The 144,179-nt window shown below is 45.7% G+C and overlaps 1 long non-coding RNA gene across 2 annotated transcripts; it reads right to left on the bottom strand.

Annotated features, from left to right (window-relative positions):
* Positions 1–51,708: 51,708 nt before the first annotated feature.
* LOC142827697 (uncharacterized) lies at positions 51,709–120,831 on the bottom strand. Of its 2 annotated transcripts, none has more exons than XR_012902412.1 (3): positions 120,381–120,831; positions 112,132–112,272; positions 51,709–52,066 (listed from the first exon to the last, which is right to left on the bottom strand). It is a non-coding gene; the product is annotated as an uncharacterized LOC142827697 (long non-coding RNA). The 2 variants fall into 2 exon arrangements; XR_012902411.1 differs by having other exon boundaries at positions 112,132–112,269.
* Positions 120,832–144,179: the final 23,348 nt, after the last annotated feature.

Here is a 144,179-nt window from a genome sequence, read left to right as displayed (position 1 = left end):
CTGTCACAGACAGAGGCTGCTTTCTACCCCCGCCGAGCATGGCATGGGAGCAGTGTAAGTGGTGAGGTAGGAAGGGAGCCATGGGACCACATGGGCTCAGGTGGGGCTCCTCAACTCTGTCTCCACACACACCCTGCAGGGTGCTGAGGTGAAATCCCTTTCTGGACATGTGTCAAGACAGTTTTTTTTGTGCTGAACCTGGTGTGAATTAGAGATGCAGCCCCGTCCCCCCTCCCACCCCCTCGCTGCGGGCAGGGGGTTCCTCCAGCCCTGTGGGGCCCACCAAGGGCGGGGTCACTCCAGTCTGGCTGGAGCAGCCCTTGCCCACCATGGGCCCAACCTGACAAGAGCAGCCCCCAGCCTACGGCAGGGAGCAGGGAAACTCCAGCCTATCCGTTGTGAGAGGTGGGCTGCTTCAGCCTAGAGCAGCCCCCTCCCCCATTTAATCCATTACCTGGTTAAACATAATGTTTAACCAGTTAACTGATTAACCGGGATTTCATATCCTTGGTAGGAATTCCAGCCTCCCTCCTGCGGCAGAAGCACTGAGGGCCTGCTTGCTCGGTAGCATATCCTTTCCTTTCTCGGTGCCCAGAAGGGTCTGTAGTGGGGACAGGAGTACTGAAGGTGACTGAGTAGGAGGTCAAAAAGGACACCTACCCGTTGCAGCATGAGGCCTCCACTCCCCAACCCGCTGGGCAGCACAGAGCAAGTTGCTGCAGATGGTATCGGCCTTCACCCTGGCTCACTGGTGTAGAATCCTAGGGCTGGAAGAGCTCTCAGGAGGTCATCGAGTCCAGCCCCTGCCCAAAGCAGGACCAACCCAACTACCTCCCCTCCAAGTCCCACCTCTTCCCATCTCTGCCCCGTCCTCTGCCTCTTCCTGCACCTTTCCCCCTGAGCTAAGCAAGTTTGGACGTTACCTGGGGGAGCTGGTGTGGGGCAGCCTCAAGGGTACTTACCTCAGGAACTGGAGCCAAAGCAACCCGGCAGGTTCACAGCACGGTGCTGGGAAGCAGAGCACCCCGACCTGGCTGCGTCCCGCAGCACTCCCCCAAGCCCTGCCTCGCTTAGTGGGGAGCAGAGCGCAGTGGGTAGGGGCGCTCCAATTCCTGCTGCTTCCATGCAGAGAGAGGGCAGGAGTGGCACAGGTGTGACATGCATTGCTACGCCTCACAGGCTCCCACCGCTGCCATGAGTGTGTAATGCTGACAGGCAGAACCGAACCTGGGACCTCAGCGCATGAGCCTCTACAGCTAGAGCTAAAAGCCAGCTGGCTCTCAGCTAAGGGCATAGAGCAAACTCATTCTTCTCTCTGTTAGGGCATGTCTACGCTAGGAAATTATTTCGCAATAACTAAATTTGAAATAACTCCCGAAAGAACTATTTTGAAATGAGCTTAGTCCCCGAGGAAAGCAGGAGTGCAGATTTCGAAATAACCAGCCCCTTATTTCGAAACAGGCTTGCTACGATGGAGGCGCTGCTTGTTTTTTTGAAATAAGGGGGGGGGGGGGGTATTTCAAAATAACTTCCTAGCGTGTACATGGGACAGTACATCACACCCAGTAGGTGTGTGGGTTACAAGTGTGTGTGTGTGGGGGGGGGGGGGACCCTGCTGCCATCCTGCATCAGGGCCACCAGGACTCTCCCAGCCTTCCTTGTGCCCTGTCTCCCATCATTATTGGGGACTGTCCTGTACATAGGGTGGTTGAGGTGGCTGCCACAGGTGTTCCCAGAACACAGGGCCTATGGGCAAAATGGATCAGCCTCCTGGCAAGAATTCTGTGGGAGACCATACCAAAAGCTGTGCTAAAGTCAAGGTCTATCAAGTCCACAAGTCTCCCCATATCCACAGAGCCAGTTACCTCATCGTAAAAGGCAACTAGGTTGGTCAGGCATGACTTGTTCCTTGGTGAATCCATATTGACTGTTCCTAATCACCTTCTCCTCCAAGTATTTCAAAATGGATACCCTCAGGACCTGCTCCATGATTTTTCCAGGGTCAGAAGCAAGGCTGACTGGTCTGTAGATCCCTGCATTCTCCTTCCCTTCTTAAAAGGACCCATGACGGGGGGAGGGGAAATGGGATTGTTAAGCCACAAAACTATTTAACTCATTGGGCTAGATCTTCAATTGATGTAAAATCCCTGACTTTTCAATACAGTAAAATAAATGTAAAGCCGCTGGTGTATCTAGCCTCTTTTTCTCTTTATAATGAAAAGATTTCACTTCACTTTTGCTGTTTGTTTACTATAGTTCAATAATTGGAGAAAGAAAAAGAAGTTAAAATATACAACAGATGAGGCAAAATAGGCATAGTCCTAGCTTCTTCAGAGAACTGTCCCTTGAACTTTTTATCCTAAGTGTTAGCAACTCCCAGCTAAAATCATGCTTTGTGCTTTATTTCTAGGATTCTTCCTTGGGTCCCGTATTGGCTTTCACAGGATGGGCCTGCAATTTGCTGAACTAAGGCTTATGAGTAACTCTTAAGATTTAACTACGGTCATTAAACTTAAGATGACATTTGAGAATAAAGTAATTGGCTATGAAGGAACCACCATCCCTGTGGAAATTCCAAAGGTCGAAAAGTAGGTCCCCATGGACATTTTGGAGAATGAACTAAGTCAGCAATTCTCTCCGACCACTAAAGACTTCCTCTATCTTCAGGCACTAATTTGAATGAAGTCTCTAGTAAGGGCCCCCGCTAAAAAGAACCAGAAAGCCTATGAAAATGTGCTATGCTAACAACACTTTGCATCGGTTCACCCCGAGTCCAGTGGGCAGGCAATGGAGTGTTTAGAAACACCTCACGTATACTGTTGGGTACATTGTCAGAGCTGCACAGGGCTTTCGGAGCATGGCACTCATGGTTTATAATTGGCATTTGTGCTTTCGAGCCCTGTCTCAATCCTGAAAATGTATTTCTTTTGCTCTTCCCTTAAGCTAGGTCTATGCTACCAGGTTATTTATTTCAAAATAACTCCTGAAATAACTATTTTGAAATAAGTGTATTCCTCTTCACAAGCAGGAGTTATTATTTTGAAATAAGCTAATTATTTTGAAATAATGGTTTGGTAGTGTGGACGCTTGCATTATTATTTTTTTAAAAAGGGAGTTATTTTGAAATAACTCCCCAGTGTAGACATGGCCTCACTGTGGATCTGAGGGATTCAAGCAATAGTGGAAACAGATTGCATCCTATCCTAAACCTCCATAAAAATCGTAGAATCCTAGGACTGGAAGAGACCTCAGGAAGTCATCGAGTCCAGACCCCCTCCCAAAGCAGGACCAATCCCAAATAAACCATCCCATCCAGCGATTTGTCAACCCACGATTTAAAAAGCTCTAGGGATGGAGATTCCACCACCTCCCTAGGGAACCCATCCCAGTGCTTTACCACCCTCCTAGAGAAATAGATTTTTCTAATATTCAACCTAGACCTCCCCCACTGCAACTTGAGACCATTGCTCCTCGTTCTGCCATTCCGACTCTTTGCATTGCTTCATTCAACTCAAGATGGCGTCAAATCTTCCGTGCCACACCTCCAACATCTTTTGGCTTGCCACAGAGAAAGCAAAAATAGAACCATGTTTTTCAACTATTCCAGGGTTCTGAATGATCCTGAAGTTCTCTGGCCATTAGAAAACTGTAAAAGACAAAAGACAGACACAAGATGTGTCTGCAATGCAATCAAAAGGTGTGAATTTCTCTTGAGTAGAGAGACTTGGGCCAGCTTTCGAGTAGCTAGCACGACAACAAAGGAAAACGTAAGGGCTGTGGGTTTCAGTGAAAAATGGGCAAGGCCCACTAGAGATCAGAGCACAGACTTACATAGTAACACACACACACACACACACACACACACTCTCTCTCATATTTTAACTTCAGATCAGCACCCCCTTGACCACCTCTTTCCGCTCTTGGGGTGTCATGGGGTCTTCAGACTAGTACGCGATTCATACTGGGCTTAGAAATGCAATGCCTGTTAACAGCACTGTGGCGCATACTAACTAGCACAACTGTAAACGGCGGTGTAGATGAGAAACAAATGTGGTTTGGGGTGGTTTTTTGATTAGTCATGCTTCAACCTAGGGTGAACTGTTGGGGGTTTTGTAGGGATTTGACTGTGGAATGCTGAAGTATGAAGCATTGTTTGACAGACCCTAGGGATAAATATGATTAGGATCAAATACTTGTTCCTGGTCTGCACTATAATTTACAGTCATGTTAGTTAATACGTATTATAGGGATGTGACGGTTAAACCGGTTAACCGATAAGCCTCACCCTTAATGGGTGAGACTTACCAAACCAGTAGGGACTGTAGCAGCTCCCCGGTTGCTGTGGGCAGGAGGCTGAAATTTTTTCAAATGTTGAAGTGACAGCAAAATATTAAATGTCACATTTCAAAATTTGGAAGGAAAAAAAAGGGGGAAACTTCATTATTTTGAATGGCCAGGGATCTCCCACCTTGAGTTTTTTCCAGCCTCACAACAAATTAAACAACCAACACCACCACAAAATTAAGACATAACTCTTGTGATACAACTTGAGAACCCAACTCTATGAATTCTTGGGTGTGCTTTGGATTTGCCAAGGAAAAGCCTTCTGCTTCCATTTTATGTTCATTATGAATTTCTGAATAGGAAAAACACATTGGTAAAAATATCAGAGCAGTGTTAGATTTTGCATGAGTGGAAACGTACTGCCAATACCACCACAAATTAAATTTCAATCAACCACTTTCCTTCAATGGAGGCAGCAGGAAACTCATATGTTGGACCCAGGTCTGCAGCTGCACAAGGATCAACAGAACACTATTTATTATTAATGATTATGATGCAGGATCACACTGTGCAAGGTGCTGTACAAATATAGGACAAAATGCTGATTGCAGCCTTAAAGAGCTTACAACCTTAGGAACAATCAGATACCGGAGCAGCGCCTGGGATCCCTGGGCACCTCTAACAAGAGGGTGTGCTTAGAATGCAGGAGCGTGCCCAAAATGTCTGCTGTTCGGACCTCATCACCAATGCTAGCAGTCAAGTTGCATCTCAAAAATAAATACTGTTAAAAACAATAAAGAGTGGGATGCTGCAAAGAGGCTATTCAACACGGGTAAGGTTAACACGACGAGTAGACCCATCGACGTCAAGGGGAGTTTGATGGAGAGAGGTGCTATTCAGTACAAGTAAAATGAGCAAAAGCTAGCCCTTCCAAGCAATGGACTCTCCTCTACGACCCACAAGCCATAGTCTACGAAGTCTTCCTTTCTGCATACCTCGTTTCCTCCAAACTTTTAAAAACGGACATTTAAATCTGGAAATCTTCAGTGATTATTTAAGGGCCACTGAGGAGAACTCAGCTGACCGGCTTTGCTCTTTCATAGCTCTGTTCCCAGGCCCAAACCTTGTTATCACAACTGGATTACTGCCCGAGAAACGCTCTTAACCTCACCTAATGACAAACAAAACTGAACAGCGCTAGGTCATCTGGCTTGAATCACCACTTTGCTATTAAAAACCAAACTGGCTCACATTTCCTTGCACCCTGGAGGTAAGGAATTGAAGTGGAACTGCCCTGAAACGGGACCAGACTGTAGCCCGAATTGCACACCTACACTAACACCAGTTATAGCGGCAGTGCTTTGTTTTCCTAACTCAAAACTAGTGCAATCTAGCAATGTTGCTGGCTCTCGGCTTCACAGAATAGGGGTTCTCAAAGCTTTTCATCCCAAACCACCTTCCCTTGAACTGACCACTGAATGACAGCCCCATGGCAGGTACAAAGAGAGCATGGATAAGTAATGCTAGATCAAGAAAAAGATCTTGGAATCATCATGGATAATTCTCTGAAAACATCTGCTCAGCATGCAGTGGTAGTCAAGAATCTAACAGACTATTAGGAACTATTACAAAAGAGACACATAAAGAGAATGTCTTAATGCCACCACAGAAATCAATGGTCTGCCCACACATTCAATACTGGGGCCAGTTCTGGTCACCTCATCTCAAAGTCCTAGTCTGCACTATGTTATTCAAATAATTTCCCTTATTTCAAAATAAGAAGTGCAGTGTCCACACTACCAAGCCCATTCTTTCGAAATAACTAACGGGCTGGTTATTTCAAAATATCTCCTGCTTTCCACGAGGAATAACGCTTATTTCGAAATAGTTATTTTGAAACAACAGTAGTGTGGATGCTCCGGTGCTGCTAATTCAAAATAACTACTCCCCGCATCATTCAAAATCACTATTCCTCAGTGCTTCCTTTCTAAGTCGAGGTAGCACACCCACATTAAGGGCATGTCTACACAGCAAGGCTAAACTTGAAATAAGCTATGCAACTTGAGCTACGCTAATTGCGTAGCTTAAGTCAAGATAGCTTATTTTTAATTTGGGCATGTCTACACAGCACTTATTTCAAAATAGAGCCCTCTTCCTGACTTTCCTTACTCTTCATACAATGTCAGAGTAAGAAGCCTGTTATTTCAAATTTATTTCAAAATAACAGGCTTGCTGTGTAGACACACAATACAATACATGTGTCTATGCTGCTGTGCAGACATAGCTTAAGGGAGCCTGCCTCAGACTAATTGTGAGGCTTCCCTGTAGTGTGGGCATGCTATTTCAAAATCGTTATTTCAGGAGTTATTTCAAAATAAGTTCCTAGTGTAGACATGCCCTCCCCCCCCCCAAAGTATGTTAGAACTGGAATAGGTATCAATAAGGTGTGACAAAGTCCCTTGGTAGCACCCTGGGGGTTCTGTGTTTCTTGGCAGTTACTTGAGCACCTCAGAGATTCATGGAGCCCCCTTTGTTGCCCTGGGATCTCCCTAGAGGCAAGGGTCCCCGCTTACCGAGTCATTCTCATCACAGGCCAGTCCTTGGGTTGGGTTGGGTCCGGCCCGGCCTCGCCTCTGCTCTGCGTACCTCCAAAAACTCTCCACCTACTGCCTGGCAGGAATCCCTTTATAGGAACCCTGGAGGCCTCAATTGGCAACAGGTGCCTCATCAACCCCAGCTGCAATCTGCCTCCTAATTAGGCCTCTATTTTCTACCCTGGCTGCTGGGTTGTGTTCAGGTGAGACTAATTTGGAAATAAGAAAGCATTAAGCCACCTCCCAACATGGCTGCCTTCCATAAGAGTTTTGCAGTTTGCAGGCTATGGTCTGTCACAAAGGGCAACAAAAATAAATAGGGGTATGGAAAAGCTTCCCTATGAGGCGGGATTAAAAAGATTGGTCCCCTTAGAAAAGAGACAACTAAGGGTGAAGAGATGATAGAGATTTATAGTATCATCAGTGGTGTGGAGAAAGTGACTAGGGAGCTGTTATAGAATGAGTCACATAACTCAAGAACCAGGGCTACCCAATGAAATTAATAGTCAGTGGGTTGAAACACATAAACAAGTTCCTCCTCACACAATGCACAGAAAACATGTGGAACTCCTTGCCAGAGGATGTTGTGAAGGTCAAAAGTAGAACATGGCTCATAAAGGAAGAAGGCCTTGTCTTCACTCCACAGAAGATCCATACTGCTGCAATCGATCTTCTGGAATTCAGTGTAGAGAGACCAGTAACTCAGAGGCTGCCCCCACCGGCAGCCGGTACATGTTCCTATTGGCCTCCGGCTGTGGGGATGGTGCCAAGCTCATCTTAAGGTAAGCAGACTTCAGCTACATATTCTACATAGGTGGAGTTGCCTACCTTAAGCCAAACTTCCAGTCTAGTGGAGATAAATTCGTGGGGATCCAACAAGATGGTCAATAATGCTACCCCATCCTCTGGATGTCCCTAAACTTGACTGCCAGAAGCTGGGAGTGGATGACAGTTAATGGATAACTCAATAATTGCCCTATTATGTTCAATCCCTCTGAAGCAGGTGGCATTGTCAAAAGCAGGAAGCTGGGTGAGATGGTCCATTAACCTGACCCTGGCTAGCGGTTCTTATGTTCTTAAACGTATTTAGTAGAGACATTTTAAAGCAGTAGACATCAAGAATGGCAATCCCAACCAACCAGTGAAAAGACTTTGATTATACACTGTTTGGATCACAAGCTTTATGAACAAGGAAAACTAACGCTAACAGGAGAGTGGCAAAAACAGCCAACTCTTAGGAGCTCTCTCATTGGTTGAATACTGAATTAGTAGTGTTGCCAACCCCACGTGTTCAAAAATCAAAAGTCAGGCTCACCAAAAATCATGAGAGCATCTTTAAAGTCACCAGATGATATGCAGATAATGCATTTGCTAGCCTTTTGATTTGTCTTCTACTCTTTGAAGACTTTAGGGTACACAGGGTTCACATTCTGAAGCTTTCTCCACAGCCCTTGGAGACTAGAAACTTACTTTTACTGTAGGAGTGAAGGCTCAAATCATCGCCTATCTGCTTGACTCCAGGAGCGGTGACTTTAAGGAAAACAATATTTAGCTGGAGACTCGGGATAAAATCAGGATGGTTGGTAACATGGGTTAATTAGCCAACCTCCAGCGAGCTTTGCCCCAGGGCAGCAAACAGAGGTGCTAGCTATCACCACACATTTCCAGCCAAAGTTTTATGCCCTTTCAGCACTTTCTGGTTCTGATTTCTAATAAATTGGGAGCAGTTACTGGGCTATCTTGAGTATTGTTTGTGGTTTGCTCCCTAAATGAAGAGAGTAGCTTTTCCCGCACATTCTTCCTTTAATTCACTGTTGCTTTCCAACTTCAATTCCTTTAGCTTTAAACGAGATGGGATTTGTTCTTTCTAATCTGCCAAATTACACTGTTATTTTTTAGGGAGGGAGAAACCAGAAAGGACGTCCATCAATTCTGCTCATAAGAGTTGGCTCGTAACAATATAGAACTCTGGGCATCAGTCAACACTTCTACACCCCCCAAAACCGCCTTCCGGGTCTGATCAGAGCTAAATATTTACTGTGTCTGGCTCTTCCAAAAAAGGCAAATGACCTCTCTGTCACCACACAAGTTGTGTGTCTGCCAAATCAATATAAATTATATCTAGACACTTGCTGGCTACAACTTTCACACTTGAACAAGCAATTAACAATGATGTTTTGACAGGGCTGTCTCTGTTAAGAAAAAAGCAAACAAGGACTGAGAGTCGAAGTGTAAACTCTAATCGATGCTTCACTGCTGACAGAATTATGTCTGTAGCAAACATCTAGGATCTGCCTTAAAGCCCACTCAAAAAACAGGACTGTGTAGCACTTTAAAGATTAACAAGATGGTTTATTAGGTGATGAGCTTTCGTGGGTCAGACCCACTTCCTCAGATCAAATGGTGGAAGAAAATTGTCACAACCATATATACCAAAGGATACAATTAAAAAAAAGTGAACACATGAAAAGGACAAATCAAATTTCAGAACAGAAGGGGGTGGGGAGGAAGGGAGGGAGGTAAATGTCTGTGAGCTAATGATATTAGAGGTGATAATTGGGGAAGCTATCTTTGTAATGGGTAAGATAATTAGCGTCTTTATTCAAATTTGCGTGTAAAGTGTCGAATTTGAGCATGAATGACAGTTCAGAGGATTCTCTTTGAAGTGAAGTCTTAAAAGGTCTTTGAAGCAGAATGCAGGTAATCAAGTCGTTGAGACAGACTAACACGGCTACATCTCTACCACTATTCAAAATAACAAGACTCTCTCTACTGATCACAACTGGTTTTGAGGGAATCCCACCTTTAACCCTTGTGTGTAGGCCCTTGTTAATACAACTCTAGGAATTTATTTACACTGGGCCAGTAATAGAGGCTAAAGAACCTGTTTCAGCATGGTTTGATTGTGCCATATTTTAAACTAGTTTTGTAGCTTACCTCGACGCAGCCCACCATATTACATTGAGTTAGCTACAGGTTGAACCTCTCTTGTCTCTCTCATAACTCTCGGTCTGGCAACATCCATGGTCTGGCAGGACCACAGATATTGCCGGACCAGAGAGCCCCTGGACCAGAGGATGGGTGGCCAAGGGGTTGGCTGCAGCAGCCCTAGGACAGCGGAGCCACATGAGCTCCAGCAGTGAGGGAGAAATGGAGCTGCGGCAGCTCCGGAATAGCAGAGCCTTGGCAGCCTCAGCAGCTTGGGACAGCAGAGCAGCCTTGGTGGCCCTGACGAGCAGAGCCTGGTGGCTCTGGAGCAGCGGATCCACGGCAGGTCCAGTGGCCCCAGGGTACCTGACCTGCGGCAGCCTAGGCGACCCCGAGGAGCAGACACCCGGCGGCCCTGGGGAGTGGAGCTACGGCTGTCAAAGCAGCCCCAACGCCCTGTACCCTGGTCGCTCAGGAGCCAGGAAGCCGCAGCAGCTCTGGAATAACAGAGCCCAGCAGCCCTGGCACTCCCTGGAGTTGTGGCAGTGTCAGTGCCAGAGAGCTGCAGGGCCATAGCAGCCCTGGGATTGAGGAGTCCATGGGCACTGGAACCATGGCAGTCCTGAGTGCAGCATGAGGGCCCCAGAGCAGCAGAGCTGGGAGCCGACCTCAGGACAAGGGAGCTCCATTAGATCTGCTGACAGACCCCAGAAAAGCCCCGAGTCCCATCAGCAGAGAGATGGAATTGACCTCCCCTGGTCTGGCAAACTCCCTCTTTCAGGACCAGTCAGGTCCCACGGTGCCAGAACAGGGAGGTCCAACAAGATTGTGTTTTTATAGAGAGAGGTGGGCTTGTTGGGGGGACAGGAGAGGAGGTTGCCCCATTCACTCTACCCAGCCAAAACGTGTTAGAAACTGGCTTAGATCAATCTATGTTTCAACTGAGGGCCAGTTGCTCAGTGTCACTCTCTTTATATCAATACAGCTGTGTCGATTTACATCAGATGAGGATCTGGCCCCTGAATTTCAATGCTTACTCAACTCGGGTTGATATCCAGCATGGACACACAGTCAACCTGTGGAACTCCTTGCCAGAGGATGTGGTGAAGGCTAGAACTTCAACAGGATTCAGAAAAGAGCTAGATAGATTCATGGAGGTTAGGTCCATCAATGGCTATTAGCCAGGATGTGTAGGAATGGTGTCCCTAGCCTCTGTTTCTCTGGAAATGGGTGACGGGGATTTCCTGTTGCGTTCCCTCCCTTTGGGGCATCTGGTATTAGCTGCTGGCGGAAGGCAGAATGCTGGGCTAGACAGACTGTTGGTCTGACCCAATGTGGCCATTCTTATGGACAGGAGCCACATGACTGTGAAGATGGCTTGGCCAGGAATAAGACTCCATTACTTTGTGCGTGTATTAGCAAGTAACCGTGATATAGTACCTTAATTTAACAAAGATGAAAGTATCACAGAAGTCCAGCTGGTTGACGCACTGTAATACAGAGTTATCAAACACGAAGGGAAAAAAATCTGTCAGGATTTTTGAGAAAATAAGAGTTTTGATTGAGTAGAGAAACGGACCCAGACAAACACGGACCCTTTGGCAGAACTGCAAAATTTGTGGGGGACAAGAGCACGGCCCGTTTTTATTATTTTCGTAGCTGCTGGGAAATCCACATGGCATGGAACAGGGCCTCACTGGCCTATGCACTAGCACAAAAAGGTGAGTTTACCACAGCTTCTCAAAGAGACCTCAGGAAATCTTACAGAACTGACGCAAACCGGCCTGCGCCAGAGCACGGTCACTAGCTGACAGAGAATGGCCAAAGGGGACTGTGTAACTTCCCCGGTGAATTGAGACATAAAGCCGCAGCTCCATGCTGTGGCCAGTCCCAGCTGGCACTCCTGAATGCACAGTGCTTCAGGCGAGCAAAATTCTCAGAAGCATAACCACAGCCGTACATCTGGGGGGGAGGGGGAACAGGCAGCCTCCCCTTCTCTGTGTGTCTGAGTCTACTGCCTTCTCTCTCCCTCATAGCGACCAGCGTTGGCAACGATGCCCAGTCCTTGTGCTTCCCGAGGGCCTTTGTGTAACCAAATCCAACTCAGCCATCAAGGGGGCCCCCCCAGCCATTAGATTGTCATGTAGTCTTGTAACTCGGAGGCTGGGCGACCGTATGCTTCATCTGTATTTTTGCAATGGGGAGGTTGGTTTTCTTAGCTATCGTTTTGCAGTGTTACTATGGGCTTTGGGCTACGTGCGGCTTTCCTGAGTGGCCTCAGGTGGCATTCGGCACAGTTAGGCCACAGTTCAGGAAAGTCCTTTGGCTTGAACTTAACGTTAAGCACATGTCGTCTCACGTTGATTCCAATGGGATGTCATGGGGCCCACGCACGGCGCCTCCTGCTGGCAGCTCCAGGGATTAGCTCTGGCCAGGCGCCGTCCTCTTGCAGCGGCATCTCCACCTGTTGCCTCTTTCCCTGGCGACCCCCCTCGATCCTGGAGCTGGCAGCTTCCTCTTCATGGCTTGGCCCTCTGGCCAGCTCTCTGGATCCTCCTTCTGGGGGAAATCAACGTGCTTTTGCATCAGCTGGCTGGCTGGCCGGCCTGTCCAATGCCCTGCCCTACTTCCTAGTGGCTGGTTAGCAAACCCAGCCCCACCATCTTCCCTGGGCTTCTTTAACAAGCAGCCAAACTCTGTACAGTGCTACCCCTTGGACTTCTTCCTACTGATCTGGCTTCCCCCTCTTTCTGGGTTCACCAGCCCAAGCACCTTCCACCCATGGAGTGGCAGCCGCCCCTTTGCTGCTCACAGCTTCTGGGCTTTAGAAACTCCTGGTCCTGCCCAGCTGAGCCCATTTCCAACAAGTGGCCTGTTCTCTGCCTCCTGCAGGTGCTGCCTGAGCAGTTAATTGGCCTGCCTCACCCTGGAACCCCTCCAAGCCTTGAGAATGAGGGGCCTGCCCCATCACATAGGGCCCAGCCCTCTATGGGCTTAGGGCTCAGCACACGTGCTTTGCTGGACCAGGGCTAGCGCTGGACTCTGCCTGGTTTTGACTCTGTTTTTCCCTATGGGCCATCACGGATGCTTGTGCTGCTGGATACAGCAAAAGTTCAACAGTGAGAAGCAAGAGAAGGATGAGAATTTGGGCAAGTCTATAACTGTGGGGTCCAAGGCGCTAGCCACTAGCTACATGTGGCTATGTGGCCGGTGGAGTGTATCTAGTTCACTCCAGCTCAGAACTGGGTGGACCCCATGAGTCTATAGCAACAACCACCACCACTTGGCTCAAGCTCAGTGCTTTTCTCCAGCCAATCTCAAAGCGCTGTACAAAGGAGTCATTAGCGCTGTTTGGGATTCACGGGGAAAAACTGTAGCTGGCACAGACCACAGCCCTGGTGCGCCCATCGGTTATGTTCAGAAAACTGCATTTGGTACCATAAAATGAAACGAGGCTTACAGGATCTGATGACAAAGGGATCTGGGGTTGGTTGATGCCCGTCTAGACTACCGTGCTGTGCCGACAAACAGCTGATCGGCACAGCGCAGCAGACATTTTGATGTAAATGAAGCGGCGATTATTTAAATTGCCACTTCATTTCCCTTTGCCTAATACACTCATCTACATGGCTCCGTCGACGGAGCCATGTAGTCTAGACACACCCCAAATGCCTATCGTCACAACAGAGAAGGATCCTGGTTAGAGACCAGGTTCAGGGAGTTGGATCAATGTTTATAATGGGCGGGGGGTCATTAAACCAAACAGTAGACCCCTTTTCCTTCACACAGCGTACAGTCAACCTGTGGAACTCCTTGCCAGAGGATGTTGTGAAGACCTGGACTTTAACAGGGTTCAAAAAAGAACTAGATACATTGGCCACTGTCGGCAGACAGGACACTGGGCTAGCTGGACCTGTGGTCTGACCCAGTACAGACATTCTTATGTATATGATAGAAACCACTGCAAGCTAGGAAGTGCAACCGCATCCCCCGCACTCCTAGCTCCAGCTACAAATGGTTTGCCTGCCTCCGTTGCTCTAGCCTGAGCATATTTTCTGCCGCTTTCCATGTATAATCCTCACTCCTCTGCCTCTCTGCGCCGCGCATGACTCATAACCAGCGAAGCTTTGAGCGCACACCAAGATTCCACCCTGGCATCTCCTCCCAATTACCCCCTTTAAGGATCTGGTGCTTTTATTTCCACCTTTATGGGGTTTTTTTCCTTCTGTGTTGTCAGCCAGCCAGTTACAAACTGGAAAGTAAAACAAACAGTCTGGAACGGGCATAAAATACAAGTGGTTTTGATTCTGTTCTCGTACATTCGCTTCTCTGGCTGAGCGTCCGTTCTGGCCATTTCTGCCTTCGCTCCCCTTCCTTTCCCCCTTTTGTGTTTCTTTCTTGATCGAGGTGGGGGGCACGCAGGGTCAGCAACGTCGTGCTCGGCTTCAGCCTTTTGCTGTCCCGTTAGCTCACCACTTTCCCCTGGCATTGTGCGGGGCCGAGCTGGTTTGCTCCATCAGAGCTGCACAGGGGCATTGTCTTTCTGCCAATGCTTCCTCCATCGGGCCAGCCCTCGTTAATCAAGCCCAGCTGGGCTCAGCTGACCTTGTCCTAGGTACCACGGGGCTGCCAGTCACTCCTGACTCAGGCATCCTGTTTAGACAGCAGCTCGGTTCACACTGCTGAAGGGTGAAAGCCGTGGCGAAAGTCTGTAGAGTTCTGCACGTACGAGCTCCAGCGTGACCCCTTAATGGCACCTCCATGTAAGGAAAAAAAAAAAAATCACATGGCACAATGCCGAGGATGTCACACGAACATCACAGGGTGTCTCGCAGTGTTGGAACAGGCTCTAGAAGGAATTGCAGGCACCTGCAGCTGATGACTCAGTAGAGGAAGTGAGTGAGATTCCGAAAAAGTAAAAGGAAACGACGCACTGGCTGTAGGAAAACAATTAAGAAAGCTGGGCGTTGGCCAAAGCAAGGGGGAAAAAAGGGGACTTGGCACGTCTGGGTCATCTTGCAGTTCATTTCCAGGGCAGTCTTGGAGGTCGCTCAAAGATTTTCACCTATTGCCTACAATGTAAACTTTGAAAAAAGCCCAAACGCAGACAAAACAACAGCTGCAGTGGCCCAGAGAGATGGGGGGAGGGGTTATTCCTTATTATTAATTATTATTACAGTAATATTGAGCGTTGGCCTGCTTATTAAGTGTGTCTACGAGGCCCGATCTTCCACTGGGTGCAAATCAGTGCCCTTCCGGTGAAGTCAATGGGCCGACGCCAATTTACACAGACAAGGGCGCTGGGGCGATGCAGGTTTTGATTGTGATGCATGAGAACAGGGAGCAGGTGGTTCCCTTGTATAACCTGAAACCCCAGCCTGCTGGCAGGCAGGGGGAACCCCCCACTGTGAAATCTGTCTTCAAGTGTTAATACTTCCGTTCATGATGCTCTCGAGGCTCATGCCGGGGAAAGGAACAGAAAGGCCGGAAAGTTCAGAAAGTAGAGCAGCGGACCAATCCGGCAAACGTGTAGGAGGCTGCGTTGCTAGGGTAAAATTAGACAACTTAAAAAAAAAAAAAGAAAGAAGAAAAAATGAGACTCAGTAATGATCCTGGATCTGGAATACAAATTACAACACACAAGCACCATTTATAGTGTTGACCTTGTATTTCATTTAAAAAAAAACAAAACCCCCAAAACCCCTGCCAAGAGCAGACATACCACCTACCGCCTTGTCCACCAGACGAACGACTGCAGCTATTTTTGGCATTCGTTATGGTCCAGGTGGCCCATCTGGCCTGATTCACGTCGTCAGTTTTCCCTTGCATCTGGGAATTTTGACCCTCCTGCTTTCCAACTAATTGTATCACATTATCTCCTTTTTGTTCGTGATTTCCCTCTCGGCAAAAGGTTGCAAAAATCTCATGGGCTGCATTAGAAAGTCTCAATTAACCTCTAACCTTGCTTCAGTGCATGTGGGTTGGGTTACTTCTCACACCCAGCCGTGGGCCCATTAACACGTTGTCGTAAAACAAAAACTGTTTTGACGGCCTGTAATTGCTGCTAAGTGACGCTGCACAATGGCTCTCTTGTACCGCCGCTAAATGGGCAGCGTGAGCCGCAGAGGTTGTTCTCAGAGCCCCTCGTCAATGAGATTTTATTTGAGATATATCTAAGCCCCCTGTTGTATCTCTTTAAGCAGTTAAGCAACCAAGCTTCCTGGAGCTATGAGCTGATGAAGGGGTCGTCCTATTTTGAATTACATGCTGCAAACCGGACAACCCTGCACAAAGCATGAGTGACAACTCCCAGGGAGAACTACAGAAAGTTTCCCCCCGCCTCTGCCGCAAATATAATTAGTTTATGTTAGCTGGAAAAGGCCAAAGGCTACCAAAGGCCCGGGCCCTTTTTGTTTTTAGGCAAGAGAGTGGAATAATTGCTTGACGCTCAGATCTGCAGGTGCTTTACGAAGCTCATTTGGCCTTGGCAGCCTGCAGCGAAAGCTGATTTCCTCCGAAAACGCTGGCTTCCATGTGACAGGAGCGATTTGCTGCCACCGGCGTGATCGGCCATTCGTGCCGTTCATAATTACAGTACCTGTTACGGGCAGCACTCGCCACGGTCTCTTGGGCTTTTAATGCGATTCGCTCACGTTCCTCCTTGGAAGGTGAATTTCTGGGTAGAGCGAAGGAAGCCACTTGCTGCAGGTGCTTCTAAAAGAACAGGGGCGTCGTGGCTCTTTATATCGCCAGCGCATGGGCGGCAGGGATCAGAGGTAGGGGAAGGCTCTACCTCCCCAGACAGACTAATATGGCCCCATGGGAGGCGGGTGAAGGCCCAGCTGGGGAAGGCAAGCCCCAGCCCCGCCTCTTCTGCCTGAGGCCACGCCCCCTCTGCCCACCCCCGGCCCAATCCTTCCTGGCCGCCTGAAGGCCGGGGGTGCCATGCTGCTGTCTTGGCCCCAGCCCTCCCCGAGGGCCAAGAAATAGGGCTGCTGCACCACAGAGTATGTGTAGGCAGTTTTAAGAAGGCTGTGCCTTCCTTTGCCTCCATTACCGGCCACCCATCTCACAGTCCACCCCACAGAGCAAACGGACAGGCTGAGGGCCACAGTGCACACAAGACCCTGGGCTGGGGCCACACGGCACCACCTATCCTCTTAGTGCTGGGACCACGCTTCCTGCTCAAGGCTCCAGCAGTGCTGCCGGTGCACATGGTCCTCACTGGGGCACTGCAGTCGTGCCACTCACCCAGCGCCAGGTCTGGGCATGCAGGGGAGGGGATCCTGCCAGTGGCTGTGGGTGTGTGCCAGACTCTGGGGAGGCGGAGGGGGGAGGGGGAAGGCAGAAAGGGCAGGACCTTGGGCAGAGGCAGAGGATCTGAGGATCCGCCTCCCCCAGAGGCACATTCACCCGCCATCCATGCACCAGCATGTCTGAGAATCAGCTGTGTCGTGGGGTGGCTTCTCTTTCCCCCCTCCTGGGTCTACGGCCCGCCCTGGGTCTACTCCAAGCTGTGGCCTGGCCCCAACTCTAGGGCCTGACGGGTGGCTCAACCCGAACGGGTCATTCCGAAAGGCTCGCTGGCCCTTTAAGGCAGGGTCCGCCAGCCCCACTGGCCAGAGTCAATAAGCCAGGTCTGTATCTGGCCCTTTAAGGCAGGGTCCACCGGCCGGTGGTGGCAGGTCACGGGAAGTGGTACCCCCCTGGTAGGGGGACCCGGGCCCACCATACTCCACCGGCTTCCAGGCCAGGGCCCTGTGAATAGCAGGAGAACTCACCACTCCCTTGGTGGGGAATGTGTCCGAAAGACACCGAGGACTCCGGGGCGGGAGAGGCAGCTCCTGTCCCTACCCTAGGCCACTTCCTACCTGATCCTTCAAGATAGCGTCCCACATGCTCACCGCGTCCACTCCTTCCCTTGGGGCCGATTCTCCCTAGTAGGCTGCAGGGGAGACATCCCAACTGGCACTCGGGTAGCTGTCTGCCCTCTGGTCGGCTGGCTGATGCTGGTCAGGAGCTCCCCTCGGAGGTCCTTCCTCCCTGGCCATCAGCCCAGACTGAGCCTCCCTCCAAGCTCTTATACCAGGGCTGCAGTCTGAGCATGCCCAGTAGAGTCGTGGAGGCGGGGCTTCTTCAGCCAGGTGGGCCTGATTAGGCTCAGCCTTCTCAGTGCGGGGCTGATACACCCTGTCACAAGCTGACCCACGCTCACAATCTTGTTTTACTTCCTTCCTGGAGCTTCCACCTCACCGAGCAAGGCTGCTTGGGAACGACATCACGTGGACTGACCCTTCTCGACAGGAAGCATCATTTCTACCTCTGCTCTCTGCTTCTGGAGCCACCATCAGACAGTTACTCGTGAATCGGAGCCTGCTTCCGATACCGTGGGCTGAATGTTTATGGGAGATCCAAGGGTATTTCATTCCCACCTCAGCTCCTCAATACACTGTGGGGATTATAAACTCTGCTATAATGTGCAATTATTCATACAGGGTATATACACGCTGCATACATATGATGGGGAAGGCCCCCTCACCAAAGAGATGGCAGGTTCCATGTAATATTTGTTTCAGAGCTTTCTTTTCCCAAACCCAGTGAGTTTTCTTGGGGATTTTCATCTTAGGGGCATCTCCATTTCCGGTTTTGAAGGTACAAAGCAAATGAGTTTCAAAGCTTACTATGGTTATTGGTTCTTTCACTATCTCCAGGTTGGATTAGCACAGTGCTCTGTGCACAGGGCTAAACTTTCCAACTACTCAGAAACCGCAGCACATGCAGAAGAGTACAAGCCGCATGTTAAGACTGTGCTCTGAACTGCCTTGCAGTGCGTTCTGGGTGCAACCCAAGGTGTTCGTGGTCACCTCCAGAGACCTACATGTTTGGAGCCTTGGCTAAGTGAGACACACCATCTCTTGCCTCATGGCATGTCATGGCAAATAGGATCGTCTGGCGATCGAGCGGGGAGAGCCAGTCCCTGGGGTTATGCAGAAGGGAGCTTGTAGATACGGATTCCAAGTCTAGGACTATGAAACGCCACTTCCTACCTTGGCTTAGAGCCGGGGTCTACAACACGATTGCCAGAGGCACCTGGTTTGTCCCTGAGGAGAGGCTTGAATACAGGTGGAGGGAGGTCATTCAGCAGTCTCTGTATAAACACGGTGGGTGAGATTCTGACATCCCAGGAGGTGGCAGGCAGGATGGTGGCTTTAAGCCACCTTTGTTTCCTCATGCTTCTGGGTGGGTCTGGAGCCCCCAGCAAAGTTTAGTCAGCCCTGGTGGCCTACGAGGCCTACGGGGGCTGCCTTATGGGTTGCAGCACAGCCCAGAGTCCCCACAGTGCTATGAACTTTTCCCACTTGCCCCTCCTACCACCACGCCCATCCCCCCTACACTCTCTACATCAGTGCTTTTAAATGGTCCTGGGAAGGAAACCTAATGGCTGTCTTCCTCATTGCCTGTCCGGGGAGAATCACCCCTCCCCCACCAAGTGTATATGAGGTTTTTCGGGCTCCTTTACACCACTCCACTTCTTTTATGTATAATTAAGGGCGCAAGGTGAGGGACACTGAGGGGCTGAAGCATTCACCCCATAGGTTGGTATTGGGGTCAGGTCGATTGTAAGGCGGTTAAAATGGATACATGGAACTGTGTCTACATGTGTATTTTAAAAAGCATGTAATACATCTATAAAACCCGCTGTATGGAGCTACGCAGACATGCACCTTCTGAGGCTGTGGCATGCACCCACACAAGACTAGCACAAGGAATACTGACTCCCTCTAGTGGGCACTTGTTCACCAAGGTGTCCATGGGTCACTTCCCCTGGGTAGGCAGACATCTGTCTGAGTAACCAACACATGGATAAACAAGTCACTGACAGCATGCAGGACATTATAGGACTGTCACTGGGTGGGATTTTCAGAAGTACTCAGTTGTGGTCCAATGCTTCTCCTATTGACCTCAGGGGGAACTTTGCTCCTGTCCTCCATCGGAGCAGAGCCATAGCCATGCTGAAAGCTTTAGAAAATCCCCCCCTAATGTTTTGAAGCTAGGAATGCCAGTAATCCCCAGGTCCAGCCATTCCCAACTAATACATGAGCAAAAGTATTCACTTCTTCAAACAAGGCCAGACCTCCACTGCAATTGCGGCTTCTGGCCACTATGGGCTGCAGCTCTGTCACTCAACCACCAATTGTCACACAGGGAAAGACCCACATTTTAGGATCCAAATATCCCTCTGTTCACTAAGAGGTACATGTCACAGATTTGAATCCCTTTGCCCTCAGTGCCACAGCACCGGCTTGGAACATGTGACCTAAAGGAGTAACTTCACTATCTTTTAGCAGTAGTAGGTTGTTATCTTCTATGTGGATTAGCTGCCGGAGGGAGATGTGATGCAAACACTTTACATGCATGTTATACTGTCATGCTAGCAGGCCTGGCCTTAGGACAAGGTGAACAAGGTAGTTGCCTTGGGCCCCGTGCCTTCAGGGCCTGGCGCCTGCCCACCTGGCTGCTCGCTTGCAGCCCTGGCTGGGAGCCGCCCAGCTACGCAGTGCAGCCAACCACAACATGCCACCATGGTCATTGAGGGCATGGCTGGTAGGCGTAGGGATTATACAGATCCACCAGAGATTCTCTCCACAAAGGGAGGATTGGACTTCCTAGGACCTACCTAGGACCAGAAGTGACTTCGTGGGTCTCTGAAATCAGTTCTCTGCTAGCTCAAGTAATCCCATCATATAATCTCTTCCATAAATTCATCACGTGCCATTTTTAAACTCGTTAGGTTGTTTGCCCCCACTTTTCCTAGTGCAAGGCTTTTTCAGAACTGCAATAGTCTTCTGGAATTTCAGACATCTTCAGTGCTACTGAAACTGCTGTAGAACAGCGCCCACAATTGCCACTCCATGGCCTAGGAGAAAGGATTCCAAGCAACATGGACACGCTAGCCGATAACCTTATGCCCATCTTGAGTTTGGGGCTTTAAGAGCAAAGATCAGGGCCTTAGAAACAGCCCAGCAACTACATTTCTTCTCATGATAAGCCAATAATCACGGACAGAGAATTTAGTTGTTGGCTAATTCTGTCTGTAAGAATCCCAGCCAGAGGCACATCTTCACAAATAACATTAATGGGAATCCTGTCTCTCTCGGTCCATCACGGACCAGTGTGGTACCTATCAGCAATGTCCATGGCTGGGGCTCTCTGGTTCAGCAACACAGACCAGAGATCTTGCCAGACAAGAGTGTCCCAGACCCGAAAGATTCAATCTGTAGCAGTTTTGGTGATGTAACATGACTTCACTACAAATCAATTGTCTGAATCTTGCTGGGTCTTGTGGAAGGCTCATACATTTAATCAGCTATAAAGCTGGAAGGTGCTCATTGTGATCACTGTGTCTGATCTATAGAACAAAGAACACCGGACTTCCCTGAATAATTCACGTAACACAACTGGGATTCAGTACGGTGACTTACAGGATGCAACTGTAGGCACTGCACAGTCCCCTTTTTTGCTGATAGAGGTAGGAGGAGATATTCAGATGCACCAAGCCTATTGCTGGACTGTGGTGTTGATATGGCCATTGTCTTCTAAGCAGCTATTTTGAGGCCTGGGATGAGTCCCAAAATGGTTGGCATTCTTTTGGAGGAAGCCTGAAGAACTTCAGCTCCTGTCAGTGGGCTTTCATGGTTAGGATTAAATTTGTGTTTCCCAGGGTTTGTCCTTGACTGTCAGACCCCAACGCCAGCATTTTTCTAACCTACACTTAGTAGGACGTCTGTGCAACTATCCATTGTCTGTTCACCATTCATTCCCCAAGATATGCTACCTAACTGTTGATGTTAAACCCATCAGGAGGGGGTCAGATAAGCCTAATGGCTGAACCACATGACAGAGTTCCTTGTTCTTCTGAACAAACCGTAGTGCTGCTTTCTCCCTGTTTTTGTGTGTGAAGAACCCAAGATATCAGGCCTGAATCACAGACACGGACATAAAGAGACATCTGGAAGCAGATTGTACCACACTGTGAAAAGGAACAATAAATTAACCATCAGAGCCATATGATTTCCCTGGAGCAAGACAAAAAAACAAAACAAAAACCCTACACAAATGGACTTCCAAGTCCAGAGGCATCACATGTGGGAATCCGTACTGGAGGTGGAAGGACTTCTGTGATGCAACGGATGTGGGGAGTTGACTAATAACTGTGGGAAGATGAAATAAAGAGGCTTTAATTAAAAGGCAAATAATTTGCTCTCGCCTCCCGCACTCCCCCGCCATGCTTGGCATGGATTCTAAAGCTTGCTCGTGACAACTCAGATAAATCTCTGTGGCCTGTTTACCAGGTCAGTGCCACATCATCAGATATGAATACCCACTTATTCACAATGTGGTCAAGCCTTTGGAGCGAGCCATGCCCCTCAAAGAATAGTTACTGGTAACATACAGGAAAAGAGGCTGGGAGGGTTCACCAGCATGCTTCCACCTTCCAGGTTGTTCCCAGACGTTCCCTATGCCCAATTAGACCATAAAAGGCCTCAATATGGAGATAAGGGCCTGAGTTTCGGAATGCATTTTGGAAATTTTTGTTCCATTTGTTCATCAAGTTTGTCCAGATACTTAAAATACGTTGAAAATGCCCTAAATGATCTCGTTAATTTGGCGGTGCTGCTTCTAGGATAGGAAAAACAATATTTTCCTGACTGCTAGAAGCAATGAATTCAATGCCTGAAACATGAACTTCTCTTCAATGTCGATTCAGAAGTACAACTTGAAATCAGCCATCCCCTTTCTGCATCCAGTCGCAGCGTCTGACTCCATGACCTCCTGCAGCCGTGAAACCGAGAGGGTAACAAATCCACTAGGTGAAGCAGTGCAGTGGAGCCTCGTTAATATTCCCCTTGCTAATCCGCACACCTCGTAACTCACACACAGGAACCCGCGGTCTTGTCCCCTTTCTCAGCGAAGATTTAACAGTTTGTTGCAAGGAGCTCTCGTGTTACTAAGGCTTCGTGGCAATTTCGAAACTTGCTGCAGGACACTTCCCGGAGTAGCACAAAGTCCGAACATCATGCATTAAAATGAATGTCCAGGAGCTAAATACGTGTCCTGCTAATGCATGATCTTGCTTTTTTTGCTGTCTGCTTGCTGCTGTGCTCATTCACTGAATTCACAGTGGTTCTCCCGATCATTAGTGTGAATTAGCAAACGGCTTTGGGGGGATAATAGGTCTCAGCGAATTAGCTAACAATTGAATCGAGAGACACTTTGTTCTCCTACTACAAGACAGGGTGGGAAAAGAAGAAATATCCTTAATGTTTTGGAAAACCTTAGAACATTTCCTGATAAGGATGGAGCCTCACCGTCACCTGAACTGGAGTGTTACCTCTCCCTGGAGTCCCACCCCTCATGTGCTTTAACTCATGTGAGCTTGCCCCAAAAGAAGATCCAAGCTCAGTTGAGTGCAACTGGGGAGCCTCTGGCCCTTTGAAGCCCAGAAGGGACAGAGCTGTTCTTCTCCAGCTGACCTGCAAAAGAATTCACAAAGTAGCATCCCAGGGAGGGCTGGCGTGAGGTGTGAGCAGTCAGTTCCCCCGCACATGGCCCCGTGTTTTATTATTGGTGTCACTCCAGGCTCTATTCTAATGTACACATTGAATCTCTCTAGTCCAGCACTAACCGATTCCAAACCAGAGAATTTTCTGGACCCCGGGAGGTCAATATCCTCTGGCAGCATTACCAACACTTTCACTGCTTACTGAGCCCTTAGTAGACATTTTGGGGTAAATTCAAGCTAAACAGCAGCACAGAGCCAGGACTGGTGGCTATCAACAAAGTTTATGGGGATGCGGGAAACTTGGCCACACCCATGATAATTGGACATCTGGCTGGCTAACATCATGTTGGACTATGGATGTTTCTGGATCAGAGAGTGCCAGACTAGGGAGGTTCAACCTGTACTAGGGATTTAGACAATGTATTTTATTAGATAGTAAAACAATAATGAATAAAAGTTGAAATTATATGAATACCTAGGGGCATACATTTGTTCTGTAGAAGCAAAACGTTCCCTATGACACATACAAATATATAAAACACTGTGTTCCCACTCTATTTATGTGAACTAGGCTGCATGAATAATCCTGCCAGCCCTGATCACGGCACTAAAGACCAGGAGCTGCTCTGTGAATTCTTTCACAGCTACCAGTGGGGAAACTTGCCTCTCTTTCTGGAGCCTTGCATACACTCATGGCAAAGTTACTGGCCCAAGTGAAAGCAGAACCCAAGCACTGACCTGTACCTCCAATGGGGCCTGCTAGCCTGGCCTGAAAGCACCAGCCCGTGTGGGAGAGATGGTTTGTGGGTGGATGGGAGAAGGGTTCCAGGCAACGCCGGCCTACCGGCCCAGGCTAATGCTGCATGTACGGGCTATGTGCTTCTGGGGGTGCGTCTACACTGTACCATTATTTCGAGATAACTACTGTTGTTTCAAAACAACAATGCGAGCAACTACACAGCCATTCTGTTATTTCGAAATAATTTTGAAATAACGGATGACTTATCCCACAATCTGTAAACCTCATTCTAGGAGGAATAATACCTATTCCAAAATAGCTATTTCGAAATAAGGTGTGTGTAGATGCTCCACTGCTGCTATTTCGAAATAGCCACTCACCAGGGTCCTCCTGGGGCTCTAAATCGAGATAGCGCGTCTACATTACGGAAGCCTGCCTTGGACTGTTTTCGAGGCTTCCCTGCAGGGTGGATGCTCTATTTCGAAATAAGCTATTTCAGAATAACTATTCCGGAATAGCTTATTTTGAAATAAGTGTGGAGTGTAGACGTACCCTGAGAGAGAGGTGGGCAATAGTTTTTGATGGGGGAGGGCATTCCAAGATTTTGGTAAGTGGTCAAGTGCCTCACTTTTCTATGGAAGGGGTGATTGGGGTCAGGATGCAAAGTCTCCCTCCTCTGCCCAACAGGGGCATGCTACACCTAGAGAGAGCTGCCAGCCATTTTGAGCAGCCTCTGGTTGCAGCAGACAGAGAGCCTGCCTCAGAGTCTCACCAGAGCGGGCCATGGGCCGGATCAAAAGGCTTCATAGGCCGCATCCGGCCTGTGGGCCATATCTTGCCCACCGCTGTTGTATAGATCTCCCCAGAGGCCCCTGTTGAGTACGCCTACATGCTGTGGCACATTCCCCCGGCCAGAGCAAAAGAGGGGATGACCGTCACTTTGTCATCACCTCTCCCTTTCCTGCCTTCTCTGGGGAGGCAACAACAGCCTTTCACTGCTCCTTCAGTACACTCTCACGGAAGCCCAGAGGAGCCGTTCCATTGACTTCGTAGGACTTCACGCTTAACCACTGTGAGGAGCCGACCCTGGGTCAGATGCACAGGAGAGTGGGGGAAAGACATCTTCTCGCCTTGGCCCTGCCCCCGTTTTGTGCAAAAAATATGCAAATGAGGTGAAGTGTAGAATATCGCTGTACCTCATTTGCATAATTCATGCAAAACCCACCCCTTGCGCAAGAGCTGTTCTTCCTGAAAAAATGCAGAAGAACAGCTCTTGCACAAGAGGGGTTTTTTGTGCCAAAAGGAGCTGTGTAGATGGCTCCTTTCTGCATAAAAGCCTCTTGCGCACAAAACAGATCCTAGTTAATTATGCAAATGAAGCGCAGCGATAGTCCACGCTTCGCCTCATTTACATACTCTTTGCGCAAAACAGGGGCAGTGTAGATACAGCCCTTGTATGTTTCAAGCAAGGCTACACGCACATCTATAGTAGCCACTTGTGGTCTGGTCCTAAGCCCGTGGACATGGAGGGGAAGTCCTCTATAGAGGTCAATGGGCTTTGGCTCAGGGCTTTAGTGCTGAACTTGTTGCTCCAGGCTGCAAAGACGCCCTCAAAGGATCCCACAAGATCAGAGGCCAACTGCCTACCTGAGACACTACAGCTAGTTATGCCAGCGTCCTTGCGCTGTGTAACTAACATCTAGTGAAAGGAAAGTCTGGGCATTCCCAAGGGCTACGTCTAGACTGGCATGATTTTTCGGAAATGCTTTTAACGGAAAAGTTTTCCGTTAAAAGCATTTTCGGAAAAGAGCGTCTAGATTGGCACGGACGCTTTTCCGCAAAAGCACTTTTTTGCAGAAAAGCGTCCGTGCCAATCTAGACACACTTTTCCGCAAAAAAGCCCCGATCGCCATTTTCGCGATCGGGGCTTTTTTGCGGAAAACAAATCTGAGCTGTCTACACTGGCCCTTTTGCGCAAAAGTTTTGCGCAAAAGGACTTTTGCCTGAATGGGAGCAGCATAGTATTTCCGCAAGAAGCACTGATTTCTTACAGTAGAAAGTCAGTGCTTTTGCGGAAATTCAAGCTGCCAGTGTAGACAGCTGGCAAGTTTTTCCGGAAAAGCAGCTGATTTTCCGGAAAAACTGGCCAGTTTAGACACAGCCAAGGGGTTTGCAGCAAGGGCATCTGTAGCATTCGTTGTCTTCACTCAGCTTCAGCAGGCCCCAGGTTACAATTGCTTGGGCCCTGTGTGTTTTTTTTTAATATATTTTTAAAGCACCACTCTTGAATGGCATCATTGCGCCATATTCTCTTCAGCAGCCAAATGCAGCCCTCATTCTGCACAGTCCCCCCTGGATTCACATCCATCTAGAGTATTTCAACCCCCTGTTTCTTAATAAATAAATAATAATTAATGAAGATTGCCTATCTCCTAGAATTAGAAGGGACCTTGAAAGGTCATCAAGTCCAGTCCCCTGCCTTCACAGCAGGACCAAGTACCATCCCTGACAAATATTTGCCCCAAATCCCTAAATGGCCTCCACAAGATTTGAACTTGCAACCTTGAGTTTAGCAGGCCACTGTTCAAACCATTGAGCTATCCCTCCCCCATAATGTTCACTATCTGCCACAACTGAGTGACAACAGCCAGCTTCGCCGAGTCGCTCGCCACCTCCTCTTTCAAATCATTAATAAAATACATTAAGCACCCACATCTGGGCGCAAGCCCAGCCTACATTCCACCAGTCGCCCCTCACCGCTGGGAGGAGCTGCTGTCCTCATGGACTCTGCTCCCCAGTGCTCAACCAGCTTTCAATCCATGACAAGGTTTTCCACAGGAACCAATTTTATTTTCCTTAATGATATTGGGTGAGGGACCCTGTCAGAAGCAATTTGAGAACCGATGTGAGCTATGCGCGTCTACTCATTCACTCACTTTTCCGAGGACTCACATAGGTCAGTGAATTACCTTTAGAGCAGCTGTGTTGGTTTGACCTTGTAGGTTACACTCTAGCTGGCTGGAAAAGGATTTATTTTTTCCCTCCGGAATTCTTTTTTTTTTTTCCCCCTGCAGCTGAAGGGATTTTTTTCGTCACAAAAACCCAACTATTTTTGACAGACAGAAACAGAAATTCATCCCTGAACATTTCAGGGCCATCCCAAAGCTGTTTAACTTTGAAAAATGATCTAGATGGGAAAACGGAGACCAGCTCTGCCGACGCAGATCCTGTGCCTATGCTATTTCAGCTTTCGCTCAGCCCAAAGTCAATTGCAAACGAAGTTGAGGTGATAGTCTCCTGCCTGTATTGGGAGCCTCAAGCTTTCCCTCAAACAGGCATCATCTTAGTGACCTTCCAGTACCCTGGTAATCATTGGTGAGCCCTTCCAGACTAGCTCATTTCTGCTGTTCACCTGGTACAGCAGAGACAGGAATTCCCCTGGTGCGGACATGAAACCAACACAACCAGCTCCTATACCAGCTGCACCCTCCACCAGAGCCAAGAGCAGGAGTGAGGGAGCTAGGTGGTGGAGCCGGGAGAGAGCACAGCTGGGAACAGGCAACTCTCAGCCAATGCCGGGCCCTTTAGGGATTATAACCAGCTGACGTACGTTAAAACAAACTGGGCTGGCACAGATCAGGCCAAAGAATTAGATTTCCCCTCTAATGAGCATATTTCACTGGTCAAATCATAGAATCCCAGGGCTGGAAGAGACCTCAGGAGGTCATAGAGTCCAGCCTCCCGCCCAAAGCAGGAACAACCCCAACTCAATCATCCCAGCCAGGGCTTTGGCAAGCCGGGACTTAAAAACCTCTAGGGATGGAGGATTCCACCATCTCACTAGGTAACCCATTCCAGCCTCCCCCCCCGCCCCCCCCCCCCCCCCCGCTCCTCGGGAAACAGTTTTCCCTAATATCCGACCTAGACTGGAAACTCTGGATCCCGTTTTTAATTTTAATCATCTAGGCCAAGTCCTGGCTAGCATCATCCAAGCAGAGTAGCTGGCTATGTTCTGGAGAGATGCATGGAGGGAAACAGGCCACATTAGCAGCTCAGCCCAGTGGTTCCATGCCCCTCCCATTCCCACCCTCCTTCATGGAGGGGTAACAGAGGGACCTATGCTAGGGGTGGGCAATAATTTTAGAAGGGGGCCATTTCACACATTTTTAAGTCGCCCCAAGCCACCCTGGAAGGGGCGGGACCTCGGGCAGAAGGGGTGGAGCCAGGACACTTCTATGGGAGTGGCCAGTAGCCAATATTGCCAACAGAGCCTGATTGGCCTGGGAGTAGGGGAGTCTTTGTCCCCACCCTCCTCAGAGAGAACCACAGCTGTTCAGAACAGCTGGCAGTTCCCTCGAGGTGCCTATGCCCCTGGCAGTGGGAGGCGACATGTGCTCCCCTCACCCCCAGACACGTGCGCTTCTCACTCTCCTCACGTGCTCTCCTCACCCCCTGATTGGCTTGCGGGCAGGGGGAGCAGCAGGGTGCCTGTGAGCCAGATCAACCCACTTGGCAGGCTGGATCTGGCCACGGAGGCTCTTTTGTCCACCCCTGACCTATGTAATGGTGGACCGCCTTGTCCTAGGACAGGCCATGCCAACCCCTTGCAAGTCTCTCCACAACACTCCCGGACATCCAGCATGGCAGAACCAAAGTCCTGCTGGCTGCATGAATCAGAAGCCCTCTGCAACCAATACAGCGTATAAGCATCAGAATTGTACCTCTGCCATTGCATACTGAATTTTCTGCCTAGCTCTCCAATTAATACTTTCCATTCCTGTGCTCCAGCTTCCCCAGTTGCTCCGTAATTCGATTTCCTCCTGAGAGCCTCCAGCTTCTGTCAAAGCCCAGAATTCCAGTTTCCCACAAAAACCAACCAATCAACCAACCTGCTTGCGGAGTCGGCGTTTCCTTCGGGTTTTCTCCAGCAAGAAGAGAATGGTTCGGACCTTACTGAAAGCACGATCCAATGGATTGGGAGTCAGACCCTGGCTCTGTCATTGGTTTCCTCTGTGACATTGGGCCAGTCTCTTCACCTCTTTGGGCTCCTTTCTCTGTCCTATCTAGGTAGGCTGCAAACTCTTGGGGCCAGGGATTGACTATGTTTGTGTAGTATCTAGACAATGAGGCCCTAATCCCAATGTAGGTCTCTAGGTGCTACTATCTTCCAAATTAAAAGAACAGCCTGGGAGCTAACGAAGCTCTGTGTTGGGCGGCCTGCAAGGCAAGAACAGGGCTGAAGAGAATTAAGGCTACGGCATGACACTCCTATTCATGTTGAGTAGTTCCTTCAATAGACCCACTGGGGGAGTAGCCATTTGTTGTGGGCAAAGGCAGTGGAAAGCTGGGCCTTAGATTACGGAGTTAATGCTTCTATCTGGAAATGATTTTATTGGTTAGTTTAAACACTGCTTTTTTCAGAGGATAACGCATACGCTGGGAAAGTTCACAGACTGACACTAGATCAGGGCTGCCAATGGGGAAGGCAAAGGGGGCAGTTGCTCGGGGATCGGTGATTTAAAGGGGCTGAGGGCTCGAACCCTAGACCCCTTAAATGGCCACCAGAGCATGGTGCAGTGTGGTTTGGGAAGCACTGAGGGCTGGCTGCCCCTGGCTCCGCCCCTTCCACCCAAAGCCCTACCCCTTCTGGGCGGTCCAGAGCCAAGCCCCGCCTTTCCATTGCCCAGGGCCCAGCGAAATCTGTCACCAGCCCTGCACTAGGTTATTTATCTTCAATTTCATACTAGCTTAATCATGGCTAACATATGCCGCCAGTGTTTTCTGGACCTGTCCACCTGGTTTTCAATCCAACGGAAAGCAAGAATTTTAATAGTTGTACCGCGATTCCCTATTGTAAAGGCTGAAGTTTAAAACAATATTGTTATTGGTGCACAAGAATCCATTTCAACTGCAAATTTGGAAGTTTGAGAGCTTTTTTTTAATGTTTAGATTTATAAGGAAATGGTCTTTTTTTTTTCCTACGGAAATTAAGTTTGCTCACCTGCCTGGAACATAATTACCTTGCTTTTTTTTTCTTTTTTAACACACGTATATTGGATTTGACACGTCTTCCCTTATTATAGTCTCAGTTTCTCCTCTGGTAAATGTGTGTTGGTTTCAAAATAATTCAGGTGGTTCAAGATCATGTTGACTGCTAAGGCAGAATGTTGAACTTTACATTCCCCAGAAATGTGCAGCCTTGACCTTGCACCCCCCAAAAAATCCTTTTTTCTGTTTCCATGGTCACAGCTTTAACAATGGGCATCAAGAAACTCTCTGACTAGCAAGCCTTTGGTGAGTGCTGTCAGAACAGCACCAGGGATCTAGGATAAGCCGTGCTCACTCGCAATGATGTCCCATTAGGTCAACACAGAAATTAATTGTGGAAGTTTTGTCAAAACCACATTGTTTCCTGGCACAGCTGAAATCCACTCATTTAGACACCTTTCAAGGTCGCTTGCTGGTCCAAATGTAGTTAATTGCTCCAGTTCTGGCTGGGATGATTCATTCCCAGATGTCTCCGACCTTTTAGCAGCAATCCTCTCCTCACAGCGAGCAAACGGGACATTCTTGCAAACAGGATATTTTACTCATGTGGCCTCTCTTTTATGTTATTCATCCCGAGTAAGGAAATGCTCCTGAATCACGCTCTTGACATGGCAAACCCCAGGCGCTATTGCCTGCTTCCCACACACAGGCAATTGGTCATGAATGCAGCCTTTCTGTCGCCCCTCTCCAGGTGCAGGGCTGGTCACACGTTGAGCTTGACAGCATAACATAACAGTTTGCCTTTGCCAGCCTCCTTGGCGGGGGTATTCTTTTCTCTTCTCATTTGCCCATCTCTCAGTGGCAGGGCCAGCCAAACTGAAAATGAGCGAAGCACAAAGAGAGACTGTCGTTTCCACAATGACAATCTCTGGGAAAATAATGCATTCTTTGGGTTGTTTTTTTCTCTTTTAATGGAGCCCTCCAAGGTCACCGGGTGCCACTTGTGACTGAATCCCCAGAGGAAAGGCCTCGCACATCTGGTCCATTGGTTACCAGCTTCCAGCAGAAATCACTGAGCATCTACACTGCAGGGCAAAACTCAAATTAAGCTATTTCGACGGTAGCTGTGCAATTGACGTAGCTGACATCGAAATGGGTGAATTTGGCTTTTGGCGCTGTGTACACAGCAGGAAGTCGAAGGAAGAATGCTTTTCCTCCGACTTCCCTCACACCTCATGAAATGCAGGTTACAGGAGTTGAGGTAAGGAGTCCTCTAGCTCGACATTATTTTGTTATTTCGGAATAACATCAGAATAGCGCTCTATGTTAGTCTGAAATAACGCTGCTGTGTAGACATACCCAAACTGGGGGGAGGGGTTTGTTTGCTTGCTTTACCTTGAAATCTCTGCATCAACCAGAGTGCTGCATCTGTGCGCGACTAGGTTTCTCATGTACCATGGGTGCAAATAACCAGCTTCAGAATGCAAATTTCATACACATTCTTATGGGGCCAGACATGATTTACATGAGAGGTTTGCGATTCCAGCCATGGGATGGTGACATTTAACTAGATTTCAAGTCGAATTTTGGCTCTACAGCACGTAAGCCGGGTTCCCTCCTAAGAGAGCCTTCACTCGCTCACCTGCCATTAACCTCAGCAGCCACTGGATGTCTGCATTGCTCCATTCCAATACTGCTGAAAAAGCATTTCCCTTAGAGGAAAAAAAATAATAGGTCTCTTAAAGATGACAATAAGGAAATGACACTTGAGAGAGAATACTCCCATGTAACATCTATACTTAAGGAAGATGCTAGATTCAGTGGTTGGGGTGCTAGGGTGGGCCCAGGAGCTCTTGGCCTTCTGCCTGGCTGCACGGCTGACTTGCTGTGTGACCTTCGGAAAAATCACTGTAACAGCTCCGTGCCTCAGTTTCCCCATCTGCAAACGAGAGCTGATAACGCTGTTTACCGTGGAGAGGTGTTGGAAGAATTCACCAATCTCCGAGGAGCATTTGGAGAAGCTAAGATTGATGGAGTTATGCTTTTGCAAACACAGCATAGTACCCATTACTGCATGCCTGGTGCAGATGTGCCCTTCACGCCACATCCTCTGATGCCAGGGACAGCAACACCGCTATGATAACCAATACAAATGAGCAACTGTAAGCCACACACCTGCTGGATGTGATGCACTGTCCCCTGTAGTGGCACTTAGACCACCTACAGAGAGAGAGAAGGAGTTTGCTCTACAGCCTGAACTGGGCACCAGCTGGCTCTTGGCTCAAGTGGTAGAGGCTGACACACTCAGCTCCAGAGGGCCCAAGTTTGGTTCTGTGTGTCAACATTAGTAATGCTTGAGATACGGCTCTCTGAGTAGGGAGGTAAAATTGGAAAAGATGGGGGAGAGGAGGAAGGAGGCTGCAAGCCAAAGTGGGCATAATTGCAAGGGCATGTCTAGACTACATTTTACTTTTAAAAGAAGACATGCAAATTCGGCGGGAATTTGCATATCGTCTTCCGGTCGCTTTTTCGAAAGAGGTTTTTTCAAAAAAGCAGGCAGTCTAGATGCGGTTCTTTCGGGGAAAAAAAACTTTCTTCGAAAGAACCGTTCTTCCTCAAAAAATTAGATTTATAGGTTCTGTCACAAAAAAAGGGGGGGAGAAGGGTTTCAAAAGAACCGCATCTAGACTGCTTGCTTATTCAAAACCACCTCTTTCGAAAGTAAAACGTAGCTTAGACGTGCCCCAAGTGTTTGTTGTCATTGTAGCATTATGGCAGCACCTACAAGACTTTGCTTGGTGCTGTACAAACCCCTCAGAGAGCTCAGGTATGTCTACGCTGCCATTAAAAACTCAGGGCTCTCTCATGCCAGCTGAGTTGGGCTCATGGGGCTGTTGACGTGAGGTAGGTACCTGAACTGAGGCTGGAGCCTGGGTTTTGAGACACTGCAAAATGGAAGGAGGCCTCAGCGCTTGGGATGCAGCTCACGCCTGAATGATTATGTCAATTCAACAGCTCAAATCAGCCGGCAGAGGCCAGCCGTGGGTTTTTCATGGCAGCGTCGACCTACCTTTCAAGTCTAGACACAAGGCTGTACCCAGCTGACAGGCACAACAAGCATGGAAACGAGAGTGGTCAGCAAGAAAACCAGTGGGCACGGCTCTCCAGCTGCCTCACTTGTAGAAATTCTTCCCTGTGTCGCCATGGAGGCTGGAGCAGCCACCCAGGGTCCCCTCTCCTAAGGGGAACAGCCCTCCACTGCAGGTTAGGTTATTGGGGAACAACCAGGGCAGAGACATACCCCAACCATACCTGCTCCCTTACCTGCACCGAGGGTTACCATGGGACATGCTGGTGGTACTGGCTGGAAACTTATTGGTGAGGACATCTGAGCCAGTGTCCCAGGAAAAGCTGGCAGCTGCTCTGAAGCCCAGTGATTAATTCTCTGTGCCGTAAGGTTGCACTTATCATGTCTCTAGTTGGTGCACGAGGACCCTACCCAGTAAAATCCACCTGCATGCCCATCTCTTCTCCAAAAGTCTCCCAAGCAACAATGCACTAAGGGTATGTCTACGCTACAGAGTTTTCCTGGAAAAACACCATTTTTGCAGAAAAACTATACTTACGTCCACACTGCAATTGCATTCTTTCGACAGGAAGTTGAAAGAACAGAGGGGTTTTTCCGACCGCAGTAAACCTCTTTCTATGAAGAAGCCACCTTTTTCTGAAAGGGCTCTTTTGGAAAAGGTATGTGTGGATGGGGACGAGGGGGGGGTTTCGAAAGAAGAAGCCTCCAGGAAAAAGCACAGGTGCCCTGGTGGCCAGTCTGTCCATAGCAATCAGAACTTAAATGCAAGATAGTGTCCATTGCGAGATAGCGTCCATTCGGTGTGGATGCTATCTTTCGAAAAAGCACATAGGTTTTATTGATGTGCTTTTGCTGTATAGACACTCTTCCAGAAAAACTTTTTTCGATAGTAGCCTGCCATCTAGACATAGCCTAAGCCAAGGAACTAAGTCTAGGTCTTCTTCCTACTTCCCCTGAAGCACCAGAGGCTTGGGGGATATATTTTTTTATTTGTTAGTTTAATTTCTGTGGCTTTTCTTCTACTCCACGTCTGCTGTTTTTCCTTTGCTCTCTCTCTAATGTCACCTACTTTCCCCGCTCTTGCTCCTGTGCTCTAATAACCTCTGTGCCTGCCTTCAGCAAACCATGCATTCCTTTTGGCATGCCTCCCTTCCTACGGGTACCTACAGACTGCAAGAGCTGCAAGAGCTTTGCTTTTGCATGGTACCCTCTCCAGTCTTGCATGGCATCCTGCCCAGTCTTGGGCAGAGCATTTGGAAACTCAGGGCTTGTCTAGACTAGGGGAAGATTCGAAAGAGGATACGCAAATTCCATGGGAATTTGCATATCTTCTTCCAATCTCGCTTTCGAAAGCAGAGCTTTCGAAAGTGAAAGTAGGTTAGACGCGGCTTTTCTCAGCGAACCCCGGCCCCTTGTCGAAAAGCTGCGTAAACTTCATTTTTTTGAGGAAAGCTCTGCTTTCGAAAGCAAGATTAGAAGAAGATATGCAAATTCACACAGAATTTGCATATCCTCTTTTGAATCTTCCCCGTAGTCTAGACATAGCCTCAGTAAGGATATGGAGAAAAGGAAGAGGTGAACGAGCAAGATCATGTCACGGGAAGTTCTGTATTGCACTAGCATCCATTTTAGGAACTGCCATAGGGGCTTTTTTAGGTGGGCATTCTTCCCCTACAGCAGTCATCTTAGCAATCATTTATGGTTGTTTTCCCCTCATGGCACTCCCCAACTTCTTCCAACAGCAGTTTTTGGCTCTCAAATTCCTCTATGACCCAGAGCTCTAGAAGTAAAGGAGTGAACAGGATGAAATGGCTGTGAAGACCTACACTTTTGGCTTCCCTCAGCTCAGTGCTTTTTTTGTAAGAAAAACGGTGCCAGTACTCCGGGGCAAAGTGATTGAGCAAAAAATGCCGTCAAGGTCCCTTTAAGAGCCAAAACACCACACTGGGAGCTGAAAAATACCTGCCACGTGTCCCAAGGAGCCTTCTGTCAGGAGCCGAGCTGCCCCAGGAAAACAGGTGCCGGTATGCCTGGGGGAAATGCCATTCCTTTTCTGTGTGCTAGGAAAATCGGTGACAGTATGCCATTCTGGGCTGTACGGTCACAAAAAAAGCCTTGCCTCAGCTTCTGTCTGCAATTGTCTCTTTCTGGAGTAAGAACTATAGGTCACTCAGGTTGATGGAAACCAGGGCTTAATCTAAAGTCCATTGATGCCAATAGTAATCACTCCAATTATCTTTAGGGGCTTTGTCTCAGGCCCTTTGTCTGAATTCACTAAGGAAAAGCTGCTGAGGCCGTTTCTCCCCCTTTTGAAACCAAAAGGAGAAGATGTAGGCCTTCTACACCGAACAAACCTGGTCCTGTGACTGGGGAGAGGTTTGAAGATGGAAGGTAGAAAAGGTAAAGATTTCAGAAACTACATAAGGGCTCATGTTAGGTGCCTACATACCTTTACAAATCTGGCCTAAGTGCCTGAGGCATAGGACTGACTGAAAAAAAATCCTTCGAAAATTCAGCCAAAATATTTGGACTTTCATCTAGAATTGTTTAGCCTTCAAATTTCAATCCTCCCCCCACAAAAAAAATAATTCTGCAGACACCCTCCATCCCTCATCATAACCACTACCGCCATTTTTGACTGGTTACATTTCAAAGCACCTGAGGCCTGGTCTACACCAAAGGGGAAAGTCGACTGAAGATACATAACTCCAGCTTTGTTAATTATATAGCTGGAGTCAATGTATCTTAAATCGTGTTTTGGAGCCATCCACACAGCAGGAGCTCGATGGGAGCAAACACTCGCATCGATTTCCCTTACTCCTTGTGAGGAGCAGGAGTATCAGCGCCGATGGTGGCGCCCTCTCAGTTCAAATTAGCGGGTCTAGACTCGCTAAATAGAAGCCTGGAAGATTGACTGCAGGAGCATCGGTCTTCCGCATAGTGTACCCTGGCCTCAGTGACTTAGCAATCTTAATGCCCTTGAAAGCCAAGAGGAATTGTGTATCCAAATGCCAAGTGCTTTTCAAAGGGGAACATCAGCTCCAAAGTCACTTAGGCACATTAGAAAATTTACCCAGATGCTTTGGGGCAAATCTTTTTAATTGACTCAATTTTCCAAAATCGAAGTGTCCTGCTACTGAGAAAAAGGGTTTCAGCTTTGTACAGTCATAATCTAGGATGACACATTCCCCCTCCCCGTGGGCGATTTCAGGTTGAGGAAGCATTGTTCATTTCCAGTTAGGGGGGCAGTTATCTGGAGAAGGGGAAAAAATAAAGTTTGGAAACAATGTCTAACTTCTTCCTTCCATTCTAGCAACACGGACGTATGTGAAAATTACTACATAACTGGTGGGGTGGCTGTTTATTACACCAATTATAATTATCCGCATTACCTTGTGCTTCCCATGCTTGTTTATGGTGTCTCAGCATCTACTTAAATATTTTGCAGTCTTGTCTTTGTATCTCGGCACAGCTGCTAGTACAATTCCCCCCCCCCCCCATCTCTGGGTCCTCTTGGCACTGCCGCAATACAAATACATAATTGTTATGCTTACACAAGGAAGCAAATTACAACTCTGTGGAAATCCATGATGCTAGGAAATGTAGCCAATTCTCATACCTTGTTCCCTGGGATGCGAGCACCGAGGGAGGAGGTGTACTCAGCCCCTCATGCCACCCCGGTGGTCTGTCTGGCCGAGACAGTGTTTATGAAATTGGCTTCCATTTTCTCGGATGTGAGCCATTTTACAAGGAAGCCTGTATGACCAGGACCATTATCACAGGACTCCATAATTCTAGGGGTATATTTTTCTGATTTCTAATGCCCTGCTTGAACTATTAGGAGAAATGTCACCCATATCAATGTAAATACGTCTGTGCTCAAAATTACATACATGATTACATGCCTTCCTGAGACCTAAATACACCATAGCTATGATCCAAAGTCTACCAAAATCAATGGCAAGACTCCCATTGATTTTGATGGATTTCAGATGAAGCCCTGTACCTGTAAAGACCCCACTGAAGAGTTAACATCTGTGAACACTCACATCTATTTTTTTGTAATTGGCTATGAAATTACAGCAGCGTTGGCTAGCAAAACACACCAACATTACACCCTGCTTTATTTATATGGAAAATCTGGTATGTCTGGATACTACTCTATGGGAAGAATTGTCCCTTCCAGTTCTAGTGTTCTATGATTCTGTATCAAAGGGGTAGCTGTGTTAGTCTGAATCTGCAAAAGTGGCGAGGAGTCCTGTGGAACCTTATAGACTAACTGAAGTGTTGGAGCATAAGCTTTTGTGGGCAAAGACCCACTTCGTGCATCTGATGAAGTGGGTCTTTGCCCACAAAAGCTTATGCTCCAACACTTCGGTTAGTCTATAAGGTGCCACAGGACTCCTCACTGTTTTTATGATTCTGTAGTGTTTTTTCTGACTTCATCTAGCACATTCGCCTCAGTGGAATGAATAGAAAGCTTGCTTGGGCAACCTGGAATTTGGCATCTGAACAGCATGATATGCCCAGCAAAGTTGATGATAATCATCGCCTCAACAATCACATTAATTTGTGCAAGGATGCTGATGTTAAAGCATCTATCAACCCATTTAATTAGAAGAATCTTAGGCATACTGCATTGATGATACTTCTCCAACTTCTTAAGATGCCTCCTGTACATGTTTCAGCCCCATACAACAGGGTGGGGAGCACAACAGCTTTGTAAACCCTATGTCAGGTTTTAATTCTGATGTCACAATCTTCAAACACACTCTTTTTCAAACAACCGAAGGCTCGGCTAGCACTGAATTTCTTCGTCAATGTCAGCTGTCTGGGAGAAGCGGCTTCCAAGATACAGGAAAGTCCACTCACCAACAAGCAAAGACAGTGGTCCAGAAAAGAACTTGCACAACACGAAGAATGGATGGTAGCTGGACAAGCCCAATGAGCTTGAAACCCAGGACATGCATGGCTTTTTAAAATGCCGTTGAAACCTTTTATAGCCTCTGCGTCTAGGGGCCAAACCCCAGATCAATGGCTGAAGAGGCATTGATCAAAGAAATTGAAGTTGTCATTGTCCACTGGAAAGGCCATTTTGAAGATCTCCTTAGTTACCACTCTGCTATTGATGACAGTCTCTTCATCCCATAACACTGGGACAGAGATAAACTCAGAAAACCTGGAAGAAGTATGTAGCACTATTAAAGAGATGAAGAGCAACAAAGCACCTTGAGTTGATAGAATCCCTGCCGAAATCTATAAACAAGGCGGAGAGGACCTCACTGTACAGTTACATGTTCTTGATTTGTAAAATCTAGAACCAGAAGAATGTTGAAGATTATCTTAGAGATACTATGTTTAGAATTATCTTTTTTTTTCTTAAAGTGATAAATTGGACTGAGGAAATTTTAGAGCAATCTCTCTGCTAAACGCTTCAGGAAAATTCCTTGCTAGATTTCTCTCGAACTATCTTCTTTTTTTCAGAACACACTCTTTCTGAACCTCCATATGGATTTAGATCAAACAGAGGTGCTACTGACATGAGCGTAACTGCTCCCCCGACTACATGAAAAATGTAGCTCACACAAGAGACAATTCGGCATTCATTGACCTGACAAAAGCCTTTCACGCCATCAAAAGGAAAGTGCTGTGGAAAAATCTTTCTACACATCAGACGTCCACCAAAAATTGATATATCATCATAGGCTACTGCACTACTTGGTCTGAAATTGGACAGGAAATAAAAGGGCCAGTGAACGTAAGTGTGGTTCTCTTAGCATTTCCAATCTACTGACATTAGGCAGATTAAAAAGAACCAACATGAGAATTCTAGCCCAAATCCCAGGCCAAAAATTTTGCAGATAATTTAGTAAGATTTGAATGAGGGAAGGACAAGTGTTAAATGAGACTTCTAGGCCCTCATTTTGGACTATATAACTCATGGAATTGAAAGTGCCCTAGGTCACTGGTTTCCATCCAAGCCAATTGGTAGTGACAGAAAACCTTTGCTACCTGGCAAATGTTCAGCAGCTCACATGAAATGAGTTAGTGGTGTCAGTCCAATTCGGAGTCAACAAGTGCAAGCAGCAAACAAGCTCCGATTTGCACCAGTATGGGCAGTCTGAGAGTCCAAACGGACTGGTAGGCTGAGCTGGAGCTGCTTTTTCCAGCTCAGGGTTGAGACGCATTAACAAGATGGCACATGTAGGGAATTTGCACTACCGCTGCCGTGGCTAATCATTCTTGAAGCATAAAAAAATCTCCTTTGGTTTCTCATTGGCCACCACTCGTGCACTGAATCCCCACCTACCCCCATCCAAAGAGACAAATTTCTACCACTCGTAAAAAAAACAAGGTTCATACCACAATTTTCTTATGGCTTTAACATGTGAGCATCTCATCAGTTAATACCACATCAGAAACTAATGTGTAATTAATAAAGGCTTGGTTACTCACCCTAAGCTCACTCCAGCTGGTCTCATTTGGTGGTTTCCTTGTTTTTTTCATTGTTTTTTTTTTTGTGCATTTTTGCTGCCATTACTAGTACACAATTCATTTTAATTCATTTAATTACATTTCCACAAATGTCATACATGTCTGCAGAGGAAGCCTGCCAGAAAACTATTAGAATATTACTTGTCCTGTTGGTGACCTACATGCAGCATACAGTAATTTTATGAATGTCATCAACCTCGTCCCCTCAGCTTAAATGAAGACACAGACATGGGCGGGCACCAGCAATGCCAGCTAACAAAGGGATTGTTTTGGAAAGAACACCTGAGTTAGGGAGAGAACACCAGATGGTTTTGGAAAGAACACCTGAGTTGCCTTCAAAAGCAAGATGCAGTTTCCTGCTTTGGTGAGACTCCAAAATAAATAGTATCAAGAGTATTAGAATGACTGTTTCCAGAGCAGATGACCCATACCTACTGTATGAATCTGAAAGTCAGGGCTGCACAAATGAAACCGTAGATAGCAAATGTATTCCCATTTCTGTGGAATAAAACTGGAATTTTGCCTTGCTTTTTCAGTGCAACCTTTCTGCTATCGTCCACCACCTGTCTCAGTCGCACACTACCAGACATGAAAGCCAAGAGTCAGTCACATAGGGCAATTGTCACAATTAATTCACTCTTGTTATAAAATCAGGGAATGTTCATTAATCAATCCATTTTTAAAAATGTGTAATTTGGCCAAGACTGTCAGTTCATGCAAGTAACAAAGGAAAAAAACAAATCAAATCGTGCTACAAAAGGGATCGTGGTTGCATGCTTACATCAACAAGGCCTCATAACTGCACAAACAATTACCATAGATCATGTTAATGGTCATTAAATAAAACCATGCTGAAAGCCAGTAGTACTGCTCTTATAAAACACACATGTCTAATCTGTTTATGCATTCAGGACACAATTTTATCCTCCATCTGCCCTGTGAAGTTAAGTTGCAAAGGCATACAGAGCAGAATGTCTCTCACCGGTTCCCACGCTCAACTACATGACAGGACATATTGTGTATGGTCAACTGTTAGGGTAAGAGTCCTGAGAATCTGTGGACATCCATTTTATGTCTGCAGAGATACACAGACCACATTCACAGGCCTCTAGGGAGGATACTCTCATTCAAATATCTGGTAGCTCACTTGGAAACATGGGTAAGATAGCAAATCTATTAAAAGACTTATGTGGTGTGTTATATAGATATTCAGGCCTGCCTGGAAAAGTCTATACTTCAAAATTTAGATGTATAACTGCCATTTAACTAGTTGCAGGGGTATAAGAATAAAGGACCAATAATAGAGTCTGTCTGTCTGAGACCTTGTTCTTAAGCTAGGAAGATAAATTCCAAACCAGTCACTGAAACGAAGGTTGGGAGCTTTCTGACTGGCAAGGACCTACTTCCCATCTCCCTATTGTTTCTTTGATTGTCTCCATCTCCTGTATAATTAATTTTGCTGGGTGTAAACCAATTAAAGTGGTGGGATATAATGGGTTCAATGATCATGTTACAGCATTAGGATTGGTTAGTTTAATTTCAGTAGAAAGATTGGTTGAGACATGCCTGAAAATATTACTATATACATTGGGGACAAACAGAAAACGTGTTGGGAGGGGGGATAATCAAAAGGAGATAAAAGGAACGGAAAGTGGATTTATGCTGGTTGGAAGCTAACCCAAATAAACATCACATTATTTGCATCTCTTGACTCTAGGTATTGCTGTTCATGCGAGGACGACCAGGGGAGTGCGAGGGTGAAGGAGAGAGCCCTCTAACATTGTGTTTTAAAGTGTTGGCAACTTGGAACAAAGATGCCTAGATTCTATTCTTAATTGTGTCACCATCTAGCGGTTGAACCTTTGGTGAATCAGTTATGCCGACACGCCCAAACTTGGTTGGGGCTAGCTCCTCATCTAGAGTAAACTAATATCACTCCATTGACTGCCAAAGAGCTACATCAATTGACACCAGGCAGCGATCGGACCTCCATTGTCTGCAATGACACACCTCCTAGACGTTTAGACGTAGTATACACTAGAAAAGGTTTGCCAGTGTAACTCTGTTAGTATGGCTACACCAGCAAACTCTGCTAACGTAGACACCACTTACATGGGTAAGCGAGTGCTTTTGCTGATACAGTTTATACCAGTTCGCCCAAAATGGAAAAAAGCTATACCAGCAAAAGTACCAACATAACTGCGTCTGTAGTAGGCCTTCGGCAATACAAAAATATCATTAAAAATGGAGATGCAATGAAAGATACTACCTTGCTCAACTTGTACCAACCTCTGTTGGAAAGAGAGACAAGCTTTTGAGCTAAACAGAGCTCTTCTTCAGATCTAGGAAATCGTGTGTGTCAGCTAAATACAAGGTGGGAAAGGGATCTTAGAGTAAGTGATTAACATATTTCAAGGGACTAGTCAAGGCAAAGAGGCCTGTTTACTCCCCTCCAGTTATGGGGGAGGGAAGAGAGGAAAAGGCAGCTGGAGAAGGGGAGCAGGGTTAGTTATCAATTGTCATAAGACATAAATCCAGCATCTCTGTTGGTTCTATGAGTTTTTTATCTAGCAATGTTATCAATTTAAGGCGCCTACGCTCAACTTTGGAAAGTATTGTGCAAGTTTCCTGTCAGGATGACTGATAGTGATCGAAATGCATTCGCCTGCAAATGATGGGATGGTTTTCTCTTTTTTCATTGTCCTGTAGGTCTAGTTCCCCACACTGTAGTTGTTGGAGTATTTAGTGCCCTGGCTGAGGTACACCACATGTTGCGATAAGCATGTGGAGGACCCAAGGTCTGGAAAGGTGTATCAGACATATTGATCGTGGTAGCAGTGGAGACATGTCTACAGGTTTTGTGTATCTTGTTCTGGCAGGGTCTGATGCTGCTTTGAGTTGGTGCCTTGCTGAGTGGGGAGCTCACTCCTTGATGATTAGGTAGGAAAGATTAGAGTGTTGTTTAAAGTTGAGAAGAATATCTAAAAGGGTGTTACAAGGAAGAGGGGAAAAATTGTTCTCCTTAATCTCTGAGGGTAGGACAAGAGATAATGGGCTTAAATTGCAGCAAGGGAGGTTTAGGTTGGACATCAGAAAAAACTTCCTAATTGCCAGGGTAGTTAAACACTGGAATAAATTGCCTCGAGAGGTTGTGGAATCTCCATCACTGGAGATATTTAAGAGCAGGTTAGACAGGCATCTATCAGGGATGATGTAGATGGTGCTTGGTCATGCCATGAGTGCAGAGGACTGGACTTGATGACGTCAATGGGAAATGATTGTGTAGGAAGGAATACTGCTGAAAGGGATTTAGGGGTCATAGTGGACCACAAGTTAAATATGAGTCAACAGCGTTAAACGTGTTGCAAAAACAGCAAACGTGATTCTGGGACACACTAACAGGAGTGTTGTGAGCAAGCCATGAGAAGCAATTCCTCTGCTCTATTCTGTACTGACTATGCCTCAGGTGGAATATTGTATCCAGTTTTGGGTTCCACATTTCAAGAAAGATGTGGAGAAATTGGAGTAGGTCCAGGGAAAAGCCACAAACATGATGAAAGGTCTAGAAAACATGAACTATGAGGGAAGGCAAAGAATTGAGCTTGTTTAGTTTAGAAAAGAGAAGACTGAGAGGGGACATGATAGCGGTTTTCAAGTAACTAAAAGAATATCACAAGGAGGAGGAGGGAAATTGTTCTCCTTGGCCTCTGAGATTAGGACAAGAAGCAATGGGCTTAAACTGTAGTAAGGGAGATTTAGGTTTGACATTAGGAAAAACTTTCTGTCAGGGTGGTTAAGTTCTGGAATATATTGCCTAGGGGGGTTGTGGAATCTCCATCTCAGGAGATATTTAAGAGCAGGTTAGACAGACACTTGTCAGGGATAATCTAGACAGTGCTTATTCCTGAAGTGAGGGCCGGGACTGGACTCAATGACCTCTTGAGGTCCCTTCCAGTTGTCTTTGATTCTAAGAGGGAGTTCAGGAAAGATTTCTGACTGAAGGGGTGTTAAGGGTGACTTCACCTTGAATGGTCCCCCGAAATACATCATTTTCCAGACCTGAAGAAGATCTCTGTGTAAGCTTGCAAGCTCATCTCTCACCAATAGAATTTGGTGCAATAAAAGGTATTACCTCATCTTCCTTGTCTCTCTAATATCCTGAACCCAGCACGGCTGCAACAACAGTGCATACATTAAATAAATAATCACATGCTTAGCCAATAATACTGTATCCACAAAAGATTTTACTGTAAATCTGGTCGAGTTACCTAAAGATGTGACCTGTTTTCCAGAACTGCCTTTAACTCTAGACACCCAAGTAGAAACATGTTTGGCCAAGTTTGAAGCAGGAAGGAATAATATTTGCACATGAAAGTTCTGAAAATAAATGATTATTAAGGTCCAATCCAACTCCAATTAAAGCCAATAAGAAAGCTCCCACTGAAGTTGCTCCCACAACTCTTTGAGCCTCCTAGATCGGATGTACAACTGGTCTCAATTTAGCAAAGCTCTTGCTTCACGTTACTGTGCAGAAGTGCTTTACCGAATCGTTTTCTAAGTACGATGGAGCCAACCCCCAGATCTTGAGAGTGTGTGCGTATGTATGTGTGCGGGGAGCGGGGGTGTTGAGATATAAATGTATCTCTAACATCTTTGTGCACCAATTTGCCTCAGGCGTACATTAGAGTAATGATGGGCCTACCGTAATTTCTACCAGCTAGTAACACTCCTCCCACACACACAAGGTGCTATAAACTCCCCACTTAACCATCTTCTCTTCAAACCAAATAGCCAAAACTATTTAAAATCTCTTTCTAAACTTCTTGGTCTTGCTTATCTTGTACCCCTCAGCAGGCCAAAGCCCATGTGGTACAAGATATGGGAGAGACTCAACCTGGTGCACAAGGCCAGCACAAGTCCATTATGTTCAACTTCAACCCTCTTTCTAGAGCTCTGCATGGATACCAAATTTGTATCCACATCCATAGCTGCAGATGATGATATCCATGGGTATAAAGCGGATATCCCTGGATTTGCTGGGCTCTACCTATTTCTACTGTAGCCCATAGAAAATGGATAACCACCTGATGACATACCAGCTGAAGGAGTACCATCCATTAATATAATATCATTGTAATATTTTCAGCATTCTTCTCTATCCCATGCCTACTATGCCCTAATACCTTTGTCATCTTTTTTTAAATTAGTCCCTCCATTGGAAGTGGTAGTTCCACTGAGCTATCTTCAAAGGCAATTTTTTTGGCCTGCGAATGTGTTTGATGAGTTATGTATTATGCAGTAACTCACACTTGTCCACAATCAATTTTGTTTGCCCCTGCATGGCCTGTGTTGCCTAGCTTTATTAGGACCATTGCTCAGTGTGATAGAGGATACAGTAAGATTAAGAAGACTGGGAATCTTCAGCTTAGAAAAAGAAGAGATTACGGGGGGGGGGGGACTATGATAGAGGTCTATAAAATCATGACAGGTGTGGCTAAAGGGAATAAGGAAAGGTTATTCACTTGTTCACATAACACAAGAAGTAGTGATCACCAAAGGAAATTAATAGGTAGCAGGTTGAAACAAACAAAAGGAAGTATTTCTTCATGCAGCACACAGTCAACCTATGGAACTCCTTGCCAGAGGATGTTGTGAAGACTAGGACTTTAACAGGGTTAAAAAAAACTAGATACATGTATGGAGGATAGATCCAGCGGTACTTATTGGCCAGGTTGGGTAGGAATAGTGTCCATAGCCTCTGTTTGTTAGTGGCTGGAAATGGATGACAGGAGAGGGATCTCTTGATTACCTGTTCTGTTCACTCCCTCTGGGACACCTGGTATTGGCCACTGTTGGAAGACAGGATACTGGACTAGATGGATCTTAGGTCTGACCCAGTATGGCTGCTCTTATGTCCTATTTACTCAAACACATCATCTTAAACCAGTGTTAACCACACTCTAGTCATAAAACAGTCCTGTTCAAGAGGTGAAATAGGAGCAAACCAGAGCTACCAAGTGCCTTGTTTGAAGCATGGTTTGCTCCCTGTCATAATGCTACCACAGCCCAATCGCCAGAGCTTGAGACCTCTGAGCTAAGGATCGTGGCAGGCGCCAATTTTCACGTGAAAGGCAAACACGCTCCTGCACAAAAAGATCCCTCCTTGAGAACGATCCTTCTGGAGTTTTGAAGGGTGACGCTGCTAAAGAGAACAGAGTTGAAGACCCAGATGTTATCACTGCATTGGGCTGCTGCAAAGGAACGCAAGAATTCAGAACAACTCGCTAGGCTAAAAAGTCAGCCAAAGGTTAAGTGTTCATGTTCAAGAAGTGGGTGGGTTGTAGCAAGTCCTTCCCCAGACCACAGAAAGCCACATGGAACACATTGCTACACCTTTTTCTGAATGCTGCATATTAATAGTCATTACCAATATTGGTAATGGGGGTGAGGGATGGCTCAGTGGTTTGTGCATTGGCCTGCTAAACCCAGAGTTATGAGTTCAATCCTTGAGAAGGTCATTTAGGGATCTGGGGCAAATCTGTCAGGGATGGTACAGTACTAGGTCCTCTCATGAGGGTCAAGGACCTAGTACCCAAAAAAAAAAAAAATTACATAGGTACCCCCAGGTCCCAAATCATTTCAGGGACCTATTGTACACACACACAGAGACAGTCCCTGTCCTAAGCAGATGGTGATTGAAATAAACAACACAGAAAAATGGGGGAGAAAATTTCATGCATGAAAAACAGACAGAGTTTTAGCCCCAATCCAGAAAAGCAGTCAAGCATATGCTTGATTTGGAGCATTTAAGTTCTTCCACTGAAGTAAACGGACTTATGCACATGCGTGAAGGAAGGCACAGGCTTAAGTACTTTGCTGGCTCCAGGCCCAAGACTTGCCCAAGGTCACCTGGGAAGGCTGTGGTGGAGCTAGGAAATGAAGCTACAACTTTTGAGTAGAGCTGAGCAATTCATTGATTTTTCAGTTTAGTGGCCAAAGGAAACAAAAAAAAAGTTATATTGGATCAAACAAAATGTTCCATTCAACCTGAATCTATTTCCCTCTCTCTCCATTTCATTTCCCCTTGGAAGAAAAAAGTCAAAATATTTGGACTTTTTGAAATTATATTTCATTTCTTTTGGCCAAAACTACTCACCCCAAATTTGTGAATCATTATGGAGAACCCAAAGCTGATGTTTCTGGCAAATTCTTACCCCAGCTCTGCTTTGGAGTCATATTCCAAAGCCTTTAACACATAACTATGCTCTTACCATTCCCACCAATACTGTGAAATGTGTTTCGCAAGTTTTAATTGAAAATTAATACATAAAACAATACCTCTTCATTCTGGGGAGCCCAGAGCTTCCCCTAAACTCCTATTCCACCCCCAAAAGGATCTACCTGTAGTGATTGTAAAAGACCTTATGTTATTTAGGAGCACAATTCCCACTGATTTTCCCTGTTGTCATTTCTCATATTTATTGTTTGTCATGAAGCCCCAACTACTGGAATCAAGTGATTATGCAAGAATCTCATCTTTAGCTTATAAAAAAAAACACACCACAAACACCACACACACACACCACAGTAACTACTCTACAACTAGCCCTTATGGTTGTGGAGAAAAGCTTACAAATGGCTCACACCAGAAGGCAAATAGGATTTTTTTTAAAGTTGTGTTCATTTATTTTTAAGCCAATTGTATAATTTTGGAGGGGAGAGGGGATGGCGGCTTGATACTGTCAGATATCAGACCAAATCTCTCCTGATACTGGAATGCAGACAAAAATCCCCACAAAAGTACAACGGGCGTGTGCACATGAACCTCTTTTAGAAGAATCTCTTGTCTTGACGTTTCCATTCACTTATGGTTATCAAATGGGTGGTTGTTTATTTTAACAGAGAAAGCCTATCCTGGAGAACTCTTCATTTTAAGTACTTTAAATCAACGTTATTTATAAACCCTAAAACAGCGCATTTAGTATCGCTTTTATAACAGGCTCGATGATGGTTAAATTTGCAGGAAAAAAATAAACAGAACAATGTTTAATTTAAAACCTTTTCTTCAGAGGAGTCAACCTCTAGGACCAGGCTTCTGATGCTAACCCCTCTCCCCTTTCCACTACACCAGTGCAACTGTTGGCACTTCCTACTTATTAATGCATTCGAGTCTGTCAGATTGTCAAATAAGCCAATAAATATGCCTGCAAAAGCTTCATCACCTAAGAATCTACTCTTAAAAAATAAAAATATGTTATTTGTAACACGACTTGTCGTTCGTACAAAAATCCCTTCTAGGGGGCAGGAAGATCATCCATGCAGTGACGGTTCAGAATTCAACGTTTTCCACCACGTATAGTGAAAACGAATTCCTGTCCTCTGACAGGCTTGTTGTACTTAACACCCATTTGCTGAGGAGCTGCATTGATTCTGTTAACTGTTCCATGAAATGTGCCTTTGGAGCAGTGGAAAAAAAAACCCATCCTGAAAGAGGACAACCACTGGGAATGTCACAGAACCTTCTTTGTGTGGAAACAGGCTTTGACTATGAACAGGATGGAAGGATGTCATGGATTTCAGTGCAAGTGCTGGATCCTGCAGGAACTTCCCTGGTGGACTTCTTTCCAATGCTCTGGTTTTCAGTTTGCTTCTCTTCTCCTCTTTCACCTTTCCAAACTTCCAGGCAGCTTCACTGCTTGCCCTAGAAGCCCTGCTCTATCACACCCCAAGCAAAGCAATAGGGAAGTGAGATGCCAGGCTCGGATGTTTAGAGATGGTCAGTGTTATTCAAACATTTTTCCTTTTTTCCAAAATTTTGCCAAAATCATTTTCAGGATTTTCCATTTGTTTACAATACTCATTTTTTGCTTTTGCTCTTTTTCGAGGAGGAAAATGGGGCAAACAGAGAGAGAAAAAAACGCTAAAAAATCAACCAGCCAAAAATTTTCAAAACATCTTGAGCATATACAGCACCAAAATATTCTTTTTTGGTTCCTCTACATTCTTGCTCACTAAGTCACCTCTTAAGTGATGTAATGTAGATTTCAAGTTATTTACTTGTTTCCGAAATTTCATTTGGTGACCCCTAGTTCATATATTAATAGGCAGCAGGATTTAAATAAACAAAAGGAAGTTTTTCTTCACACAGTGCACCATCTGTGGAACTCCTTGGAAGAGGACGTGGTGAATGATTTTAACAGGGTTTGAAAAAGAGCTAGATAAATTCATGGAGGTTAGGTCCATGAATGGCTATTAGCAGGGCTCACCAAGCGGCAGCGAGCCCCGCTCGCCAGCCACACAGTTTCGCATTGTTCTGCGCTCTGCGCCGGCTCTTCCGGGTTGTAATCTATTCACCACAGGCAAGTAGATTACATTATTTGTTGAGCCCTGGCTATTAGCCATGATGGGTAGGAATGGTGTCCCTAGCCTCTTTGTGTCTGGAAATGGATGACAGGGGAGGGATCACATGGTGATTTCCTGTTGTGATCACTCCCTCTGGGGAATCTGGCATTGGCCAGTGTCAGCAGACAGGATACTGGGCTAGATGGACCTTTGGTCTGACCCAGTATGGCCATTCTTATATTCTTAACATAAGCAAAGGTTGCTAAAAGCGGTCAACACTTATTTTGGATGGAAAAAATGGTTTTTCAACTAAACCAGAAATTGTCTTTTTTTGAAAAATGTTAGATTTTTCTGTGTCCCAAAACCAGTTTGTTTGTTTGTTTTTGTGTTAGTTTGCACATGAAAATATTTGGCTACTGAAAGACCAAAAACGTTTTGAGTTTCCTGGGGCTGGGTTTTTTATTTTGTTGCTCTTTGGGTTTTTTTGAGAGGGAGATTATGATTTTGCAATGAAAATTGTAAATTTTCCACTGAAAATGTTGATGAATACTGTCCCTCTCTCATTTTAATGACATTTTCAGGGGTGAGGCAATTTTTTCCAACCATCTCTGTCACCTTTGATAGTGTATGAGATGCACTCTCTCAATTACAAGAAGTAACTACAATACAAATATTGTATTACACTTTATGGCTGCTAAATTTTAAAGTGACAGGGTGGGGGGAGGGGACACTACACATTTTCCATACACCTGTTGATAATATGAATAGCAGCAGCATCCCCTTGTGAACCTTCACCTCCAGTCTGTGTGATTAGTTATCTAGAAAACGTTTTGAGACAGTCACACTTGCCTTCCACCTTAATGTTGAACATCTTCAGGGATATAGAGGAAAATTAAAGCATTTCCATATGCACTTTTTATTAGTAACATGGAATTTAAAGGTATGTAATATACAAAAAATGTTTAGCTCTAATGATCATGACTAAAACCCTTTCAGGTAATTAGAGATGCTTTTTTATTTGTCAAGGAGGTATATTTTCCATTACTCACTAATAAAATCTAATAATGTGAACATCCATTTGAGTACATGGGCAAAACTCCAGTTGACCTAAATGGGACCTCAGTATGGTCCTCTATTCATATAATGTATGAGAAGATTTTAGAAATAAACACAATGGCATATTATTTGTATTATGGCAAAACCTAGAATAATTAGCCACAGACAGAACCCCATTCTGCTAGGTTCTGCACAAGCATACGACCAAGAGACTATTTCTGCCCCAAAGAATGTATAATCTAAGATGCGATTAAGAATCCAGTCCAATTGAAAATTTGACCGGCACCTCAAAGATATATTTATATAATACATCTGACTGGTGTAGTTGTTTATCAAATATTGTTTGACCCTACATAGCTAGCCTAAAATCTAGGTCTTACTCATGGTTACAATAGATGCCTTAATAATGAACTTTGGCTTTCCTTCAAAATGTGAAACTGATCAGGTGTTTTAAAATCTAGGCTCGAGGTCAATTTTTTTTTAAGATATTTCAGTACATTTTAATGCCCCAAATTTGTTGTTAGTGAAACCAGTGTCTATCTAGTTTACATCTGTTTAAAGGAGCTTATCTAGATATACATCAGCATGACTGAAAACAGCATTTGACCCAACTCACTTAGGGAGCCTCTACACTATACTCGGAGCACAAAATAAGCTACACAATTTGAGCTACACAAATTGTGTAGCTTATTTCAAAATTTGGCACTGTCTACATAACACTTATTTTGAAATAAATCACTATTCTAAAATGTTCCTTACTTCCTGTGGAATGAGGTTTACAAGGACGTCGGAATAGCGAGCCCGTTCTATTTCAAAATAACAGGCACGCTCAAAAGATGAGAAATAGCTATTTCAGGATACCTGTGTAGACGTAGCCTAATAGACTACCCATAATTATTAGCTCACGCTGCATAGCTTATTTCAAGTTTAGCCCTATGTTGTTGTGGAACAAAAATAAGAACCTAACATTCTATGGGTATGTCTACACTACCCCGCTAGTTCGAACTAGGAGGGTAATGTAGGCATACCGCACTTGCAAATGAAGCCCGGGATTTGAATTTCCCGGGCTTCATTTGCACAAACTGGGCGCCGCCATTTTTAAATCCTTGCTCGTTCGAACCCCGTACACGCGGCACGAACTAGGTAGTTCGGACTAGGAAGCCTAGTCCGAACTACCTAGTTCGTGCCGCGTGTAGCCGCGTGGCACGGGGTTCGAACGAGCAGGGATTTTAAAACGGCGGCGCCCAGTTTATGCAAATGAAGCCCGGGAAATTCAAATCCCGGGCTTCATTTGCAAGTGCGGTATGCCTACATTACCCTCCTAGTTCGAACTAGGAGGGTAGTGTAGACATACCCTAACAGGTTTTTTCCCCACAAAAATCCTCATGTTTTCACACACCCACAAAATTGTCCAAAGAGCCATTTTCTATTGAAAAAAACTTGTGTCTGTTCAAAGGAGCCCCAACAAAATGAACAGAGTTATTCCACATTCACCCCCACTGTTCCTGAGATCAGAATCTTACCCCCATCTTCCCTCAAGCTCACCTTGGGATAGTTTAGTTTCCCCTTCCCTTCCCGATACTGAACACACACAAGAGACATGAGGCATAGTTATTTTCTTCTAAATCACACCAGCTTCTTCTGGATTTATTGTCAAGATCTATTTTTTGGCAGGTATAACAGGAAAGATCGGATTAGAACACAGCTGCAGGTGTGCAGGTACAAGCTTCTATGACGCTTTGTTTGAAGATGAATGAAAACGGCCTTTTAACTCTAATAATCCAGAGGCTGCTTTCTCTCTCCTTGAGGGACTTTGGAATGAGACTGTTCAGCTGCTGCCATATAGGAAACATTTGGTCCTGCTGATTTCATGGCTAGGAAGCTTATGTTACAGCTGATTAGACAATCTGTTCTTTCCTCGTTTAGTTTGCACATATCTTTGCACGCCACACTGCGTTGCAAAGGAAAATAAATAAGAATGAAACAACCTGAAAGCAAAAATCCATCAGGATTAGAATTTGTCTAAAATAAAGGGTGAGATCTAATAATTTTTTAAAAGTTATAACTTTTAAAATGACATGCAAGTTCTAACATTCGCAATTCAACCAAAGCAAGTGCATTAAAGGTTTTTGCAAAGATATCAATTATTTTTTGGAAAAAAAAAATTGCACTTTTTATCATCATATGTTCAACCTCATGTTTTGCAGGGCTGAATTCACACTGAATAGTCAGACAGTTGATTGATTTTTAGTGGAGACAAACCATTGTAAGAACACTAGAAAGGATACTACTGCGGTTGTACAACAGAGAACAAAATTTGCATATCTTCTGTGAGAATTTGCATATCTTCTTCTAATCTCACTTTTGAAAATGGAGTTTTTCAAAGTGAAAGTAGTTTGGATGCAGCTTTTTGGGTGAATCCTCCCCCTTTTCGAAAAGCTGCTTTTCCTCAAAAAATGAGGTTTATGCAGCTTTTCGAAAAAAGGGGGGGAAGAGGGTTGCCGAAAACGCCACGTCCAAATTATTTTCACTTTCAAAAGTTCTGCTTTTGAAAGTGAGATCAGAAAAAGATATGCAAATTCCCACGGAATGTCCCACGGAATTTGCATATCCTCTTTCGGCACTTTGGCGTAGTCTAGGTGAGCCCAGAGAGTCCAATGCTCATTGTGCAGCTATGCAAATATGGACTTACTCCATGTTGCTGTAATTCCGTCAATAGTTGCTTTCCCAGGCTGCCCCTCAGGCTACCCACAAAGGGACAGATTTTTAAAACCACTCAGATCCCAACAGTTATCTTTTAGACCCTGAAATATGTGGCTAGATTTTTCAAATACACTCACCTCTCTGGTATGTCTACTCTACCAAGTTTTGTCACCAAAAACTGTGTACACCCTGCAATGCAACCTTTTGTTGTTAAACACCTGCAGTTTCAGTGACCAAAAAAACCTTTACCTCATACAAGATAATTTCCCCCTTTTCCCACTTATGAAAATCTTACAAGAGACTTTTTCACCCTTTTTTATTGGCAACAAAGAGCCAGTGTGGATGCTGCTGTTTGTTTTGTTGACAGAACTATGGCTCCCGCCGGTATCCCACAATGCCTACCCTAATGGCTCTGCTCAGCGTTTTGATCTCTGCTGTCCTGCAGGTATTTGCCCCTCCCCTCTCAAAGCTCTGGGAACTATCTGGCAGTTGAATGTACGTCTACACTCACACACGACTGACAAATTTTTGTTGTTCACCAGTGTTTAACCTTTCAGCACATGAAGAATAAAGCTCTGCTGAGATAAGGAACGCCGTGCACTCTCCTGCTGACAAAGTGAAACCCACTCATTGAAGAGGGGAAGTATTTTGTCAGCTAAAGTGCCAACAAACAGTGTTCACACAAGCTGAGTTTTAGCAATGAGCAAAGGTGCAAATTGTAGTTTTTAAAAAGATTGGTTTACGAAGTTCATAGACGATATTACTGATACAGGTTGAATCTCTCTAGTCCAGCAACATTCATGGTACAGCATGATTTTAGTTAGTCAGCTTTCCACTTATCATGGGCGTGGGCAAGTTTCCCACGGTCCCATAAAGTTTGTTTACAGCCACCAGTCCTGGCTCTCAATGTTCTGTGCTGCTGTTTAGCTCTAATTTACCCCTAAATGTCTTCTGAGAGCCCAGCAAGCAGTGGAAGTGTTAGTAATGCTGCTAGATACCACTGACTTCCCACGGTTTGGCAAATTTTCTGGTTCGGCACCAATCAGGTCCCAAGGATGCCAGACTAGAGAGGTTCAGCCTGTGTTTTATTAGAGGCACATTGAGCCGTGACTCTAAAAGCTGCATAACACACAGAAGAGATTAATACTGGGAATGGAGGAAGTTCCAGGCTTCATTCTGATGAGCATCAGAAGATTGGCTAAATCTAACATCTTTGGTAAAAAAAAAAAGTGTATTTAAGCAGTACCCCTTTCCTCACTCCTCTGTGGTTTCTGTAGGAAGTTAGAAGAGGTTTCATCCTTAATTGAGCCTGGCTCCCTCTGTCGTTGCCACCCAGTGTCCTAACTGAGCCCTTCAGCTCCCGTTTCAGGGCCAATGTGGGATAGATACCCCACTACACTCCAGTAGCTCTGCATTAATGCTGCATTCTCTACCAGAAGGATTCAGCACCTTCAAAATAGCAAGTCTGTGTAAGGATGCTCCATAGTACTTCTCCAGAAGACAAATTATCACAGAAAGGCCCACTTGCCCTTGGTAGCTTCAAAAGGTGCAAATCATAGAACACTAGAACTGGAAGGGACCTTGAGAGATCATCAAGTCCAGTCCCCCGCCCATATGGCAGAGCCAAGCACCATCTATCATGCTTGATATATGATCTATCTAACCTGCTCTTAAATATCTCCAATGATGGAGATCCACAACCTCCCTAGGCAATTTATTCCAGTGTCTAACTATCCTGACAGTTAGGGAAGTTTTTCCTAATGTCCGTCCACCCGAAACCTCCCTTGCTGCAGTTTAAGCCCATTGCTTCTTGTCCTATCATCAGAGGCTATCATCAGAGGCCAAGGAGAACAACTTTTCCTCTCTCTTCCTTGTAACACCCTTTTAGATAATTGAAAATTGTTATGTCCCCCCTCAGTCTTCTCTTTTCTAAGCTAAACAAGCCCAATTCTTTCACTCTTCCCTCATAGCACACATTTTCTAGACCTTTCATCATGTTGGCTGTTCTCTGGACCTTCTCCAGAACTTTCTTGGAATGTGGTACCCAGAACTGACACAATATTCCAGTGGAGGCCTAACCAGCACAGAGTAGAGTGGAAGAATCACTTCTCACGTCTTGCTCACAATATTCCTGTGAATGCATCCCAGAATGCCGTTTGCTTTTCTTGCCACGGTGTCACACTGCTGACTCACGTTTAGCTTGTGGCCCACTATGACCCCCTAGTTCCCTTTCTGCTGTGCTCCTTCCTAGACAGTTGCTTCCCATTCTGTATGGGAGGGGGATTGATGTTCCTCAGTCTTGGTTCTAGCAGCAGGCTGTGGCCTTGATCTGATTTGACACAGCCTGGGCAAGCATGATCAATCACCGTGTCCCAAGAGAAACCCAGGTTAACGATTCCCTAGAGTTATGTGTAACTGCCATCAGGTGGATTTGAACCTGGGACATCTGGCGCTTACTGTAGGAGCGTCTACCACTTGAGCTGAAAACCAGCTCATTCTCAGCTTAAGCTGTAGAGCTCCCTTGTTCTTATCTCTCACTGTAAGTGGTCTAAGTGCCACTCCATATGGCAGTGAACCACACTAGATATTAGGGTTACATCTGCACACTATGCAATGCCATCCTCAGGGGAGAACCTGGTGGCAAGGGCCAAAGAGTGGATATCTGCCAAGCAGAGAGCAAAGGAAGGGGCGGAGGGAGGCTTTTAACCCCGATATCTCTGTTTCTCCACACAACAAAATATCACTGTCTTCAATGAAATGTATCACCTCACTCTGCAAAGCAAAGTTTTTCTTTGTATGTTTCTGTGGTTGATGAAAAACTGCAAGTTGTCATGGGGGTAATTATCAGTAATTTGAAAGGTTTGGGTCATAATTTTCCTCACACAACCTGTTTTTAAACTTGCAGCTGCATAAGTTACACCAATAGACTTCCCAAGACTTCGGTGGAGTTGCTCCTCATTTACATCAACATCATATAGAAGAAAATCGGGTCTTTGATCCGTCATGCAATGTTATTTTTTCACGGGCAGAAATGACGGCGTCGCACCGCAGCACAAACGCACGTGCCAAAACTTTAGAAAATGGCCAATATCAAAACAAAACATTTGGTTGGACCTGAACGGATTTTTTTTATTTTACTTTTCAAATTTGCCAAAGGTTTGAGAAGCGTTTGGTTTTGGTCCATCCCAAATGATGTTTCCTGGTATTTTTAAATCACCAATGGACCCCAAAAAATCTGCTTTTCATTTTACTAATGAATTCTCTGTATTTGCTGTAATGCTTTCCCAAGTACACCGAGCTGTGATCATGTTTCCTTTCCACAGAAGAAGGGGAACTCCAGGAACTCGCATAAAAAGCTAAGCAAAAAAGATGCAGAGGCTTTGGCCTTGTAGCTTTAGGACTTACATGCTGTCTCTGTGGGACGTTCCAGAGCTGGAAGATTAATGGGGAGAAAAAAGGGGGTACAGAGCACCCACCAGCCAATCAAGTGCAGGCAGATCCTGCCAACCAGCTGTTCAGCAGTGTGAAGTGGAGCAGAAGTGGCGCCATGAGGGAAATGATGGAGTGGGGGTGGGGCTCAGGACGGACCGGAAGTGGCACACCGACCCAGAAAGAAGAAAAAGTCAGTGTCTGTACTATACTCCCCTTTTTTAGCTTCATCCCCGCCACCAAGGTTTGTCCCTGCCAAATCCACTGGCCATTCCAAAGTGTCAAGAAAGAAATTGTTGCAGGCTGGGCCAAAACTGAAAAACTTCCTTATTTTCGGAAAACTGAGAAGTTAAAATTAATTGATGATCAAGCCAAATATTTTGTTTGGACAAAATCAGAATGTTGTTGCCATGTTCTAAAGTTTTGTCCATAAAAAATAAGTATTTGGAAAAGTTGTTTCAAATAAACACACCATAGTTTTTTCCATTTTCAAAACAAACATGAAAAGGTTTGATTCTTTGTGGTTTTATTAGAAGGGTGGAGGTGGAAAGAGGAGTCCAAAACACAACAGTTGAGCAAAATTTGCATCTTTTGCTGTCACAAAATCTACATTTTTCATTCCCAACAGCGCTACACCCTGAAAATTTAGCTCAGCCCTGTTACATACACCTTTACTGGACAGCAACTTTACAGTTAATTCCTTGTACTACAGATGTAAGAAGATGGAATCATTATAAATCAGTGGACACACTTCTTATCTAAGCATCTGATGCACAATGTTATGGAATGTCTGAAATGGGAGTTAACAGAATTACATCTGTCCCCACTCTGGAAATCCAATATCTGTGAAGGGAAGAGTTGTGGTAAAAGATCGGTAAACCTTTTTTGGGGCATAAGGATCTTGCAGGAAGAGGGTTTTTTGCGCAAAAATAAAATGTCCACACTGCTTGTTTTTGCACAAAAATCCTAGCGAAAAAACAGATCCGCAGAAAATATGCAAATGAAATCATGACTCATGCAAATGAGTCCCTCAGTAGCATATTTTTTGCCGAGAAAACTCATAGTATAGACGTAGCCATAGCGTTTGGAAGGTCATAAATTTGAGAGATTTAGGTTAATGTTTTCATTGCTAGCCAGGAGGTTTAGCCACATAAATTCCCATTGAAATGAACGAGCTCCCATTGTAGAGCTGTACCAATTTCAGCTGGCTCAGGATCTGTCTCTTTGTAATTAAAGCAGACATTAAAATAAAGCTCAGTCAGTTCATGCCCTAGCCTGCACTAACACCCTATAAACTTAAACATTTCAAAGGGACTGTGCAAAATGGCCTTAACAGGTTGCTTATGGTCTCTGATCACTGTGCGCTAATCCACAGCTGTTTCTCATAAAAAACGACTAATCAGAACCTGAAAGTCTGACAAGAATTTGTACCCTTCTTTTTACATGTTTTAGTGTTCATTTGCTTCTCTCCTAACTAATGCTAATAGTTTCTGAGCTATTAACCTTGCTGTGAACTTCATTAAAATAGGAACCTGTTAATTCTAGCTGCTCAGTTGTATAAACAAGGAGAGTAGAGTAGGAAGGGGAGAAAATGTCTGTAACCAGCATTGGTGAAACCACTGCTGGGATCCAGCATCTTATTCTGGTGTCCAGTCTCAACAAAGAATGTTAAATTGTATACTATTCAGAGACAAGCGAAAAGGATGATTTGTGTCTGGAAAAATAGCCGTACAATGAGAGCATTAAGGACCTCCGTCTATTTCGTTTGTCAGAGAGAAGGGTAAGAGGTGAGTGAACTGATCAAGTCTACAAGCACCAAAATCTTCCTCACACACTATGAAAGAAATCTGTTAGACTGTGTATTCTAGCACCACCCCTGCCATTGCAGCACTTACATTGGGGAAAGATATGAATCTAGGGAGCTATTTAATCTAGCACACAAAAGTATAGAAAAGATTGGTACTAAAATATTTTAATTTCATTTTATCTTTAACAGTGGAATCGTACCAAAGGAAGCAATAAATTTAATAACTCTTACACAGTTTTTCAACGTTGATTTAAGGACCTAAGAGAAACTCTAGTTTAACCACAAGCTATTTGGCTCCATCATATTACCAATGCAGTAGGAAACAACAGTTCCTTTAACTGCAAGAATTACTAGGGAGGTTCTAGGGCTTGTATTATGCATTGGTCCCTTCTGGCCTTAAGATCCATTCATTTATCAGTCATTGTCCTGTGCTTTTAACTATCAAACAACTGCTCTTCTAGTTTTCTGTTGTTTTGGGAGTGTACAAATAAATTAGCTCAACATATTTAACCAACATTTCACCTTCTCCTTTTAGTGCTTTAGAAGGAAAACCTTAAGTACATTCTCTATACAAATAAGGACTAGAGAATACCAAGGGTTGCATGAAATAAAACAAGGCAAATGATCCTCTCTGTTGGAAGGTGAGCAGAGCTGAAAAGGGAGATTGCTCAAGGATGAAAATATTCTCTCCAAGTAGAGATCCCAGCACAATTTCTCCGCTTGGAGTTTTTTGGGCGAGAAGGAAAGTGAAGGGATGTTTCATTGTCCTTTAGGAGGAGTGGATTTCTATGCACTGGGCCAGATCCAAAACTCGCTGGCGGTCAAATGGGAGTTTTTCCAATGACTTCGAGAGGCATTGGATTAGGTCCTGTCTTTGGCAACCAGAATCACACATGCACTTTAACACAAGGAGGCAAATAGATGACAAAACATATACTATTTCAGGCATTTTCCATTAATATGGAACCAGGGTAAACCTGTGCAAATATCACCTTTTGAATGAACTGGTGGATTGCGGGCTAGTGTTGGTGCCAATGTGGGGTGTTCGTGGTATAAGTAGGTCCCACCTTGATATAGATCAGCAGAAAATGTGGCTTTAAAGATCTTATGACATTTGGCAAATGCTGTTAGTTTTGGTGTTCCAATCCTAGTAACGTATCATTCATTCTAACCTACGTATTTATAGGTTGATAATCACAATAGGGGCCAATATACACTATTGACGAGTATTACAGAAATATATTTAGCAATGCAGTCTACTCCACATGCTGCTGATGCGTGATTTGTTGAATCAGGGTTACAAGCGTGCACTTAAAGTACACAAATAACAATTAGACTAGCAATTAAGTGTATGCTATATTTGAACATTTAGATTTCCAGAAAGCCTTTGACAAAGTCCTTCACCAAAGGCTCTTAAGTAAAGTAAGTTGTCATGGGATGAGAGGAGAGGTCCTCTCATGGACTGAGAATGGTTAACAGATAGCAAACAGAGGACAGGAATAAATGGTCAGTTTTCAGAATGGAGTCCCACAGGGGTCCATACTGGGACCAATTCTGTTCAACACATTCATAAATGATCTGGAGAAAGGAGTAAACGGTGAAGTGGCAAAATTTGCAGATGATACTAAACTGTTCAAGATAGTTAAAACCAAAACAGATTATAAAGAGCTTCAAAAGGATCTCACAAAACTAAATGATTGAGCAAAAAAATGTCAAATGAATTGTAATGTTGATAAATGCAAAGTAATGCATACATTGGAAAAATATAAATCCCAACTATACATGCAAAATGACAAGGGCTAAATGTAGCTATAACCACTCATAAAAGAGATCTTGGAGTCACTGTGAATAGTTCTCTGAAAACATCCACTCAATGTGCAGCAGCAGTCAAAAAAGCCAACACAATGTTAGGAGTCATAGTCAAGGGACAGAGAATGAGACAGAATATCTTATTGCTTTTTATAAATCGGTGCTACACCCGCATCCTGAATACTGCATACAGATGTGGTCACCTCATCTCAAACAAGGCATCTTAGCATTGGAAAATGTTCAGAAAAGGGCAACAAAATGATGAGGCGTTTGGAACGGCTGCCATATGAAGAGAGATTAAAAAGACTGGGATTTTTCAGCTTTGACAAGAGGAGACTAGGCCCTGGTCTACCCTAGGGAGTTATTTCAAAATAAAACTCCCCTTATTTTGAAATAACGAGCCGAGCGTCCACACTCCCAGCTCATTATTTAGAAATAAAGGGCTGGTTCTTTCAAAATAATAATTTCTGCTTTTCATGAGGAACAACACTTATTTCGAAGAAGTTATTTTGAAATAGCGGTAGTGTGGATGCTCCACTCTTGCTATTTCGAAATAACGACTCCCCAGAGTGACAGTAATTACTCCCTAATGCTTCCTGAGGCTCTAAGTCAAGACAGCGCATCCACATTAAGGGAGCCTGCCTCCAATTAATTTTGGGGCTTCCATGTAATATGGACACGGTATTTCAAAATAGTTTGGGAGTTATTATTTTGAAATAAGTTATTTCAAAATCATTTCCTAATGTAGACATGCCCTAAGGGGGGATATGATAGAGATCTATAAAATCATGACTGGTGTGGAGAAAGTGAATAAGGAAAAGTTATTTACTTGTTCCCATTACATAAGAATTAGGGGTCACCAAATGAAATTAATAGATAGCAGATTTAAAACAAACAAAAGGGAATATTTCTCCATGCAACACACAGTCAACCTGTGGAACTCCTTGCCAGAGGATGTTGTGAAGACAAAGGATTTTAACAAGGTTCAAAAAAGAACTAGATAAGTTGATGATTCCCTGTTCTGTTCATTCCCTCTGGGGTATCTGGCATTGGTCTCTTTTGGAAGACAGGACACTGGGCTGACCCAGTATGGCCACTCTTATGAAGGAGTACCAGACTCAAACCACTTTAGGCAATTCAGCCATTGGATCAAATGATGTCACTTTGTCAGCGTGTTACATACATGTGTGTTTAAAAGGACAGGTCTGAGCCCCAAGGATCATGCCATAAACACCTAAGCACAGAGTTTTCCCATTCCCACCGCTTTCTAGAATCTCTTAAGAGGACCACCACCATCTCCTTCTATCCCAGACCTTCTACCATCCGTAAAGAGCTGAAATCAATAAACACTTTAAAAAACCCCAAACCAGAACCCTTTATGGAACAGAGTTGAGACCCCCAAAGAGGAGAAAGACCCAGAGATTCCATGCAACCTACCAGGAACTTGGCTATTGCAACTGATTTTTAAAAGGTAGGTGCCTAGATACTATGTTGATGGGTAGCAGAATAAAACCCTAGGCTGTGTCTACACTGGGCCACTTATTCCGGAAAATCAGCCGCTTTTCCGGAATAAGCTGCGAGCTGTCTACACTAGCCCTTGAATTTCCGGAAAAGCAATGACGCTCTACTGTACAAAATCAGCCGCTATTCTGGAAAAACTATTCTGCTCCCGCTCGGGCATAAGTCCTTATTCCGGAACACTGTTCCAGAAATGGGCCAGTGTAGACAGCCCAGTAGTCTTTTCCGGAAAAGCGCATCTACATTGGCCACAGACGCTTTTCCGGAAAAAGGGCTTTTCTGGAAAAGCAGCCTGCCAATGTAGCTGCTCCTTTTCCAGAAAAACTGAAAACGGAATAGTATTCTGTTTTAAGCAGTTCCGGAAATTCATGCCAGTGTAGACACAGCTCTAAGGTTTGGGCCACACATTAAAAGTTTGATGGATCTTACTATGTCAGACAAAGATGGGAATTTGTGTGTTTATTTGTTCTTCCCACAAACAGTCATACACACAACCATGTGAGAATAAAGCACTTTTATACTGGTATAGCTTATTTCATTTCAACAACTTGTAATATACCAACATATGTATTGTGATAACAATATAACTGTGTCCATGCTAAGGATAGGGAGATGCTATTTTAACTAGGCTAATATAATTAGGGTGGTAAAACTTGTAAGTGTAGATTAAATTAGGTCAATATTGGCAAGTGGCCTCAATTTGAGGTCAAATGTCCAGGTTTCCAGAGGATGTAAGAAGAATAAGCACAGAAAACTACAGTTATGAAGAAACTTGCCTAGTATTTTAACAGCTTCACTTAGAGGGAGAGCAAGAGTTTGCCAGAGTAAAACTGAACTAAGGATGTTGGTATTTGGCCTTATGAATGCACAATTCACTAGACATGGTCAGATGTCTACCAGGGACAAGGCAAACGCATTTGGACCGAGATGCTTATAATGTATAATCCTTCACATTTTACAGATTCATTAAATTCTTGTAGTAAGTTTTTTAGTCCAACAAAAATACTCCTCCAAAAAAAAAAAATGCACCACCACAAATGGCATGGGATTGACATCAAATAGGTTAGTTCTACTGTGTGCAGCTGGGCATTACTGGTAATTAGATGACATCACTATTAACCAATCAGAAAGCTTCAGTGGTGTTCCAAATGCCAACACCTTTTCATAATCAGACTGCGCTACATACATCACCTCTCCCAAAAAAAACCCATGTTAGGTAACTTTTTAGATTCTGGATGATTGTCCACTAGGAAGTGAACCCAAAATTTCATCCAGAAATTTTGTTCTCAAAAGCTTTACTTAAATAAACACAGTGATGCCCTTAGCTATAGAAATGTCCCCAAATCAGATTCACCCATAACAGTGAAATGAATAAAAATGCATTCACTGTGTTTCTGTTACAAAAGAAAAAAAATGCCATAAAATAATGAAGCACCGTAGTTGGTTCCTGTTCGATGGAATGAAAATGCAACATTTCCTGTTTACTTTTGTAAGTGAACGAACAGAAAAGTTTCACTGGCTAACCTGTTACATGCTGACCTTTCACAAACCTTGAAAAGGAACACTGACAATTTGTATTTCAAACATTTTTTGTAGAGTTAATGATTTCTCCAAATCTCTTGGAAAAGGGTTCCTTTGTGTGTTTTTCCCCTTCATTCTAAAAAGTTTCTTTTCCTTTCCTCCCCTTGGCTTCTAAAGATTTGTGCCAAAAAATAACTGATTTATCAAGAGTTGCTGATTGGTTGATGAGTTTGGCAGATTAGCAGGGCAATTCAGCAGTGAATTCAGACACAAACACTCACGCTAGTTCAAAAGTTAGTAGATACCAGGAGAGGGGAAGAAAGCAATCTACAATTTTAGTCTGATGATGAAATTGTTGTTCCTATAAAATACTAGCAAGCAAATATAAGAATAGTTGCATTCATCAGAAGAATCATAGAAGCCAGGAGGGCTTGTAGGATACAGGGCCCGATTCAAAGTCCACAGAAGTCAAAGGAAAGACTCATCCAACTTATATTTGAATTAACTTGCAAGTTTGTTTATATAGCAGACATACACCTTGGCATTGAGTCAGACTCCTTTAACATACCTGAGGGAGCTCTGAATGCAGATATGATGGCTATAGCTAATCATCATAATCACTGGGCTTGAACAAAGACATTAACCGGATGTTGCATTATAAAGCCAGTTTTCCATGCATTTAACAGCTCATTTACATCAAAAGCTAAGTATGGGACCCTTCCAGCCCACTCAATTAGCCTCATTAGCACCAGTACTAATATTGACAGATAATCCCTTCCCCCTTCCTTTTCTGGTATACATTTTGGGTTCCTATTATATCCAGTCCAGCTCATCTGGAGAAGTGGGTTTTGCCTACGAAAGCTCATGATAAAATATATTTGTTAGCCTCTAAGGTGCCATAGGACTAGTGTGTAAAGTTACACACTGACACAGCTGCCCCTCTGAGACTTTTGAATAACTAAGTCACAGTAAATTGGACAACCACTGGGCTGGGCTAACACAAGAGGTAAAGAGGAAAGACCCGAGAGGTGACAGGAGTTGTTGATCACAGCTTGTTTTTAAGCCCAGCATAATGTGGACTAGATTTTGTACCCAACCTTTTGCAGGTACAAATAATGGCGAGAATAGCTCAATTAGACATCTAATTACCTGCATGACATTTACGGGGATGTCTACATAGCCCAAATTGAACACATAGTTATACACACACACACACCTGCAAAATAAAATACAAAAAATTTAAAAAATAATAAAAAAATAAAAAATAAAATACACAGAAGAGCAGTATTAAAATTTGAGGGCTTGAGTTCCAGAGATGCAGAGGACTGGATGCATTTATTAATGTCAGTGGGGGCTGGGAATGCTCAGCATATATAAAATACACATACACACGAGCTTGTAATATTCTTTCCAAATCATCAGCTGATGTAAATCAACACAGGCCAGTTCACTCCTGACCAAGAAAAGAAGTTAAGCACATGCTTTAATAAATCACTGTTCAAGACCGTATTTAAGCATGTGCTCACCTGGTGTCCTGGATAAAGTGGCTTTCCTAAATCCGGCCTTGCTGAAGACCTGGCCCACGGAGTGTAGATCTGGGTGTGTTGAAAATGTAAGTTGCAAAGGCTGTTGGACCGAATCAAGCTAATTTCTTTTTTCACTTAGTTCTAAATACCAAAGCAAAGGATTTCAGTTAAGCAGTGGGTTCTCATTCCTAGTGGATTTATACCAAGAATCTGCCGTGTCCATGGAAACACCAGGAAAAGGGTTTCAAGCGAGATTTCCATTCTCTACCATTCATTCTACTGAGTCCCCCTTGTACATTAGTCCCCATTGTGTTCTTCCACCAACAACGTCCTGACTTTAATTCCACCTGTCAGCTCTGGCCAGGGAACAATCTCTCTTCATTACGATGCATCAGCCACATTTGGACTCTCATACACAGGTAATAAATATTGTCAGATTAACATGGGGGGGGAAGAAGTGTGAACACCTCGACACGAGATTGGTACGACACATTCCATGCCTGAGGTAGCTTTGCTAGAATAGTCTAATGGGGATGTCTGAAGAAAAAAAATGGGTATGTCTGAAGGAAAATAACTGAAAAAAACCCAGCTTCTTTAAGTAGTCCAGAGGCATCATTTAGTGCAACTCTCCTCACCCCCACTCCAAGAATTCTTCATATCATGCTCTGTGTGTGTGTGTGTGTGTGTGTGTGTGTGTGTGTTTCTCCCAAATTTGGATCCAAAAACACATCAGGAACAACAGTTCATCTGTCACGGTTGGGAAGCATGTATGACAAGAAAATATTTGCTTTGCTCTGGTTTTGTGTTTGGTTTGCTGATCATTTATATCAAAAAACGAAAACTGCTTTTTCATCTTGGTGTAGTTTAGAAACATTTATAGGACAGATGGTCTAAATTTGTGGGTTTTATAAACTTAATGAGACTGAAGAAAAGAAAAGTGCATCTGGGTACAATATTCCTGAGGCTTCTTTGAGCTGACCAAAAGGTAGCCCTTTGCAAAACAAAGTAACAGTTTGCATCGGGAGCTCATTCGAAGGCTGACAAATGACCGGGAAAGGCTAGTGGGCTAGAAAATGGAAAGGTACTGTCACGGGTTGTCTTTTTTCACCTCAGCATCAGCTTTGCTTGCAATAGTTGGCGTAGGGAAAACATACTTGATTCTTTCCAGAATGCAACTGTTTCTAAACTCTGCCATTAGATCTTTTTAAAAAAATAGCCCTGCAGTGTCAAAACTCCTCCAAACCAGTTAACTTCACGTCTTGTAGAATCACGCTGGGAAACTTACTCCAGCCCCAGACAACGCTCCTGTTCATGAGGGTCTCAGGGCCCCAATTCTACAACAGAACTAGCACTTGATTCCGACATGCAACCATGTGTTTTTTTATTTTTACTCACAAATATCCCAGAGACTTGACAATACAGCATGGTCTTGTGGGTAAGACATCCTGCTATTACAAACTACCTCCATGAACTTAGGATGGACACCTGCTCTGTGCCTCAGCTCCTGGTCTGATAGATAATAATCCAAAGTGCACCTGTGGTGACCACTCCAAATTATCCTACGGATGGAACGGCTCTGAGAAGCAGGTACAAGACAGCTCTTGCCAAAGACCTCACTCGTTACAAGAAGGTAGTTGCCGGCATCATGGAGGTGATTTGCCACTTCAGGGCCTATGCACCATTTTCAAACCCACCTAAGATACATTGGCTTCAGGGGGCTAAATATGTATTTGAAGTTAGGCACAGAAAAGCTACAGATGATACCAAACTGGGTGGGGTTGCGACTTCTTTGGAGGATAGGGACATAATTCAGAATGACCTTAGCAAGTTAGAGAAATGGTCGGAGGTAAACAGGATGAGGTTTAATAGAGAGAAATGCAAAGTGCTCCACTTAGGAAGGAACAATCAGTTCCATACATACAAGATGGGAAGCGACTGTCTAGGAAGGAGCATGGCGGAAAGGGATCTAGGGGTCATAGTGGACCACAAGTTGAATATGAGTCAACAGTGTGATGCTGTTGCAAAAAAAGCAAATATGATTCTAGGTTGTATTAACAGGTGTGTTGTAAGCAAAACTCGTGAAGTCATTCTGCCGCTCTACTCTGCACTAGTTAGGCCTCAGCTGGAGTACTGTGTCCAGTTCTGGGCGCCACATTTCAAGAAAGATGTGGAGAAATTGGAAAGGGTACAGAGAAGAGCGACAAGAATGATTAAAGGTTTAGAGAACATGACCTATGAAGCCAGGCTTCATGAACTGGGCTTGTTTAGTTTGGAAAAAAGAAGATTAAGGGGGGACATGATAGCGGCTTTCAAATATCTAAAAGGGTGTCACAAGGAGGAAGGAGAAAATTTGTTCCTCTTGGTTTCTGAGGACAGGACAAGGAGTAATGGGCTTAAAGTGCAGCAGGGGAGGTTTAGATTGGACATTAGGAAAAAATTCCTAACTGTCAGGGTGGTCAAATATTGGAATAAATTGCCAAGGGAGGTGGTGGAATCTCCCTCTCTGGAGATATTTAAGAACAGGTTAGATAGACATCTGTCAGGGATGGTGTAGACGGAGCTTGATCCTGCCTTGAGGGCAGGGGGCTGGACTCGATGACCTCTCGAGGTCCCTTCCAGTCCTATGATTCTATGATTCTATGAATTTTCAAAAGGGACCCAAGAGATTTATATGCCAAATTCTATTAAAATGGGAAAGAGTCAGAGGTCCTGTTCTAGGTGGATTTCAAAATCTCAGCCTAAATACATCAATCTGCCAACAGTAAAGCAGATTAATGTTTGAAAGAAGTTGTAAATGAACTGGGCCCCGGGTGATTACCACAAGTTGAACCTAAATTCTATGGCCAAGTCCCTTGGCACCCCTGCAATCTCGTGAACAACCTGGAAATACGGCAGCAGCTACAGATACATTTTGTAAAAAAAAACAACAACTGAGGCCTTAATTTGGTAAGTGAGAACATACAATCAGGGCAGCCACCCCCGTGTTGTTTAGAAAGTAAATTCAACTAATTCCATGCTCTTCCCACATATTTAGTTTTCAATTAGGCCACAGAATCGTGTATTGGAGGAACCTTTTTTTTCCCTGACTCAAAGAAAATGCTTCATGAAACTGGGTCAATTTGAGCTGAATTTCATTTTGGAAGAAAACCAGGGGAAAAGAAGGTTCCAACCATACCAATATGCCTCGTTTGATGTTTTTGGAACAAATATACAAAACTGGTAAAGGTTTTGTGTTATACTTGTTTTGTTTTGAAAGACTTTCTGACCATGTCAAAGTGATAAGAATTGTTTCAGAATGAAAGCAAAAGGCCAAAATCCTTTGTGACTGGAACTTCCGTCCTCCACTTAGCTCTGTTGAAAATGGCTAACCACATCACAAAAGCTGTCAGGGTGGAAGCTTGGGGTGGGCGGGAGGGAGATAATTGGAGCTTTTTACCAGATGTGGGAGCAACTTGCAATAAAGCCCATTAGAAGGATATTTTTTAATACCATGAAGTCCAGCAGTGGAATAGTTAGCCACGCTGACTTTTAAAAAGTCATCTTTAGGTTCCAGGGTAAACACCCCAATAAAATGAATGGGCAGTTCATATATTGCAATTGTTGTTTCAGCTTCTCCGAAAACAATATAGGCTCTTTTTACAGTAGATTGCGTTTCCAAAGTTTTCTTTGGATTCATGTGGACTAGAGGTATAATTTTCTAATGAAAACGACAGCTCAGACTCTGGAGCACAATTCATGGGCCAGATATGAATTAAGAACATAAGAACGGCCATTCTGGATCAGACCAAAGGTCCATCTAGCCCAGTATCCTGTCTTCTGACAGTGGCCAATGCCAGATGTCCCAGATGGAGTGAACAGAAAAAAAGGTAATCAAGTGATCCCTCTCCTTACATCCATTTCCAGCCTCTGACAAACAGAGGCTAGGGACACCATTCATGCCCATCCTGGCTAATAAGTATCCATGAATGTATCTAGTTCTCGCAGGGCAATGGCACTGTAGAACATACAGGTCTCAGATTACAAATCCGGCTGTCCACTGATTTCAGTGCAGAGACTGACCAAATAGGGACTACACTGGAAAGTGCATTAATTATGCAGGCCTTGCTTTTATTCAGCCATTCTTAGCTGCTTTCCTAACCAAGACACACACACAGAGCAGGGAGATGTTGAAATCTCCCCTAATACAAACACAAGTGCAAGGCAATAGAAAGCCAACCTCTTTCCCATTCAAACCTCACTGCAACCCCTGGGGGTTCCATGGGTGAGAGTCGAGACAGAATTTCACCCTTTATGAAGGCTGATACTCCCACTGAAAAAGTCCTTTCTACCTACCAAACCCACAAAGGTCTATAGCTATTCAGTTTTCTCTGCCAGGGTATTTGTTGCTTTATTTCTTCCTTCTCTCCCTCCACAAACCACCTTTTTTTCTTTAGGGGTAACGGGGAGTTTAAAAAAATAATAAAAAAAAGGCATTCAGTAAATGCCTAACAAGTACTTATACAAATAGCTGAAGACCTCTTAGTCAAAATGTCAAATGGTAATTGAATCTTAATGCGTGCTCTTCAAAAACATTTTTTTCTGTTGTTTATTTGAAAGGAAGGTAGTAAAATCCACAGATGTGGACAGTCATAAACCTTTAGATGAGACTCGATTTCCTTGATGTCAGATGATAAAATCCACTAATAAATGTGTACAGATGCAAAGGCCTATTTGTTGTCCTGTCAAGTCAGGCCATGTGGGGGAAAAAACCACCCTAAAAGCAACCAGGAAAGGAACTAATGATGCTGGGGCGGGGGGGGGGAGGGGGGGAGAGAGGAGAGGAAGGACAGTTACCTCCTCCAAGATGCACTTACTGAAGTTCCTCTGACATTTAGGAACCTAATGATGCAACAATCCTTTTTAACTTTATTGTTTTGTCAAAAGTGGGATTTTACCGCTGAAGATCACATTCCCAAGATCGTCAATTACATTATGCAGATTTACACACGTACTGTGATCTCTTTCGTGCAGCCTGACTAGTTTCTTTGCTAACAGTCACTCATAGTTGATGTCCAAGATGAGGCTGGAATAAGTATCTCCCACATGGGGCTGGATTCCTGCCCCAACTTTTCATAAACAGTTCTTTAGATCTCACAATCAAACAGGAAGCCTATATATTACACACACACACAAATACATAGATATCTCCTGATAATTAGTTCTGAATGCACAAATATAGCTTAGAAGAAAAAAAAATCCCTTTTCGAAGTAACTGAATGCCAGATTTCCACAAAACACAAGCCATTTCAAGCACACTGTCGTGTGTTCCCTGGTTAGCCCTGCTCCTCCTTAATTAGGGACCTAAGGCTCTCTGTACACTACCAGGTTATATATTTCAAAATACTGAAATAACTATTATGAAATAGCGCGTCCACACTACGAAGTCCCATCGAAATAATGCAGGTTTATATTGAAATAAACAACATGTCCACACTGATTGGAGCCAGCATCACATTTAAAGCTCCCTAGAAGCACTCTGGGCAGGGCATCAGTCACTTCCTGCCGCTGCTTCCTGAGACTCGTGCTTAAAGGGGCTCCCCTCTACAGTCATGTCTCAGAATCTTTTTAATTTCCTATCTCCTGGAGGGACAGCAAATTCACACCACATGCTCTGGTTGCTGTTGTAGCTGCCACAGCATAGAATCATAGGACTGGAAGGGACCTCGAGAGGTCATCGAATCCAGTCCCCTGCCCTCATGGCAGGACCAAGCACCACCTAGACCATCCCCGACAGGTGTCTGTCTAACTTGCTCTTCAATATCTCCAATAATGGAGATTCCACAACCTCTCTAGGCAATTCATTCCAGTGTTTAACCGCCCTGACAGGTAGGAACTTTTTTCTAATGTCCAACCTAAACCTCCCTTGCTGCAGTTTAAGCCCATTGCTTCTTGTTCTATCCACAGAGGCCAAGGAGAACAATTTGTCTCCTTCCTCCTTGTGACATCCTTTTAGATACTTGAAAACTGATATCATGGTCCCTCTCAGTCTTCTTTCCAAACTAAACAAGCCCAATTCTTTCAGTCTTCCCTCATAGCTCATGTTCTCTAGACCTTTAATGATTCTTGTTGCTCTTCTCTGGATCTTCTCCAATTTCCAACACGGGGCTGGACCTGCTGCAAAGCAGTGCCAGGCTCTTAGACCTCCCGCTGCAACTCCTGGTGCAGTTTATGCGGGCTGCCCACATGACCGTGCCAGGACCATGACAACCCACTCAGAATGGGGGACCTCCTCACTTGGACCCAGGTGCTCCTCATTCAGCACAGCCTCACCCACTCTCCCCTGTACACCACGCACCACCACTTCTGGTGCTGGGAACCCAGTTCCAACTGGTGGGATTGCATCATCACGGAGCGCTGGGACGACCACGGAGCGCTGGGACGACCAGCAATGGCTCCAGAACTTCCACGTGCAGCGGACACCTTCACGGAGCATTTGAGTGGCTCACCCCTGCCTGCTGACGAAACAACACCCCCATGTGACCCACCATCCGCCTCCAGAAATGCGTTGCCATTGCCCCATGGGAGCTTGCCATGCCAGAAAAGCTACCACTCTGTCAGGAACCAGATTGGCATGGGAAGATCGACTGCCAGGGACATGCTCATTCAGGTTTAACTCTCTTACTATTGTACTAGGAGGGTGGCGAACCACTGGAATGGGTTCCCCAAGGGCATGGAATCTCCATCCCTAGAAGTGTCTCAGTATTGGCTTCACAAAGTCCTGCCTGGGATGGTTTAGTTGGGGTTGCTCCTGCTTTGGGAAAGGGCTTGGACTTGGGGGACCTTCTGAGGGCTCTTGCGAGCCTGTGATTCTATGTTCCTATGATTCTACAGGTGGTGAAGGCCGCCAATACCGCAGAAGGGAAGCTATAGAGTTTTGAGGGGTATGGACAGAGCAGCCACCAGGGTAGCTGTGAGAAGCCTTGGAGGCCAATTATTTCGAAACAACAACAACTGAGCATTCACAGTCACACTATTTCGAAATAGGCATTATTCCTCGCAGAATGAGGGGTCATTATTGTGCTATAGCAACCCCGTTATTTTGAAACGGTTTCAAAATAACGGGGTTGGGTGGGTGGACACTCTGGGTTATAAGTCCACAGCTGCAGTGGAGTAATAAATAGCTATTGCTGACTTCCTTATTCACAATGCATAGGTCATGACTGTACAGTGAAAGCAGAGATCTTTTCATAAACTAGGCTTGATGCAGCACTAGTACTTAGATGTCATAAGAAGGCCATTACCTATTTTGAAGTCCTAATTGTGAGCTTTTGTGGTGCTGACAGCTTCCTGGTGAAACATTAAACCTTTCCATGATTTCTTCAGTGTACACTACTTGCCTTTTAATTGCAGACATCTGCCAGATGCTCAGCTGGTGTCAATCTCAACTGATTTCAGTGGAACTGTACCAAGTTACCCCCACTCTCTGTCTGGTTATAGAGTGTACACACACACACACACACACACACACACACACACACACACACACGTTTGTTTTTTTAAAGATACAAGTTCAACTTCTTTAGTCCAGCACCCCCGGGACCTGACTGGTGCCAAATAAGAGAATTTCCCAAACCATGGGCGGTCAATGTTGTCTAGCAGCTTTACCAACACTTCCACTGCTTGCTGCTCTCTTAGAATCATAACACACTAGAAGTGGAAGGCACCTCGAGAGGTCATCGAGTCCAGTCCCCTGCCCTCACGGCAGGATCCAATACTGCCTAGACCATCCCGGATAGACATTTATCTAACCTACTCTTAAATATCTCCAGAGATGGAGATTCCTGGAAGACATGTAGGGATAAAAATAGAGCTACAGAACAGCACAGAACACTGGAGAGCCAGGTCTTGTGGCTGTAAACAAACTTTATGAGAGCACCAGAAACTTGGCCACCCGCATGGTAAGTGGACATCCAGCTAAGTAAGATCATGTCAGACCATGGATATTGCTGGACCAGAGTGTGTCAGACTAGAGAGGTTCAACATGTAAATATTTAGGATGCTTCATGGATCCTCATTGTTTGAATGAACAGCACCTGTTTGCTCATTGTTCAGAACACTCCCACCCTAAGAACGGTTGTCACCAGCAACAATTCTCTTTTCGGCTCCTCTGCCACCTTAGCCCCGTCTCCCTAGATAATCTAAGGCCTCAGAGGCTGTGTCTAGACTACATAGCTCCGACGACGGAGCCATGTAGATTAGACAGATAGGCAAAGGCAAATGAAGCCGCGATTTAAATGATCGCGGCTTCATTTAAATTTACATGGCTGCCGCGCTGAGCCGACAAACAGCTGATCAGCTGTTTGTCCACTCAGCGCGCTAGTCTGGACGCTCCCCTGCCAACATCAAAGCCCTTTGTCGGCAGCCCCGTTATTCCTCGTGGGATGAGGGCTTTGATGTCGGCAGGGGAGCGTCCAGACTAGCGCGCTGAGCGGACAAACAGCTGATCAGCTGTTTGTCGGCTCAGCGCGGCAGCCATGTAAATTTAAATGAAGCCGCAATCATTTAAATCGCGGCTTCATTTGCCTTTGCCAAAAAAACAAATCTACATGGCTCCGTCGATGGAGCCATGTAGTTTAGACGTACCCAGAGTGATGCTGTCTTGCACTGATATTTAACTTCTCCCACTCCTGTAATTTCAACAACAGCTTCACAACCTGTCCAATACCTTCTCTCCCAATGACTCCAGGTTCTATGACCTTTGCTCATTTGAACATCGACAAATCCCTTAATCTTGGATTTTGTTGGCAACTCACTGCATTTGTTGGAAAGGTAAGACATGAGAATTTTTAACTGGAGTCTAAGTCTCTCTAAAATGTACAAGGTCATTCAACCATGAGTTCCAAAGAAGCTTGGCATTGCTGGCATGTTTTATTGAATAGTAATTCCCTCCTCTGAAGGAACTGCCAGGTAAAATCCGGCTTGTGTTATGCAGAAGGTGAGACTAGATCAGGGGTGGGCAATTATTTTAAAGGGGGGGCACTTAAATTTCAGAAGTGGTTGCGGGCCACCCCAGAAGGGGTGGGGCCAGGAGACTTTGCATGCTACCCCGCCCACAGAGCCTGATTTGCCTGGGGATGGGAGAGCGCATGAAGTCTTCACCCCTGGGTCCCACCCTGCCAGGCGGCGCATGATGCCTAGAGAGAACTGCCCATGGGTTTGAACAACTGGTGGTTCCCTCTGATGCCGCATGCCCCTGGTGGCAGGAGGAGACTTCGTGTTCTCTCCTGTCCCCAGGTTTCCATTGGCCTGGGGGAGCAGCAGAAGAGCTGAGGGCTGGATCAACCAGTTTGGTGGGCCAGATCAACTGGCTTGGCAGGACAGATCAGACCCACAGGTGCTGTCTTGTCCACCCCTGGACTAGACGATCATAGTGATTTCTTCAGGCCCTCAAACCTATGACTACGTGAGTAACAACAATATTCCAGTAGCCCATACACGATTTCAGCAGAGAACTATGCAATATGGAGGAGGAATCAGGGAACCAGGGAATTTATTCCCTGCTTGCCACTGACTTGCTGTGAGTGGCATCTTGTACAAGACACTTCCCGCTTGTCCCTCTCTAGTAGTGGCTGTGAATTGTAAGGGTTAATTAACAAGCTTTGACCAACACAACTGGCTTTCTTACCTCAGAAAACTGATGAGTACTTTTTCATTCCAGGCTTCCCACGTTCCATCCCTGTTTTTCCCAATGCACACAGGGCCCACTACTGCATTTGCACAATGCCTAACACAATGGGCGCCTGGCCTCAGGGGGATATCTAGGCAACACTTCCCCACAAATAAGCAACAACAGGAGCCAGGGAATAGCCACATACATTTGTATTGGGCACTGTTGGGCAATCCATGCCCCTTGACAGCTCCAGCACTTCAGAGCCTGAAAAATAAATGGTCTGAAAAGACAATGGGATTTATAATGAAGTGGGGTCAAGTGGATTTCCTCCCCGGCTGCTGGAGGCTCCCATTGTTTGCCATCTGCACAGAATACCACATCTTGCAACAAGAATGATGCGTTCTGGCCCCACACACACCAGCTGGGCAGTTTCCATGTAAGGAACAGTCGGGTTCAAGGTAGAGAAGAATCCTCCAGTGGTGACAAAACAATAGCAGTTACCAGAACGAGGGACTAGCTCAAGGACAATTGCTGTGGGAAAGGGAAAACATGGCACTGGGTTTTCTGAGAAGTGAGATATTCAATCCATGTGTACAAGCACAGGATAGGTTGGGAGGGGCTAGCTGGGCAAAAGGAAAAAGGAGTAAGGTCCTAGGATATAACGAGGGTTGGGAAAGGCAGGAAAGTAGCAGAAAGGGAATTGGGATAGGGCTGAAAGGGAGGTTGTTTTAAGGGAGGGAAGGTCAAAGTGAAATTAATCCAGTGAAGGAAGAGGGTTGCCACTGGATTCGGTGGGGCAGTTACACAGTAGAACTAAAATCCTTTCACAATGAACTGGGATGTCCTTCGGATGTACGGGGCCCTGCGTAGTTCTATTACACTGGTACCCTTTGCCCAATGGCAGCCAATGGGGGCGGCGGAAAGGACGACAAATTTCTAGAGAAGTGATTTTAGCATCTTCAGCAACACACTAAGGCTGTGTCTACATTGGCATCCCTTTCCAGAAAAGGGATGCTAATGAGACACTTTGGAATAGCAAAATCCGCGGGGGATATTTAAATCATCCGGAGGATCTTTTATTCCTACTTTCAAGGGTTATTCCTACTTAAAAGGGTTTATTTTCCGGAGAATCACGTCTAGACAGCCGCTTTTCTCCAGCTTATCCCCAAGCCGGAAAAAAGCGGCAGCCATGTTAATGCAAATACCGAGGGGGATATTTAAATCCCCCGCGGATTTTGCTATTCCAAAGTGTCTCATTAGCATCCCTTTTCCGGAAAGGGATGCCAATGTAGACACAGCCTAATAAAATAAAGGATGGCTAACCCAGGAAATACAGAAACTGACAGGACGCGCCTGGGATTGGCAAATGCCTGTTGAATGGCTCGTTCACAGGCTCAGTGTTCTGCTAATGTAGGGATGGAGAACCTAAGGCCTGGGGGCTGAATGCAGCCCCCACCTTGCATGGATCTGGCCTCCCAAGGCTCAGAGCTCCCTCCCAGAGCTCTGGGGTGAGAGGGGAATGTGGGAAGCGTCTTTCTCCTTCTCAGTCGGGATCATGTCAGTGGGGGCTTTGTCGTTGTTGGTTTTTCGCATGTCTCGCTTGTATGCGGCCCCCCCACACTGATTTTTCTATGGGTCAGTGGCCCCCGACCCAAAAAAGTTTCCCCCACTCCTGTGCTAATGGATCGGGAAGGCTTTTGCACTTTTAAGTTAACTAGGTCGTGTCCAGAGGAAGCAGAGCCACAGACCAGAAATCGGAAGAGGCAGGTGGGCAGACATTAATATCCAATGGTATGTCTAGACGACAGGGTTTTTTTGAAAAAAAGTGGCCTTTTTTTGAAAGAACTTCCCCTGCGCCTAGACTGCTGCCGCAATAAATCGAAAGAGCGTGGCAGTTTTCTTGACCATGGAAAACCTCATTTTACGAGGAAGAATGCCTTTTTTCGAATGTGCTCTTTCGAAAAAAGGTGCTATGTAATGCAAACTGTGCTTTTTCAAAAGAGCATCCAGACTGCCTGGGTGCTCTCTTTCGAAAAAGCGGCTTGCTTTTTCGAAAGTACTGGTTGTAGTCTAGACGCTCTTTTTCGAAAGAGGCTTGTGGTCTAGACATAGCCCAAGGGTGCCCCAAATTTTTGGATGCCCTACACAGCTGCATATTCTGCCTATGGGTAAGGATGGCCCTGGCAACGAAATACCAAAGTCAACTCAGTTTTGTTTTCATTTCACAGCTGAAGCTCAGCTAGCCTCGTGGAAGTCCATGGATCTTTTGAGGGAGCCGAGTTTCCCCTCTCCTCCCACCACCTTCAGGCTTGGGTGAGTCAGGGCAGGCTCATGCCAAACGTGTATCCAGGCTCATAGTTTAGCTTGATTTTGTAAGAGATTGGGTAAGGTCCTATTGTCTGCCATTAGGGGAAATCAAGTCTCCTCATAAAATCACTGCAGCGTGTCAAGGTAAATGCGCTAACTGGTCTGGGCTTACAATAACTCACCCTGAAACCTTGACTACCCCTAAAATTTCCCTACCTCAGAATTGGCGGAACTGCCTCCTAAGACTGGCACTTATGTGTACAGGACTATCTGGGATTGGCAGCAGACCCTAGCACGAAGGAAGAGCTACCATTTTCTAGTCCAAAGTCAAAGCCTATTTTGAACCTGTATTCCCATGCAACAACAGAGAGCATATCAGATAACAAAAATCACCCTGGCTCCTGAGAATGGGGATAAGTCCCCCTGGGAAATGTTAGTCACTCTGAGGAGAATTGGTAACCGCACACCACAGCAGTTAGGCACACAACTCCCATAGAAAGTCAATGGCAGGTGGGGGTCTATCTGCCTTTGAAGCCAAATCTAGAAGTGCTCAGATGCCATCATAAGAAACATAATAGAAGAACCTGCCAAGTGTTTTGTGGACTGCATTAAAATAACCTACTTTTAAACAAGCCACCAGGAGGAAATAGCCTCTCAAAGCTACCAGCCTAAGTTGGATTTGAACCTATGTAGGCTGCACAGAGTAAAATATCCCCCCACCACCACCCAAAGAAAAATGCTTTTCGTTAGTGACTTGCATGGAATGAGAGATCGCATGTGTATATACACGTTATTTATCCGAGTAAGAAAAAGCGTTATAAATAAAGTACTGCTGACAAACATGAAGGGAGTAAAATCAACCAGTACACATGAGGACCAGATCATCAGCTAAAGTAAATAGCACTGATCTGTACCAGCTGAGGAGATGATCTAGGATGCATATTGCAACATGTAGAAATGGGAATACATCTGGGAGTTAGACTTCATTTGGTAGGAATTTAAAAATAAAATCCACTTCAGTATTTGGAAGGCCAGAAATAAAATTCAGTTAAAAAAAAACCATGGATAATACACTTTATAGCATTGCTATTTGCTTCCCGCACCGGATTCTGCATCGGTACTGCTGTCACACAAACAGGAAGTGACATGGTACAAAAATTATGTGGCTAGGACAGAACTTTGCCCAAAGTTGGTCTCCGTTGAATTCCTTCTTCCACACCTCAGGCTGTGGCCCCAAACTGGCAAAGCCATTTTGAGACGGCTGAAGCAAGTGAGATACCCAACTCCGAGTCAAAATCAACGTGAGTGGGACAGTGAATAGTTGGGTCCCATTTGAAATTCCCAGTCTTAGGCACCGTGCTCCATTTCAAGTGCTGAAGTCCATCAGCGTTAAGCCTATGCTTGAGCAGATTGCTGGATCAGGTCCTTAGCGAATATAAATGGCTAACACGTTTGACACATGTCGCTGGAATGTGGTTAGGAGTAAAACATTTAGAAGCTGGACTTCCCTGGCTGTTGGTTAATCTGCAGTGACAGTCTTCCCAACCCCCCCACCCCCAGCCTTTGTGTGGTGAGTAGCTATATCATGCTGCCCAGAGAGTAAAGATTTATTGTACTGTATTAAAAGGCCATTATCTGAGGAGGCCAGCCTGGGTCTGCAGAGGTCCATGCATTCAGAACTCCCACGTGGATGCCGAAGATTTAAGGTTTTGGCCAACATTTTTTTGGAATTTACTGCACTTAAACCATCATTTTAAATGAATGAAGTTCCTAGGCCTCCTGCTTCTCTAGCTACTCGTGACTGCACGAAAGCTTTTTGATCAGGTCCCGAGTCCCTGAGATCCTCACTCAAGGACTATGTCAGAGCAGGGGTGGGCAATAATTTTCACAGGGGGGCCACTTAATAAATGTGGGTAAGTAGTCACAGGCCAGTTCCACCCTCACCCCAGGGGGACCCCTCCCCCACCACCTGAGCTGTCTGGCTCCAGAGGCTCTGAAGGAAAAGACACAGCAAAGAGCTCCTAGCCCCATCACTACCACGTTGCCTGGCAACCATCCAGGGTTGCTGTGGCTATTCGAAGGGCTTGCGGCTCTTGCCCCTGCCAGGGTGGCACCGTGACTGGGAGCCGGGAGGCATTTTAATAGAATCCTGCTGCCTGAGCCACCACCTGGAAATTCAATCATACGGCTATATATAAAAAATGGCCAGATGCAGACTGCATCAAATGGCTGTATCAAAGTGAGAGGGGGCCGGATCCGGCCTCTGGGCCGCATCTTGCCCAGCCACGTGCTAGAGGCTAGTGTGAAGCTACACGACTTCTCTGGTGCCTCATACTTTACTCCTGCTCCCCAGCAGGCAGAGTTCACACAGAGAACCATCCCACCACACGATACAGGCTGCTCCTCCTCACACGTTGATGCAGAAGCAGGCTCCTCACACGTTGATGCTCCTCCTCACAGAATTACGTTGGTGCAGAAGCAGGCTTGGAGAGGAGGGGGAATATAAGGGGATGACCATCTCTGCTCACCATCCATCCTTGCATTCCCTCAGCCTTCGGTGGGAACAGGGGCTGTAGTCCCAAGTGTGGGGAGGACATTTTAACCTAGCTGCGGTGTAAAAGGGACAGTGAAGGCAGCTCCTGGATGCCCTCGCCTGCCTGGTTCATCCATGCCAGGCACAGGCTCCGTTTTTCCTCCCTCCAGTAAGCCCACACTGAATTCAGTAGGAACTTGCCAAAGAGGAGAAGATCTCAGAGTTTGTCTCAAACTTGGCTCGTGCAGCATAGTGGGGTTTGGGATTTCACTGCCTCCACAGATGGGATCAGCAATGCCTCCCCTTTATCTCCAGAACAGTCAAGTTGATGCAAAAGGACTTTGCTGCAGCTGTACTTTGGTTCCAGCTGAAGAGAGTAGAAGCCTTTTGCAGAGGTCAAATCTTTCTCTCCAGTGTGATTGGACGTACTTGTCATGTGACACACTGACATTCTATTCATTAGACGCACTATCCCACAGGAATACAGCTGCGAATATAGAACATGTGAACGGTCAGACACTATCATGCATTGTTGGGCATTCAGATAACCAAAATGCTTGCTACTCTCCTTCAGAATGAAGGCTATTTACAGCATCACTTTGTCATCGATCCTAATGCCCGCGGGAGTAGAGTGAGGGTACAAAACCCTGAGTTCGCCCCTCTATGAAATGCTGGACACTTGTGTCTCCATACTGTAGTTCTCCCCCTGTCAAAAGGGCATAAGAGCATTATTTCTTCCTTTAATTGTTGGTTTATCTTGTCTACTCTGTTTATCAACTCTTCAGAACTGGGACTGCCTCTTGCTTTGTGCATGGATCATGCCTAAAAACATGAAGCCATGATTTCAGGTGGTAATTCATAAACTCCATGCTGCACATTCCATGTTTAATTTTTAAAAACATAGAAATGAGACTCAAGTCTAGTACGGATTGCACCTCTATAAACCAGAACTCCCTGGTCCAGCAGCATCCATAGGCCTGAAGGACCAGCGATGTTCCAGGATCAGAGCACCTGGTGCACTGCAGGGTGTGGAGCCTGGCGTGATTCACTGGGAGGGAGATACAATGCATGGCTCAGCTGGGCTGAGTGGGGAGAGAAGCCAAAAGAACCTTCTCCTGGTCTGGCAAAATCCTTCATCCAGGATCAGTTAGGTCCAGAGGGTGACGAAGCAGAGAGGTCTAACCTATAGCAGTAGGGAGTCAAATGTCTGCCATGCCTTCCTCGCTCATCAGGTTACAGCAAAAGATATGCCTTTCCCTTCTCATTTTTCTTAGGAATGAGCCTCAAAATCTCTTCTTCAGACAAGCCTACCGATATTATGGCAGAACCAAACTATAGGCTATCCAAGAAGGGAGAATTACGCAGGAGGAGGGTGTTCTATTGCACCTGTCTTGAACTGTGTCCACAAAATGACTCCATTGAAATATTGTTACCAAGCCATTATGAGGATTCACATTAAATAACGGTAACTTAGTCACACGGTCTCTGCATATGGAAGGGAACAGATGGGTGACAGTTTTTAATGCAATGAAAGGCCCATTCAAGCACCACTAACTCCCTAGCTTCCAAAGGATTGCCGTATAGTAGTTCAAACAAGGGTTATCCCTGCCGGTGGTATTTACACTAGACATGAATGGGGACTTACGTACCCACCTACGGGCATGGATTTGTGGATACCCTCAAATTACTAACTGACTCAGGCGGCAGCCTTTCTGAAAACAATGATTCAGTTCAGCGGGCTGAGTAGATGAAGCTTTTCCCTCCCACCCAACCCAACACACAGACACCCTAACCTCAGGTCTGTGGTACTGCTGTGTTTGGAAGCATGCAACCATGGGCGGACTGTACAACTATTTGTCAGCTGTGACTCCCATCTTATCTTTTGTATTGTTTATGGCTCCCAGCTTGGGCAGTCTACCTGCAAATACCAGTGACTTCATTTAATACCTGCATTAACAGAGAAATAAATAAATGCTCAAATCTGTAAGCAAGCTCTGTAGATAATAGAGTTCACAGTATTCTGGCAAGTATCAGAGGGGTAGCCATCTTATTCTGAATCTGCATAAATAATGAGAAGTCCTGTGGCACCTTATAGACTGACAGATTTATTGGAACAGAAGCTTTTGTGGGCAAAGATCCATTCATCTGACGAAGTGGGTCTTTGCCCATGAAAGCTTATGCTCCAATAAATCTGTTAGTCTATAAGGTGTCACCAGACTTCTCGTTGTTTATTCTGGCAAGTAATTCTTAATGCAAGAATTTCACCTCTCTGTGTCATCACAGACACATCATGATTTCCTTGAACATATTTTTAGCTCAAAATTATTCATCCAAATGGATTTCTTCAAATAATGCTTGCCTTGATTATTTGTATTGCAACAGAAACTAGCGGCCCTGGCTGAAAATCTGATGAGCAATAGAGTTGAGTAAAACCCTTCAACCAATATTTTTCTTAAAATAAAAAAGGCAGATTTGGTAACACCAAAACATCCTTCAAATTTGTGTGAATTCACCAAATAATTTTTAAAACAAATTGTTTAGGAAATGCTAAAAAAGTTTTGAAATATTCATAGAATACTAGGACTGGAAGGGACCTCGAGAGGTCATCGAGTCCAGTCCCCTGCCCTCATGGCAGGACCAAACACTGTTTAAAACATCCCTGATAGACATATATCTAACCTCCTCTTAAATATTTCCAGAGATGGAGATTCCACAACCTCCCTGGGCAATTTATTCCAGTGTTTAACCACCCTGACTGTTAGGAACTTTTTCCTAATGTCCAACCTAAACCTCTCTTGCTGCAGTTTAAGCCCATTGCTTCTTGTTCTATCCTCAGAGGCCAAGATGAACAAGTTTTCTCCCTCCTCCTTATGACACCCTTTTAGATATCTGAAAACTGCTATCATGTCCTCCCTCAATCTTCTATTTTCTAAACTAAACAAACCCAATTCCTTCAGCCTTCCTCATAGGTCATGTTCTCTAGACCTTTAATCATTCTTGTTGCTCTTCTCTGGACCCTCTCCAATTTCTCCACATCTTTCTTGAAATGCGGTGCCCAGAACTGGACACAATACTTCAACTGAGGCCTAACCAGCGCAGAGCAGAGCGGAATAATGACTTCTCATGTCTTGCTCACAACACACCTGTTAATGCATCCCAGAATCATGTTTGCTTTCTTTGCAACAGCATCACACTGCTGACTCATATTCAGCTTGTGGTCCACTATGACCCCTAGATCCCTTTCTGCCGTACTCCTTCCCAGACAGTCGCTTCCCATTCTGTATGTATGAAACTGATTGTTCCTTCCTAAGTGGAACACTTTGCATTTGTCTTTATTAAACTTCATCCTATTTACCTCAGACCATTTCTCCAATTTGACCAGGTCTTTTTGAATTGTGACCCTATCCTGCAGATTAGTCGCAACCCCTCCCAGTTTGGTATCATCTACAAACTTAATAAGCGTACTTTCTATACCAATATCTAAATCGTTGATGAAGATATTGAACAGAGCCGGTCCCAAAACAGACCCCTGCGGAACCCCACTTGTTATGCCTTTCCAGCAGGATTGTGAACCATTAATAACTACTCTCTGAGTATGGTTATCTAGCCAGTTATGCACCCACCTTATAGTAGCCCCATCTAAGTTGTATTTGCCTAGTTTATTGATAAGAATATCATGCAACACCGTATCAAATGCCTTACTAAAGTCTAAGTATACCACATCCACCGCTTCTCCTTTATCCACAAGACTCGTTATCCTATTAAAGAAAACTATCAGATTGGTTTGACATGATTTGTTCTTTACAAATCCATGCTGGCCGTTCCCTATCACCTTGCCACTTTCCAAGTGTTTACAGATTATTTCCTTAATTACTTGCTCCATTATCTTCCCTGGCACAGAAGTTAAACTAACTGGTCTGTAGTTTCCTGGGTTGCTCTTATTTCCCTTTTTATAGATGGGCACTAGATTTGCCCTTTTCCAGTCCTCTGGAATCTCTCCTGTCTCCCATGATTTTCCAAAGATAATAGCTATAAAAATATTGCAATTTTTCAGTTTAAAATTATTTTTCCACTATGTTTTTTTTAGTAAAATCAAGGGAAAATCAGATTTCAAAATGTAGATTTAGAGTCCAACAAAACTAAATATTTTCTATGACCCTAAGGAAAAAGATGTTTTTATTTTTTGATTCACCAGCATCTTGAAAATTTTTTATTTTGTTTAACTTGAAATGATGTTTTCTTCTCAGAATTGCCAGAAAAAAAAATCTGTAACTCATCTCATTGCACCAAGTCTCAGCTCTGTTAGTCTATAACTTTAAAAACAACAAGTAGTACTGTGGCACCTTAGAGTATGTCTACACAAGGATATTATTTCAAAATACATTTCAAAATAATAACTCCCAAAATAACTTTCGAAATAGCGTGTCCACACTACAGGGAAGCCTCAAAATTAGTCTGAAGCTGGCTTTGTTAATGCAGACATGTTGCTTTGACTTAAAGCCCCAGGAAGCACAGGGGATTAATTCATTTGAATTACTCTGGGGAGTCCACACTACTGCTATTTCGAAATAACTACTTCGAAAAATGAAGTTACTCTCCCTGTGCAGTAACGACTGTTCTTTGAGGTGTGCGTCTCCATGGGTGACCCATCCCCTTACATGGAGCACCCACAGGGACATCACCCGAAGAAGAATTAGTATTATTCTTCATGGAAAGCAGGAGTTACTTCAAAATAACCAGCCCATTATTTCAAAAGAACAGGCTTGGTAGTATGGATGCTTTGTTATTTCAAAATAAGGGAAGTTATTTCAAAATAACTCCCTAGCATAGACCAGGGCTTAGAGAGTAACAAAGGTATAGGATCATGAGCTTTCGTGGATAAAACCCACTTCATCAGATGAGTTGCTATGGAAATATATGGAAATATAATCCAGGATATATATATATAACAGCACTAGTACTGGGCACTGAACATGTACATAAGGAACTGTACCAAAGAGTTGAAAGTCTAAGGTTTCAATGCTGCAAAAAAAAAAAAAAAAAAAAAAAAAAGAATGTATATACTTAACTTTAAGCAATGCAAAATTGTCCTACAGAAGCCTTTTTGGGCATGTATTGAACATTAGCTTGAAAAGATTTATCTATAACTTGCTTTATTCAAGTAATCAAGATGCATTATTTGAAATTAAGGGCGTTTTGAGGCAATACATAGGTCACATGATATTAGACCCAGACTTCTGGCATGAACATGAATTTAAAATTTGCTTTCCAAGTTTGTATTTGAAATATTTTGTGGTACATGTTTAACATTCACGGTTTTGGCAAAAATTGCTGTCAAAGTCCATTTGCTGAAATATTAATGGAAAGCAAATTCAAAACAGTCAAAGTAAAATCATATCAAAATTCAGTCAAATATTAGTAGAATATCTGGGGAGGGGGGGAGATGTTTGCTCAACTCTAACCTCTAAAAAACAAATCTATATAAAGATCTAAATTAATTCATGTTTTTACACCTGGGATTAATTTGGCTAAGATCTTTCTAGTTCAGCAGCCTCATTTGACTGTAGATAGTAAGAGTAGGCTATCAAGCAGAAAATCAGCAACACCTGTGATGCTGGTAAAAAACAACACCACCACAAGATGTTGTTCATTTACAGTAACTAGGATTCAGCTTTGCCAAGATTTGTTTTGGCCTCTGGTAAATCTGTCTAATCAGAGAGTAATGTGTTTTATGGAAAATGAACTGCACCTGCATTTGAGTCATACCTTTGCCCCTTGAAAAGCTATCATATCCTGCCGCTTAAATATTTCTGATACAATAAACACATGAGCATAAACAAGACTGTGACTCTCGTTTGCCCGGTCTCTTTTCTTGTTCCAGACAGAAAACTTAAAAACAGCTAACAGATCAAAGTGCATTAAATCATCCCTAAAACTACTCTAGGTCCTTGTTTAACGTAATCCAGGGTTTCTTTTGTTCACCGGACAATTTTCCTACCATGTGTTCACTTACTGTGTTACCTCCTGATGGATTTCCCTGCAGAAATACCCACAGAATACAACTGTAGACAACATACTTCGCTGTTAGGGCCCAGATTTCTGCACAACTGAAGTCAACAAAAGCTTTCAAAACCCAATAAAGACAGAAGGGGCAGAGATGTTGCAGATGGATTCATTAACAATTGCAGAGAGCTTGGATAGTTTAGAATAGGAGCTTTAGAAATAAACCCACGTGAAGGAACTCACACATATCAGAAACCAGTAGGAAGGGTGGAGGGTTGGAACACTCTACTTTATCTTACTGAAATACCTGCTGCAGGACAGTGTCTCATGCTATGTCAAAGATGCTCCCCTTCATTTCTTAACTTTCAAATTCAATGTCAATTAACTCTTCTCTAGTGCTAATTGCATGAATTCCTGGCCTGCCTTCTTCTCAGAAGCCCTTTGCTTAGTTAATTATATAACCAAAAGGTCTTACTATTATTATTATTATTTCAGCAGCAAGTATAAGTCTCAAAATGTCATTGGATGGTGTACAAACATTTAGCCAGAGACAATCCCTCCAAAGAGCACCGTGCTTAATGTCATGTGGAATGAAGACCTTTGTAGGTGAGAGATAAATGGTGGGAAGTGGAAAAGAGGGCCAGGGACGTGAAGCGACTTGCCTAAAAATTAGTGTTCAAAAAGAGAGTTGGAGACAATGAATGGTCCAGTAGGGTGAAGGTACTAGCTAGCTATTTCATAGACATGAGTTCAGTTCCCTCCAGCACCACAATCAGCCAGGGCAACCTTGAGTACGTTAATTAATCTCAGAATGCCTCAGTTTTCCCATCTCTAAAATGGGGATAAATCATACTACCCCCACCACATAAGGGTGTTGTAAGGGTAAATGAATTCATTCCTAAGATACTACAGTAAGAAAGGGTGGGGGTCATAAAATACTGTAAAATCCCAGATCTCGGCCCAGACTTCTAACCACTAGACCAAGCTCTCTCTTATGGTCAGCAAGAGGTTGATTAACTGGCCTTTGTATTTGCTGAAATAGATGTTTGGTTATCTTGATTGTTCCTCTGCTGCTTTGGCCAATGATTTGATCGACCATTCCCCCACTCCCTATCTTTTCCCCTCCCACATCACGGAATCAGGCAGGCACCAGAGTGCTTACAGAGCTGAAAATGTTCAGGATTTATGTATTTTTTTCTGTTTATTTGTAAGTCAGTTGTTCTGTGCATGAGCTGTGTATTGTCAGCACACCTGAAAACGAGCAATTATCCGATCCCTTCCCACATTTCATAATTTCCTTTATTAGTAAATTATTGGGCCACACAGATAGTCAAGTGAAAATTAAGAATGATGAAGAGTCACTTTAAAAATGCTAGGACCACTCATGGCCTACTCAGTAGAGAGCTAACAAGTGTTTGACGACTCTGAAGTAGTAGTCATAGTAATAGTGGAGGTTCCATGCCAGTTGCAGAAATTTACATGTCAGACAGACTATAAAGCCTCCTAGATTGGGATGCCCAACGGTGGCAAAGGTACACTCCAATAGCTCAAGCTAAATACAGCATCTAGCATAACACATCACCTACAAAGGACAATATTGGACTTCACTGGCCTGGAAATCACTTTTTTTCCCTTGATGATGTCTGTCACCCTTGGGATACTTTTCAGTTCTATTCTCCTTCTCAAACTGCCCCAAAAGCATGAACCTAAAGACTCAATACACCAGACAAATTTGAGTGTCAGCAACGTCCCTCTGCTGTGTATATTGGCCAAACTGTACAGTCTCTGCAACAAAGGAAAAATGGGCACAGATCAGACATCAGGAATGGTAACACAGAAATCTGTAGGGGAACATTTTAATCTCCCTGGACATTCGAGAATGGATTTAAAAAGTGGCCATTCTTCTACAAAGAAATTTTATCACCCAATTCCAGAGGGAGACTGCAGAAACAGGTTTAATTTACAAGTTTGACACTAGTGACCCGGGCTTGAATAAAAAAAAAAAATTAACTGGTTAATGCACTACAAAGGCAATTTCCCCAGCTTTTGAAATTTGCATTTCCATATCAAATGCTATGTATGGGACACATCCAGTCTGCCTTAATTAGCTTCATTGATACGGATCCTACAATTCACAGGTAACTGCTTTTGCTTCTATATACGTGCTAGATTCTGTGACTTCCACTCCAACTCATCGGATGAAGTGGATTTTACCCACAAAAGCTCAGGATCTATATATACAGACAGTCCCCGGGTTACGTACAAGATAGGTACTGTAGGTTTGTTCTTAAGTTGAATCTGTATGTAAGTCGGAACTGGCGTCCAGATTCAGCCGCTGCTGAAACTGATCAGTTTCAACAGCGGCTGAATCTGGATGCCAGTTCTGACTTACATACAGATTCAACTTAAGAACCCCAGGCATCCCCAGTCAGCTACTGCTGAAACTGATCAGCGGCTGATTCCAGGAAGCCCGGGGCAGGGGCTTCCTGTAGTCAGCCACTGGTCAGTTTCAGCAGCGGCTGACTTGGGGATGCCTGGGGCAGAGCAGCTGGGGTGCTGCTGGGTTGGTCCAGTAGCGCCGCCACTCCTCGGTGCTACTGTACCAACCCAGAAGCACCCAAGCTGCTTTGCCCCAGGCGTCCTGATTCAGCCGCTGCTGAAACTGACCAGCAGTGGCTGAATCAGGACGCCTGGGGCAGAGCAGCTGGGGTGCTGCTGGCCGCGTGTTCTGCAGACCAGGGGGACGGGGAGCAAAGCAGAGCAAAGCGGCGGAACACGCGGGCAGCGGACAGCCCAGACGCGTCTGGGCTGTCCGCTGCCCGCGTGCTCCGCCACTTTGCTTCCTCTCCCTGGTCTGCTGGAGACCAGGGAGAGGGCCCCGTTCGTAACTGCGGATCCGAAGTAAGTCGGATCCGCATAACTCGGGGACTGCCTGTAGTCTCAAAAAGAGAAAAAATGGCTCTTCTTTTATGTGCACGATTACCTAAATTGGTGACAGAAATGCCAGCACAAGCATAGTGAACACATATTCTGTTAAATGCATGTGGGTAACCTTTCAAGTAATATGCACCAGATGAAAAATCAGAAAACAACATGATGAGCTTAGGCCTGAGTTGCAAGGAATCAGAGGAATGGAAACGGCATGCTTACAACTAACACGTTACATTGGTATTTCCTTGTGCGCAAGGCCGGAGCACAGCTGAGAATCAAGCCCAAGGGTTGTTGCTTTCAGGGTGAGAAAGACAAAAGAGTTGTGTTGAGAAGCCACCACGTCAGGTAGCCCTGGAACAGGGGTGGGGAATTTAAGGACTGGAGATTGGATCCATCCCCCCAAGGCTTGGGGATTCACCCCCCAGCATTGGGGAACAAGCGCTGACGCTCCAGCCCGGAGGTCTCCTCACAGCCTGCCCCCCTCCCTGGGCCTGGAGAACCAGTGCCCCACTGCCGGGGGGAGTAACCCCAACCCTCACAGACTGGAGTCAGGCAAGCTAAGACTGGCTCTGACTCTAGGACTCTGCCTGGTGCAGGGGAGGGAAGGGGAGGGAAGGGGATGGGAGGGGAGGGGAGAAGGAAGCAGTTCCACATGCTGCTGATCCTCCCTCCTCTTCCTCCCCAGGCTAAAGAAATGGCAGCACAGCAAATCTGCCTGGAGGCTTCCCTTCCCCTCTGATTGGCCATAATGATGGCCAATAGGAGCAGCGGGTGCAGTGCCTGTTAGTGGCAGGGGACACAGAGCCCTAGACATCCCCAGGGAGCTACACCAGGTAAGTGCCTCCACATCCCCAACCTGCTACTTTGCCCCTTGTCCCACCCAGTTCCCCCATCTCTAGCCTGCTCCCACACTCCCCCTTCTGCCTAGACCCCACACCTCAAACCTGCTTTCTTGCAGCTCCCTCCCAGAAATTGAGTTCCTCATTTTTTGCCCCACCCAGAGCCTAGGAGGCCCACAAAATCTGCAACACCTGGCCCCTCTTGGCTCTGGTATGCGAGGGATATGTGGGGGGTGTCTTTCTGCATCTCAGTCAAGGGCCACAACAATGAGGTGTGTGTGTGGGGGGGGGAGTTGTTTTGTGTGTCTCATTTGTGTGTGGCATCTGATTTTTCTGTGGGTTAGTGGCCCCTCACCCAAAAAAGATTCCCCGCCCTTGCTCTAGAGAAAAACAAGCAGTGGCCCTTGCGGTTAACACTTTGGGGGGTTTTATTTTTGAGTTTACTACTAAATCTTCAAGGAAAGAATAAAGGCCAAACTGAGCAAGCCCAGATTCACCCCGAATCCTATGAAATCAATTGACCGTGGAGGGGAAGTTTTATTCCTGCCCAAGCTGATAATTGTGGATTGGGCACCAGGTTGGGCATCAGGAAACCTGGGTCCTCTTCCTAGGTCGAGCATTGACCTGCCATGTGGCCTTGGTGAAATCTACTCATCTCTATTTCCTCTTTTCTTTGTCTAACTTAGATGGTTAGATTGGCCAGGGCAGGGATATTTTCTTACTATGCATTTGTGCAGTGCCTAGCACAGTGGTCACCAACCAGTCGATCGGGATCTGCTGGTCGATCTTGGAGCCTCTGACAGGTGATCCTGTTTGGTTTGGCCAAAAGGCTGTCACGTGCCAGTACTTCAGCTGCCCCTCGCCCCACTGCTGTGCACCCCCTGCCCTTTGCCTTGGAGCTGCCTCCCCGACTCTCGGGAGCTTTCTGTTGGCAGGGCAGGGGAGGGAGAAGAGGGGCGCTGATGGCCCCCTTCCCACCCTGTATCCTATCGCCATAGAGCAGCAGGGGGGAGGGGGTGGCACAACAGGACTTGGGAGGGAGTTTACTGTCTACTGTTGAGAGTGGTGCAGAGCCAGGGCAGGAGTGAGCCTGCCTTAGCCCCACTGCACTATCACCCAGGAGCCACCTGAGGTAAGCAGTGCCCAGTCGAGCCCACATCCTGAAATCCTACCCCAGTCACAAACCCCCTCCTGCATCCAAGCCCCTGCCCTAGCCCCGATCACCCCTGCAGCCAAATGTCATCTCAGAATCCTTCCGACATCCCAATTACTTGCCCCAAGCTCAGCTCCGAGCCTCTCTTGCACTCCAAATCCCTTAATCCAAGACTAGAGCCCGTACCCGAACCCTCTGCCCCAGCCTGGTGAAAGTGAGGGAAGGAAAGAGGATGGAGTGAGTAGGGGTGGGGCCTCAGAGAAGGGGTACAAAGGAGGCGGGGCCAGGGTATTTGGGTTTGAGGTAGATCGTGGATTGCACTTAAATTCAAAAAGTGATCTCATGCTTAAAAGGATTGGAGACCCCTGGCCTAGCACAATGGGGCCCAAAGAACTTAAGTCCTCTAAGCACCACCAGAATAAAAAGCAGCCTTCCTTTCCCAGGCCACTACCTGCTGCTCTGCAGTCACAATTATTTGGCGAACAGCTTCAGTGAATTAATTCCAGCCCATCGTTTGTCCTCAAAACAATTTGCTTCAACTCCCCAGACCTCGTTATAGGTGGGGAGTGAGCCAGAACACAAGACTGCTTGCTCGAATGCCCAAGTCAATCTTTTCCCTGATCCATTTGTGCCAAGATGGGCAGGAGCTGATGGGACGTGCTGGATAGCATTTCTTTTCACAAACAATTGAAACTCTTCAGACGTGAGCCGAGGCCCATTGTAACAATGTGTTCTTGAAAACAAGAGAGCCTTAACATTTCCACCATCTGTGCTGAACTAGCTGAATTCATACAAAATACTTCAGGCCATTTAAAATGGGCACGTACAGCAATCAAAACCACATGCCCCATAAATGGTCCAGTATGGTTGGGGTAGATTCACTGCCATGGGATAGTTGGCCATTCCCAAGAATACATAGTAGCATGGTTAGAGATGTGTTGACTTTGCTGACTACTTTGACGGTGTCCATTTCTTATATGTACGTGTCAATTCCTGGCCACCACATGAAAACTTTTGTGAGGAGTTTACATTTTTAAAATTCCCAAATGGCCTTCATATAATTCTTGAAATAGGAGTATCCAGAACTTCTTATTATCCCAGTTAGATGGTGGGGATGGGATGTGCAAGGGATGGGAGGAAGATTTAATTTACTCCATTCCAGCCAGAGATGTATACTGCTGTAGTAGTAATATATCTGCTCTGGAATCACTACCTAATTATCAGCTTGTCACTTACTAGAAAGTTTGCATGTTCCACAATTTGTAAACTGTAACCACAGAGTAGATGGTCAAGGTGCTGTTATAACCATCTCTGAGCACCTAAAGGACATAAGCACCAAGAAGTGAGAGAAGAGGAACTGGTTTGAAGAATAATCCAAGGGTAGAGTTGGAGGAATGAGACAACATTAAGCACAGGAAAATACAGGTTGAACCTCTCTAGTCCAGAATTCTCTGGTCTGGAAACATCTGTAGTCCGGCATGATTTTAGTTAGCTAGATGTCCACTTTTAATGGGTGTGGCTAAGTTTTCTGCAGTCCCATAATGTTTGTTTACAGCCACCAGTCCTGGCTCCCTGAGTTCTGTGCTGTTATTTAGCTCAAATTTATCACTACATGCTATCTAAGAGCCCAGTAAGCAGGTTCAACCTGTATTAAGCTATTTATCACTCCAAACTTCCTCTTTGTGAGATCTCCCAGACTGTGGAATCATCTCTGAAGGGTAGTAGAAGAAACATTGCTCATGTCATTTTAGACTAGTCTGGACAAAGATTCAGAAGTTGGCCACATCCCTGATTTCTCACCAAGTCAACGCACATTGTTACACCACCCCGTACCATATTAGCATAACTTCGGAAAGGAGACATGCACTGTGTTATCTGCACAAAGCCCTCCCTTTGATCACTCTGTCTGATCTTGGGAGTCCAACCAGTTGGTCAGCCTCTAGAGATACTGGATAACCCTCTATTCCTGGAATAGAGTACAGAGGGTAGATGAAAGACTCCCCCAGAATTTTAATTGGTCATTGTGGATGGTCTTGTCAGCTGTGATGTCTTTCATTCCAATTCCCTCGACTTCTGGGAAAAATGAGCTGTGGAGCTAGATGTGAACCTCACCCTATCCCCCACCGCTGTGATGGTCCCACTAAAAAATAAGGATACAAAGGAGCAAACCTACAAAGCTTTAGGAGCCAAACCTAAACAGATGGAGTCTAGCCCTCCGGCAGATACTTTCATTAGAGCTTTTTTATCACTCTCAACCCTGCGGTACAACAGAGACACTGAAAGGACGTTTGCCGAAACATACATTTCCAAGATACAAACATCCGAGCTCCGCTTCTTAATAACCATATAACTCCATAAAGAATTATCCAGGATCTCTCTGATAGATCACCAACGGGGTGGTGGAGCATAAAAGCATTCCACCTGTATTGCTGGCAGATGGCTTATGAATGTCGCACAGACTTAAACCTACTACCGGCTCATACAAGAGGTATTAAAGAAACTGCTGAACATCTGCTGGTAAATACCCAGCAAACAAGAATGCAACTTCGAGCCAAACATCTGGCAAGTATGGGCTACATCTCTGCTCATAAACTATGCAATGTTTTCTGCTAATGATTAACAGAGTTATTGATTTTAGATGTGTATCGCACAACTATAATTTTGTCAGAGAGTAGACCACATAAGTTGTTCTTTTTCTGGTTGTTTCATTTTGTCTTATTCCAAAAGTCCGTAAATTGACGAGCGGGACAAAAATTATAATTGACATCATCTGTGGGAAATATTTCATAAAACAACAGGCCCAGATGTAGGATTAAAGCCATGTGGTAGTAAAATACCACACTGAAAAGAGTCCAGGTTCCATGATTTCTTATGAAAACAGATGTGCTATTACTCCACTTTACTTGTTTTTCAATGCTTTTTACTCCAAAATAACTCCTCCTCCTCCCCCCAGCAACTGCACTAGGGAGAGGGCATAAATTGATCGCAGATGGCAACTTGTACTTCAAAATCCTAACTGTCACACTCTTTGAAATAAAAATAAATGAAACATTTTTAGAAATCATATTGAACTGTGTTAAAGGTTATGAAGATTATACAAACACATGTCTGCTTGTCATTTATACAGCACCTTCAGGCATGACAACCAAGTCTATTAGACTGAGCTTTCCGTCCTGGGAAGGAATAGTTCTCCACGCATCCAGGATGTATTGAAATTAACCTGTTCCAAGTGCCCCTTGGTTCAAACCACAAGATGGTTTAAACCTTTGAATACTCTAACACAGTATTTCTCAATCTTTTTGACATCACAGACCAGCTTGCCACCTTCCAAAACTGTATCAAGGATCAACCACAGTCCACAGAGTAATCACTGAGAAACACTATTCTAATGCACTTCACGAGAGATGCAGCCACCTGTGTTTTCTAAGACTGTCCTCAAAACCAGCAGACAACATCAGACTAAGACATCAGTTCTGTGTGGGTATGTCTACACTACAGCACTATTTCGGGATACTTCAGTATCCCGGAATAGCTATTCTGCGACTTTTAAACAAGCCCGTTTTTTTTAAAGCTATTTTGAAATAATGGGCTCGCTATTCCAACGTCCCTGTAAACCTTGTTCCACAAGGATTAAGGGATGTTTCAGAATAGCACTCTATTTAGAAATTTGGCGTTATGTTGACAGTGTCAAATTTCGAAATAAATTATTTAGAAATACACTCAAAATAAGCTACGCAATTTGCAAAACTCAAATCATGTAGCTTATTTTGAACTACGGGTGCAGTGTAGATGCACCCTAGGATTTGCTTTTCATGTAATCTCATGGTACTGTTACGTTCTTCATATGTGCAGCCAACCAGATGAGAGACAGGCTTATATGGTTTTGAATACTAATTTATCTTAGTACAGTGCTGAACTGCAAACAATTGTATTCTTACTAAATAGCATTCTGTCATGTGGATTCCATTATGAGTCCACTAATTGCAAATCATTGCTTTAGTATTTATGGGATTTCACAATAGGCTTGCGTGGATTCTCCATAGGCATTTATCATGGCTTTAGTCAATCCTAATAAAATGCAGTGTAAACTAAGCTCCCATTATGTGCTACTTTAAAGGCTTTTGACCCATTCCTAGTCAAACAGAGCCAATTGGTGTTTTGTCAGTTACTCTTATGAGAGAAGGATCAAGCCCTCTGTTGTGATACTAAAAGCCCCCCCAAAAAATATAATCACAGAAGCTCACTTGCAAGACGTTCACTCCCGGTATTTTTCCCTGGGGATGTTTCTGTTCCATTATGCATGCACCAGGGCAAAGAAGGTGCAGCTAATGGGAACCAAGGGGCAAAGTGAAAAAAAGGATTAGTACCAAAGAAATACTCAGGAACTGGATTTCAGGCTAGACCAGAGATTCTCAAACCAGGGAGCACGGTCCCGTGGCATGGGAAGGCAGACGTGTTCTGGGGAGGGGAGCGTGAGGAGCTTTTGGAGGGGGGAAAAAAGCATACTATGAACATTTTACCCGCAGCTATGAATAATGAGCAAAATCGGATTCCTCCAGATATATCAGATTCTCAAATGCACAGTGCGCTCTGACTCTAAAATGGAGTGGTGCGTTTTGACCAAAATTCTGTGAAGCTTCCGCAGCATTATACAAACTCATTGCCATTGGTACGTTAATCTGCACATTTCATTGTAAGCATGGACTGCATTACACTTGATCATTGGCTCCTTCATGCAACAGAAAAAATAATATCAAGTGAAAAACAAAGAAGCCAAAACTGATTTAAATGAAGCCGCCATGTGTGGGTTTGTTTCCACTACACAGTGGATCAACACTGCAATACCTGAGTCATCAGCAGTTGATTTATCGCATCTGCTTAGACATGATAAATTGATCCCCAAGCACTCTTGCACCAATTTCAGTACTCTACCAAGATGAGAAAAGTTGGTGGAGTCGATGGAGATCATCAGCCACCGACCTTACTGCAGGGTCTTCCATGCAGTAAATAGGTCTAAGTACGTTGACTTCATCTGCAATATTTGGCACTTACAGAGAGGACGAATGAAGGCGTTCTATGGCAGTGGTCTCCAACCCGGTGCCCGCAGGCGCCATGGCGCCCACAGGGGCATTTGTGTGCACCCGCCAAGTGCTTGGGGCTGGCCTGGCCCCGGGCACATGACGCATGTACGGTGTCGGAGCCGGCCCCGGGAGCATGGGGGGAGCGGCAGCCCCAGGCGTGCTGCACTTGGAGGGGGCACCGGCCCCGGGTGCGTGGCACTTGGGGGAGGCGCCGGCCCCGGGCACGCAGCAAATTGGCTGCCTGCGCTCCAAGCACACGGTGCTTGGAGGGGGACACCAGCCCCGAGCACGCGGCGCATGGGGTGGGGCGCCAGCCCCGGGCTTGCGGCCCTTGGAGGGAGCACCGGGCCCGGGCACATGGCACATGGGGGGGCCCCATCCCCGGGCATGCGGCTATGGAGGGGGCCCCGCCATTGGGCACGCAAGTGTCCCTGCCCTCTGGTGCCCGGCAGGCGAACGGCCACAACCCCTGGCGCCCGGCAGCCTCAAATGGTAGGGGACCACTGTTCTATGGTATTAGCCCAGCCACGTGGCCTTTAGCTCAAGTGGTAGAGGCTCACCCACTAAGCTCCAGGGCTTCCAGGTTTGGTTCTGCCTGCAGGCATTATGTTATCATTGGATGAAAAAGTCTACGGCCACCAGGCTTGCTGGGAGATAATTATTAGTATCATCAGTGATATGGACACCTCTGTCTTTGATATTGGTAATATGGAATTGGAGAGCATAAACAGGTCTTCAGTGGGTGGAAAGGGGAGGGAAAATAGCACAGCAGCAGAAGTCATGGGATTCATCATGGATAGCAAAGAGGATGGCTTTGAATAGGACTTTGTTTAGTTAGCAGCCACATATGCATATAGAAGGTTGAAGCCACACATACCCACCTAGCATCAAGGGCAAGAGCAACTCTGCTCCACATTATTCTCAGTTGGCCTCTGTGACCAGCTATTCCAGATGAAGAAGGGTCACAAGCCAGCAGCAGTTATCAGGAGAAAGTGACAGTCACAAGCTCAGCAGCAAGACAAGGAATCAGTCCTACAAAAACAGGAATGTTGCAGCCAGAACAGCTCCTGCCACTCACCAATGGAGCAAAGCATGGATGCAGGTCACCCTGAAGTCAGAGGATGCACAAAAGGAGTATGCAAATACTGGGCTTCCGTTTTTGGACTTGTGGAAAACTTTCGCAATCTGGCCACCAAATTGCTGTTGAATCATTTCAAAAGGGCACCTCTGACCCAAAGAGAACTAATGTTGGTAGAGAAGAAAACGTGCATTAAATGCATTGCCTGCTAAAAGGCTATTTACAGTTGGTTCCCCCTTTTCCATCCTGATGTGGTCTCCAATGACAACCACAAAAGAAACGGCATTGCCCAACATAAAGACAATGACCCAGGACAATGACATTCTAGGGTACTGTATTTCCTAGGAGCAAAGGGATTCATATACTGCCACAGCAAGGGAGGCACATCAGCAGCCCCTTTTTGCTCAGAACCGGCAGAGGCAGGAAGACGACCAATTTGGGACATCCCCAAAGACAGTGAAACAGGCATTCATTGGGAAAGAGCAATATGGTGAGAACTAACTGGCAGCGCCTGATTTGCCTACAAGCTCACAACTTCGAAGGGTCCAATGTCCAGTGCTGGCCCAGGAAATAGCACACTATGAAGCACTGGTGGCAATTTTCAATCAGGAACCATTGTGCAAGTTCCAGGCACTCTTGGGCCTCCCTGAACATAACTTGCCTAGGACACGCCCAGTTGCCGCAGTCCAATATTTTACTTCTTCAGGAGGCGACTGGAGCAGAACAGTCTTTGTACCAGCTCCCTCTGCAGAGGATGAATGATAATCATGATGCCCATGTCTTGACTCTGGTGTGTTGAGCGTGTATCGGATGAGTTGAACACGAAGCAGCCTTCCCCTCAGTCAAGTCACCCCAGTCGAGAAGACAGCGATGGAGTCTTCAAAAAAAATCAGGTCACACTGGATCCTCATAACTTCCCTCTATAGGCCATCACTAAAGGCTTGGAATTGTAGAAGGACTTCATCCCCATCTGGCTACATTGTAGTTTCTTAGGTGTAGCCGTGCAAGACCTCACCAAAGTGTAGCTCAGGGAAGGTCTGAGGATCCAAAGGCTACCACTTGATAACCTACACACCAGGGGAAAATGTCAGAGGAGAACGACTTAGAGTCTTTGCTCTTGCCAGAGGATCGGTGCCTCTAGCACTTGATCTGTCAAGGTGATGGGTGCTAATGCGAAGAGCTTTTTCCTCCATGGTTGTCGAGCAAAGGAAGAAGAATCCTATGTGATAGCCAATGAGGGAAAGGGACATGGCTAAAAGTTACCTGAATACTTTCCTGGGCCATTTGGCTGCAGTCATCTATTCTACTCGACTAAAAATCATTAATCTGGCTAGAGCTGTGCCCACACAGAAGCAAAAAGTTTCCACCTACTCAATTCAGCCCAGACTCACTGCTCCATTCACTCTCCCAGCAAGACTAGAGCCCATGATGCTTTGTATCACATGGCCTACCAACAGGCTCCTTTTAGCTTTAAGCAAAAGATGCCACTGAGTCTAGTGCCACCACAAGCATTTCAGATCCCACAGGTTAAAAACCAACCAAGGCCAGTTTGAATTTTTCCCATGCAGAAAGACAGCAAGCCCTGAAAGCTGTGAGAAAAACGGTTTCCACACAATCGGCTCTGATGCACAGGCAGACTTTGGGCAGGGTCCAGTAATTCAGCTGGCTCACTATTTAGGACAGTTTTTAAAGTTCACACTCTTCCATTATCCACCAGTAAGTAGCACTGGGCGTGTTGGCAGAGGTCACATTTAATCTGCTGACCTACTATATTTTCATTTTAAGCAACAGCTTGTATTTCACCACTAATGGTACGGAAGGCAATAGGAAATGCTTGATTGTTATTGGCACTCTATTATCCCATCCAAGTTTTATCAGTTCTATTCGTTTCCCTTCCAGACTGTGGTACAATTTAACAGAATTTGTGTGGTGAGAGTTATCCAAGCCTAAAAAAAGCTCAGCAAGATGGAGTTAAATGAGCCTCAGCCAATTCTTCAGAATCACATTGGCTTCTTAATGAAGGATTTTAAACTATTACAGGATTGTGTGTGCCTTTAGGATAAAAGATAGTTCAGCATAGTAAACATGGTTATTATTTTCCCGCTCCTCCCATGCTATAAGGAAATGCCCTTCTAATTCTCATGACAGAATCCTACTCAATAACCAAATGTTGTTTGGCACACAATAAAAAGCTGTCGAGCTTCAGGGAGAGAAGAGGGGTAGGCTTGGAACCAAGGAGCATGAACAATTAAAGATCCTACAAAATCTTATTCTCAAATCAGAAAGAGCAGGCTGTGATAAAATAATTGACCCATAAATAAATCATTTTTCTTGGAGAGAAAAATGGAATCCCATGGACAAGAGGTGTCAGCTTGGTTGTAAGCTCTGGGACAAATTCTACTCTACTATCTTCACTGGGATTATGTTGAGCTTGATCCTGTAAGGTCCTCAGCGTCCTCTATTTCCACCTAAGTCAGCACTTGACATGATTTGGGTAAGTATCAGAGCAGAATTTGCTTCTTTGATGCTCCCACCAAAACAAGGTATCATAATTGTTGCTACAGCAGCTCTACACCACCCAGAAAAATAGCAGCACAAAGTGGCTAAAAACCTGACCTGAAGAGTTCATAGGAAGAGAAATATAAAAGTCCTGCCATACTGCAAGTACCTAGTTAGAAAGTCCAAGTTTTGACCTAGTTAGAAAGTCCAGTTCTATTTCACAGGAAATACCAACATTTCAGAATTTTGCATTTACCCAGTGAAGCGGAAAATCTGGCAAAGTTCCTTCTGAAAATTTCATTTCAGAAATTTTTAATGTCAATATTAGTACATGTAATATGTTTATATTACTTCACGACAGCAATAGTGAATATGACCACCAGCATGTCAAAATGATTGTCATGATATAACAGTCACAACAGTCTACTTTGTTTTTAATGACTTAATTGAAAAAAATCATATTTTCTAGATCACAGTAGACTCATAGACTTTAAGGTCAGAAGGGACCATTATGATCATCTAGTCTGACCCCCTGCACAGTGCAGGCCACAGAATCTCACCCACCCTTCTTAGAATAATCCTCTCACCTATATCTCCGATATTGAAGCCTTCAAATACTTTGAAGGTCCCAAGAGGCAGAGAATCCTCCAGCTATGATCTGCGCCCCATGCTACAGAGGAAAGCGAAAAACCTCCAGGGTCTCTGCCAGTCTACCCTGGAGGAAAATTCCTTCCTGACCCCAAATATGGCGATCAGCTAAACCCTGTTTTGGTGCTGTAACGAAAGAGTTTGCAACTGACCAAAAAATGTTCTGGGGGAAAAAAAATCAAAATCTATACTCTGTTTTCACAATAACTTTTGGTTTAATTGAAATAGCATTTTCTGACAGAAAACTTTTCACACAAAAAAAAACCTGATTAGGTCTAGTTAGAAACCTCTTTAACACAGAGTCTCCCAAAAGTATTGAAGATAAATGTAGCTTTTTACAGATGGATGCAGAAAGCATAAATTACTGGACACAAATCACTGAAGAGGTTTATACACCACAAAGCTATGAATTCTTTATGCTCTTCCACCACACCTATTGTGTACTTTCTATCCAAGATCTAGTCATTGGAAAATGTTAATCAATACACTATGGCTTTGTTTGCAGCCATTTGATGGGTGTCTGCAGACCAAAAACTATCATATTGATCATAAACAGTATTGCACCATTTCTAAGCCAGGATCAGCAGACGCAGAGGTGCACCAACCACATGCAACGTGGTTAGCCATCTACTTATGAGTTTCTGAAAGCACAAAGATGCTTATTTGAAAATGTAACAAGTAAGCAACAAAGGCAGACATCATGGGCCAGTCAGAGGCAGTAGTTGGCCTTTTGATCGTAAGAGAGGCAATAGATAGAGGGAAGGTTAGGTGACTGGCCTAATTCCCCTCATTGTCTTATTCCCCCTTTTCTAGATGGGCACTATATTTGACCTTTTCTAGGCCTCTGGAATCTCTCCCGTCTTCCTTGACTTTTCAAAGATAAGCACTAATGGCTCCCATGTCCTCAGAGAGCCCTGAGTATCCCAAGATATATTTCATCCTCTGTTTATGTATAACTGTCAGTTTGACTTGTGGCTGCATATGAAATTTTGCTGCCTTATTGACCTATATCAACGCAAAAATAAACAGGGCAGCAAAGAAATTGCTGCTACTGGCAGACAGGAGTTGCCATCTAACACTGTCTACACTTCGACCCTCTTCCACAAATGGAAATGCAAAAAGAGATTTTTGCACAAAAAATGAGGAAGAAGGGCTCTTGTGCAAAAAGGGGGGGTGCACAAAAAGGAGCCATCTACACAGTACTTTTTTGTGCAAAAGGGATCAGAGGAGGAAATGCAAATGAGAGTGCAACATATGCCAATGAGCACTCCATCTGCATTTCCTCTCGCAGAAGAGGCTCATAGTGTAGATGTAGCCATAGTCAAACTAAACTGCCAGCCTGTTATTTTTTTCTTCTTTATAGCTAGCCCGTGCATATTTCAGCTGATTTGAGAGAGGACTTTTCTGGGAGTAAGTAGCAACATTTCATTTCTCACTGATCTTTCACTAAATCGAGCAAGTGTTTCTATAACGTAAAAGAGGAGATGCTGTCATTGTTCCAAGTAGATTATCTTTTGGACTAGCTGAACCATCTTTTCAGAACCAGAATGCTGAATCACACATACAACGCTTCCTTGCCCATTAAGCCACATTTCCAGAGAAAAGCATCCTTGTTTTGGGCTCTGGGACTGGCTCCGCTGTAGACCAGGGAATTCATGCTAGATACAGGGATATGCTCAGCTACAGTCTCCCAGTATTTGTCTTCACTTTCTCCACCTTGCATCTGAGGTGCTCCATTGCTTGGCCGGTGGCCATATTTAATCCCATGTTCTGATCTTGCTGGTCACATATGAGGACTCACGATGTTAAGTTCCTGACCTCTATTTCCTGGTGGGTTAAATAGTCTGACCTCGCTCCTGCTGCAAGACTGGCTAATCAAAGGTCAGCTTAGCAGAAGGTGAAAAAAACCTGGTCTGAAGTAAACGGTGGTTAAGTTTAAAAGATCAGTGTGGAGAACTGCTTGGGTGCACGGGGGTGGAAGGTTGCAATTCCTTGATTCTCTACCCCACTGCAGGTCCAATGTACACTGCAGCAGCCTAGGGACTGCTCTAATTACTGCCAGCCATCAACAGTACCTTGAGCATATGCACCAGACATATCCCATCCTCCCCATACATCCCTTTCCACCAGTACATTTCCCTGATGCCATGGAAAAGGCTGACACTGGAGCCAACGGTACTCATGGAGTACTCCCATACTGAGGGGAGGAATTGACCCGTCTCTTTGCACTAGTGAAGGGGTGAGATTGGAGGAGAGAATGCGATTCTGCTACAAGAACTTACAATTATCTGTTTCCCCACACAACTACTCATTAAAGTTTCTGGGCCTTCCAATTACTCTTATGGGAGTAGTGCCATCAATGTCAGTGGGATGGTTATGGAAAGTTACCCCTGAGAGTCAGATCTTACATCATTTCTAAGCCAGAAGCAGACTCTGCAAGCATTTTATTTTTTTACCAAAAAAGTTCTTCAAATCTAAGGGTATGTCTACACACGGCACGGGGTTCGAACCAGCCGGGATTTAAAAATGGCGGCGCCCGGCTTATGCAAATGAAGCCCGGGAAATTCAAATCCCGGGCTTCATTTGCAAGTGCGGTATGCGTACATTACCCCACTAGTTCGAATTAGGAGGGTAGTGTAGACATACCCTAACCTATTGATTCTCCCACCCCATCCACCACTACTGCCTGAAAGCCATTATGCCACTTCAGTTGTCCCACCTCATAGCCCTTTCTTAGCCATTCCGCTCTTGCAATCTCCTGGGGATTGGAGAGGAAGGAAGGCCAATTGTTAGCATGCTTGGCCATGACTTCGAAAGCCTAGGTTCACATCGCTGTGTTGCCCACGTGACCGCCAGCTAGCTTTCCCCCAGACATTTAGGCACCTGAAGATGTTAATCAGCAACTAGTTGAGGCCTCTTGAGCAATTCTAAGAGGGGTGGGCGAGATTCTGTGGCCTGCGCTGTGCAGGGGGTCAGACTAGATGATCATAATGGTCCCTTCTGACCTTAAAGTCTATGAGTCTATGAACCTGGGAGCATTCTGGCCACTTGGGGAGAGCGGAGCCATGCCACGTACTGGGACGGGGGACACTAAGGGGTTGGGGGCAGTAACCTGGGATAGGGGCCAGGCTTAGCTCCACAGTGTGGGACCTCAGGCAGAAGGGGTGGGACCTCAGGCTTATGTTCCCCATTTGGGCCTTCACCCAATGCCTATGCTCTTAAGAATCTCACCAGGTGCTTATTAGTATCTTCAGTTACCTAAAATACCTAAAATTTTGAAGTTTGGCCCTTTCTCTCTCTGTGATTAAGAAAGTTCCATCTTACTTTCCTTGGAAGACAGGCACCTGTTTTGAGTGCTTCCCAGAGAAGTTCTCAGTGTAACTTTAAGGCGAGCACATTTTCAAGATGTCAGAACTAGAGCTCTGAGTGGAAATGATTTCTTTGGCTTGTGAGCAATTCTGGAGAAGGGAGGAGGAATCTCTGCGAATTAAGCCAACCTTTTCCCATCTCGCAGGGGTTTTATGCAGACATGTACATCAATGATTGTTAAGATTCAGATACAATGACCGGGAGAGACAGGAAAAGTACTTAAGTCAGCTCACTGGCCAGTTGCTCATGAAAAGCCAATCAAAGAAACCCCACATCCACTGAAATGCATGAGTAAGTCTCCTTAGAATAAATGTATTTATGAAAAGAGTTGTGTTGCCCTCACAAGCATTTTATTAGCTGCCATAGGCTCTGATCCTGCCTCACTGAAGCCAAGATAGGAGCTTGGCCCGTGACTTCACTGGAACTACTGATGTGCCTGTGCTTAAGTGCTTTGTTGGAGCAACGCCACCACGCCCAAGCCTGCAACCCCCAAGGGACACCAAGTTGTTCCACTGAACAGGTTTAATTTGCCCCTGTGCAGAAAGACGAGCCGAATGCCTATAAGCACTTTGAAGTGGTACCTGGGTACCCTCTGTGTAAGTGTAAGTTTCACCCAGGAAAGCAGGCAATGAGGCCTCCGCTCACTCCAAGTCCTTCACGTGGTTGAGAAAACCACTAAATAAATCATCTTGTCTCTGGCAGACTTGGCTGTCTCCCCATCAGAGGCCCAGATGTGGGCGCTTTCCCACCCTTTCAATTTCAACATGAGTGATAAAACAGAACAGCCCACATGGAGGAATGGTCTTCTAATGCCGCGGAATGTGGGTTTCATGCTGGATCAACAGCTCTGAAATGCCTCAGTGACTGTTGTGTAACGAATAAGTGACGCATCCGTTTGACCCCTTTCCGGACATTCAAGCGCTTTTACTCCAAGGTCAACTTCATCACTGGCAGATGGTAATTTTGACTAGGCTGATTATTAAAGATGAGGCACCAAGCTCATCTTACTTTCCCTGGAACAGGCACTTGCGCTAGGTGGTGCCAGGATAGTTCTCAATGTAACTTGGGATTCTGGGGGGGAAAAGTGTCACCAAGTGGTGTGTTTGAACTGAAACAAAACATTGTTTTAAATGTCAACCCCACAAAAGGTTTTTTTTTTTAAATAAAAACTGAAGGAACTTTGGAAAGTCATTTCAAGTCCATTTTCAATGGAAGGCAACATAAAACATTTTTTATTTTGTTTTAAGGTCGGGGGAGAGGATCTCCCTCTCTAACCCCAAACATGAACAGATTTGTGAAATGAATACAAATTCACAGCCTCTGGTTTTTGGTGTCATTGCATCTGCAGTTTGCACTGAACGGAATTTTGCGCAAGCAAATTGCATGCAGCTACAGGCAGAGAACACTCAGTGCAAGATCCCAAAACCTCCACCGTTCATGGGACTTTTTTCCATTGGCTTCTGGATTCCCAATAGGCTTTGGATAAGGCCTAGAGGAGTCCAATAAGGAACATGTCAGACTTAAAAAAAATAAAAAAATAAAAAAAAAAGAATAGGGAAAGTTTGTAAATCATCTTCAATACAAGACTATTGGTTGTTTGTCAAGTTAACTCGGACACATCCCTGTGCAAAACAGGGAACGGGGGGAAAAATGGGTTACGGAAAAACTGTCTCTTCCTGCTTTCTGGTCTGAAATGCAGTGTTCTGACCCAGATCCAAACTTAACCACCTCAGATTCAGGAGTGTTTGGATCCATTGAAGAGGAGGACCCACAGTGAAATCCAAAATCAGGTTCAGCTGCAACTCAGCAAAATCAGTCTGCTTCAGTTCTATCCCACTTGCTTTCTCCCACTCTTGGTCATGTCTACTTGGCCTGTAAATGTTGTGGGGGTGGGGTCTGTCTCCTCAGCGCAGAACCTTCATGGAATTTAGGCTCTTAATTTCCACAGAAGCCAATGAAATGTGGGTTTCATGCTGGATTAACAGTCTAAATACCTCTGGGGATCAGGACCTTGTTACCTACCCTGTAGGGTTTTTCTGTCAGCTTAAGCCTATGATGGGGCTTGCCTTCAAGACACTCTTCTGGCCTAACGGGGCGCTAGTCCCTCTATGACGGGCTCTCTAATTGTTGGTTGCTGCCTCTCATGGTCTGGTGCTTCAGCCTTCCAGCTAAGGTGCACTTAAAACCCACACCTTCCTCAGTATTAAAACCAAATATGAACTCAAGAGCAGGATCATCCGACTCCTCTTTGGACAGATCCCTGCCTAAGGTTGCCAGGTGCCCGGTATTCTCCCAGACAGTCCGGTATTTTCAGCCCCTGTCCGGTAATAAAAATCCAGAGAATACCGGACACCTAAAATGTCTGGTATTTTCTGAATTTTTCCCCGGTCAGGAGGCAAAAATGCCAGGCACCTGGCAACCCTACAAACACTCAGCGCCCTCCCTCAAACACTCAGCGCCCAGCCCCCAGCTCCCAACACCTCGAGCTCCCCGACACCAGCTCCCATGCTTACCTGGTTTCCCAAGGCTGCTGGCACAAAATGGCTGCTGGCCAAAAGACCTAGGGGAAGCAATGCTTTCCCCCTGTGTCTTAGGGTGTGTCTAGACTACATGCCTCCGTCGACGGAGGCATGTAGTTTAGACATATCGGCAGAGGGAAATGAAACCGCGATTAAAATAATCGCGGCTTCATTTAAATTTAAAAGGCTGCCCCGCTCTGCCGATCAGCTGTTTGTCGGCAGATCGGGGCAGTCTGGACGCGCCGCGTCGACAAAGAAGCCTTTCTTGATCGGCACAGGTATGCCTCGTGGAACCAGGTTTACCTGTGCCAATCAAGAAAGGCTTCTTTGTCGACGCAGCGCGTCCAGACTGCCCCGATCTGCCGACAAACAGCTGATCAGCAGAGCGGGACAGCCATTTAAATTTAAATGAAGCCGCGATTATTTTAATCGCGGCTTCATTTCCCTCTGCCGATCTGTCTAATCTACATGCCTCCGTCGACGGAGGCATGTAGTTTAGACGTACCCTTAGTGCTCAACAGTTCCTATCCCTGCACTCACTCTTAAAGGGGACATGCTGTTTTATTTTATTTTATTTTTTTGGCTTAAGTCCTTGGAGTCCTTTTTTTTTTGGCTCAACAACTTTGGTCGTCCCCCCCCTTTTTTTTCCCTTCAACAGAATTTTTTCCCAGGTTTTTTTTTTGCGGGGGGGGGGGGGGGGGTCAGTATTTTTGTTTCAACCATCTGGCAACCCTGTCCCTGCCATTCTACTTGCCTTTATGCAGATATGCCTTTGATTGGCCTCCCCAGGCCCAACCATCCCATCCCCTGAGGAGCTTATCCAGGCCGCAAGCTCAGGCTCTTACCTGAGATCATGCTTCCCTCAGAAAGAGAAGCAGAGCTTTGCTGTCTGTCCAAGTCAGCCCCACATTGACTTCTTTTAAAGTCCCTTTCCCACACTGGACATCTGCTACAGGGGTCATGGAGTGGGGCTCGTCAGCCTACCGTGTTGTTACCTACGACTCACATGGGGACCAGCTGCCCCATCACATGGCCTGTAACAACAGAATTCTGCTACAGGATTTTGCTTTTAATCTCCAAGTTCAGATTTAAGCAGGATTTTTTTTTTGAGTGGCACAGTTCTAGTTCATAAGGACAAGAAAGGAGTTCTGCGCTCCCCCTTGATGAGGGGCAAAAAACTGAGTTTAGTTCCTTGTGGCACTTGTTAAAAATGAAGCTTCTTTTAAAAGAAAAAGAAAAAAGAAAAGAAAAAAGAACCTGCTGCACGAGTCCAAGCGGCTGGTCTAGCCCCACTGCAAAAGCCCTTTGTCTTGCTTTTACAGGGCTGAACATGTGTCCAATCAACTTCAATTTCAGGGTAGATCGAGATGGAAAACAATCAGGTGTTATCAATAGTATCATTTGGAGCAACTTCAAAGCCCCGCTCGAGGGCATGAGGCTTGATGCTTCCCAGCTGCAGCATCCAGTCCAGTGAGAAACACCAGAATCTGACAGAGGCTACAAGGCACCTTGTAAAGATGGAGGAAATTAACCGAGCAGGTGTCCAGCGGGCAAGCCTTTCTAGACAGCTCCTCTCTGTGTTCGACTTTGTTATGCAGATTACACTCATCTCTTGCTCGCTCTTTTGCAAATGCTTTTCATCATACCCAAGCGAGGGCTTTGGAAAGGAGAGGATCCCGTAAGCTTCAGCGGAGAGCTCTCAGGAAAAGCCATTGGAAGAAAACTGGCAGCACAAGCTATTATCCCAGACTGTCTTCTGTGGTGTTCCTTACGTGTTCTTTTGAAGCTGCGGGTACTGCTCATCACCAGAGGAAGGATACAGGACCAAGTAGATGATGCACTTGATCCAGAATGGGATTCTTATGGTTCCTACAGGATTTTTATTTTAGCCAGGGCTGCATTTCACTTCTTATGTGAGGGTCAAGTAGAAAGGAGAAGGAACGATTCAGACAGGCAGGGCAGAGTAGATTAACAAAGCACAATTTGACAGTCGCATGGCTGACACTATGAAATATACCAACAGATGGGGTGGGTGTCATATGTATTCTTGAAACAAAAGACAGCGGGGGGAGGAGAGGGAGAGAGGTTCTATGGGAAACTCTGCTTGAATAATACCACTCAAAGCAACTGTGTGTTTATTATACCCAACATCACCAAAACTAAAGGTCAGCACTCAAGGAGTTACGCCCAGGTTTATTCACGAAGCTATGTGAATGAGTCCAAGCGTAAGAGTAGGCCGCATCATGGCAAACAAAGACAGCGAAGCCGATGCTGTGCAGAAGAGGCGCACCAGGTCTCCCTCTCCTCAGGTGCTGATGGAATGAAAGGCAAGGGGCTGAGAACATCTCTGTGGGCCCAAGACACCATGTTAAGGACAACATGATGGACTTTTGTGAGGGACTCAAAAGATGGTTGAACATTGAAACCAATTGCAATCTCACATCAGGGCTATGAGTCCCAGGGAATCTTGTTGGGGCTACACCTAATTAGCATCCCTTGCAGCAGCAGTTTATTCACAGGACTGAACATGGCAATCGATTGCTCTCCTGATTGGGCCTCCATCTCCTAGTGCCCTCAGTGTGCTCTGGCTTGTTCGCATCCCAAACCTCAAGAGGGAGACAAGCAGCTGAGGAGACCAGCTTGGGGTGGCTTTTGGACCAGCGTGTTGCTGAGGCGGTGAAAAGGAGACACAGCAGGAGGAAAGTCTTACGATTCAATCCGATCAGCCACAAATTCAATGCGCTTTGACAGTTGGCCTGTCGCCTGGAAGACCAACCGCCACTCCCGGGTGGAGTGAGGGAAGGGTTCTAACTAGCCACAGCGGATTTTTAAGGTAACCATATTCCTCAAGGTGAAAATGGGGCTGGCCCAAGCCACTTGCCTGAAGGTTTCCGTGTGGGACTGGCTTGAGCCACCTGGCATCACTGCTCACCTGAGCCCCGCAGGAGCTGGCATTAACACCTCTCCATGTTCCTCTAAAGGGAGGGGGGATTACGAGTGTGTGTCCTGCTCTTTTGACAGCCCCCCTTCCCAGCATGCTCGGCCTCTGTCACCAGCAGCCAGACCCAGGAAAGGAGCAGGCTGCTGCCACCTCCCAGACAGGCTCAGTCAAGAGGAAAGAGCTCTGTCCTGCTTCCCTGGAGAGCAGCTGACCATGCTGGGGCAGGTGAGAGGTTCAGGGAGGGAAGGACAGAGGCCCTTGCTCTCAATCACCCCTGCAGATAAGCCATGCAGGATGGGCTAAAAGTGACCTGTCTCAAGTCACTAGCAATCTTCGTGAACTCACCTGGCTTCTCTCTCAGGGTATGTCTACACTACCCTCCTAGTTCGAGCTAGGAGGGTAATGTAGGCATACCGCACTTGCAAATGAAGCCCGGGATTTGAATTTCCCAGGCTTCATTTGCATAAGCGGGGCGCCGCCATTTTTAAAACCCCGCTTGTTCGAACCCCGTGCAGCGCGGCTACATGGGGCACGAACTAGGTAATTCGAACTAGGCTTCCTCGTTCGAACTACCGTTACTCCTCATTCCACAAGGAGTAACGGTAGTTCGAACGAGGAAGCCTAGTTCGAACTACCTAGTTCGTGCCCCGTGTAGCCGCGCTGCACGGGGTTCGAACCAGCAGGGTTTTAAAAATGGCGGCGCCCCGCTTATGCAAGTGAAGCCCGGGAAATTCAAATCCCAGGCTTCATTTGCAAGTGCGGTATGCCTACATTACCCTCCTAGTTCGAACTAGGAGGGTAGTGTAGACATACCCTCTGAGACTCCTCTCTATTCACTAGTTCCTTGCTATGCTCGCTTACTAGCACGTGCTTTCCAGATTGTTCTTGGGGGAGCAGAAACTAGCTGAGTTGTAAAGTTGTGATTTCAGCCAAGGTGCTCCCCAGAGCCTGGATTAGCGCACACACTGATATCTCCAGCCACCCAGCAGTGATGCTACCAGAGTCTGGGAGCTTGAGACCATATTTTACATAACCAAGAACTGGCTTTAATTGTATCATGCCTACTGAGGCCTGGAGTGGGAGGGAGGGTGTTGTGGTTTCTGCTGCAAACTCCTTGTGGGATTCAACCAAGTCATGTCATCTTTCTGGACCTTAGATCCCCACCAGTAAAACAGGGGCATGAATGCTTCCCCCTTTTCACTGTAGCAACTATAAGATCAAATAGGACATGACTGCCTAGAAGGGAGTAGTACTGAATGGTATCGAGGGGTCACAGTGGATCCCCAAGCTAAATGAGTCAACAGGGTGACACTGTTGCAAAAAAAAAAAAAAAAAAAGCATCCTAGAATGATTTTTGATTAGCAGAAGTGTTGAGCAAGACATGAGAAATGGCTCTTCCATTCTACTCTGAGCTGATTAGGCCTCAAATGGAATGTTGTGTCCAGTTCTGGATGCCATATTTTAAGAAATACGGAGACATTGGAGAGGGCCAGAGAAAAGCAACACAGATGATTAAACGTGACCTATGAGGGAAGACTGAAAAAAACAGGCTTTAGTTTGGAAAAGAGAAAACTGAGGGGGGACAAGATAGCAGTTTAAGTATCTAAAAGGGTGTTACAAGGAGAAGGGAGAAAAATTGTTGTCCTTGGCCTCTGAGGATAGGACAGGAAGCAATGGACTTAAGCTACAGCAAGGGAAGTTTAGGTTGGCCATTAGGAAACACTTCCTACCTCTCAGGGTGGTTAAACACTGGAATAAATTGCCTAAGGAGACTGTAGAATCTCCATCAATCGAGACAGATGTCTGTCTAACCTGCTCTTAGCTGTCAGGGATGATCTAGATGGTGCTTGGTCCTGCCAGGAGGGGAGGGGACTGGACTTGATGACCTCTTAAGGTTCTTTCCAGTTCTAATATTCTATGAGTCCATGACGGGGGCAGGAATGTCTCTTACCAGATGTTTTTATAGAGCCTTGCATAATGACCTCCCTGAGCTTGGCCGAGTTCTCCGGAGACTGCCGTAATACAATAACGTGTCAGTACCCTCCCCGTTGTCTTAGCAAAATATTTGCAGATAGAAGCAGCATGTCTGGAATTCTTCAACTAGATCTTTAATCTTCTCTGGTTACATATGCTATTCAAGCCAATGGAACTACTCCCATGGGTAAACTGAGCTGGATTTACCCCACTGTTTTTATTCACCACCACCCACATGGCAATCTCTGAACTTGTGTGATGGGGCGTGCGCCCTGCACTGGCCCTTTAAGGATTAAAACCCAGCCTGGAAGAGGGCTGGAGCCATGAAGCCAGCAGCAGTGGCAGGAATTAGCTAATTAGAGCCCAGCTGAGGGTAGTATAAATAAAGGCTCCTGGAAGGGAGGAGACAGACTCACTTCTGTGGAGCAGGAGGAACCTGGGTGCCAGAGGTTTCCTGACTTAGAGCAGGGCTGGGGAAAGGCAGGCAAAGCTGGGGAAGCTCTGGCCAGGCAAACTCCCAGGCTGCAAGGCCTGAGACTTTTAGGGCTGCAGAGAGGCAGCCAGGGGAGGCAAAGGCAGCAGGTCCACACCGCCTTGCCAATGATGGGTTTGCCCAAGGGAAGGAGCTAGATGATGACTGGCAGTAGGGTCACTGAGGCAAGGTGGGAGTTGGGGGCCCCCAGAGGGGTAGGACCCCGTAGTGTGGGGGCAGTGGTAGGGCAGTTCCCAGGGGGGAGGATACCACGGTCTGGGAAGGACATGGGTCCCAATACACAGAGGTGGAGGAAAACAGCAAGTTAACTTCATTTGGAAGGGGGCACGTCAGGGCTGAAAAGCTAATTCCCAGAGTACCCAGCAGGAGGCGTCCGTGGTGGTGAGGCCCGCCTGGTTACAACTTAGCCATATAATTTCTGAGCATCATTTTGTCCTGAACCCACCGAAAAATTAAAGGAACCGAGTTCTGTAAAATTCTGCCAGGTAAAATGCAGGAGCTCTGGCACTTTGTCCAGCAAACATACACACACACGTATATTTTTTCACACACATTTCTTTCTACTGTGACATTAAAAGCCTTTCCCCTCATCTCCCCCAACAGGATTCTTTTCCTACATGGTTAAAATCAAATACTTATGGTGCCCTCAAAGCCAGAAGGGACCATCACAATCAGCTTGGTTGGATCTCCTGCCTCTCAGAGAAGACAAGATAAGCACAGGATCCTCTGAACTGATCATGCCTGAGTAGTCAGAAATCCCACCAACATCTTTTCAATGATCAATAGCCATGAACTGATCACCCTGAGTGGTCAGCCATCACCAGTCACACATCTGCAGCAAGCAATAGCTGTGAACCCGCCATCCCTGAGCGGTCAGGATTCACCTTCCCCATGAATAGTGTCCATGCACACATCATCCAAGCATGCTCAGCAGTCGCCCCAACCGGTCTTCATGAAGGTGGTTCATTGCCAGGTTAGCCGGAGAGAGGAGAAGTCCTTCCTGATCTGTTTGCCACCAGTAATATTTGAAAACTGACACTCACTAGGCAGTCACTCACCCAACTGACCATCCCTGAGTGATCGGTAGTCACCCTAATCAATTTGCAGGGAAGGAGGTGGGCGTACCACCATCCCGAAGTGGACAACTGTCACTCCCAACCTCTTTGCGGTAAAAGATAGCTGTGAAGTGACTGCCCCGATACGGTAGGACTCACCCCTAACCTTTGCACTAAGCAATGTTCAGTGACTGATTATCCAAGAGTGGTCAGCGGTCAGTAAGTTCTGCGCCAGGAACAATCATCAAGAATGGAGAATCCTTGAGTGGCCAGCATTCCTCCCTAACCTATCTCCAATGAGTAAGTATCACAAGTCAATCATCCTTGAGCATAGGTGCAGGAACTAGGGCTGCTGCTGCTCCCTCTCCCTCGGCTTGAAGAGGATTCTCTTACAGCCTGGGCTCAGTTTGGTTCAATTCCTCAGTACCTCCACTATACAAATTGTTCCAGTGCCCCATCCCTGAGTGGTCTGTTGTCAGCCGTAGTGTTTCTACACTGAGAGATCTGTGAACGGAGAACCTCCAACTGGTCAGAAGTCACCTCAATCAGTTTGCAACCAGAGATATTCATCCAATTAGATTCATGTGATCACCCATCCCCCCCCCCCACCTGTTTACAGCGAGAAATATCAGCAAACCAATGTCTGAGTTGTTAATTAACACATGTACCTGCTGGATGTGATGCATGGTCCCATCTAGCGGCACTTATTCTCTCTCTGTAGGTGGTCTGAGTTTGCTCTAGAGGCTTGCACAATAAGCTCCAGAGGTCCCAAGTTCAGTTCCTTCTGTTGGCATCATGCTGGCACCCTGCTGGTACAACCAAACCCTGACTTAGCTTTAAATAATGAACAGAGGAAGCTGCATCCCAAATTTCATGGTCCTAGCGCTTACTATTTAGGAGTTCTTGAACAGACACACAAACTCTCTTAGGGTGTGTCTAGACTACAGAGTTTTGTGGACAAAAGTGGACTTTTGTCGACAAAAGTATACCTGCGTCTACACTACCACTGAGTTCTGTCGACATAACGTCGACAGAACTCAGCAGTTTTGTCGACACTGGTAAACCTCATTTTACGAGGCATAACACCTTTTGTCGACAGAGTTCTGTCGACAGAAGGTGTTATTGCATGTAGGGTTGTGTCTAGACTACAGGGTTTTGTCGACAAAGCAGCTTGCTTTGTCGACAGAACTGAATGTGTCTAGACGCTCTTTGTCGACAGAAGTTTTGTCGACAGATACTGTCGACAAAACTTCTGTCGACAAAAGCCTGTAGTCTAGACGTACCCTGAAGTACAGGAATCAACTAGCTCAGCAAAAGGATACTCAGCCAGAGTCTACGTCAGAAGCGTGCATTGGAAGGAGAGAGAGAAACTGCAGGGCAGCCTTTAGAACAATGTAACCATGGTCCTGTGTGCAAGGCCCCAGGGACAGGGGCAACATGGCCTAGTGTGTAGAGAACTAGACTGGGACTTCAGAAACTTGTGTTCCATTCCTAGGTCTGAGATCAATTAGCAAGCAAACTACAGACAAGTCATCTCAGCAATCTGGGCCTCAGTATTTTCCCCTCTGTAAAATAGGGAGAAACGTGTCTACACCGACACTGCACAGCAAACTAGGTTGTAACTCTGTGGTGCACCAACCTACAGCACAGTAACCATCAGCGTGGGCCCTGCGGCAAGTTCCCTAGTGGATGGCACATTTACACCCCAGATTGCCCTGCGGGGAGGTGAGGTGTCAGCCCCCCTTTCATCAGCACTTCACAAATGGCTAAGAGCTAGGTATTAGTACTACTCCCTACAAAGCCGGTCTTAGGGGTGGGCGAGCCGGGCGGTTACCCAGGGCCACCATTTTCAAGGGGCCGCTGACAGAGCCGGTCTTAGGGGCCGTGACCACATTTTGGGACAACCTCTTGAATCCTCCCCCCCCCCCCCAGGTTTCCCTGGTTACTCCCCAACCTCCCCCCTTTTTTTTTTGCTCAACAAATTTTCCCTCATGCGGGCTTTTTTTTCCTTGACAAATTTGTCGGTTTTTTTTAAAGCCAGCTGGCAACCCTGCAGATGAGCCAGGCAGTCACCCAGGGCTGCCAATTGGTTAAGACTGACCCTGACTCAATATAAAAGGAGCACCTGTGGCTCCCTAAGGATGAATTCAGGACAGCCCCCACAAACAGACGTGCAAATGAGGCCTCAACGAACTTTCACAAAAGCCAGATGCCCTGTCAGAAATAGCATAAATCTCTCCAAGGCACTACCCTGCACTAATGAGTGGGGGCGGTGTTAATCCAGCCATAATCTACGGAAGGTACATCCAACGGGGCAAAGGACAGCCACGAGAGACGCAGAAATTAGTTATTTTGCCTGGGGCTGGGTGGATAGCTGGCCATCCCTCAGTGCAGAGAAGGCATTAGAAAGCACCATTAGCCAGGATGAATATCCCTGTTTGTCAGAAGCTAGGAATGGAAGACAAGGGATGAGTCACTTGCAACAGGTTTTCCCCACGGAAGCTCGTGAGCCTATATATTGTGGTTAGCCTCGAGGGTGCCACAAGGCTACTCTCTGTTTTGGCTGATGAACTGTTCCGTTCATTCCCTTTGGGCCACTCGGCATGAGGTACAGGGTAGACAGATCTTGCTCTGACCCAGGATGGCCGTTATGTTCTTATTTTTAAAGCCCTCTTGAAAACGGCCCTTCTCTGAACAGAGCAACGTCTAAATACATCTACAAATCTGAGCCTCAGATTAAATACTAACTGACCCTGAATCCATGGGCCACAGCCAGCTCCCTGCATCCACACCCAACTTAGAATTAGGAAATGGGCCCCATATGCTCAGCCACTGTATATTTTAATCACTTCTTTCCTAGCCCATGCAAGGAGCTGCCCTGAGAGGGGGAGGGATTCAGGTATCCCCAGAGTCCAAGGCAAAGTTACAAATATTCTCTCCCCTCCCTCCCCACCTTCCACACACACACCACCAGATGAGTCCAGTTTCCTTCTCCCTCCTACTCTGACCGTGGTGCTGAATGCTGTGGGGCAGGCAGGAGTCAACTGGAGTAACCCCAAGTAGCCATTTATGAAGAGATTCATATGCCTGTCTTCTCCCCCAGGGTCATATCAGGTCAGCTGCTTCTGTGTTGCTTTTGGAAAAAGGTACTTGCCTCGCTGTGGCTATTTCAAAGGTTGACTTTCCTCCCTGTGGCTTTTGGAAGATGGCTTTATCCCCATGGCTATTTTAGTGATGGCTTGGCCTCCTTGCGGCTGTTTATCAAGCACCCGGCAGCCAGGTGGCTATTTCGAGAGGACAACTCGCTTCTCAGAGAGGAGGAATAGGCTCCCAGACCCTGTTAGACTGTAATAAGGGAAGTCACTCAAGGACACAGGAATTGCCAGACTGGGTCTGATCTAAGACACATTTCTGGGCTCATCTCTGACTGGCCCGTACCAAACACTTCAGAGGAAGGGGGAAGCTTCGTCCCTCACACCATCCCCCACCAGTTAGAGATTAGCACCGGCCACAAAGCACCAGGGTACCTATACCAATCCAGAACTCTTAGCAGACTTCTGGCAGCACTGGGGGTTCTTGCTTTTTGTATAGAGGTCTAGTCCTTTTGCTAACCCTGCTAAGCATTTTGCCTCAAAGACCTCTTCGGGCACCAAGCACCACAGGCTAATTGTACATTGTATGTAGAAGCATTCTTTACCCATTCAAACACACACTAAACAATGGTGTCCATGCGCCTTCTGCTGTCCAGACTTCAGGTTCACATGGCTATTAGCAAGAAAAAAAAAGTCATGGATAAACAGATGTAGCAGAGTGCCATTCAGAGATGCAAGGGGCCGGAGTCACTTCTAGTCCTTGCCAAGAGCGTAGACTCTAAGATCCTTGGGGCAGGAAACCACTGTTTGTTCTGTGTTTGTATAGCAGCTGTCGCAGTCAGTTCCTGGTCCATGGCCAGAGGCACTAGGTATTACATTCATAGAAATAGTAAATATCACCACAATTGTAAGCTAATGTATCAGAAGAAGTAGGGCAGAGGAAATCCTGAACCTTTCCCCAGTATTTAAGGCACGAAGCAATGATTTTCTGCCAGTGTCATGAGGATCCATGCAGGTAGGTTCCCCTTGTCTGAGCTCTGACAGAGAAACTTGGACAGTGTTGAACATCTGGAATGAGGCATTGTGCTGGTATGACCATGAAGTATGATCTTGCTCAATATCACTGTTGGAGCAGAATCTTACCTGAAGTGTAACAGTCTCTTGAACATCAGGGGGTGATCCAATGCCCAATGGAAAGATTCCCATCGATTTCCAATGAGAGTTGGCCTAAGCGAGGAAGTGGTCATCAGAATGCTTTGTAACAACGTATGTTACAATGATCCTTTTGCCTTGGGGATATTTTTTTAAAAGTTTAGTCATCTGAAATTCTTTGGCAAAGTCTAATGGCTTTTGCCACGGACTTGGTTTGCTTTGCTTTTAAATATTATTAGTGTTGCAAGAACTACTTTGGCCAAATGTCATAGTTGAACTACACATTTTTGTGGCCTCGATCTGGCAATGAAACAAAATCTTTCAAGATATGTGCTCCGTGAAGGCAGGTGAAATCCAGGCACCTATAGAGGCGACTAATGCAGATGTTCTTAAAAACTAGACTGGATACACAAATCACTGGTACCAGGCTAAGTTCTTGTCTTCATATTCCGCTAACTATCATTACGTTATTTTAGAGTTTGCGGGGAAGGAAATGGTTCTCTCTCTGTTGGTAACGAATCTGGAGAGTATGTTCATAGAATTGGTGTCAACTTGCTTGTCATTTACTAGTTCCCTGGATCCTGCTGTAATATTTAGGGGACATCCATACTCAGCAGGAACACATGGTAGGTATTTCCTTATTGACTACCCTTTCCAGTGTCTTGCCTCTAAGTGGCCAGGACTACAGTCTTCAAAGGAACATGCAAGAAACCCCATAGTGGACCAGGAAGGAATAAGAGTTCCCATGGAAAAAATTGCCTCCTAATTCAGTCACTTATGTCCTGACACTTAAGGGTGTATCTTTATTTCTATATCATGTTCCCATTAGCCATATATAAGTGTCCTATTAAGTTCTTCACCTCCTGAGGTGATGAGTTCCCAGTGTTAGCAATGCACTGGCTTTAGAAGAGAACTTTCTAGTCTTTCACTAATTTTAAAATTCACCATTTTTCACTGCCATTGACTAGGGACGTTACATGTCGATTAATTGACTAGTCGTGTAACTGGATCAAGTTTAACGGTGACTTGACTATTAGATAGTCCCTGCAGATGCGGCTGGCAGCCACTCCCAGGGAGCCTTCTGCCACCCAGTGCTGCTGCCTGTGTATCAGAGGCACCAACATAGGGCAGCATGTAGGAGCTGGTCTGTGCCAGGATCAGGTTTCTAAACCAGCTCCCATGCAGACCAGCTCCTGCCTGCCACCTCCCACATGGCTGCCTCCAATATGAACGCAGTAGCATGGGGCGGCGTCAGCCCCTGGCTGCAGGGGGCCCTGAGGTCCTGGTGGACATTGCCTGTGCTGGCATCCCATGGAGCAGCCTCCATCCGTGGCAAAGCTGGGACCATTGCAGACAGAGGCTGCTACATGGCAGCCTCCTGCTGCCCGCCCCCCCCCCCCCCCCCCCACTGCCTCTGATATAAGCAGCAATGGCGGGGGGGCAGGGAGTAGATCTGTGGAGCCAGTGCATTTGGGGAGCTCTGTGGGATGTGGGAGGCAGGTGGCACACACGGAGAACCAGCTTAAAAGCCGGCTCCCCACACATATCACCTCCTGCCTAACCACTCCCCCTCCTCCCCCAGCACTGCTGCTTCTGATAGAGGCAGTAGCATGGGGCAGGCAAGTGGCTCTGTGTGAGCAGATACACCTGAGAAGCTGGCACTGCTTCTGGCCATCCTTAACCCCAGTTCAGGGTCCACTTAATGTGGACATGCTAGTTCGAATTAGCAAAACGCTAGTTCGAACTAGTTTAGTCTGGATCCGTTAGTTCGAATTAGCGCTGTAGTGTAGACATACCCTCTCTGTATAGCTCATTCCCTTTCCCTGGCTATAGCAGCACGCGGCACCATCCTTCCAATAATATTGTGTCTGTTCTAGGCATGTTGAAGCACTTTAAATCTACCAGTACAATTTGTTTGTAGACAAGGCCTAACCTGGTAGAGTATATAGCTGTCCTGGAGAAAGCAGATTGCCAGGCAATGAACAATAACTCAAAGGCACTTCACTTGACCCCTGGTTTGCTCCTGGGGCAGTGTAGCTATGGCCTGCCCCTTGCAGAGGGCAAATTATTAGGTCAAACTCAAGCTCTTAATCAAATCTCACCAGAGAGCTGCTCTTCACTATCAGAGGCCACATCTAGGTGACAGTGGGCCAGTCAATAGCTCAAGTACAGAGAGGCTTTAGCGACAAGAGTTCAGATGCGACACTGGACTTCTCAAAAGTTCAAGGGTTGTCTGGTTCCAGAGTTTTTGACTGGCTCGTTTCTGAGAAATTTGGGTCCAGCGCCAACCTCACCTCTCTAAGCATCAGAGATGGGTCTTGAAACCAAAATCTGGAGCAGAGGCGAGTGGCTATTTGTAGCTCTCTCTTGCAAAGCTATATGTATTCTTGAGAGAAAGGTAAAGGCCAGGGCAGAGGCCAAGTCCCTCTGTGGCAGCTCTGAAAGGCCTCCAGCCATTTAGATGGGGGGGGGGGGGAGATTTGCAAATATTTACTGTGCTTTCACTCAAAAACAAATATTTACTCTTCTAATTGCAGCAGTACTTGGCGCACACACAGACACTCCTCTTTAAATATGGAACATCTTCCTAAGGAAATGCAACTCATTACCAATCAGTCTGAGTGAGTAAGAGAAACAGGGTTTCCTCCTCCCCCTCCCCCGCATTAAAGACATTTCTTTTAGCTTTCCTCAACTTGTGCCAGCTGAGTAAAAGTAAGAGTTTCTGTTGCTGGTTTATCCCATCCTACTCCCAAGCAATTTTCTGGGTTGCTCTAGCCACTCCTCAAGCTATCTTGCCTTGCTTTTTCTGTTGACTGCTGTGACCTCAGATCCATGTCCATTCTACTGCTTGCTCACTCCAGTTGCTCTGCATTTCTAATATTGTAAAAAGTTCCCTTTTGCTTCCACTAAATTAACTATTTTAAGTGTCTAAGTTAGCTCATGGAGACTTCCAGCCACAAGGATAACGGAGTAGAGAGCAGCATGCTTGAAAGGCCATCACAGACACTGTTCCCCTATTAGTTCACTTCCAGTGCTCCTGTAAATAGACACACTCCCCACAGAGTAGCGGCGGGGGGAGGAGGGAAGAGTTCAGAGTCTCAGTAAAAGGTTGCTTACAAAACCAGGAAAGGAAAACTCAACCTAGGGGCGGCCCACAACATTTTGGCATCTGAGGCAGGGAGCGCAAATGACACCCCCCTATGTCCCCTTGCTTGCATCTAGAGCAAAGAGAATACATATGCACCAACGGCAGACAATTTTCTACACTCTGGGTCCTAATGACACCCTCCCACAGTCTGGCACCTGAAGCAGCCGCCTCAGTTCGCCTCATGGTAAGGCCAGCCCTGACTCAACCAGGCTGGAAAGAACAGGAAGAAAAACTAAGGTAAGAACCAAACACATAAATGCTATACTGACACACCAAAAATTATACTAACACAGGAATAATACATTTGGCCCTACTAAAAATCAACACACTAGGGCTACATCTATACCAGTGGGTTCTTGCGCAAGAATATCTTGCACAAGAGTTCCTGTGCAAGAACTCTTGCGCAAGAACACGTCCATGTGCTTTTGCGCAAGAGATGTGTTTTTGTGCAAGAGCATCCATGGCTGTGTGGACGCTCTCCTGCGCAAGAAAGCTCTGATGGCCATTTTAGCTATAGGGCTTTCTTGTGCAAGAAACCCCTGCCACATGTCCACACTACCTTCTTGCGCAAGAGCTCCTGCACAAGAGGGCTTACACCTGTTAGAAAAGAGCGTAGCTCTTGCACAAGAAGGCCTCTCTTCCAACGCCGTACTGTAAATCTTCTTGTGCAAGAGCAGGCAGGCATTGTGGATGCTCTGCAGAAGAACGACCAGTCTTGTGCAAGAACCCACCAGAGTAGACATAACTTAGGTGTCTCTCGTCCCACTATGAATTGTTGCCTTGAACTGAAGGCATAAAAGGTCAGATCTCAGCTGGGGTAAATCAATGCAGCTTCACTGGTCACCATAGAACTATGCTCATTTACACCAATGAAAGGTCTGGCCCATTCTTTGGCTCCTCAACAGCTGAGCTTAGAACCTGACCTGCTCTTAACTTCACCAGGGACAGAGCTTCCTTCAGCACTTCATTGCTCAGACAGTGTTTAATTTTGGCCTTATTTTTCCCTTCATTTTCTCAAAGCTGAAGAGCAGCAAGTGTCTGAATAGTCCCCCAGCATTACTCACTTTGAACCCTGCTACTCAGCACACTTGTGTGTGTCCCTCTCCCCCACTGGGTAGCCACTATCACATATCCCTACGACCCTCAGTTCTTCTCCCACTCTGCCTGCCCGGTTGCCTCCTGCAACCCTGCCTTGAGGACTTATAGCCTGGGGCTTCCCTGGCTGGAACTCCCCCAGCCTACCACAGCGCCTTCTTGCAGCCTGGCCTTTTAGGGCTGCCTCCATGCGAGCCCCACCCCCCATGACTACCTGTGCTTGTGTATCACCACTACCACCAGGCTTCATGAAGGCAGGTTTTACAGTGAGCCAAACCCTTGGCTGGGCTAGGGCTTGGCTTGATGCTAGGAGGCCAAAGGCAAGCTGAATCCGGGGAGCTGCCCATTCTGGTATCTACTGGGACATTAAAGTCACCATGTCTACTTTTAAAAGCTAATTAGTCTCTCATTTTTAGCATCCAAGACCTACCTGGATAAATTGTCTGCAGTGGGTTCACTCACTTTCCACATGGCTCTTCCCTCAGGGTGGCTTTGGGGAAGTAACCGGCTGCTCCGACACCGACGCACCCCCTTTGGGTGAGGTGTTACTCTTCAGGGAACTGCCCTCCAGCAGTGACCACTCCAATCTTGGTCTGTGCCCCCTTCTGGTGGAGGGGAAGGGAGGAAGGGAGAGAAGAGGAGGGAGTCACTGTTTTTCCTCCGCTCCTTCTCCAGGGTCTTCCCTACGACCCTCAGTTCTTCTCCCACTCTACCTGCGTGGTTGCCTCCTGCAACCCTGCCTTGTGGACTTATGGCCTGGGGCTTCCCTGGCTCACACTCCCTCAGCCTACAGCAGCTCCTTCTTGCAGCCCAGCCTTTTAGGGCTGCTTCCTTGTAGCCCTAGGCCTCAGGCTGGGTAGCCTGCGTTTGCTAGGCCAAAGCCTCTCTCATTGCAGGCAGGCTGCTCTCTCTCCTCCTTCCAGGAGCTGCTCTTATAGTCTCCTGCTGGGCTCTCCTTATTTGCCTCAGCTGGGCTTCCTCCTGACTCCAGGTCACAGCCACTTAAAGGACCAGTGCAGGGCAACACCCTGCCACATGTCTTTGTGGTAACTTACTGTGCACTGCAAGGTCACAGTGGCTCAAGGGTTACATCTAAGAGCAGCAGCCACATGGCTCCTCCTAGCCACGAGGTGGGAATATGCTTAGTGACTTGGCTTAGACACAGCTCATACTTCTCCACAGACCATGGCTTGAGCTGGAGCCAGACTTGAGCTGTACCTCTTCACCCATGTAGAACACTGGCCAACGTACCGCACACATGGGCACGTGCCGACAATGGTTCTGATTGGGGTCCTGTCACCATTACTACACAGCTCTATGCTGAGAAAATTCAGGTGTTTTATACGTGATACATATCTTTGAAATAGTGAGACTCCATGGAAGGGGATAGTCTGAAGGAGGGTTAGCATTTGTGAAAGGAAAGGCAGGTGCCTCGTCAGTGCCCAGCATGTTCATGAAGTGCAAGGAGTTCTCCACAGGACTACAAAATTGGCTCAGTGGTCTCGCTGTTACCTTACACCATGATAGCCCTAGAGTCAAATTCCTGCTCTTGCCATATCTTCTGTATATACCTGGGCTCCTTGATTTCCCCATTCCTTGGTTTCCAGGTATCTGAAAGAGTGTCACAAGGAGGAGAAGGAAGAAGAACTCTCCTCCCCCCCACACACACAAACACAGAACAAACTGTTCTTCTAGGCCTCTGGGAATAGAACAAGAAGCAATGGGCTTAAACTGCAGCAAGGGAGGTTTAGGTTGGACATTAGGAAAAACTTCCTACCTGTCAGGGTGGTTAAACGCTGGAATAAATTGCCTAGGGAAGTTGTGGAATCTCTGTCTCTGGAGATATTTAAGAATAGGTTGGATAGACATCTCTCAGGGATGGTCTAGATGGTACTGGGTCTTGCTGTGAGGGCAGGGGACTGGACTCGATGACCTCTCGAGGTCCCATCCAGTCCTAGTATTCTAGGATTCTATGATTCCCATCCACAGAAATGGAGGGACAACAACATGTTCCCTTCTTCACACCAGAGTTAGGGAGATAAGTAATAAAGATTGTTAAGCACAGAGATGCTGTGACAAGGGGGGGGGGCATATAAACGCCTAAGACAGAATAGCTCTGAGCTACCATTCAGACAGTGGCCAGGTCTCCAAACCAGGCAAAAAGATTGCTGTATCAACAGCAGGAGGCTGAAAAACGGATGGGGTAAAGTGCAGAGAAAGAGCATCATGTAATTGTTACTCATTTTAGATGACTTTTTAAATTAACTGAAGACTCCTTGCCTCCAAAGAAAGGGGGTAGGGTTTTGAGGAGATTGGGGTAGGGTGAACAGTGCTGGATTGTTGGCCAAAACAATGAGGGAAATATTATAATCGTGTTCTACATGCACAGAACCATATTTAATGTATATGGAAACTCCAATAAAATATTTGGGGTCAATAACTTCAACGTAGATAGGTAACTAATAGCATTTCACTAAGCTCAGGGCTATGCCTATGTACAGACAAAACAGTCCCTGCTCCAGAGAGTTGAAACTAAGGCCCCAGGTCCTGCAAAGCCTTACAGAGGACTGACTTTTCATGACCACAGCCGCATGTTTAAAGTGAACTAGGTCCTGAGCTAGATCACAGTCTGCCACTCAGCCTCCAGTGGGTCAGTGGCACAATTAGGACAGTCTTGTGCAGCTTGGGCCATTGCCTTAACCACAGCCAGCCGTCCTATGGCAATACAACCATATTTTTAAAAGTTACTCCTCCAATAGCTGCGGGGGACACAAAAAAGAGGCCTGAAGCAAACGTGAGAGAGCAAAGTAGAAAGATGGGACCCTACATAGTCATCTAACCTTCTGTGTCCATCATCTCACATTAAACTGTTCAGGGGAAATTTTTAAGGGGCACAGAGGACCGTTGGGTGCCCAAGTAACATTCCGTTTTAATGTGTGACAGGTATTTCTCTTTGGGTATGTCTACACTACCACCCTAGTTCGAACTTGGATGGTTAATGTAGGCATCTGAAGTTGCAAATGAAGCCCGGGATTTAAATATCCTGGGCTTCATTTGCATCTTGCCGGGTGCCGCCATTTTTAAATCCCCCTTAGTGCGGACTCTGTGCTCGCGGCTACACGCGGCACGGAGTAGGTTGTTCGGATTAGGCTCTCTAATCCGAACTACCATTACTCCTCGTGGCGGTGCCCGGCAAGATGCAAATGAAGCCCAGGATATTTAAATCCCGGGCTTCATTTGCAACTTCGGATGCCTACATTAACCACCCTAGTTTGAACTAGGGTGGTAGTGTAGACATACCCTTTGTGACTTTGAAAGCAGAACAGGACAGGGGTTGGAACACTCACCCCCTAACACTAAAAGTTCCATGCAAATCTTCACTAGCAAGCAGCGCAGCTCCTGGGCACATTTTTTTAATACACAAAACACCACTCCACTCTCCTGTTGTGTTTTGAGCTAGATGCCATTGAAAGCACTTCACCCTTGTTCCAACATGAAGAGCTTGTTCCTTCTATCGAAAGCCTATGGCACTGGCTTGCATAAAAGCAAGAACAAGCCCCAAATACTGCACAAAGAGAGCATCACGGCTTCGTGGGATGGTCAAAAATTCTAACAATGTGAATAATACAAAGCCTATAGTCATCACTGTAGGACAGAAAGGGGAGAGAGAAGCTCTATGCAGATTCAAAGAGCTCAAAGGAAGAGATCTGAAATCACTCTGAGTGTGATGGGAAGAGTCCCCGTTACACGCTTATTTCACTATGTTCTGATCATAGAATCATAGAGCTGGAAGAGACCTCAGGAGGTCATCAAGTCCAGCCCCCTGCCCAAGGCAGGACCAATCCCAATTAAATCAACCCAGGTAGGGCTTTGTCAAGCCTAGATTTAAAAACTTCTAGATGGAGATTCCACCACCTCCCTAGGGAACCCATTCCAGTGCTTCACCACCCGTCTAGAGAAATAGATTTTCCTAATATCCAACCTAGACCTCCCCCACTATAACTTGAAACCATTGAACCTTGTTCTGCCATCCATCACTACTGCGAACAGCCTCTCTCCATCCTCTTTGGAACCTCCCTTCAGGAAGTTGAAGGCTACTAGCAAATCCCCCCTCACTCTTCTCTTCTGCAGAAGAAACAAACCCAAATCCCTCAGCCTCTCCCCATATGTCATGCGCTCCAGCCTCCTAATCATTTTGGTCACCTTCCGCTAGACCCTCTCCAATGTGTCCACATTCTGTCTATAGTGGGGGGCCCAAAACTTGACATGATATTCCAGATGTGGCCTCACCAGAGCCCAATAAAGGGGAATGACGACATCTCTAGATCTGCTGGCAATGCTCTTCCTAATGCACCCTAATATGCCATTAGCCTTCTTGGCTACAAGGGCACACTGTTGACTCATATCCACCTTTTCATCCACTGTAATCCGCAGGTCCTTTTCTGCAGAACTGCTACTTAGCCATTCGGTCTTCAGCCTATAACAATGCTTGGGATTCTTCCATCTCAAGTGCAGGACTCTACACTTGTCCCTGTTGAATCTCATCAGATTTATTTTGGCCCAAACTTCTAATCTCTCCAGGTCACTCTGGACCCTATCCCTGCCCTCCAGCATATCTACGTCTCCCCCTAGCTTAGTGTCATCTGCAAACTTGCTGAGGCTTCCATCCCCTTATCCAGGTCATTAATAAAGATATTGAACAAAACCGGTCTAAGAACAGATCCTTGGGGCACTCCACTAGAAACTGACCGCCAACCTGACATCGAGCCATTGATCACTACCCATTGGGCCCCACAGGATAGAAAGCTGGCTAGACATCTTACAGTTCATTTATCCCATCCATACTTCCTTAGCTTACTGGCAAGAATATTGTGGGAGACCATATCAAACGCTTTGCTAAAGTCAAGGTATATCACATGCACTGACTTCCATATCCACAGAGCCAGCTACCTCATCATAGAAGCTAATCAGATTGGTCATGCACTACTCGCCCTTCGGGACTCTATGTTGACTATTCCTGATCACTTTCCCCTCTTCCGAGTGCTTCAAAATGGTTTCCTTGAGGATCCGCTCCATGATTTTTCCAAGGACTGAGGTAAGGCTGACTGGTCTGTAGTTCCCTGGATTGTCCTTCTTCCCTTTTTTAAATATGGGCACTACATTTGCCTTTCTCCAAATCATCTGGGATCTCTCCCGATCTCCACGAGTTTTCAAAAATAACGGCCAAAGGCTCTGCAATGACATTTGCCAACTCCCTCAGTACCCTCAGATGCATTAAATCCGGGCCTCTAGATGTGTGCATGTTTAGCTTTTCTAAATAGTTCCTAATGTGTTCTTTTCCCACCAAGGGCTGTCCACCTCCTTCCCATATTTCATTGCCAAGTGTATTTGTCTGGGAGCTGACCTTGTCAGTGAAGGCAAAGGCAAAGAAAACATTGAGTACTTCAGCTTCAGCTTCCCACATCATCTGTCACTAGGTTACCTCCCTCATCCAGTAAGAGCCCCACACCTTCTCTGATCACCCCCTTATTGCTATCATGCCTGTAGAAACCTTTCATGTTATCCTTCACATCCCTTGCTAGCTGCAATTCCATTTGCGCTTTTGCCTTCCTGATATCTCCCCTGCTTTCTTGAGCAATATATTTAGACTCCTCCCTAGTCATCTGTCCAAGTTTCCACTTCTTATAAGCTTCCTTTTTGTGTTTAAGCTCACCCAGGATCTCCCTGGTAAGCCATCTGGTCGCCTACCATATTTGCTTTTCTTGCTGCACATTGGGATGGTTTCTTCCTGTACCTTTAATAAGACTTCTTTAAAATACTTCCAGTTCTCCTGGACTCCTTTCCCCTTCATGTAAGCATCTGAGGGAATCCTGCCTAACAGTTCTGAGAGGGAGTAGTGTATTTTGCTACTCTTTCTTTCTTTGGTCAGGATCCTGAAATCTATTATCTCGTGATCACTTCTTCCCAGGTTGTCACCCACCTCTACTTCCCCTACTAGTTCCTCCCCGTTTGTGAGCAGCAGGTCACGCTGCACATTGTCCCTGGTTGGTTCCTTCAGCACTTGTACCAAGAAGTTATCCCCAACATTCTCCAAAAGCTTCCTGGATTGTCCATGAACTGCTGTATTGGCCTCCCAACAGATGTCAGGGTGATTAAAGTCACCCATGAGAACTAGGGCCTGCAATATGGAAGCTTCTCTCAGTTTTCCAAAGAAAGCGTTGTCTACCTCATCCACCTGATCCGGCAGACACCAATGACATCACCACCCCTGTTGCTTCCACCTCTAAACATAACCCATAGACTCTCAACAGTCTTTTCTCCCTCTAAGTACTGGAGCTCTGAGCAATCATACTGTTCTCTTACATACAATGCAATTCCTCCTCCTTTTCTCCCCCGCCTGTTCTTCCTGAACAGTTTATACACTTCCATGACAGTGCTTCTGTCATGCGAGTCATCCCACCAAGTCTCCATTATTCCAATCAAATCATAGTTCTTCGACTGGGCCAGGACTTCTAATTCTTCCTGTTTCCCAGGCTTCTCGCATTTGTGTACAAACACCTTAGATAACCAGTTGATTGCCCTACCTTCTCCATCTGAATCAGGGGTCCTTCTTTGTTGCTCGTTCCTCCTTGTGATTCTTCCCGGTGTTCGACTTCCTCGCTCATCTCAGGGCTTTGGTCACCATCCGCCAATGAACCTAGTTTAAAGCCTTCCTCACTAGGTTTGCAAGCCTGCCCGTGAAGATGCTCTTTTCTCTCTTGGTTAGGTGGATCCCATCTCTTCCTAACAATCCTTGTGCCTGGAACAGCGTCCCATGGATGAAAAAACCAAAGCCCTCTCTCTGACACCACCTGCGCAACCACGCATTTACTTCCTCAATTCAACAATCCCTACCCGGACCTTTTCCTTCAACCGGAACGATGGATGAGGACACCACTTGTGCTTCCAATTCTTTGATCCTTCTTCCCAACACTACGTAATCATTCATCATAGGTCATTCTTGGCTGTATAGTTAGTTCCTACGTGGAGAAGCAGGAAGGGGTAGCGATCTGAAGGTTTAATCACTTTCAGAAGACTCTCAGTCACATCCTGAATGCAAGCTCTCAGTAAGCAGTACACTTCTCGAGATTGCAGGTATGGACAGAGATGGATGACTCAGTCCCTCTTAGGAAGGAGTTCCCGACCACCACCACCCGTCTTCCTCTTTAAGGGGGTGGTGGTCCTAGAACCCCCATCCCTAGAACTATGTATCCCATGCCTTCCGGTAGATGGCGTTCCCTTCTGATTTCTTCCCTGAGAGGTCCCTGCCAAAGCATTCTCTACCACGGTGCCTGTGGAGAGAGCCTGATAGCAGTTACTTACCTCTACAGGGATGGGGATACCTGAGTTGGCCTTCGCCTTCTAGGGTTTACATGCTACCAGTTTTCTTCCTTGTCCTGTACTGCCCTGATGGGCTCTTCAGCCTACTGTGCCTGCAGGATTAAAAGCTGCCTTCTATCGAGGAATTCTTCATCCTCTCTGATGGAACGTAGGGTCGATACTTGGGCCTCAAGTCCTCTAAAGTTTTCTTCCAAAATGGTGACCAGCTTGCACTTAATGCAGACGAAATCACGTCTTTCTTCCGGGAGGAAGACAGACATGGCACATGCTGTGCAGGTAACAGCAGACCTATCACTATCCATACCTGCCTTCCTTCCGAGAGATTCCTCAGTTGTTATTAAATGCCTCCTTGAAGGGCAGAAGCATAGTGAAAAGATTTTAAAGAATGGTGAGTGTCTCTCACCCCCTTCCAACTCCCTCTCCAAACTTCCTGTTTTCAAGCTCCCTGGTTGCTGGCTCACTCCTTTATAAAGCCCTGGACTGCCAAATAGCCCTTCCCTCTGATTAAGGCTCAACCAATGAGCAGAGTCATCTAGATTTCAAACCCTGATTAGAAGCTCAGCATCCATCTGCCAGCCACAGCACACACTCCATGGGAGAGGGAGGCAGGGAGGAGAAAAAAAAAAACCAAGCCAAACACAAACTCAGCACACAGCAAGAAAACCCCAAACACACTACAGACAGCCACTTCCCTCAAGGGTCCTGTACTAGCTTCCTTCTTTATGTGGAGAACTCCCTCTCCAAACTCCCTATTAAGAGCACCTGTCCTTCAAAGGAATTTCACTCGGGTACAGATAAATAATTGGAGTCTCAGGGCTGGCCTCCACTACACCGGGGCGTGAGAACACAGCGATCAATCCACTGGCTGACTGATTTATTGCATCTAACCAGATGCAATAAATCAATCTCAGAGTGCTGTCCCACTGGCACCAATAGAAGAAGAGTCAACAGCAGCAATGGGGGAGGGAAGGCTGCTCTCATCGACCTAACCACACACAAGATGTCACAGTAAGTATGATGACTTGGTACATAATTCAAGTCATGTAGACAAGACCTAAGATACCAAACTGTGAAATAGCCACTTGCCCAGCCATTGAGTTTCCTGCATGTTTCTAAGGAGACACTGTATATTAATATGATACATGTGCTTTACACAATTAGTTTAGCCTTATTCTCATGAGAGACTTAAAACCAGAGAGAATCATAAAAAACTACCTTGCTTAGTTGCATACAGTTTAGACAGCTACACCTGGCATGGCCAGTGGTCTTTATAAGGCCTCTGTAAAGAGTTGCATATGTAGTTGTATCATACACTTATGACACCAGTTATGCTTGGATACTGTGCATGACAGATGTACAAACTTTTATTTAAAAGAAGGAATAAGAGAAGTTACATTTTTGCTTTATGATTGACTTTGCCAATTCTTTAGAATATACATGATTTAGATGCTTTTTCAGGGTTTTTCCATAGACAGTCATTCATTTTTACTTCTTTAACAATTTAGGATTGAATAAGAATCTAAACTGGTTAACACAGTAGGAGTGTGTCTAGACTGGCAAGATTTTGCGCAAAAGCAACTGCTTTTGCGCAAAATCTTGCCGCCTGTCTACACTGGCCATGAGTATTTGCACAAGAACACTGACTTTGTACTGTACAAAAATCAGTGGTTCTTGCGCAAGAGGGCTTATCCCTGAGTGGGAGCGTCAAAGTATTTGCGCAAGTACAGGCAGTCCCCGGGTTACATGGATCCGACTTACATCGGATCCCTACTTACAAACGGGGTGAGGCAACCCCGCACTAGCTGCTTCCCCCCAGCAGACCAGGGAGACGCGAAACTAGCGCCCCCCCTCCCCCCCCAGCAGACTAGGGAGATGCGGAGCAGCTTTTCTCAGCAGACACCTCAGCTTGAGTATAAAGGACTGAGGGAAGTGAGGTGTGGGAGAATAAAACTGAGCTCTGGAGAAATGTTTGGCTAGAGTTTCCCCTACAATATGTACCAGTTCCGACTTACATACAAATTCAACTTAAGAACAAACCTACAGTCCCTATCTTGTACGTAACCCGGGGACTGCCTGTATTCTTGTGCAAGAGGGCCAGTGTAGACAGGCAAGTTAATTTCTTGCGCAAGAAAGCTCGATGGCTAAAATGGCCATCAGAGCTTTCTTGCGCAAGAGAGCGTCTACACTGGCATGGATGCTTTTGAGCAAAAGATATCTTTTGCACAAAAGCATCCGTGCCAGTGTAGATGCTCTCTTGCACAAATACTTTTAACGAAAAAGCTTTTCCGTTAAAAGTATTTGCGTGAAATCATGCCAGTCTAAACGCAGCCTAAGACAATTTTCCCTCTCTTGATATCCACATCAACTGCTGTCAGTGAGTCTCTTCCACCCTGACTTGCGTAAGTGAGGCTAATCAAGTACACTGTCAAACAAGACGACAAAGACTTGGGCATTTTTTAAAATTGCACCCATAGCAATTTGTAAATGGCTTATAACAAATCTCCCCGACATAAAGTGATACCTGAAAATACATTGGCATGGAGATAGGTTTCTAAACATGGCTGAGTGCTGTTGCCTATGAAAGTAGATTGAGAATACCTTACCTCACTAGGTGACCTATTGGCTTAGATGAGGCCGCTTGTGGTGTTAGGTAACATTCGGTTATCTATTCATTGTGTTATTTCAGAACAACCCGCCTATTTTTGATTAAACTAAAAAGGAACTTTCAACTAAAAACAGCCACACATGGGTTTATTCAGAAATAGCTAGCATATTCTACATTCACACACTACCTTAATTTGAGTTCCATTCCAAGTGTAGAGAAGACCTGAACCTAAAAGGTCAGGATGTGGCATTGAAAACATTTAGCTGATTTGCAATAGTGGATACTTCTTAATCTGCACCAACAAGCGCGCTCAGATTAGTAATCTATTCAAGATCATTTATGTATTCCAAAGGTTTCCAGTACAATTTTGTTTGACCTAGAGTTAAACATCCTCTGCTAGACAACTAACTTTTGCTGGCGTAAGCAAAAAGTAAGAGGTCAGGTTTTACTGTATGTATTGGAAAGTCTGCTTTAAGACTTTTTTTTAAGTAAAAAAACATGGTTTTTAAATGATGTTCTAAGCAATGTTGGTTGGTGTGATGTTTTGCTACTGTAAAATGATGAACGCCGCCAATATTTTCAAACTTGGATGCCTAAAATTAGGTACCACAACCCATGCTTAGGATGTGGTTCCCAAGACTGGTCAGCGGACTGGAGGTTTGCCACTGAATTTAGTGGAAGCAGTAAGAGCTCTCCAGTGATACTAATATTTGCCAATAAAATATATTTGGCCCTTCTAAAGACTTGTCTCTCCACCCTCTTCAAGCACTAGGAAAAGGAAATTGCCAAATTAGCCAACCCATTTTGAAGTAGTTTTAAAAAAAAGAATAAGTCATTGGGCCAAGTTGTCCTCAGTTTACACGTGTAAATCCATAATTAAGTTCCTTGTTAACTTCAGAATACCTGCAGAGGAATTCCTCTGGATTTACCCTAGCATATGAAAGCAGGATCAGGCCTACCATGGTTAGGGACAATCGTCTCGCCCTGTGCATATTTTTAAATCCTCAAGTTATTAGGGTTCCCTGATAAAAATATCAAGTAGACTCTTGTGTTGGTCACAGATACATCCAGGATTTTCTGAAACATTCTTACACTCTCTCAGATATTCTCCTAACTAAGCACCAGCACCAATACAGTCACCAAAACCCCTCATTATTATAACCTATATACACATGGCTTGAGATTCCCAGAACAAGATGCAATGGAGATGGCATTAAATACTATGGGATATTTCTAAACTAGTAACAAGCCTACATTCCATCACTCTGTATTCTATTCACGTCACAGGAGTCTGAAATGCACAGTTACTAAGCACACTGCCTTTTTCATCCAGGAGTAGATTTCCTTCTAACTGGTAAAACTTGCTTGGTGGAAGTGGGCCCCCTGACACCAATCGCAACATATTCAGTATGTTAAACTGTTTGCACGTGGCCTGATCAACACCATGCAAAGTCCATGAGGCAATTTCCACTAGCTTTAAAGGGCTTTGGATCAGGCCCCCAAGCATTTCGGCACCCAAGCCTGGATGTTGTTTGGCTTCTCACTTGCACCTGCTTGGGTGGGAGGCATGTATAATGCCATGCTAGACTCTCATTCCCATCCAGAGTTGATTTCACCTTTTAAAAAGGGACTTTCCCACCCAACAGTCTAAATGAAATTGAGTGTTGAAGCCTGCCAGTTAGATGTCTAAAATTCATCACAATGTAAAACCTTTCCAGTCCACTGAGTTTTAACCTGGAGGCTGCAGAATTAGACACAAGTTGAACCTCTCTAGTCCGGCACTATCTGGTCTGGCATGATTTTACTTAGCCATATGTCCACTTATGGGTGAGGCCAAGCTTCCCGCAGTCCCGTAAAGTTTGTTTTCAGCCCTCCGTCCTGGCTCTCAGTGTTCTGTGCTTTTACTTAGCTCTAATTTACCCCTAAATGTCTTCTAAGAGCCCAGCAAGCAGTGGAAGAGTTGGTAATGCTGCTAGATAATACTGACGTCTCATGGTTCGGTAAATTCTCTGGTTCGGCACTGGTCCCTAGGGTGCCAGACTAGATTGGTTCAGCCTGTAATATAATGTCATCTGCATCCCATTCTCTAAGGACTGAATATAGATCAGGAATTCAATGCCGACATATTGAAGTCAGAGGAACCACTCACCACTTGAGTGTGGGCTCAGGTATTTTTCTAACAAGTCTCTTTGAGCTTCCAAGGAGATAGGACCACCACTTTCATAGCTTCCCTTTCTGTGAAAGGCAATAATTATGCCAATGGGAGAGCAAGCAGCATAGAGCATCTTCATCAGCCATGCTGAGCCAATGCCCTAAGGGTTGTTTTTTTTCCTGTTTGTTTTGTTTTGTTTTAATCTAAGGACATTTTTCCACTGTGTTCATTTACTCATGAGATTATGACAAGAACTTTCATGTCAGGTCAGGCTAGTAGACCATCTTGTCTTCTAGCTGCTGACTGAGGTTCGTACCAGATATTTCTGAAGAACGTGTTGCTCCACATTGGCTGTTATAAGGTAACTTGCCCTCAGGAAAAAATTCTTCCTGACCTCCATCAGTTATACCCTGAAGCATAACATTTATATCCTTTAAAAAAAATTCTTAATACAAGTCTGGGTGTTCTAGTTATCTGACAAAGGAGATTTATACACTTGCCCATCGCCATAGTATCTGAGCCCCTACCACGTAATAAACATCAATCCCAACAGACCCAGATCCCCAAGATGTATTTAGGTGGGTAACTCCCATTGAAATCAATGGGAGTTCGGTACCTAAATATGTTTGAGACTCTGGGACAGACTCTGCACATGCAGATGTTGCTTTTTATAAAAGCCAAAGTCCTTGAGCTCTGCAGCTCTATACACCTGACGTTGGCACATGCCAGACACTCAACCATGCACTATTTAGGCTAAGTAGGAGTGGGGCCCCAGTAGAAACATGGAGGGGGGGCGAGAAGGCTTGGATCAGCATTCATGCCACACTCCCCAGCCCAGGCAAGCTAGTGAGCCAACCCACAGACCACAATTTGGCAATGAGTCGTGGTCAGGTGCACACTAAGTAGAAATATTCTATCACCACACACCATAGCACTGAATTAGGACTGTAACTGCCTGTCATTTAATTCTTCTCAGCAGCAGCAAACCATAGTACAGCTGCCTGTGTGCTTTGGCAAGGTTCCCCATTGCCCTTCAGTTTCTACGGCCATCTGTGCCAGTGCAACGGCTGCACCCACTACCCTTTGGATTCTGCACTAGCGTGTACTCGCTTTGCACGGAGGTGGAGGACTGCACAGGGTGCAGGGCAAGGGAAAACAACAACAGGCCCACTTGAGTAAGAGAAAGGGGCTTGGGTTTTTCCTAGTATTAGCAAGGATTTGCCACGCTGAACTGTGGGGCTTGCATGTGTAGTAGCTGCTGCTGTTGCGAATACCCTTCCCCCACTCACCTCAAGAAGCACCATCCTCCTGCTCCTACTTCAGTAGGAATACTTCCTACAGCCACCTCTTTAATATGCTGCCTCTTTCCCCCATCCCCAGCCTGTATATTGGGTACCATATTTCAATATAACATCGGCCATGGTTCTGTAAGCTAGGCCTAGGGTTACCAGATGATTAAAAAAAAATACCAGACACACTTGATCTCAGATTGGAGCGGGAGGGGGGGGTGTGTGAACCAGCCAGGAGAGGGCTGGCCGGAAGGAGGTCGGGGGTAGCGGGGCTGGCCGGGCGGGGGCAAGGGGAACAGCCGGCAGGAAGCAAGGCTAGCGGGGAGCAGGGCCAGCCAGGAGGGGAGCGGAGCTGGCCTGGGCGCACGCAGATCCCAGGCTGCTGCCCATCCCGCGCACGGTCCCAGCGAGACGCTCGGGCAAGTCGGGTCCCAAGGATTCCATCCTGCCTTGGCCCCGCCCCCACCCCACTCCTCCTCTCTCCTGTGTAGTGGCGTACTGTCTGGCTGGCAGACATGCTCACGTCGTGTGAGCTTGTCTACCAGCCAGGCAGTACGCAACAAAGTACAAAGACATTTATTTGTCCAATATTTTTTCAATTTGTTTCCTGGCCAGAAAGCTCAAATACCAGACTGCCCGGTTCAAAGCCGGACACCTGGCAACCCTAGCTAGGCCTAATTTATTTACCAACCTAAAAACATGGCAAAGGGGGTTTCAGTGTAGTCCTGTACCATCTCTTTATAAGTTTGCTCTAACAAGCCTCTAGCTAACCTGACTACCAACGTCAGGGTGAAATCTCAACAACCCGCCACACAGTGCTTGTATTGCCTCCCTTTGCGACTTCCTCCTGACCCACCCAAAATTACTTAAGCCTGGGGACTTCAAAGGGAAGCAGGCATGCAGTTCCCTTTCAAAAGGCACTGGGCTGCCAGCTCTCTTGGGCCCCTCTTAACAAAATCCCAGGAGGGGAAAAAAAAAAGTTTTAGACCTGTCAAGTCCAGACACACTAGGGCTACATCTACACTGGCCCCGTTTCCGGAAGGGGCATGGAAATTTCATGAGTCGTAGTAGGGAAATGCGCGGGGGATTTAAATATCCCCCGCGGCATTTAAATAAAAATGTCCGCCGCTTTTTTCCGGCTTTTAAAAAAGCCGGAAAAGAGCGTCTACACTGGCCCCGATCCTCCGGAAAAAGCGCCCTTTTCCGGAGGCTCTTATTCCTACTTATTCCTACTTTTTCCTTTGAAGTAGGAATAAGAGCCTCCGGAAAAGGGCGCTTTTTCCGGAGGATCGGGGCCAGTGTAGACGCTCTTTTCCAGCTTTTTTAAAAGCCGGAAAAAAGTGGCGGACATTTTTATTTAAATGCCGCGGGGGATATTTAAATCCCCCGCGCATTTCCCTACTACGACTCATGAAATTTACATGCCCTTTCCGGAAAAGGGGCCAGTGTAGACGTAGCCTAGGAGTTTAGCCAGTCTAGAGACCGGGACAAGGCAAAGGAGCGTTAGGAAGATTTTCAAAGAGCCCCAGCCAGGAATATGGTGTCAATGCCATGGATGTGATAGCCCATCACTTTCTAACAGCCTCAGAAGAGAGAGTGGAGAATCAAGCCCTTCAATTTTAAAACCTCCTCTTCGGTTCCCTTCCCTGCCAAGAAACTTCTGTGCAGGATGAGATCTGGCTTGTGACACTTGGGGGGAGGTTAGTTTTTATTGGCAGAAGGTGATTGCAAGCAATGCTTAGATTAGAAGCCAGGTATGGTGGGGGTACCCTGGCCAGTTGAATGGAGCCCACATCCTAAGCAACATGCCAATCCCATCTCCCTACACCCAGTTCCCATCTATCCTGGAGAGCCAGGCATTAAACCCATGAACAAGTCCTATACAGACACCACTTACACCAGGGCAGCAACAAACCCTCAGTTAATAGAAGGGAGGTTCAGGGATTTTTATAGGGAATCACAGAGACCTTCACCCAGCAAGAGCACCCTGTATCAAATCCCCACCACCTAAACACAAAGGCTGCGTCTAGACTGACAAGTTTTTCCGCAAAAGCAGCTGCTTTTGTGGAAAAACTTGCCAGCTGTCTACACTGGCCGCTTACATTTGCACAAAAGCACTGATGTTCTACTGTCCGAAATCAGTGCTTCTCGTGCAAAGGCTTTGACATTCCCATTCGGGTAAAAGCTCTTTTCCGGAAATGTTTTTGCGCAAGAGGGCCAGTGTAGACAGCTAAAAACTGTTTTGCACAAAAAAGCCCCGATGGCGAAAATGGCGATCGGGGCTTTCTTGTGCAAAACCGTGTCTAGATTGACACGGACGCTTTTCCGCAAAAAGTGCTTTTGCGGAAAAGTGTCCGTGCCAATCTAGACGCTCTTTTCCGCAAATGCTTTTCACGGAAAAACTTTTCCGTGAAAAGCATTTGCGGAAAATCATGCCAGTCTAGACGTAGCCAAAGGGGGATGGTGTCTAGGCCAGAGCAAAGCCCCACCTCCCAGTCTCATAATACTAAACAGCATCCCTCCTTTGCTTTGTGCCAGTCACCAAGGTTTGGGCGTGGTGCAAGTTCAAAGATGATTCCCAATTTCTGTTGTACTGCTGGCTTCCACCATGGAGCTGGGTTTCTCCTTCACCTTGGCCCATCTCCTAACCCAGATTCCAGCTGTGTTCCACCTGCCCCTCAGCAAACACATACTCAAGCTTCAGCACATGTGGTTCTTCAGTTCTAGCCACACCCACCCCTTGGCTCAGAGCCAATCAGCTGACAGGCAGCCCAACTCCACCCCAGCTGTGCAGGGCTGAGTGGCATTTCTCTCCTCCAGTGGGGACTCAGGGGTGGGATTGCCTTCCAATCCCCTAGCCAAAAAGCACCTGGGGCCCACACCCCTCTCTGTCTAGCCCCTTGTCAACTAGAGATAAGGGGGGGTGAGATGCTGATGCTGATGCTGATCTCTGGAGTAGGAGCCCCACACAAGCCAAAAGTGTGGAGTGGCTGCTAGTGCGCCATGATACTGCCCATGCTAACACTGCTTGATATTTAAAGAGCTATTAGGGAGGTTCTGTAGCTCGACTGTGTCTTACAATGTGGCTACGTCTACACTGGCATGATTTTCCGGAAATGCTTTTAACGGAAAAGTTTTCCGTTAAAAGCATTTGCGGGAAAGAGTGTCTAGATTGGCCACGGACGCTTTTCCACAAAAGCACTTTTTGCAGAAAAGCGTCCGTGCCAATCTAGACGCGGTTTTGCACAAGAAAACCCCGATCGCCATTTTAGCCATTGGGGCTTTTTTGCGCAAAACAGTACTGTGCTGTCTATACTGGCCCTCTTGCGCAAATCATTTGCACAAGAGGGCTTTTGCCCGAATGGGAGCAGCACAGTATATCCACAAGAACACTGACAATCTTACATGAGATCGTCAGTGTTCTTGCGGAAATTCAAGCGGCCAGTGTAGACAGCTGGCAAGTTTTTCCGCAAAGGCAGATGATTTTGCGGAAAAACTTGCCAGTCTAGACACAGCCTGTGTGTTTCACTCCAGTTTGATTACAAAGGATTTTTGAAGACCATTTTTGCCCTCTCGCATGTACCAGCATTAATTCTGAAACAGGCAAATACTCCAGGTCAGACATCAGTCACTTGGGCTACGTCTAGACTGCAAGCCTCTTTCGAAAGAGAGCGTCTAGACTGCAACCTCTTCTTTCGAAAAAGTGAGCTGCTTTTTCGAAAGAGAGCACCCAGGCAGTCTGGATGCTCTGTTTCGAAAAAGCCCTGTTTGCATTCAAGAACGCCTTTTTTCGAAAGAACACTTTTGAAAAAAGGCGTTCTTCCTCGTGGAATGAGGATTACCGCCATCGAAAGAAAAGCCGCGTTCTTTCGATTTAATTTCAAAAGACCGCAGCTGTAGTCTAGACGCAGGTGAAGTTTTTTCAAAAATAGGCTACTTTTTTCAAAAAACCCCTCCAGTCTAGACACAGTCTTGGTAAGTACATACAAGGATTGCACAAGTAACCCACATACCTACTGCGGTTCGCTGTCCCATATAGTGGCACTTAGACCACTTACAGCAAGTGATAAGAACAAATGAGCTCTACAGCCTAAGCCAAGAAGCAGCTGGCTTTATAGCTTGCATTGTCAAGACTCCTGCACTAAGCTCCAGCAGTCCCAGGTTCGAATCTGCTTGGTGGTGGTTGTATGCCCTCCTTCCAAGTCTATAAATGATGTCATTTATTCCTGAACCTCTAATACCCAAATCTAAATTATTTTCCTTGTTCTGAAATCAAAACATTGCTCCTGGTCTGATAAGCAATTTAATTTTGCAGCTCTCAGCCAAACTATGCCATCCATTTAACAAAAGAATCAAATTTTAAACTGAATGAGACACCAGCCTATTTTATTATTTTGTTGTAATGGAGACGACATCTGCCAGTGGATTCTACAGTGATTCTAGAGTCTATTTGCCAGTGGATATCAAGTTGGCAGGTTTTATCCTAGGAAGTTTAGACTAGGGAGGGGCTTTCAGGAAAAGTAGAAGAGAGGAATGGAGGCTTGAGGCAGAAGGACTGGAAGGAACCTAGGGTCCTTTTTTTCCATGTTGGGGAGGGGTGAGAGTGTGAAATTTTGGATGGTAGAGTTCTCCACTGGACATGGGTAACCAAGGGTCATCAAGGCTCCAACACAGAACCAGGTGTGCAGTTTGAAGCTGTAAAGTGGATTTTTTTTGGAGGATGGGTGAAAAATAACCTGGCACTCACCACATCATCTATGAAACCCTGCAGCAGGCCTCTGGCCTGTGTGAAAAAGTCACCCCTCAAACAAGTTGTGACTGCTCCCCATGGCTCCCTCTAGCCCAAAGGACTTCTCCCCAATGCTTTCCTCCATTTCCTTCCCCTCCAGACGCTTGATCTTATTTCATGGGAAGGGCCAAACCACGGCAGGCTGCAAGCTCTCTCAAGAGCAGGAGCAGCTGGTTCCTGCTTCTCAGGATCAGTAGATGCTAGTCGGCTCTTTCATTCATGCCCCTGGAAACCTGTGGAACTCCTTGCTGGAGGATGTTGTGAAGACTAGAATTTTAACAGGATTCAAAAAAAAAACTAGATAAATTCATGGAGGTTAGGTCCATCAATGACTATTAACCAAAATGGGCAAGAATGGTGGACCTCGCCTCTGGTGTCCCTAGCATCTATTTGTAAGAAGCCAGGAATGGGCAAGTGAGGGCAGATCACTTGATGATTATCTGTTCTGTTCATTCCCTCTGGGGCACCTGGCATTGGCCACTGTCAGCAGACAGGACACTGGGCTAGAGGGACCTTTGGTCTGACCCAGTCTGGCCGTTCTTATGTTCTTAAAATGACTCTCAGGTGGCTTTTTTTTTTTAAGATGGAAGGATTCCTTTCTTTAACCTCTATAAAGGATGAAGTACAAATGTGCCGAACAGGGGGAAAATTAGAGAGTGAGAACCATGGTGTATTTGCCCATGCTTGGGACTGAACTGGTCTAGTTTTAGCACCTACTGGCGTATGCTCCTTTCATTGCAATGTGGATGGTTCATGCAGCGCAGACACAGAACACTTTGCAGGCTGACGCAGTCAGATGCCATCACACAGGCTGTGTCTAGACTACATGCCTCTGTCGTCAGAGGCATGTAGATTAGACACATAGGCAAAGGCAAATGACGCCGCGATTTAAATGATCGCAGCTTCATTTAAATTTACATGGCTGCCGCGCTGAGCCGACAAACAGCTGATCAGCTGTTTGTCCACTCAGCGCGCTAGTCTGGACGCTCCCCTGCCGACATCAAAGCTCTTTGTCGGCAGCCCCGTTATTCCTCGTGGGAAGAGGTTTACCGGGGCTGCCGACAAAGGGCTTTGATGTCGGCAGGGGAGCGTCCAGACTAGCGCGCTGAGCTGACAAACAGCTGATCAGCTGTTTGTCGGCTCAGCACGGCAGCCATGTAAATTTAAATGAAGCCACGATCATTTAAATCGTGGCTTCATTTGCCTTTGCCAAAACAACAAATCTACATGGCTCCGTCAACGGAGCCATGTAGTTTAGACGTACCCACAGTCTCCATCCCATTCCTGAGTATAGGGTAACACTGGGGAATAGTGTGAGCACTGCAGCCATTAGAAAGCAGTTCCAGCTGACAGGGAAAATATGGAGAGAGAATCAACGGTAACGTACAATAAACCTCATTTTAACTGTGCTGCTGAAACAAGCTACAGTCATGATCTGGCAGGGTCTGAAAATGGGAGTCTTTATGGGCATTAGATCAGGCTTGGTCTAGTAATAACTGGTCCTTTGAAAACCAGCTATTTTTTAAAATGAAAGTCTGCATTGGGAAGTCTATGGTGGTACTATCCCTAACACCATTCAGCCATATTTCCTATAGACTGAGAGAGGATGAAAGAAGCCTTCCTTTGTCTTCAATACATCAACCCTTTCCTCACACTAGACAAAGATACAGGAAGAGGCTGGCTTCCTCGTTCATTCTTTGTGAGAGCAGGTTTCTTTTTGTTCTCCTTGCTGCTGCGCTTTGTGACCCACGAGCATGTCCCCAGGGGAGAGCTTAATCCAGGTGATCACAAAAAGAATCTGTGCCAAGGACAGGAAGACTCCATGGTTTGCCTGCAGGACTTTTGAAGCTCCAACAGCGGATTACGAATTGAGAACCACCATCTAAAATATTGGCGGCTTTGCCTGCCGCCTCCACACTTCTATTTTCCCAGCCGCTGGATGTCATTTTGGACACTTTAGCAAGGACAGAATCAAGCTGGACAGAATATATCAAACCCTCAAGCATTCCAGAACGAAGTTTGAAAGTCTTTGGTTCAGAAGGGAAGGGAGTTTCATCCCCTCTAATTTTTTCAGCTCCAACCCCCCACACTGTGCTAGGACTTTTTCTCCGCTTGTCTGCAGTTTGCATGTGATTAAAGCAGGGAAACAGCCCTGCAGGTGTGAGGGGAAAGTATCTAGTGCAGTGGATGAACATACAGGAGATTGTTTTGTCATGTGGATCGCTGTGGTGCCAAAAATAAGTCTATATTCATTATCACTGTGCTACTTGATGGATATGTCCAAAAATCCGAGGTGTGATGCTAACATTGGTTGCAGAGCCTTCATTTTCAGAAAAGTAATAAAATACCGGTTCACAACTAATATTAAGGCCAACTTTTTCAGCAGACTTTGACCTGCCTCCTTCCTTCCTCCCCCCACATTTCTGCTCGCATATAGGGTAGCACAGAAGGGCACGTAGGCTCCAAGGTATATAAGTGCCTAACTCCCATAGATTCCAATGGGAATTGGGCACCTACATTTCTGTAGGGACCCCGGCCAGAGGCCCCTGGTTTGAAGTGCAAATGGAGGGGCGTTTTATGACAAAAGCTGAATCCATTCATTTTCTCAGCAGATGAACAAAGACAATTTGAAGTGTGGGCCTAAAAGATTCTGCCTAAGTACAATGAGTTGGGTTTGTGCCATTTTGATAATATTTTGATTCTTTCTGAACCTGGAAACTACTGACATTTAGAATAGTCTGATACTGTATTATAGCTAATAGGTCTTCATTCCCAGTTTTGCTCCATAGTTCCTGGGTGCCCATAGGCAAGTCACTGCATTCTCTGTTCTCCAATACTCCATCTGTCAATCATGGCAGGGGAGTCTAATCCTTCCTTTCAACCAGCCCCTTCATTTGTCTGGTCTACTTTGATTGTAAAAGCTTCAGAGGTGAGGCTGCTGCTTCCGCTCTGAGCTTAGGCTTCTAGGAGCACCAGTACTTGAAAAACACAACGGTAAGTCACTCTTATGGAGTTAGACCAAAATACAAACCAAACAAAGGTTCCGGTAATGTTTTTATTTGTTACTTGCCATTTTTTAAAATTCGTTATTGACATCTTAAAGACAAATAAGGCAGAACAAGGAGCAATCATCTCAAGATACAGTGGGGAAGGTCTAGGTTGCATATTAGGAAAATCAATTTCACTAGGAGGGTGGTGAAGCACTGGGATGGGTTCCCTAGGGAAGTGGTGGAATCTCCATCCCTAGAGGTGTTTAAGTCTCGTCTTGACAAAGCCCTGGCCAGGTTGATTTAGTTGGGATTGGTCCTGCCTAGGACAGGGGGCTGGACTTGATGACCTCCTGAGGTCTCTTCCAGCTCTATGATTGTATGAAATAAATATACCCAAGACTTCCCACGCAAATGGATGGGTGTTGTCTACAGTCAGACCCACCAACAGCGGTGGCGGCTAAAGCCCGAGCCCTTTAAATCACTGTCAGAGTGCCATGCCACATGCTCTGGGCAGTAACTCAGCCCCGCCCCTTTCATCTTTGGCCCCACCCCTTCCAGGAGCACAAAGCTGGCCTCCCCTCACCTTGCCTAGGGGCCCATGGAGACCGTTGGCACCTCTGGCTGCCGGTGGTAGCAAAGTCAGCCCACAATTCAAACAAATGCACTTTAAACGTCCTCTTGTCATTTCTATTGGCTTTTTGTCCATATCACTATTTCCTACACCATCTGCCAAAGGTGTTTGTTTCATTTCAGGCCGAAAAGTGCTCTTCAGGAGTGGGGCTCATCGTGCTATAGTTGCCACATTCGGCTCTTTCCCCAGGCGTCCACCTGCATATTCCAAGCTAGAGGGACATTGGTTCTGTGACATATCTGAAAGCTGAAGACATATGCGGTGTCCGTGCATTGTTAGTATGGCATTTGGTCTCCATTAGGGAGCTCAGAATAATCTGAGATCCCAGAGAAAGCATAAGAAAAGCAATATTGGAGCCCCTAAACTTTCCACACATTTAGCAAAGAATGGATTGCAGATGTATATGTTTAAATTCCTTTTTTGGTCCTTTTGTTTCCTTTAACCTCTTGCCCATCTTCCTGCAAGCATCTTCTGATGAAAAAAACACCGCTGGCTGCTGAAAGCAGTTGTCTTCTTGGTGAGAAGTAATGCATTTTTCCTCATCTATTTCTCCTGAATGCTGAAGCAAAAGGCCAGCTCTGGTGCAGACCTCAGAAATGGCACTAGATCTGGTGCAAGTGACCATAGAAGTAACACCCAGTAGCAAGGGATCCTGACACGCACAAGAATATAAGAATGGCCATGCTGGATCAGTCCAATGCTCTAGTTAGCTCAGTGTCCTATCTTGCAACAGTGACCAGTACCAGATGTTTCAGGGCAAATAAACAGAATAAGGCAAATATTGAATGATCCATTCCTTTGTCATCCAGTCCCAGCATGTGGCTGACAGAGGATAAAGGACATCCAGAATATGGGGGACAGGTTCCCTCTTCTAAGTGGTCTGCAGATGACACTAAGCTAGGGGGAGAGCTAGATACGTTGGAGGGGAGGGATAGGGTCCAGAGCGACCTACACCAGTTGGAGGATTGGGCCAAAAGAAATCAGATGAGGACAAGTACAGAATCCTGCACTTAGGATGGAAGAATCCGAAGCACTGCTACAGGCGGGTGATCAACTAGCTAAGTGGCAGTTCTGCAGAACAAGATCTCAGCCACCCACTCCCATAATGGACCCTTCACATCTCGCTAAGTGACTGAAGTCCTCAAATACTAATTTAAAGACTTCAAGTTGCAGAGAATTCACCATTTACTCTAAGCTCACCCCAGCAAATGACTCCTGCTCTATGCTGCAGAAGGAGGTGGAAAAAACAAACTCTGAGTCTGTCAATCTGATCTGTGGACATCTCTTCCTGACTCTGAATATGGGGATCAGTTTGCTCCTGACCACATGGGTAAAGTCCACCAGCTGTACACCTGGGGAAGAATTCTCAGTAGTCACTCAAAGCCCTGCCCATTTCCCATCTCATCTCTGGCCCATCGGAGAGATTGGCTAAGAGCATTCTCGGAAGGGTCGTAAGCCATTTTGAGCAACCTCCACAAACTGTATGCTTCTCACTCTTGAAGCAAGTTAAGATTTTTGCCCCCATTGCTCCCTTTGGAAGGATGTTCCAAAATGTCTCAGCTCTGATGGTTAAAAACCTCCCTCTAATTTCTAGCCTAAACTTACTGATGGCCAGGTGACATTCATTCTGGGCATAACTATGTTCCATGCTGCCCTCTGGGGCTTCATCTACACTGCGGCTTTTGCTGCAAGAGCGTATGCAAACAAGCACGGATTAGCATATCACCGTACTTCATTTGCATAATTTAGTCAAGCCATTTTTGTGCAAGGGGTTTTTGAACAAAAACGAGTAGTGTGGACTTTTTTTTCTTTTTTCTTGCACAAAATTGCTGTTTTGAGCAAAATCCTTATGTCTCTCCAGGAGAGGCATAAGGATCTTGCTCAAAACAGGGGTTTTGCACCAAAAAACCCCATCCACATGGCTTGTTTTTGTGCAAAAATGGCTTGAATAAATTATGCAAATGACGCATGGCAATATGCTAATCTGTACTTCATTTGCATAGGCTCTTGTGGCAAAAACCGCAGTGTAGACATAGCCTGGGAGTTTAGCCCCTAAGGCAAATTGTCAGGCCCTTGGAAATCAATGGAGCTAGGATAATCTGCATCCGCTCAGGATCTGCCGTACTGCATAGGGTACACGGAGAACAGCCTCCCTCAATATGAAGAGGAGGCTGCCACAGCTGAAGTGTGAGGTGGACCTATACAGTGACTCAGAACATTTTCCAATAATAGAAGGAAGAGAAAAATGAGTCACAGAATTTCAGTATGAATCACTGAATAACACTGTCATTTTGAGTAACTATATTTAGTCACTGCACTGAACTAGCCAGATGTGTCACTTTGTCTTGATGATGAATCAGTCCCCAGAAATCAGCCATGCAGGTAGCTGGTAC

Source organism: Pelodiscus sinensis, chromosome 3 (genome assembly GCF_049634645.1).
Source record: "Pelodiscus sinensis isolate JC-2024 chromosome 3, ASM4963464v1, whole genome shotgun sequence".
Classification (NCBI taxonomy): Eukaryota; Metazoa; Chordata; order Testudines; family Trionychidae; genus Pelodiscus; species Pelodiscus sinensis.
The sequence above is the reverse complement of the archived record's forward strand: the minus strand, read 5'-3'. Positions and strand labels throughout refer to the sequence as shown.